This window comes from Mustela erminea, chromosome 4 (assembly GCF_009829155.1).
Source record: "Mustela erminea isolate mMusErm1 chromosome 4, mMusErm1.Pri, whole genome shotgun sequence".
NCBI lineage: Eukaryota > Metazoa > Chordata > Mammalia > Carnivora > Mustelidae > Mustela > Mustela erminea.
In genome coordinates, this window is record NC_045617.1 from 128,338,985 (window position 1) to 128,483,163 (window position 144,179).

At 39.2% G+C, this 144,179-nt stretch overlaps 4 protein-coding genes and 1 long non-coding RNA gene across 23 annotated transcripts; 2 read left to right on the forward strand and 3 right to left on the reverse strand.

Moving 5' to 3' along the window:
* Positions 1-14,333: 14,333 nt before the first annotated feature.
* LOC116589086 lies at positions 14,334-17,773 on the reverse strand. The gene is made up of 2 exons (XR_004285185.1): positions 17,659-17,773; positions 14,334-15,237 (listed from the first exon to the last, which is right to left on the reverse strand). It is a non-coding gene; the product is annotated as an uncharacterized LOC116589086 (long non-coding RNA).
* Positions 17,774-17,782: 9 nt separating this feature from the next.
* Positions 17,783-55,921, forward strand: PRPF4B (pre-mRNA processing factor 4B). Of its 14 annotated transcripts, none has more exons than XR_004285176.1 (17): positions 17,783-17,953; positions 25,986-27,185; positions 29,347-29,523; positions 33,235-33,390; positions 35,001-35,082; positions 36,460-36,670; positions 40,439-40,512; positions 42,038-42,128; positions 42,785-42,932; positions 43,873-44,010; positions 44,625-44,778; positions 47,672-47,786; positions 48,369-48,520; positions 49,879-49,965; positions 51,300-53,526; positions 53,977-54,022; positions 55,750-55,921. XR_004285176.1 is itself a non-coding variant. In XM_032340993.1 (16 exons), exons 1-15 carry the CDS (start codon positions 17,817-17,819, stop codon positions 49,914-49,916), a joined length of 2,955 nt encoding a protein of 984 aa, XP_032196884.1. In that variant the 5' UTR covers positions 17,783-17,816; the 3' UTR covers positions 49,917-49,965; positions 51,300-51,386. The 14 variants fall into 14 exon arrangements, 3 of the variants coding, with proteins under 3 accessions (XP_032196884.1, XP_032196883.1, XP_032196885.1); XR_004285179.1 differs by having other exon boundaries at positions 51,300-53,196; positions 53,454-53,526; positions 53,977-55,921; XR_004285178.1 differs by having other exon boundaries at positions 51,300-53,196.
* Positions 55,922-59,741: 3,820 nt separating this feature from the next.
* On the reverse strand, positions 59,742-75,163 carry FAM217A (family with sequence similarity 217 member A). 2 transcript variants are annotated; one of them, XM_032340995.1, is made up of 9 exons: positions 74,814-75,163; positions 72,915-73,147; positions 68,240-68,365; positions 66,980-67,067; positions 64,827-64,911; positions 64,655-64,668; positions 63,747-63,821; positions 63,598-63,665; positions 59,745-61,383 (listed from the first exon to the last, which is right to left on the reverse strand). In XM_032340995.1, exons 1-9 carry the CDS (start codon positions 74,829-74,831, stop codon positions 60,165-60,167), a joined length of 1,926 nt encoding a protein of 641 aa, XP_032196886.1. In that variant the 5' UTR covers positions 74,832-75,163; the 3' UTR covers positions 59,745-60,164. The 2 variants fall into 2 exon arrangements, with proteins under 2 accessions (XP_032196887.1, XP_032196886.1); XM_032340996.1 differs by lacking the exons at positions 64,655-64,668; positions 66,980-67,067; positions 68,240-68,365 and having other exon boundaries at positions 59,742-61,383.
* A 66-nt stretch (positions 75,164-75,229) lies between these two features.
* C4H6orf201 (chromosome 4 C6orf201 homolog) lies at positions 75,230-105,054 on the forward strand. 4 transcript variants are annotated; one of them, XR_004285189.1, is made up of 6 exons: positions 75,230-75,529; positions 83,533-83,731; positions 89,352-89,574; positions 94,588-94,673; positions 95,280-96,122; positions 104,868-105,054. XR_004285189.1 is itself a non-coding variant. In XM_032341000.1 (5 exons), the coding sequence occupies exons 1-4, from the start codon at positions 75,337-75,339 to the stop codon at positions 94,669-94,671; spliced, it is 699 nt and encodes a 232-aa protein (XP_032196891.1). In that variant the 5' UTR covers positions 75,230-75,336; the 3' UTR covers positions 94,672-94,673; positions 95,280-96,590. The 4 variants fall into 4 exon arrangements, 2 of the variants coding, with proteins under 2 accessions (XP_032196891.1, XP_032196890.1); XR_004285188.1 differs by having other exon boundaries at positions 95,280-95,470; XM_032341000.1 differs by lacking the exon at positions 104,868-105,054 and having other exon boundaries at positions 95,280-96,590.
* Positions 86,813-110,906, reverse strand: ECI2 (enoyl-CoA delta isomerase 2). Of its 2 annotated transcripts, none has more exons than XM_032340997.1 (10): positions 110,802-110,906; positions 107,709-107,862; positions 105,517-105,615; positions 105,101-105,289; positions 103,119-103,188; positions 97,802-97,904; positions 96,639-96,759; positions 92,797-92,886; positions 90,848-90,991; positions 86,813-89,937 (listed from the first exon to the last, which is right to left on the reverse strand). In XM_032340997.1, the coding sequence occupies exons 1-10, from the start codon at positions 110,855-110,857 to the stop codon at positions 89,782-89,784; spliced, it is 1,182 nt and encodes a 393-aa protein (XP_032196888.1). In that variant the 5' UTR covers positions 110,858-110,906; the 3' UTR covers positions 86,813-89,781. The 2 variants fall into 2 exon arrangements, with proteins under 2 accessions (XP_032196888.1, XP_032196889.1); XM_032340998.1 differs by having other exon boundaries at positions 107,709-107,953; positions 110,802-110,877.
* Between the last annotated feature and the right edge of the window lie 33,273 nt (positions 110,907-144,179).

A 144,179-nucleotide genomic window follows, 5' to 3' on the forward strand; every position in this document is an offset into this window, starting at 1 on the left:
CCAGAAATAGACCCTCAACTCTATGGTCAACTAATCTTCGACAAAGCAGGAAAGAATGTCCAATGGAAAAAAGACAGCCTCTTCAATAAATGGTGCTGGGAAAATTGGACAGCCACATGCAGAAAAATGAAATTGGACCATTTCCTTACACCACACACAAAAATAGACTCAAAATGGATGAAGGACCTCAATGTGCGAAAGGAATCCATCAAAATCCTTGAGGAGAACACAGGCAGCAACCTCTTCGACCTCAGCCGCAGCAACATCTTCCTAGGAACAACGCCAAAGGCAAGGGAAGCAAGGGCAAAAATGAACTATTGGGATTTCATCAAGATCAAAAGCTTTTGCACAGCAAAGGAAACAGTTAACAAAACCGAAAGAGAACTGACAGAATGGGAGAAGATATTTGCAAACGACATATCAGATAAAGGACTAGTGTCCAGAATCTATAAAGAACTTAGCAAACTCAACACCCAAAGAACAAATAATCCAATCAAGAAATGGGCAGAGGACATGAACAGACATTTCTGCAAAGAAGACATCCAGATGGCCAACAGACACATGAAAAAGTGCTCCATATCACTCGGCATCAGGGAAATACAAATCAAAACCACAATGAGATATCACTTCACACCAGTCAGAATGGCTAAAATCAACAAGTCAGGAAATGACAGATGCTGGCGAGGATGCGGAGAAAGGGGAACCCTTCTACACTGTTGGTGGGAATGCAAGCTGGTGCAGCCACTCTGGAAAACAGCATGGAGGTTCCTCAAAATGTTGAAAATAGAACTGCCCTATGACCCAGCAATTGCACTATTGGGTATTTACCCTAAAGATACAAACGTAGTGATCCAAAGGGGCACGTGCACCCGAATGTTTATAGCAGCAATGTCCACAATAGCCAAACTATGGAAAGAACCTAGATGTCCATCAACAGATGAATGGATCAAGAAGAGGTGGTATATATACACAATGGAATACTATGCAGCCATCAAAAGAAATGAAATCTTGCCATTTGCGACAACATGGATGGAGCTAGAGCGTATCATGCTTAGCGAAATAAGTCAAGCAGAGAAAGACAACTATCATATGATCTCCCTGATATGAGGAAGTGGTGATGCAACATGGGGGCTTAAGTGGGTAGGAGAAGAATCAATGAAACAAGATGGGATTGGGAGGGAGACAAACCATAAGTGACTCTTAATCTCACAAAACAAACTGAGGGTTGCTGGGGGGAGGGGGTTTGGGAGAAGGGGGTGGGATTATGGACACTGGGGAGGGTATGTGCTTTGGTGAGTGCTGTGAAGTGTGTAAACTGGGTGATTCACAGACCTGTACCCCTTGGGATAAAAACATATGTTTATAAAAAATTAAAAAATTAAAATAAATAAATAAATAAATAAATGAAGATTTATTTGTTTTAGGGAGAGAGTGTGTGTGGGTGTGCAAGTGGAGGAAGGGGCAGAGGGAGAAGGAAAGAAAATCTCAAGCAGATACCCTGCTGAGCCCAGAGCTGGACATGGGGTTTGATCTCATGACTCTGAGATCATGACCTGAGCCAAAATCAAGAGTCAGATGCTTAACTGACTGAGCCACCCAGGCACCAGGTTCTGCCGAAATTTTAAATGACTAAAAATAATCTATGAAAGCATCATTTTAGGTCTAAAAAAGGAAAAAAATAAGGAAAACCTCAAAAATTTGAAACTGGGAAGAAATGTACCAAATGTTAGTAGGATAATTTCTTGGTGGGAGAAATATAACCTATTTTTCACTTTATGGTGTTCCATATTTCCTAGCTTTTCTCCTAATAGCAAGCCACTTACAAACTGATGCAACTTTGTGGTGGTTGTTTTGTTTCCTTCACATTCAGTGTGCAAATATGAATAAGAATTGTAGGCATGAGCACTGAAATGCTTAGGAATCCCAGGAAAAATTTTATCTAAAAAAAGCGCAGCAATATGCAGATAATCTATAATCTTCAAAATGATTGTGAAGACCAATCTGAAATATTATTTTAATTCTATGAATTTTAGTTACTACAGGTATTATTTTAAACCTTCACCTAAATATTTACAGATCAATATACACTGATGATCATAAGATCAATATATCAAACTAAATCCTATAGATGAAAAAAGCACAAGAATGAAGTTACAATTTATAAAAGAGTACAACGCTAAAGGATGGAAATACTGTCTCAAATATAAAAATCATCCTTGCATATTCATACTGGCCTCATATTTGTTTAAGGTAGCCTTCTCTTCCTCCAAGTGTTTTACCCCTGCTCTCATCTCTTTGGTAACTTTCAGTAACTAGTATTTGTATATAACCTTATAGACTACAGTGTACTTTTCACATATATTGTGTAATTAAGGGGAACCACTCAGAATATTGAAACAAACCCGGTAATGTAGTAGAGTTGTCTAAAGTATTTCAAATAGTATGCCTATAATTTCTTGTAGCAGTAATATTATAACCTGGCATTTATAGATTTTTGTTCCTGGAAAAATGAATGAACTTATGTGTACCTAAAAATTAGAAGCCATCTCACTGGCACCTTCATTTTAGAGTTTACAAGCCATTCCTATATTCTGTATGCATTCTAAAAAGTTCTTAGTATTGAAGTATAGTTGACATACAATGTTAATTTCAGGTGCACATCATGGTGCTTCCACACTTCTATATATTACACGATGCTCACCAGAATAAATGTAGTCACCATCTGTCACCATACAATGTTATTACAATAACATTGACTGTATTTCCTATGCTGTACTTTTCATTTCTGTCATTTATAACTGGAAGTTTGTACCTCTTGATCCCCTTTACCTATATCGCCCTTTCTTCCAGCCCCCTCGCCTCTGGCAACTACCAGTTTGTTCTCTGAATTAATAAATCTATTTTTATGTGTTCGTTCATTTGTTTTTTAGATTCCACATATAAGGGAAATGATATGGTGTTTGTTTTTCTCTGACTTATTTCACTTGCATAATACTCTCTAGGTCTACCCACATTGTCACAATAGCAAGATCTCATTTTTCATGGTTGACTAATATTCCATTGAGTACATACCATACCACCTTTAGACATTCATCTACTAATGGACATTTGGGTTGCTTCCATACCTTGGCTATTGTAAATAAGGGTGCATACATCTTTTAGAATTAGTGGGGTTTGGGGGGAGTAAATATCCAGTGGTGGGGAATTATGAGATCATGTAATATTTCTATTTTTATTTTTTTAGGAAGCTTCATATTGTTTTCCACAGTGGTTGCATCAATTTATACTCCCACAGTGCACAAGTGTTCCTTTATTTCCACATCTTTGCCAACACTTTTTTTTTTATAATAACTATTTTGACTGATGCAAGGCGATATCTCATTGTGGTTTTGATTTGCAATTCCTTGATGATTATAGAGGTGTTGAGCATCTGTTCATGTATCTGTTAACCATCTGTATGTCTTCTTTGGAAAAATTTCTATCCACGTCCTCTGACTACTTTTAATGGGATTACTTGATGTTGAGTTGTAGGAATTATTTATATATTTTGAATATTAACCTCTTATTGAATATATCATTTGCAAGTATCTTCTCTTATTCAGTAGGATGCCTTTTCGTTTTGTTGATAATTTCCTTTACTATGCAAAAACTTTTTATTTTGGTGTAGTCCCAATAGTTAATTTTTGAACACATTAGGACATTTAATTCAAAGCAATTTCAATTTTCCCTAAAATACTACCTAGGACTTAAAACTTGGGGCAGTGCCAACTAACCAACCAAAGGAAACAGTGGACTTACTTCCATGGAGAAAACCAAAGTTGCTACCAAAAGAGGAAAGAGCTCTCAAATGAAAAGAGAGAGTCCGGTAGCCAGTATCTTCTTCAAGATATAAGGAAAGTAAAGAAATGGTTCTCTTATAGAAATAATCTAATTCTGTCAGCCGTTTGTATGTCTTCTTTGGAGAAGTGTCTGTTCAAGTCTTCTGCCCATTTTTTGACATGATTATTTGTTTTGTGTGTGTGTTGAGTTTGAGGAGTTCTTTATGGATCTTGGATATCAGCCATTTGTCTATAATGTCATTTGCGAATATCTTCTCCCATTCTGTGGGTTGCTTCTTTGTTTTGCTGTTTCCTTTGCTGTGCAGAAGCTTTTGATCTTGATGAAGTCCCAAAAGTTCATTTTCACTTTTGTTTCCTTTGCCTTTGGAGACTTGTCTTGAAAGAAGTTGCCATGGCCGATGTCAAAGAGGTTACTGCCTATGTTCTCCTCTAGGATTTTGATAGATTCCTGCCTCACATTGAGGTCTTTTATTCATTTCAAATGGATAAAGAAGATATGGTCCACATATATAACAGAGTATTATGCCTCCTTCAGAAAGGTTGAATACCCAACTTTTGTATCAACATGGACAGGACTGGAAGAGATTATGCTGAGTGAAATAAGTCAAGCAGAGAGAGTCAATTATCATATGGTTTCACTTACTTGTGGAGCACAAGGAATAACATGGAGGACAACTGGGAGATGGAGAGGAGAAAGGAGTTGAGGGAAATTGGAGGGGGAGACAAACCATGAGAGACTGTGAACTCTGAGAAACAAACCAAGGGTTTTGGAGGGGAGGAGAGTCGGGGCTGGGTGAGCCTGGTGGTGGGTATTATGGAGGGCACATATTGCATGGAGCACTGGGTGTGGTACATAAACAATAAATTGTGGAACACTGAAAAGAAATAAAATAAAATAAAATGAAAAAAATTGGTAACAAATGAAAACAACCCAAATGAGGGGAAAAAAAAAATTCTGTAGCAGATCTCCTCACGGATAATCTCTTGTCAGATTCTCTCCTCGTAAGAATCAGATTCTCTGCTAATAATCTACAACAGGAAGTCAGTCATCAGTTTAATAAACACCAAAAGGAAGCAGTATCTATTCCAAATAGTTTGTTGAAATGGCAGAAGGCTATAAATAGACAGAAAATAACTTGAGGAAGCAGTGACAGATACTGACAACATGTTTCCCCAGGGTATAAAAATGGCATATGCCCTGGAAGCTTTGATTTTATGTTTTCTTTGGTCTCAAGGACGTTCGTAGTACATAGCTATCTAGCATTTCTTCACTACTTTGGATTTGTGGCTATTAAGTTATACATTTTAAATTGTGCCTAGCTCCCTACTAATTTAAAAAGTTCAAAAGCAAACATCTATATAATTATATTTTATAACAATTTCAACAAGAAAACATTACAGAATACATTAAAACAAGATGATTTAACAGAAAAGAAAGTAAAACACACAGCATAGGCTAGCCCAAGAGAAGCAGCAGGGAAGACATAACCATTGGGAAAGCAGTCTCGTGCCCACAGTCCTTCCATCCCACTCAGCCATATAAGAACAGGCCTTGGGCAAGAACACTTCCTTACCGAGGCAAAGAGTCCACACAACCAGTGTTGATCTTATCACCTTGTGCAGGAAGATAAATCCCTGTTTCCGGCTTCTTTGTGTGTGCTCAGTATGTGCTCCTTTGTCCTGCTGAAATGAGTGCCTCAGAGGCCTGCCCCTAGCATTCAGTATTTCAGTCTCCACACTGGGGGTGTCAGGCCATTTGTCCTGCATTGGCTGTTAGGGGACCCACTGGCCATGGGGGACCAAAGCACACTATTCGAGCTGATCTTGTTCTGCCTCTTCCGTACATATGTAAAAGCATTGCTCCATTCAGTACTTGACTGTGCTGTATTTTCCTTGGCGACTCTGATACCAAGACCCAGCAGGCAGAAGTGTCTGGACTTCTATTCCTGGTGCTAGCATAATGAGAAGCTATTCTGTCCTCCATATAGTTGGAGTCTTCTCTGGACATGGGTAACCGGTACCCAGGGTTCGACTTAACAGGAATGGCAAAAGTAATCCCTCCCTATTTTGTCTATTTGATTAACTTTTCTAACTACCATTGTAGTTCTCTAAGTATGGTCCATGAATCATTAGGGGTCCCCAAAACTTTTCTGTGGGGTTGACAATGTCAAAACTACTTTCATAATACAGGTTTCCCTCATTATCTGAAAGCAGAGCATTCCTATGAAACCTTCCATTAGGCAAAATGGGGTAAAGCGAAGAAGTGATTACCATTAATTTATTTTTTTAAAAAATGTTTTAAGTGTTTCCAGACCCCATAAAACCCCCTTAGGCTATTCTTATACCCTGCAACTCATCTTGCTAATGGATGCATGAAGTAAGTTGAGCTAAAGCACAGATGCTCACAGACACAGTTCAAAGTTATAGTGACTCCGCACTGAGATGGTGAGTATAGTTCCTGGGGAAAGAGCTTGGCAGTGCTGTCCTCCCTATTTGGGGGGCATAGCCTCTGTAACTGCCCACTGCAAAACAGATGCTCACAACTATTTCCATCTTACAGAAAAGTGGAAAACCTCTAAGGCTTTCATTTAGTTAGTGAGGAAAGACTATGACATAGGTCTTTCATAAATCCAAGATGGCAAAATGCAAACTTCCAAAAAAACAAGGGACACCTGTAATACCAAGATGCTATTTGCTTTTGGCTGTGCTGATATTGTACTGATGGCACAAAATCAAAGGTGGTAAAATCACTGGCACCTTAGTACACCAAAGGCAGTGGCATCAAACTGTACAAGCAATTCTTGTATTCTTCATGGTTTTAATTCACAGTAAACAGACAGTAAGTCTATTGAGATGTATCTTTAACTTTACAAAATTAGGGACATATAGACAGACATAGATTAAAAGGAGACAATGTAATTCATACACTAGAAAATCATTTTCCACTTCCAAGTGCTTTGATTATACCAAATTGTATCAAACTGCCTGAAATTATGCAAATGACAAGAGGTTAATCATACAGTTGCACTAAGGTGCGCAGGTGCCATGACTGTTCACGTCTAAAATACAATTTCCAGAATATCACTGAAGATGAATGAGTAAAAACAGCAACAACAAAAAGAAATGTTCTAAACTTATGAGTGAAATTACTGAGCAGATTTAAATAAGTCATCATAATAATAAGTCTCCTGAGATTACTTCCACGTTCAGCTTCACAGAAAGCTAAACATTATGAACACTAAAAAATACACTAAAAATGACTGATTCCTTTTCTTGGTGACTGATTCTTATGCACTCCCACCAATCATTTAGTTTCAAGAAAACTTTTTCCATATCAAGCACTCTTACTAGCATTTGAAATTTTAAGTGTCCTCCCTTCGAGTTCTAATAAGTCATGTGTCAACTACAATAGAAACATATAAATCCAAAAAGTCTCTTTTGGCATTCACAGTGTAACAACTTTGGTCTAAGATACCACGCTACATAGAACGCTTCTCTCATCATAACATTTTAACAGGTGAACTCATGTCATTTCTTCCTTCTTTTCTGCCTTTTATCAATTCTCTGTTTTGAAACTACTTTGGACACTTTGATTATACCAAGGTTTTAAGATTGTATACTATAAACTCATTATAAACCAACAGTAGTAAAGCACTCTGACTAGGTCTTTTATTTTTCCAACCTGATTTTAGCTCAGAGGATATTAGCCACAAGAGAGAAAAGCCCCTCAGCAGGTTGTCCAGCTTCTTCAAACAATGTTTTTGCTTCATGTGTCTGGGGTACATGAGGACTGTTGTTTTGATCGCCTGGAGTTAGAATCTGCACATAGCATTTTTTGGGAGTACTCTACATTGATAACAGAAAAGTCATCTTTCTTAAGTTTTTTATATTTTTTTGTCTTGTTTTCTGAATAACCTTCATTCTAAAATTCTAAAATTGTTGATGTGTTGTCTGAGTCAAAATTTATTTCTAGTTCAAAACCGTAATGCCACCTATGTTTTAGAAGAAAATTAAAATGTAGTTCTTGAGGTTTTTCTTTGTGCTCTGGTAAACTGGCAAAGCTTGCACCTATATATTTAATGAAAGTATTTCAACCAGTTGCAACTTGAGCTTCAAGTCCTTCCCCAGGGAAGAAAAAGGATTGGGCATTATGATTTCCTCTGATAATTGTCAGGATCTCATGAAATTTACTAGAATTTAAATTTGAACTCATTAACAACACAGACCTACAAACAGAAGGAAAAAAAAACAACAGAGAAAAGAATGTATGATAAGGCATTTTAAGACTGGTATTAAATTCTCTTGTTCTCACAGTTTTATTGAGATACAATTAACATACAAAGGGGCTAATGTTAAATGTGGTAGAGACTACAAGGCATAAAATTTAAAAAATAATCTATTGTGTGAGGCGCCTGGGTGGCTCAGTCAGTTAAGCGTCCGACTCTTGATTTCAGCTCAGGTCATGATCTCAGAGTCATGAGACTGAGACCCCTGTTAGGCTTTGTGCTCCATGCAGTCTGCTTGAGATTCTCTCCTTCTCCCTCTGCCCTTCCCCTCCTTGCATGCCCTCTCTCACTCTCATAAATAAATAAATAAATAAATTCTTCTAAAAATTATCTATTATGAATGTGGAGGGAATAATGTTGCTAAAAAGACATCTAGTCATCTGTAATTCCACCCACTAACACAATGATACACTTATATACAGGTCTACCTCATAAATTTGCTAGCTGAGGGCTTTTTTAATAGATTCATTTTTTTAGAGCACTTTAGCATTACAGAAAAACTTAACAGAAAGTACAGTATCACCATATACAGTAGTCTCTCTTTACCTGCAAAGAATATGTTCCAAGACCAACAGGGAATGCCTGTAACCTGATAGTACTGAACCATGTATATACTGTTTTTTCCTATACAAACATACCTATGATAAAATTTAATTCATAAATTAACACAGTAAGAAATTAACAATAATAATACACTGTAATAAAAGCTATATGTATGTGGTCTCTCTCTCAAAATATTTTATTGCACTGGACTCCCTTCTTCTTGTGATGATATAAGATGATAAAACATCTATGTGATGAGAGGAAGTGAGATGAATGATGCAGGCACTGATGTAATGCTAGGCTACTATTGACCTTCTGAAGATACAGCTGAAGGAGATCATCTGTTTCTGAACCATGGTTGACCATAAATAAATGAAACTATAGAAAGTGAAACCATGAATCGGGGGCAGGGAGGACTACTGTACTCTCTCTCCCACCCCACCCTGTTTCCCCTATTATTAACATCTTGCATTGGTGTGGTACAGTCTTCACAATTAATGAACCAATATTGATTCAATTCAATAATGAATTATTATTAACTAAAGTCCCTGGTTTCCATTAGGCTTCACTTTCAGTGTTGTACATTCTTATAGGTATGGATGGACAAATGTATAATGACATGTATACATCATTATAGTATCATAGTATGCTATGACTTCTTTTACATACTAAGATTTCTTTCACTTAGCAATGTGCTTGTAATATTCCTCCATGTCTTTTCATAGCTTGATAGTTCATATCTTTCTATCACTGAATGGTATTCCATTGTATGGATGTACAGTTTGTTTATCCATTTAAAAACACAGCCAAAGAAGAACGTAGTCTACTGAAGACTACTGCATACAGTACATACAGATGTCTATTTAGGAAATTGCTGCAAATAAAAAAAAATTTTTAAATATAAAGTGCCTTAAATTCTAGGCAGATTTATAGAATTTTAAAAATTTTAGTGAAATGAAATTTAATGAATAAATTTAATGAAAAATTAAATCACAATATATTATTGAGCCTATAACACATGGAAATGTAACATATTTGCTAAGGAGGTGGGTAGGAGCAAAGCTGTATTGGGCTAAAGAAATTATTTCAAATGGTAACATGAACCCACAAGGACAAGAAATGAAGAGAACCAGAAATCGTAAATAAGAAGGTCAAGGTTAGGGGTGCCCGACTGGTTCAGTTGATAGAGCATGTGACTCTTGATCCTGGGGTTGTAAGCTGAGCCCCACATTGGTAGAGGTAACTTAAAAATAAAATCTTTTTTTTTTTTAAAGATTTTATTTATTTATTTGACAGACAGAAATCACAAGTAGGCAGAGAGGCAGGCAGAGAGAGGGGAAGGGAAACAGGCTCTCTGCTGAGCAGAGAGCCCGATGCGGGGCTCGATCCCAGGACCCTGGGATCATGACCTGAGCCGAAGGCAGAGGCTTAACCCACTGAGCCACCCAGGCGCCCCAAAATAAAATCTTTTTTAAAAAAAGTCAAGGTCAATATAATAAAAGCTATAAATATGTACTTGCTCTCTTACTGCTTCTTTAAAAGATATAAAGTAATCATTATAACAATGTATTGTTGGGTTTGTCACAACAATATATACAATATGTATAACAATTATGCCACAAAAAAGAGGGAGATACGGAATAAAATTAATTTAGAGCCAGGTTTTTAATCTCATAGGAATTAAGTTAGCACGAATCTAAAGCTGAGTCTAGTAAATTAAGATGTTTATGGTAAGCCGTAGAGCAACCACTAAAAAAATGCTTTTAAAAAGAGTAAAAAAAAACAAAAACAAAAACAAAAAAACCTATGAATAAACTTAACCAAGGAGGTGCAAGATTTGTACTCTGAAAACTAAAATACATTGATGAAAGAAATTAAAGATGACATAAATAAAAAGAAAGGTCTTCTGTCCTCATGGATTATAAGAACCAATATAGTTAAAATGTTCATATGATCCAAAGCAAACTCAATACAATTCCTATGAAAATACCAATAGCATTTTTCACAGAACTAGAACAAATAATACTAACACCTGTGTGGAAACACAAATGATCCCAAATAGCCAGAGCAACCTGAGAACGAACAAAGCTAAAGGTATCGTAATTCCAGAATCTCAAGTTATATTACAAAGCTATGTAATCAAAACAGTATGGTACTATCACAAAAACAGACACAGAGATCAATAAAACAAAATAGCCCAGAAATAAACACAGGCTTATATCATAAATTAAGCTATGGCAGAGGAGGTAAGAATATACAATGGAAAAAAGAAAGTCTCTTTAACAAATGGTGCTGGGGAAACTGGACATGAAAAAGAATGAGGCTGGATGACTATCTTACACCCTACACAAAAATAAACTCAAAATGGATTAAAGACCTAAATGTGAGACACGAAGCCATAAAACTCCTAGAAGAAAACATAGGGAGTATTTCTTTGACATCAGCCACCACAAAATTTGCTAAATATGTGTCTTTAAGCAACAAAAACAAAAGTAAAAATAAACTATTGAGACTACACACACACCCACACACACACACAAACAACTTTTGCACCTCAAAGGAAACCACCAACAAAATGACGAGGCAACCTAGTGAATGGAAGAAGATATTTGCAAATGATATGTCTGGTAAGGAGTTAATATCCATAATATATAGAGAACTCATATAGCTCAACACCAAAACAAAACAAGACAAATAATCTGATTAAAAATGCACAGAGTATCTGAATAGATATTTTTCCAAAAAAGAAACACAAATGGCCAGTAGACACATGAAAAGATACTCAACATTACTAATCACTAGGAAAATGCAAATCAAAACTGCAATGAGATATCCCCTTACACCTGTTAGAATGGCTAGAATCAAAAAGACAAGAAATAATAAGTGTTGGCAAGGATGTGGAGAAAATGAAACCTTTGTACACTGCTGGTGAGGATACATATTGTTGTGGCCACTGTAGAAAACATTACGGAGCTTCCTCAAAGATTAAAAATTACAAATAGAATGATCCAGCAATTCCACTACTGAGTAATTACCCAAAGAAAATTAAAACACTAATTTAAAAAGATATATGCAGGGGCACCTCGGTGGCTCAGTCAATTAAGCATCCAACTCTTGGTTTTGGCTCAGGTCATGATCTCTCTGGTGGTGAGATCAAGCCTAGCATCAGGCTGTACATTCAGCAGGGTACCCGAATGATACTTTCTCCCCCTCCCTCTCCCCCCACACGTATTTTTTTTTCTCTCTCTTTCTGAAATAAATACATCTTAAAAAAAAAAAGATACATGCATCCCTACACATTATTTACAATAGCCAAGATATGGAAGCAATACAAGTGTCCATCCATAGATGAATAGAGAAAGAGGTTGTGATATATATATATATATATATACACACACACACACACACATATATAAAATGGAATACCATTCAGCCACATAAAAGGATGAGATCTTGCCATTTGCAACAACATGAATGGACCTAAAGAGTAAAATGCTGAGTGAAATTAGACAAATACTGTATGATTTCATTCATATGCAAATTTAAGAAACAAAACAAATTAAAAAAGAGACAAAGAAAAAAATAGATCCTTAAATACAGAGAAAAACTGGTGGTTGCCAGTTTTGGTGGTTGCCAGTATGTTAATTATACTTCAATTTAAAAAAAAAAAAAAAAAAGGAGACAAGGTGAACAAATATCATTAGAGTAACTGCTCCATTAGGAAATATTCACCTGATGCAAAATAAAGCAGTAAAAGAGGGACAGAGGAACAAAAAAACACATTAGCTATAGAGGGAAGAAAGTAACATGGCAGACATAATCCAACTTTATCAATAACATTGAATGCAAATGAATTAATCATTCTAATCAAGAGGCAGAGGTTATTAGACGAGATATAAAAGTAAGATACAACTATGTGCTGTCAATAGGAGACACTACAACAGTGATCTATCATGCCAGCAGCAATCACAAAAGGGACATTTTGTAATGATAAAAGTGTCAATCTAAATGGAAAAGATTTGTAAACATGAATGCACCTAAAAAGAGAAGTGAAAGGAGAAACAACTCAACAATAATTGAATATTATTATTCAATATTATTGTCCAATAAGACACTAAGACTCCAAAGTGTGATCTGACTAAAACAGAACCCTTATTTCCCACTTAAAATCTGTTCCTCCTTCAGTCTCTCTCTCTGGAAGCAGTAACTGCATCCATCCAATTGCTCAAGCCACACACCTCTAAGTCCAGTGACTTAGACTCTCTTGAGCCCCACATCCAAAGAATCACTGAATTCTATAGCTTGTCCTTCCAAAATATACCCAGAATCCAGCCACTTTTTCCATTTCCACCCTACTTGAAACCACCACCATCACTCAGGAGGATTACTGAATTACACTCCTAATTGGATTCCATCTTTCCTTTTCTGGTGCCCTGCTGTCTGTCTCCACACAGCAGCCAAATGGACCCTCCAAAATAAATTAAATCAGGTCATTCCTCAGCCCTAAACTTATTCTATACATTTGAAATGAAATCTAAATTCTACTACTTCCCCTTCCGGCTTTTTTCCTATTCCTTAATGACTGCACTTTCTTCACACTGAACACTTTGTTTATAATGCAATTCTTACAATGTACGTATGTATGTATAAAAGGTGAGAAAGAATAGGCAGTACCATAAAATGTGAATATTTATAAATTATAGTCAAATATAACTTTTATTGCAAAAAAATTTCTTGAGTTTCCATGAATAATTCATGTAGTAAAGTATATAAAAAGTCTATGTAGAAAAACCCTTAGGCGCAACGTGGTGATAGTATTTAACTATATACCAAATGTGGGAATAAACCATGCATGTTACCAAAAAAATCGTAACAAAAGAAATTTAAAAATACAAAAATCGAAAAAACTTTACATGTAGAAATAATGTTTACTAATATATGATCCAGGCGTTCACATTCATTGTTTCAGTTAATTCTCATAAAAACCATTTGTGATGAGAACCATTATTCTCATGTTACTGATGTGTAAAATGAGGCTCAGAAAGGTTAAATAAAATGTTTGAAGTGGCAGAGTGGTGAAGCCCAGGTCAACTCCCCTTGAATGGTCATGTTCTACATACAATTCTAAATAGCGCTTCATCATGGTCATATACAATAGCGCAAAACTGAAATGACATACACATCCACCAACAAAGGAAAAGAGACGTCACCTAGTTATAAAAATGTTTACTGAAACTAGAATTATGTAAAAATAAATGGGTGTGTTACATGAAAAAGCGAACTATAGCATTCTACTCATGAGTACAATTAAACTTGGTATTTTCATACGGGAATTGGCCAAAATAAGCCAATATGTTAATGTTGGTTCAGTTTCGACAATAGAACTCTGGGTGGTTTTGTTTTGTTTTGCTTTTTGTATTTTCCAGATTTTTCGTGAATGCATCAGAACTGTTTTTAAAACAAAACAAAAAACTAAATTTCATGGAACAAGAGTAAAAGTTTTTGTTTAGTAATAAAAAAAAAAAAATTCAGCCTCCAGTGTCTTCCCAGTTACGGATTCCGAGTCTAGATCTAAACTAGATAAAATCTTAAGTATTATCTAAACGGGGATCTACATTCTTTTAACTGACATCTGAGAACTCTCCTCGGAGCAGGAGTTTTCTTCAAAGGATTTTATGATACACTTTTCATTTTGTTGGCAGCCTACGCTAAGAGGATCCAGTTAAGAGCTTATCAGGATTGATGACTGTGCAGCTAAGGCGGTCCAAGCGTAATAAGCTCTTGCCATGGGAGGAACATAATTCAAAAGCACTTTCAAACTACCCCTGGAGTGTGTATCTTGAACGAAAATAATAATACTTAAAAGGAACCAAAGATGGTAAGGAAAAAAAAGTCAAGAGTACATGCTTGTTCCCAAAACCTTGTCTCTGGGGCAGAACACTTTGTGGTACTGTTTGGTAGCGGGGATCCAAGCGTTGTGGGTTTTACGCTCCCCGTCTGCAAAACACAGTCAACGTCCGCTTTTTTGAGTTCGGCCTTCGCGGGGGTCAGCAAAGCGTGCTGGGTCCCCTGGGCCCTAAACCGCGGCTTTCGGACCTACTCACAACCAGTCGGATTGGCCCCGTAGCTCCGGAAAACCGCCCTGGCTGGAAAGGTACCAAGAGCGGCGAGGCCGACGAGGGCAAAAGAGCGCAGGCTCAGGGCCCGAGGAAGGAAACGCCGCAGAGGTTGGGCGGTTTCTCCAGGCGCGACGAAAACGTACCGATCCGAGAAAGTACAGCCCTGCACACGGGGCGGGGAGCACAAGGGACCGCGCGGGCCACTGCCGCCCTCAGGCACGCCCACCCCTTTCGCCAGACGCACGCACGCACGCACGTACACACGTACACACGCACGCGCGCTCTTCCCTGGGCGCGCGGACGGAGTGCCCACGGTCAGGAAGCGCGAGCTCGGCGAACCCGTGCCTCTTCAGGGACTTCCGGCCGGTGGGTTCGGCCGCTACGCAGTCCCTCCTGCGCGGGCTGGGTCTCGCTGTGTCTGCACGTGTCCGGTGTGGCGGTTCCCGAACTCTGGGAGGAAAAGCAGAAGAGTGAAAACTTGGACTTAACATTGTCTCTTAATAAACGTTTGCTGATTTACTAAAGTAGTAAGTGCTGTTTGCCTTAATTTTAACTCCGCCTTGCCTAAACCCCATTCTTCCAAAACCAACACAGTTTCTGGTGCACTCTTGACAAATCCCTCTTAGTGCGGTAGTAACCTACTAACTGGTAGTAACCGTGTAAGGGAAAGCGAATTGGCGAGAAAATTCTAAAGGAAATTTGCCAGCATCATTTTCTGAAGTGTTTTGTTTTTGCTTTTACTACGCTCTTTTTTAAAAATTTGAAGGGTTTGTCCAAATCTGAGTTTGAACCAGTCATAACGTGGCTTCAAACCTGAACAGCTTAGCGTCTATTCTCCCCACCTGTTCTCCCTTACCCACACTCGAACAGCATGGTGAGCATTGTCAGATCACTCTGTTACACATTTGAAACTAATAAAACATTGCATGTCAGTTACACCTACATTAAGAAATTTTTTAGATGGTGAGTGCAATGTGTAAACCTGACGATTCACAGACCTGTACCCCTGGGGCAAGTAATACATTATAATGTTAATAAAAATAATTAATAAAAAGTTTTTTTTTTTTTTAAGAATCATACAGCATAAGTGACAAGGCAGATAATACTGTGGTTGAGGAAATTGAGATTTGCCTATGAGCTCTCAGTAATAAGCTACTCAGCAATAAGAAAGACGCTACAGCCTTGGAACCCAGGGACAACAAAATATCCGGATGCCCATCCAGTGCTCTTTCCGTTACTTTTAACTCAAAAAATAAATAAATAAATAAATTTTTTTTTTTGAGTATTAAAGAGCTGTGTGTGTTGGGGGTGGTGGTGCTCAACAAGTAGATGCTAAACAAATGACATTTCTGTGGGAAGCAGCAGGGTAAGAGATGGGAACGACTGGAATTAGATTTCACTTCATATCCTAGTTTCACACTTGGGAACTAAGTCACCATAAGTTACCTTACCTCTTGGTACCAGTGCGCTAGGCTTCTTTTGCCTTAAGGTATATTCTACTTTATATCCAAGATGAGATCTCTTACAGATTTGCACTTACTTCCAAGAATAAATCTGAAATAGGTTTGCACATACATACACTATGTTCATCTATTTTAATTTTAAAATTTATTTTTAAATAATTTTTTTGTTATTTTAATAAAATCTGAGCCAATCTGGATACAATGTCACATGGCCTTGCCTTCATGGGGGCTGGGGCAGAGAATATAATAAACCATAAATATAAGACTGAATTCAAGCTACTTTTGAAAAGAAATATAGGGATAAGAATTTAGAGGCAGAAAACAACCAGAACTCTGAAATCCCAACCCACACACTATTAGTACATAAATAGATATATGGTTGAATATATAAACCATCTTCCACCTATTTCTGAAAACTTTTTCCTATGAAGAATGTCTTCCAAGTTATACCTGAGTCTCATCGTTAAGGAGAAAGAAAAATCCTTCCCAAAGAAAGCAATATAATTAAGGACCATATAAAGAAATGCTACAGTGGAGTCAGGCAGGAGAAAGAATCCACAAAAATCAGTACTTATCCAAGGATTAATGTCCCATATTTAGAGAGTCCACGAAGGTAAAAGGTCTAACATTTTGAACACGTTTAGGTGTAAGCCAATGAGGGACTGATTTTGTACAAACATTTGTAAATCTTTCCTTCTGAAAACCAAGATATATAACAAGCCCAGATATTCTGAGGTCAAATTTCTATGGTGAAACCAAACTCAGTTTGGTTTCAAAAGCGATCGTCACCCTGATTTGGGGTTCCAGAGTATAAAGAAAGATATTTTTGAAAGAGAACGAATATAGTAATCAACGTGGTGTTAAAAGCTCTCCAAGAGCTAGTAAATATTTTCTCATAAAATGTTTCATTTAATCGATTACTGTAGAACTCATTATAGGAAAAAAATGACATTGATTTGGATCAAAAATACTACTGAACCAGCAAACCTAACGACTCTCGAATTGCTACCCCCAAATTAAGCAAAAGCTGAAAGGAAATGCAAAAGATTCAAGTAAATGTATTAACAATAATTCCATATTAAAAAGACATTTACGTTCTAGATACAGTCCTAACCTCCCAGAATTCTCAAAATGTATTTCTACAAACTTTCCCTTAATGCCATTTCAGATTGGATTATCTAGCCAGTAAGACATTTACTATGTCCCCATGCAACCCAGCAGCAAAATCACTTTGTTTGCCCTCGCTCGTTTGAGAATTAACTCAACTCGTAGGCCCCTCAATGAAACTTGCTCTCGAAACCGCACACAAAATACCGATATCCGACTCCCTCTCTCCCTTATATAGCAAGTTATCAGAACCAAATGTCCGGTGCCAAGACTCACAAGCGGGTAAGCCTAAAGCACTCACCCCTAAACCCTTAGCAGGTGCCGCCTATACCTCCTCACGCCCAACCCCCGTCCCGGAAGTTGCGTCATGGCGCTCGTGCGCCATGTCCCCGGATGCACTTCTATATCCGGATTCTTAGAGCGGAATCAGAGCTCCGAGGTTCCCTACGCGGTTAGCACATGCGCGAGGGCTGTGCTCCCTCTTCCTCCACTTCCACTAGCTTCTACCGTCCGGGAAGCCGCCGCCACCGCCGCCGAGGAGTCAGGAAGTTCAAGATGGCCGCCGCGGAGACTCTGTCGCTGCGGGAACAGCCAGAGTAAGTAGTCTCCGCGAGCGGTGCGGAAGGCCGGCGCCGGGAGACTGCCGAGTGGGAAACCGCGGAGACCTGCACGGGCGGGCGGGAAAGTTAAGGCCTAACGGCGAGAGCCAAACTTTGCCTTTCCCCGCGCGATACGTTGTTGGGCGGGCGGGCGGGAGGACGGCCTTCCAGCTTCGCTCTCCCGGAGGCCGCGGCTGTTGGGTCGAAGGCGGCCGCGGCCTGCCGCGCGTCGTTGCCCTGGGAGGCGTACGCGCGAGCGGCCTCTACAGGTCCCGTGCGCGAGGCGGCTGCCGCGACTGTGCGGTCGCGCCTTAGTATTCCTTCCTCTGGGACCGAGCGGAGCTCCCTGGCTGCAGACTCAGTGGCATCGGAATTGGGCACCCGAGGAGCAGTGGAGGGAGAGGGGCAATCCACAAGACTTTGCAAGTCTTAAGACGTCCTGCCGTCGTCCCGCTGCTGGTGTCCTAAAGGACTTGAAAACAGGAAAAAGGGATGCTAGGGCCACCCTCTTTGACCCTCCTAGAGCTATGTAATAGTTTGTCGCTAGCGGGATACTTCCCCAGTGCTTTTACTCCAGCATCATTCGTTAATTTTTTTTTTTCTCCTTTGCCTATTGGCAGCTTATTTGCCAACTTCCAAACTTGAGGCAAAGTAAGATCAAGTTCTTGGTTTTGAGGCCTGACATTTTTGGCCTGAGTTTGTAGGGCTTTGGGAGTACAAGAGGAAGAAGGAGTAGCTGCTTCCAAACCCAGTTTATGTCTGTAATTAAGCTAACGTAAGAATCGACGTGGCCAAGTGAAAACATAACTTGTATATGCTACAAAGTCTAATCGTTGCTTAAAAGTAGTATTTTGTTCTGCTCATGTTGGGAAAACTCAAACAAGAACCGAAAACAGAGTGGATTTTAAAACCGTTCATAGAGTGGTCGTTTTATGCATTAGCATTATCTGATTTTTTTTTTTTAATCCATTTTAGGAAAGAGGTAGATATAGACTCCCGGCAGTTAGGGACTGGGAAGAGAAATTTTTACTACCGGGCGCCCCAGCATTTCATTGCTATACATTCTGTTCTAGACTCCTCAATCATTTGCTTTACTCAGAGAATTATACTGTTTTTCATTAAGGGCTTTTGAAGATTGCTCTATTATCTTCACAAATTGACTTAGAAGAGAGCAGATGGATTTTAAAGTTTTAATGAAACTTCACCTTTTTGTTTCTCATTGAGTCCACAGTGTGGCACGTTCCAGTATTTATGCCAATACAGTACAGATGTTATGCAGCTGTTTCTTTCTAGTAACCTCTTCAAAGTTCTATAGTATTATGTCCATTTATTTGATTTCAGGGACTGTTCAGATTAATTTTGAGGAGTGCTTGAGTCATATTTTATATGCATATTCAAACTCTAGACTTAATAATTAGCATTTATTTATGCCTCTGCAGTATGAGTGCCCCTGAAATAAATGGTCCTTAATTCCACCTCACCTCCCCCACAGAACTCTTGTTATAACGGGAGTATTTGGTCTGTAAGTGTCCAACTTAGTTGGAAATGTTTAACAAATAAAATAAATTTTGTATGAAAGCAAGTACTGTGTGTGCTCCTTATAGTGAATGCTGGAATATAGTGTCTAAACAGTTCTTTTAGAGGACACCAAGTAGTTTACAATTGCATGAACTCTGTTCGAAGTGGAACATTTGGGAAGAAATAAAAAATTTTAAGTAGTTCAAGGCCTTTTAGTGGCTTTTACGTTTGTCCATCTCTTTAGCTCAGCCTCTTTGATGGTTTTAAACATTTAAATTTTTATCTGCATTCACTTATTTGCACTTACTGAGTACCAAATACCGTTCAAAGCACTGAACAAAATATCCTTATAACAACCCTTTGGATGTAGTTGCTGTTTTACAAATGATTAAACTAAAGCACAGAGAAATTAAGTTAACTTGCCCAAGGTCACATTAAGTGACAGATCCAGGATTTAAATCCAGGTAGTCGAATTCTAGAGCCCTGCTCCTAACTATTCTGTTGTCTAGCCATCCACTATACATGGTCGCTCCTTTTAAAAACAGCCTTTAAGGTTTGAAATCCTTTTTATTGACTTCCAGTGTCCCAGAAAAGGTCCATTTTATTTTGATGTGACAGCTCTAATTCTTTGAAGCTTAATTTTCCACACCCGATTTGGAAAAGGACGGGTGGAGGAGTTCATTTTAAGACTAGTTGGTTTTTTTGAATCCATTCTTATTTTTACATCTACATTAGTTCCGTATTAAAGTAGTTGAAGTTGTCAGAGAAACAGGCTTAATTACTTTCTTTGTAAAGAAGTAATGGCATTCACTTTGCTCGCCATTCTCTGTTTCCAGAGCATAAATTGAATGCCTCCCAAATAAGATGTCATTAAGAGTATTCTCTTTTAAAAATTTGAAATAGGAAATTAAAATAACAGTAGTGGTTCCTAATCAGTCTTTATTTTAAAGTTGTTTCATTGTACCAGATGCTCAGAGACCTTGAATGAAGGATGAAACTTACACGTTGCATTTAACAATAAATGATAAAACCAGTCTTTTAATATTCGCATATAGTCTGCACTTCAAATCAGCTTCGTTTCCAAATAATGTGATTTGAAGGATATTACTCAATTCTCAGTAAGTACTGTTTTATGACAAACTTGTTATAGACCATATTGGTTTAAATATAGACCTTCTAAATGTGTAAATTGCAAAAGTGTTAGATTGCAGAACGTAAATGCTAAAATGTAAATCCGCATATATGGAACTTAAATACCTGTGTTTATTACAGATATGAACTATGCAAGAAGACCATTTTGTTATCAGGGTACCTTTCCGTAAAGTTTTAGAAGAAAGTTGTTGATGTTGAACCTAAATTAGCTGCTTTAGCACAAGCTTGTTAGGTGTAATATGCCATCAATTCACTGAGTTCACTATTTCCTGATTTATGTATCAGACTTCAGCTGGTATTTTCTATGGAATTTGCATTGAGAGAGCAACTTGAGGGTGAAGGTCTATGAACCCTAGCATAGGAGAACTCTAGAATTATTAAGGTTAAACTAATGGGCCCTAAGTGCTTTTCCACATCTTTGTCAGTAATACAATCATTTTTTTAGATGACATTCATTAAGTTACATTAGAAACTAGGGCCACTCAGATAAGTAACTCTGAAGTGACACTGGACATCACGATACAGCTTCTAAATTCTCAGAAGCTTTAGGAGCTAGATTTTCTTTTGAAGGAAATTACTTCCTCTTTGGGTAAACTCTTAAGAATTTTGATTTGCAATTCCTCGAACACTTGTAAATTGTAGAAAGCACTAGAAGAGGATTCAAAGAGTAGATTTTTCTTGGGGAGGGAGGTAATTAAATTTAAATCATTTTGAGGTACTGCATTCACCAGATAGGTGTATGCAGTGGACATATAATTGAGCAAAACCAAAATGTTTCCTGTCAAGAGATCAGTGTAGTATAGGCAGTGTAAGCCGAGCTGTAGTCTATCTAGTGAATACAATTTTTATGTGTTATCTATATAAATCATTTCATTGACCCAACAAATTACTTACTGAGTACCTAGTTACTATAGGTTCAGAAGTTTACTAGGCCTTAGGGATAGAACAGTGAACTAATAAGTAAATTACAATTCTGCTCTCACAGGGCATATGTTACAATACAGAGAGGCAAACAAGAATTAGGTGGTGGCAGTTACTTCAGAGAAAAAAAATAAGAGCAAGGGGATATGTCTGTGGTAGGGTGAGGGTAATGATTAAAATGAATTGGTGAGGAAAACTTGACTGAGAAAGTAATTTAAGCAAAGATCTGAGGCTGGGGAAAGGAACCAGTAATGTGTATGTCTGGGAAAAGCATTCTAGGTGGAGAAACCCTGCAAGGACCAGTACCAAGGCCCTGAGATAGGTTTTTGTTTGTTTGTTTTTTAAAGATTTTATTTATTTACTTGACAGAGATCACAAGTAGGCAGAGAGGCAGGCAGAGAGAGAGGAGGAAGCGGGCTCCCCAGCGAGCGGAGAGCCTGATGCGGGGCTGGATCCCAGGACCCTAGGATCATGACCTGAGCCGAAGGCAGAGGCTTTAACCCACTGAGCCACCCAGGCGCCCCCTGAGATAGGTTTTAACTGTTGTTTAAGGGGAGCGATGTGGCTAAAGCATAGTGAGTGTGGGAGGAAAGTAGTCAGATCAGTGTGTTGGGGAGGTTGGGCAGATAGTATGGGGCCTTGTAAACAGTTATGGTTTTTACTCTGTGATAGGAAGCAATAATCAACTGTCACACAGAGTAGTGATATGATCTGACATTTTAAAAGCATCCTCAATAAAATGGAAGAGCTCTTGACTGACTTGTAATACTAGCCTTCTCACTAGCTTGATGTGTGTTTGACCAAAGGCAGGACCCTTTAACTTCCTTGAAACTTAGTCTCCTCTGTCCTGGAGACATAGACAGTATTTCTTCTGTAATTTGTGTGGTGGCCTTTTATATATGAACTTATTGCTACAACAAACCTGTGATTTATCAATACTGTTATTTCCCCAGTGTACAATTAAGAAAACTGAGGCATGGAGGAACAACTTGCCTAAGGTTACACTAGGTGTGTCATGTTGGAAACACCATTGAACAAGGTAGTTTGACTCAGTCCATGCTTTTTGACCATTTCACTGAAAATAATATTCTTAGTGTCAGCCCTGACAGCTCTGCAATGTCGTAATGAGAAAATCTATTTATCCAGTAAGACTAATCTCTTTTGAGGCACTTGGTTTGTGCTAGGCACTATCATGAGCCTTAATAACATCTGTTAACGAAAATGCAATCCTGACAGCTTGCTTTGAGTAGGTACTGTTTTCTCCATTTTGTAGATGAGGTGCCTGCAGAGCAGAGATAACTGAAATTTGCCTGAGGCCACACAGCTAGTAAGTATTGCAATCAGGATTTGAACCCAGATAGTCTCACTCTGGAGACTGGTTCCTGAAGACACATTAGAGGGTCTTGAGATAGTTTGAGTTTTAGCTTATCGACTAGAATTTTGTACTTTGAGACTGAGATTTTATATACCTGAAAATTATTGTCAGCCTTTAAGCAGGTTCTCCATACTTGTCTCCATATCTTAAATTAGCCTAATTCAGTTTTTCTCACATGTTTCCCCCTACAAGTTGAGTTTTGGGGCGGGGGGGAACATACACCATCACTTTCTAGATTGATGGGAGATTTCAGGTGAAGGGATGTGGTTACTTATATGAGGATACAGCCTGTAAGGAACAAAGCTGAAATGACTTTGTATTGGGGCACCTGGGTGGCTTGGTTGGTTAAGCATCTGACTCTTGGTTTCAGCTCAGGTTTTGATCTCAGGGTCTTGGAACGAGCCCCATGGAGGTCCCCATACTCAGCAGGGAGTCTGCTTAAGGATTCTCTTGCTCCCTCCCCCTTTGCGCACTCTCTCTCTCAAATATAAACCTTAAAAAATAAATCTTTGTATCTTTACTTAAATCTGTGATCTCCCCTCTCTCCTCGCCATAATAGAACCATACTGGGTTTAAGTCTTAGAAAATTTGACGATCCCGGAGAACCTTACTGTATTTATTCTGTCATCTTCATTCCGCATTAGAGAGAAGTCAGTCCATACTAAAACCTGTCATCCAGAAGATCCAGCTTTCTCTGCAGCTCCCTTCAGTACTCACAGTTCACAGTACCAAAATGGAGATTGGCAGTCTGACAAAAATAAGGTTCTTGCTATGTGGTAGTTGTATGTTCTTCATGTTCTCCACACCACCTCACTATTACCAACTAAGAGCTTTTCAAGCATACCTCTAGTATGTCACCTCCCTCTCCAAGCCTTCCAAGTTTACTGAAGACTGAGACCTGGCTGGGGGACCGACCAGACTCCCCTCTGACTCCTGCTGTAATGGCAGTGTCCTTACAGACCACTGTCTAGCAGTCTAGCCCTGTAGATCTGGGCCTCTGACCCCAGTGAGCCTCTGACTCTGTGTCAGCCATTCTAGGAAGAATCTCCTGTAATATCTTTTTATCTCCTGGAATTGGTGCATTTGAGATCTTAGCATTTAGACCGGTTTCTTCACAAGTTTGATGCCTTGGCAACACTGGTCTGCTTATAGTTTGCTATTTATAACTATACCTTTTGTCACCTTCCCCCCGCCCCATCTAAAGTATTATTTTCCTTGTTAATTTCTTACTCATTCTTTAGGACATTATTACTCAGCCTTTATTTTCTGATCCATATTCCTTCTCAATAAATATTTCTTCTCACCTTTCAGAGTCTCTGCTTAACAAATAACTTGGGTTTTTCTGTGATCTCCTTGATCTTTTTCAGAGTGATGTTAGGGTGATCAGTGTTCCATCATGCCCTTATTTGTGTCTTTTATCACTGCATTCTTCCCATGTTTCATGTGACTTTCTTTTCCACTGGACTGTAATTTCCTTGAGGATGGCTGGTACTAGCACACATCTTTGTTTTCCTGCTACCTCCCTAAATGCCTGTATTAAGTGTACTAATTTAAAAAAATATTAAAAGAAATTGAATTCCGGGGTGCCTTGGTGGCTCAATCAGTTAAGGGTCTGATTCTTGATTTCGGCTCAGATCATGATCAAAGGGTCATGAAATTGGGGTGCCTGGGTAGCTCAGTGGGTTAAGCCTCTGCCTTTGGCTCAGGTCATGATCTCAGGGTCCTGGGATTGAGCCCTGCATCAGGCTCTCTGCTCGGCAGGGAACCTGTTCCCCCTCTTTCTGCCTGCCTCTATGCTACTTGTGATATCTCTCTCTCTTTCTCTCTCTCTGTCAAATAAATTAATAAAATCTTTTAAAAAGGGGGTGGGGGTCATGAAATTGAGCCCGGGATCTGACTTTGTTCTGGGTGTGGAACCTGCTTAAGATTATCTCTCTCTTCCTCCTCCCTCCCCTTTCCCCTTCCTTCTCTTAAATGAAAAAAAAAAAAAATTGAATACCTTAGTTTTTAACCTTGGCACAAATCACAAATTTACTAGAAGTACAGGAGTACATAACTTGAAGGACTTAGACAAAATAATCCATATCTTCCTCCAAAAATAGTGTGATTATCAGAATCCAGATGATTTAATGTCTGGGATGTGATGTTTTAGTAGGAAAGGATTTTAAAGGAGAAGGTTAAATACTATTGTATTCTGTGTTTAGCCTGGGGTTAATGAACTGCAAGGATTTAGCAAAATAATTTGGAATCAAACTCAGCATAGTCTAAACATTTAAGCACAAAAGTTACCCCTTTGGTGTAATTAATTTTATTAACATTATCTTTGCATGGCACCAATCAGTATGAGCATACTTTGGGAAACCAATCTTTCATTTGAAATTTAAAGAGATTAAATAGCCCATTGAATAACTACTGGTTGAACTGTAAGCTTTGGCTGATACTGAACTATTGTTGACCTACAGGAGATCCTTTGATGTGATTCAGTCTCATACCACATGGCTGCTCAGTGACCACTTCAGGCTGAGCTTTATAACTCCTGGTCAGATCACTCTGAAATTTTAACCCTTGGAAGGTGTGTTATATTCAACATCAGCCACCACTGCACATTGATAGAATGCCTGTTTTGGATATAGCTGAATACTGGTTGTAAAGATTTTAAAAAGAAAAGTATACTTCTCAATTTAAAGTGGGAAAGATATGGGGGGTGGCATGTAGATTTGATTTTAAGTCTGTGTGGGAAATTATGGTTTGAAAACAAGTTACTGAGTGACTGTAAATCAATATTAACATTTTATTATACTGGTTTTGGACTTTCTTTTTATTAAGTGTGATTATTTTAACCTCCCTCATGTATGTAGTCTATGTATTTGAGTTCAATCATTAAGTTAAATCACTAAGTCAGTTTTTGCCATATATCTTTGCAGTAAAATGTCTGAAGCTGTTCCAAAAATATTTCAGTGACTAATTTCATGTATTACATTGGGATGTATTTTATTATTATTTTGTTGTGACTAAATGCTTGATAAATGATAGAATTTTGAAATGTGTTTGATACATTTATAGGATAGAAGATGCTGATAATTCCGAAAAGAGTGTAAATGAAGAAAATGGAGAAGTATCAGAAGACCAATCTCAAAATAAGCACAGTCGTCACAAAAAAAAGAAGCATAAACACAGAAGTAAACATAAGAAACATAAACATTCCTCAGAAGAAGACAAGGATAAAAAACATAAACATAAGCATAAACATAAGAAACACAAAAGAAAAGAAGCTGTTGATGCTTCTGACAAAGAAGGTCTGTCTCCAGCAAAAAGAACTAAACTGGATGATTTAGCATTGCTGGAAGACTTGGAAAAACAGAGAGCCTTGATTAAAGCTGAACTTGATAATGAGTTAATGGAAGGAAAGGTCCAATCTGGGATGGGGCTCATATTACAAGGTTATGAGTCTGGCTCTGAAGAAGAGGGGGAGATACATGAAAAAGCAAGAAATGGAAATAGGTCTAGTACCAGATCTTCAAGTACAAAGGGGAAACTTGAGCTAATGGACAATAAAAATAGTACAAAAAAGCGAAGTAAAAGCAGATCCAAAGAACGGACTAGACATAGGAGTGATAAAAAGAAAAGTAAGGGAGGTGTTGAAATAGTTAAAGAGAAGACAACTAGGAGCAAGTCAAAGGAGAGGAAAAAGTCCAAAAGTCCATCCAAGAGAAGTAAGTCTCAAGATCAAGCAAGGAAATCAAAATCTCCTACGCTTAGAAGGCGATCTCAAGAGAAAATTGGGAAGGCCAGATCTCCTGCTGATGACAAAGTTAAAATTGAAGATAAAAGTCGGTCAAAAGACAGGAAAAAATCCCCAATTATAAATGAAAGTAGAAGTCGTGATCGAGGCAAAAAATCCAGATCCCCAGTTGACTTAAGAGGTAAATCCAAAGACAGAAGATCACGGTCCAAAGAGAGAAAATCAAAACGGTCTGACACGGATAAAGAAAAGAAGCCAATTAAATCTCCCTCTAAAGATGCTTCTTCTGGGAAAGAAAATCGGTCACCCAGTAGAAGACCTGGTCGAAGTCCTAAAAGAAGAAGTTTGTCTCCAAAACAACGGGATAAGTCAAGGAGAAGTAGATCTCCACTTGTAAATGATAGAAGGTCTAAACAAAGCAAATCACCTTCCCGAACTCTGTCTCCTGGTAGAAGAGCCAAGAGCCGATCCTTGGAAAGAAAACGAAGAGAACCAGAAAGGAGACGACTTTCTTCTCCAAGGTAACTTGTTTTCAAAATGTTAATACTTTTTACCAATGCACCAGATTTTAAAAAGGAGAAACTAGAACTTGTTTCTTACGGTAGTCTTATGGTAGTTTTATGGTTTCAAGAAGATCTTGTCCAATAACCATATTAATATTTGTACTTTTTTAATGAGTAGCTTGACTAAAAGATTTAAAGATTTATAAATACAATCAGGTTTTTTTCCCCCAAGTTCTTAATTTAGTATCAGATTTGTGGTCGCTCCTTTAAATCCAAGTAATTTGGCCGATAAATCACATATACCCATTTATGTAGTCCCATTTATAGGAAGTGAGGGGAATTTATATAATACTTTTAGCCCATCAGTTTTTTTCCCTCAAATTCTTGTGATTATCCCTCCTCACAAAGTGGAATGACTCTCATATTCCATTTATAAGTGAGAAAATTTATAGATTGAGAGATTATTCCTTTTACCTCGCATCATAGAACTAACAGGTATTTAAGGCAAAAGAAGGATTTTAGCAGAGTGGGTGGGGATTATTTAGACTAGTCTAAACTACTTTAGAAACTGATGTTTTTAGTATCTTTATATTGAATAATTGGTATGTGAAATTATCAGCCAGGTTTAGCTTAAAAGAAGATTTGCTTATACTACGTAAAGATAAAAATTCCTGGCCACATATCATGTGTGAATATAAATACAAGCTGACCTTGAAGTTTAAATCGTTTTCTGAAAAATTTCAAGAACACTGTTTGCACAAAGTGCTGTATCTTAGATACTCTTAATTCTTCTAAGTGGCATTGTAATTAAATGGCCCCCTTCTTCCTTTAGCTTTCTAAATTGAGAAAGTGAGTATTGCTGATTATGTCCTCTAAAGTGTTTCTAAATCTTTGTTTCTTTCAATTTGTCTTCAATTTGAAAAGGAAATTCTGAGCAATTTGTTAAGGACTATAGTTGAATATTTGAAACAGTTTTTTTTTTTAATTATAGAAAGTTACTAATTAAAGAGAAATTCAGATAAGGCAGAAGCCTGTAAAGTCTTTCCCTTTTCATCTCTCCACTACAAGTGATAAGAATATGTCCTTCTAGTTCTTTTTTATGCACATACAATTATATGAATGTTCTTTCTTACAGAAATGGAGTCCTGCATGTTAAAGTGTGATCTGCTTTTTTTCCTGAAATTTTTCTGTGGCAGTAAAGATCTCTTTCAGCTCTTTATATAGCAACACCGTATTTCATAGTATATATATACAAAGTTGAACTTTGAAACAACATGTTGTGGGCACCAGTTCTTTACAGTCAAAAATGGGCAGATAACTTTTGACTCTCTGGAAACTTAGTTACTAATAGCTTACTGCTCACTGGAATCTTTACCAATAACTGAACACATATTTTGTATGCTCTAGTATTATGTATACTGTATTGTTATAATTAAGTTAGAGTTAAGAAAATCCTAAGGAAGCTTAAATACATTTGTAGTACTGTACTGTAAAAGCAGTCTGCATGTGAGTGGACCTACTCCATTCAAACCCATATTCAGGGGTCACTTCTGATCATTTCCTTGTTGAAACACGAAAATTATGGTTGATTCCAGTTTTTCAGGATTATTTGCAAAGATGTCCATTGTTTATGTGTGAAGTTTTTAATAGAATAGATTCATAGAAGTGAAATCCCAAAGTCTAAGGTAATGTACATTTACATTTTATAAAGTATTGTCACATGTCTTTCCAGGAAAGTTATATAATATGTATTTCCTTGAGTAGATGACTGTCCCTTTCTCTAAACCCTCAGTTACATTTTCTTTGTTCTAAGGTTAAGAGTGAGTGTAAGATGCTGTTACATGGAATATATTAAAAATAAGGCTCTATATTACAAAGATGTCAAAATTTAGACAAGTTTTTATTTGAGTTGTTTTTCTGGAATTAGAATCAGTGGCTTAACAAGGTGAATAACCTTTATAATTTTTCAAATTGTGAGACTAGAGGAAGTAGACCTTTTACTGTAGTGCGTACCATAACACCAAAATGTCATTGTGATTTTCTGAATTCAAGTTTTGTTGCAAAACATGTTAATCTCTGCACTGTCTTCAGGTTAGTGTGCCTTTCTTAAGATATCTTTTATGTGAAAAACCAATTCATTAATATATTTTTCTATTAACCTGTATTTGGTCCCTTTAAGAACACGACCTCGAGATGATATCCTCAGTAGACGTGAAAGATCAAAAGATGCCAGCCCGATCAATAGGTGGTCTCCAACCCGAAGAAGAGCAAGTAGATCTCCCATTAGAAGACGGTCTCGTTCACCACTCAGACGTAGTAGGTCACCCAGGAGAAGAAGCAGGTCCCCTCGGAGGAGGTAGAGATATGTTACGTATATTGACCTTTTTAATTCTTTAAACTCTGTATGCTTCTCATATTAGCTCATTTGGTGGGTTCATATTAGCTCATGTGGTAGGTTTTCTTAAAGACCATTTTTCTCTGAAAAATTGTAGCTGCAGTACCAGATGGTTTCCTTTTTTCCACCTTGTGATATTTCACACACACTGATTTTCCTTTATCTTTTTTTCAAATTTAAATCAGTGGTAGACACTTTTTTCTTACTTCTTGAGAAAGATAAATCCCACATGAACTATGCTTACAGGTTTTGTTTTGTTTTGTTTTGTTTTGTTTTAAGCAGGATGGATCATAAGGTAATAAATAAGTAGCCCAGTTTCCAGTCTTTATGTAATTGCGGCTCTCCATTTTTCTATTAACTTGTATTTGGTCCTCTTAGAACATGATCTCAAGATGCTATCCTCAGTAGTTGTGAAAGACTCTTGGGCAGACACTTGTTTAACTCAACAGTAGTAGAAACCATTTTTTGTGAAGCACACGTAGTGAGTTGGTTAATCAAAATGTTGGTTTGTAAAGCAGGAATCATTTTAAAATATATGCATTAAATTTATTTTAAAGGTGTATCTATTTTAGGGAAAGCATGCAGGTTGGGGGTGGCAGAGGGAAAGAATCTCCCGCAGACTCCCCACTGAGCGCAGAGCCAGCCTCAGGCTCCATCTCACAACCCTGAGATCAGGACCTGAGCCAAAACAAAAGTCCACCACTTAAAACCTTAACCAGCTGAGCCACTTAGGCAGTCTTGTGTTTAAACATTTTAACTCAGATATAAGTGGACTTTAATTTGCCAATTTTTTGAATGTTTTTAATTGAACTAATACATTAATATAGTTTAAAAAGACAGCACACCAAGGCTTATATTCCATTTGGTGGATACATCATTGCATTATCTCCGAGTATTTTTGTATACTAGATTTCTTGAAGCAGAAGTGCTTTGTCGCAGGTTGTGTGTATTTAAATTTTTGAAGTTACTGCCATATTATCTGTTGATTTCTTACTTTGGGCAGTTATGTATGTTTGTTTTTTCTTTTTAAGTGGACTCCATGGTCATCGTGGAGCCCAGTGTGGGGTTTTAAACTCAAAACCTCATCTGAGATTAACACCTGAGCTGATACCGAGTTGGGCACTTAACAGACTGAGCCACCCAGGCACCCCAGCATCTCCTTTTTTTTTATTCCACGCATCACACTTTCTCTTCTACCTAATTGTATAACATTTTTCTATGTTGCTGTTACAGTTATTATGGTCTTGTGCATATTGCTCTTTGTTGAGCCAAGTAGTCAGGGGAAGGAGACAAGGAAAGACCTTACTCCTAATGCTTCTGACCTTCTGGCTCCAAGCTGACTAATGGGCTTGTTTATATAATTACTGTAGAATTTGTTTTCCATTTTCTGTCCTCCGGATATTCCCTTGTTTCTGTCTTATTTTGTGATTCCCTTTCCTGTGTCCAGCATCATCAGGTTTTACTTCCTTGCTTTGTTAATGCATCTCCAGTAGCTTTCTATGAAAAGGATATTTTGGGAGACTTTTGTTTTTCAGAAGCCCCCCTTTTTTAAAATCCCCATTGCTGATTTGATTTGTCAAGGAGTAGAATTGTAAATTGAAATAATTTTTTCTTAAGAATTTTGAAATTGTTACTCCACTGATTTCTAGTTTCCAATACTGCTAGTGAGAAGTCCTGTTCTGATGCCTGGGCATTTCTTAAAGGACTTGCTTTTTCTCTCGCCCTCTCTTTTTAATAAATGTCCTGTGTTCCTGAATTCCACTGTAATGTGCCTTGGTGCATGGCTCTTTTCTTTCCATTAATTTTGTTGGGCACTACATAGGCCCTTTAAAACCAGAATATTATGGCTGCCTATTCTGGGAAATTTTATTTCTTTGGTTTTGGTTTTGGTTTGCTTTCTTGCCCATTTACACCCCCCTTCACTGGACCTTCTTTATTGTTCCATTGATATCCCCCCACACAGTCCTCTTTCCTGTTTGTCCTTTGGTTCAATCTAGGAGATTTTCCCATTCACCCTTCTTACCTTTCTATTGATTTTTTTTTCCCCCTGTGCTCATGTATATTTATTTTTTATTTCTAAGACTTGTTGGCTGTTTAATTTTTTTTTATGCCCTTTTACTCATGTGTTATAGAAGTAACATCTCTTGGGTCAAAGGTGATAATGAGTCTATTTTATGGAATTTCTGTTCTTAATAGTTTTCTTACCTATGCTTTGTTTCTTCCCATATTTCTTTTGTTCCTTTACCTTTTTCATTTGAGCACTTTACGCATAAACAGCTGGATCCTTCTTGTTGCCTATTTTCATTTAAAACTTAGCCACTGTGAAAGCTGAATGGAAGCTTTCTTCCATTCTGAGAATGTAGAATTTGTGTATTCGTGGGTATCACTTCAGTGTAATTAAATCTCTTTAGCATATCAGTGACTGTAGCCCTATTCTTTTGGGCTATCAGTTTTCCAGAATTCTCTCATCTTCTGGAGAATATTGACATGGCTGCTGGGAGAGTTGTGGTTCTTCATAATGTAGACTTTCCCTTAATCCTTTAATGTTCAGTACTGTGCCTCCCTGCTACCTTGGGTCAGTTTTTATAACAACCTACACCTCTCTATAAAATAAATGTTAAGTATTATGCAAGAACGTGTAGGGGAATGTTTGGCATTTTCTGCTGAGTAAGGAATGGGACTGTACAGAGACATGCTGTTCCTAAGGCTTTCAACCAGTTCTTTTAGCTTTTACCTCACACTGCATCCAACAGAATATGTTGTCTCCAATTCCTGAAGCTTTTTTGGGTTTTGTGGCATGCATTTACTAGTTTCTTACTTACTTGTCTGTTCCTATTGGACTAATATTTAAATTTGATTTGTTACTATTTTATCCAGTTCATACATCAAGATTTTGTTGACATTTCTGTTGTCATAGATCTTTGCATTCTCTTTGCCTGAGGATTTTCTTTTCAGTTGTTCTTTTCATGTTATTTTAGTAAGGTTTCTTGAGAAATGTGACATAGCTTGGTAGTCAGATGTGACATTAACTGGGAGTTTGCCAATTCTTTGTAGACTTAGCAACCTTTTCTCTTTGGAGTTCCATAGCATCTTTCCAACATAAGCTTCACCTTTAATGCTTGAGCCATGATACAAGTTTTTGTTAGACATGAGGCAAGACCTTTATGGGCTTACAAAACCATCTGAAAGCCATATTAATTAGACTTGGAATTTTTGTCACATTTATCTTTTCTATACCTTATTACCAGTGATCTCTTTTTAAATTCAGTTTTATTTAAGCATTCACATAATACACCCTTTTTGGTGTAAAGTTGTATGAGTTTTGACAAACACATAATCACCATAATCAAGAACATTTCCATTGCCCCCAAAGTTCTTTTGTGCCCCTTTGCAGTCCAGTAAGACAATAGCTGTGTTTTAGTTATCTTCAGGTAAGCTGATTACCCCAATCTTTCTGATAATGTCACTTAACTTTAAATTTTTAATTAATCTCTTTTTAAAAGATTGCATTTTTAGAGCAGTTTTAGGTTCACAGCAAACTTGAGCTTTTGAAAAGTACAAGTTCCTATATACTACTGCCCCCAACACACCCACAGATTCTCTACCTTTAATTGATCTTTAAAATGTGTGTATATATAATTCCCTCCCTCCCCCCCCCCGCCCCCAAAATAGGGACAGAGGTCGGAGGAGCCGGTCACGCTTGAGAAGGCGGTCTCGATCACGGGGTGGTCGTAGACGTAGGAGCAGAAGCAAAGTAAAGGAAGATAAATTTAAAGGAAGTCTTTCTGAAGGAATGAAAGTTGAACAAGAATCTTCATCGGATGATAAGTAAGAATGGAATTTCCCATAATTTACCTTTTTCCAATTTAGACAAGTACTATTGGACTTGGAAATCTTTTAATTTCCACCTGGATATTATAAGTGACTCTGTTAATTAGGTCCTGAATTTAAAAGTTTCTGGGTTTTTTTTTTTCTTTTTTTTTTTTTTAATTTATTTGACAGAGAGAGAGATCACAAGTTAGGCAGGCAGGCAGGTAGAGCGGGTGGCAGGGAGGAGCAGACTTCCCACTGAGCAGAGAGCCTGATGCAGGCCTCAGTCCCAGGACCCTGAGATCATGACCTGAGACGAAGGCAGAGGCTTAACCCACTGAGCTGTCCAAGTGCCCTAAAAGTTTATTTTTTTGTGCATATTCTATAGGTAACGTGGCAGAGATCACGGTTTTCTGAATTTAGAGGTTTCAATTTTGGCTGGAGTAAATATGAGCCTTCCCTTTTTCATTTTTACTAGAGACAACAGATCTGTTAGGTAGCCCTACCAATCTTGATTACAAGTTTTGCAGTAGTTGAGGTTGGAGGGATAAAGTAATTTTTAAACTTTTCAGTTTGTGAAAATGGTAACCTGCTTTGCAGTTGAGGCTGTCTGTTGTTAGGAAAGCCTATCACAGTGTGGAAAATACAGAAACATTTCAGTGTGTCTAGTGAGAAAATTTTTTAATGTGAATTTAGTTGTCTGGTTGGAACATCTCAAAAAATAAGATAATTTAGAGCATTGATCCTCAGCTGGGAGTAATCTGCCTTTCTGAGGACATTTTGGCAATATCTAAAGGTATTTCTGGTTGCCATCTTGTAGCTAGAGACCAGAGATACTGTTCAACATCTGCCAGTGCACAGGGTAGCACCTTCTCCCATAACGTATTGTCAAAATATCAATAGTGCTAAGGTCATGAAAGCCCAGTCAGAGCTATGTGATATGCAAGTTAAGTTAAGGACCTATTGAACATAGGTTCTGATACCTTTAGAGTAGAGTACAGTTTGCTTACTAGTCTCTAGTGAACATTCAGCAAATCATAAAAGAGTCTGTGTGGGGAGGGATTGTAAAGATTTGGAGGTCTTCAGGAGGAAATTGGGACCAGTCAGGGCCAGTGTCTGGAGGTAGAGCCACATTCTCTGTCAGATGGTATGCAGATATTTACATCTGCATTTTTTATAGGAAAAGGATCCATAGCTTTCCAAGGATCTGTAGCTTTCTATGACCCAGAGAAGGTACTAGTTTTATGTGTCTCATTCTTGTTCCGTTAGGGGTTAAAACTGAGCCTGGCTAGGTGAAATGACTTTAGTAATACCAAAGTCATGGTAGAGCCAGGGGTCACTTTTTTGAACTTACGGGTCTTTCTTTTGTTCCCTAGTTTGGTGCCATGAAAAAAGTGAGGAGAAAAACGAGATATAGAGGGTTAAATTACTTGGCAGGATTCTAAACCAGGCAACTGAGAGAGTTTATAAAGAGTATAGAGTAAGATGGCTTAAAACTTTCGCTGGAACTTGTGGATGACCTATGTTTTCTAGTTTTTATTTTAATACTGTGTAACAGTTATGACTTTCTAATTAGGGATGTTTGGAATTAATTATGTGTATATATGTGTATTTTTTTTTTTTTAAAGCCTTGAAGACTTTGATGTAGAAGAAGAAGATGAAGAAGCCCTAATAGAACAGAGAAGAATACAGAGGCAGGCAATTGTTCAGGTATGTGATATTAGTAAAGTGTTGAGTAATCCTTTTTAAATAATTACTCTCCAAGTAAAAGGGTTTTTACTTTAATAAAGAATCAATGGTAGTAGCAATTGAGGAAGTCTTAAAAAAGTGTATTATGTGAAATTATCTTTATGAGATTTGAAAAGATAGTTTCTTAAGTTTAAATGGTTGTCCTTTTTTATTATATAGGATTAAGATATAAACGTTTTATTAAAACAAAATTTGAAGTTTTTTTTTTTTTTTAAAGAAAACCCTCATAAATGAGTATAGAATAAATTGGAGGAATTTCATGTACCAAAAAATTATGTACTTGTTTCTTTGTGGGGGGGGAGAAGAACCATTTTAATGTCTAAAAAAAACAAATATTGTATACAGATTCTTAAGTAAATGTGATTGCTTAAATGGAACATCTCAAAAATAATTTTAAATGTAGTTTAGAAGTAAGTGATTTAGAAAATGGGGTGGGAAGAGGGTGTTGTACATAGGTCTTTGTGTGGTCATTTAATAATATTACCTGCCTTGGAAGATTGTCCATTATGTCTCAGGCACCCTGAGATAGAGGCATGGCCACTAGATCCTTTGTGGATGGCAATCCCTGTGAAGTGTAACACCTTCTCCTGATAATGGGAAGGTGAGTGATAAAGTTGAGAACACATTCTGGAAAAAGTGAAAAATGTTTAGATGCTATCAGGAAGACAACAGGCAAAAGGAGAGAATAGTTTGTGCCAGCTTACCTACACATACATAGCAAATCATAAATCAGGCACTGGTAGGTCAGAGCAAAGGAAAACTTGAATCACTAGAGGATGTAGGGCAAAACTGGAATTCCAGGAGAAACTTTTCTGGGGCAGTGATGAAATTGTTGTTACTAAACTGATATCCCTAGAGACTTGGTTGAATCTTTTTTTGTTCTTGCCCAGGTCCACAATCCCTTATCTCCAGCCCTTGGGGCCAGATGTGCTTCAGAACTCAGAACTATTTGAATTTTAGAAAGGTAATACGGTGCATCTCTGTATATTACTTAGCCCCATCAATGGGGTCTAGAACAGCACCCCACTATCAAACACATTAGTATTTCTACAGTGAGACATACTGTGTTCACACTGGGGGAGATAAAAATAGTAACTCAAATAGTATCACATCTGTTCAGGTGAGGTTTTGTCACCTAATGAATGTGCACCAAACATAGAAGAACTTTTTCAGAATTTTGTGGATTTTGGAAATAAATGTAAGGGATTGTGGATCTGATTCAGTCAAGACATCAATACCTTTTAAAAATTTTTAACATTGACAGTGTTTTGAGTGCAATACTTCTTGGCAGATACACGTCAGATTTTATGAAAATAATACGTTGTATTGTTGTTACAGAAATATAAATATCTTGCTGAAGATAGCAATATGTCTGTGCCATCTGAACCAAGCAGCCCCCAGAGCAGTACCTGTACACGGTCACCTTCTCCAGATGACATTCTGGAAAGGGTAGCTGCTGATGTGAAAGAGTATGAACGGGAAAATGTTGATACATTTGAGGCCTCAGTAAAAGCCAAGCATAACCTAATGACTGTTGAACAGAATAATGGTAAGTTAGATTTTTGTTTGGTATGTTTTTCACTGAATTTTTAGTTCTGTAAATAATGAGAGATTGGGGATGGGTAAAAGTGAAAGGGATTAGAAATTTTGCCCCTGCTAACTCTTAGAGTAATACAGTATTAAATGTGTCCCAGCAAATGTCCTTTATAAATGTTTTCAATTGGTTTGCGTAATGTAAACAGTATTATACTGAATCTCATGTATTACCTTCTGTTTGAGCCACCTGGCTGGTTCAGTCAAAAGAGTATGTAACTCTTGATCTCAGGTTTATGAGTTCAAGCCCAGTGTTGGGCATAGAGCTCACTTTAAATACTTTTTTTTTTTTTTTTAAGATTTTTTTATTCATTTATTTGACAGAGATTACCAGTAGGCAGAGAGGAGAGAGAGGAGGAATCAGGCTCCCTGCTGAGCAGAGAGTCCAATGTGGGGCTCGATCCCAGACCCCCGGGATCATGACCTGAGCCGAAGGCAGGGGCTTGAACCCACTGAGCCACCCACGTGCCCCCATAGAGCACACTTTAAAGAAAAAAAAAAGAAAAGAAAATGTCATTTCCTTCTGTTTTGCTTGCTAGAGTAATTTAAAGCAAATCCCAGCCATGATTTGATTGATTTCATCTGTAAATACTTCATTGTGTATCTGTCTCTTCTAGATAAGGACTTTAAAAAAAAAAAAGCATTACTTGGGCACCTGGGTGGCTCAGTCTGTTACCTGTCCAGCTCATGATTTTGGCTCAAGTCATCTCAGGGTCCTGGGACTGAGCCCCATTTCAGGCTCCATGGTCTGCATGGAGTCTGTTTGAAGCTTCTCTTTCTTCCTCTCAGGGGAGCAGCCTCCCCCTGCTCGTGCTTTCTAAGTAAACAAAATCTTTAAAAAATAAAAATAAAAAACATATCTAAAGAATTGGTCATTTTTAAGTCTTTCTAATTGCAATTGGTTGGTTTGAATCAAAATCCAAGTAAGATGCACATATCTCTTTTAAGATTTTATTTATTTATTGACAGAGATCACAAGTAGGCAGAGGGTGGGGGCGGGAAAGCAGGCTCCCTGCTTACCAGAGCGCCCAATAGGGGGCTCGATCGCAGGACCCTGGGATCATGACCTGAGCCAAATGCAGAGGCTTTAACCCACTGAGCCACCCAGGCACCCCATATGCACATATCTCTTAATCTCTCAGTCTTTAATAGTTATTCTCATCCTTCCCTTCCCTGCTTTCCATTTTCTTGTGATGATACTGAGGCCATGTGTCCTTTAAACTTTTTTTTTCCAATCTGATTTTACCACGTTCTTGTTTCATTTATCTTGTTTCCTCTATCCTCTGTGTTTCTTGAAAACTAATAGAAGTGTTAGAGACCTGAGTAGATTTAAGTTAATTTTGGGGGGCAAGAATACTGCCTAAGTAATGGTGTGTACTTGCGTTGCATCAGGTGGCATATGTGGTGTGTGCTTGTCCTGTTTTGATTGAGATTGAGATTGTGTGTTTAGGTAAAATAATCACATCTCTCCAACATGAAGTTGCCCTTCAGCTGTTCACCTGGCAGTTTCAGCAGCCATTGGTGATCATTCCTTAGATCCACTGTTTTTCATGAAGGTTGAGGGCATGTGGACACACTCCAAAGTGGTGATTCTTTAATTTCCATATTTCTTTTTGAGTTATTAGCTGTAATTCCGTAAAGAAAAAGAGAGATTTCCATCCTTTGGTTACCCAGGAAATACAGTTTGTACAGGAAAGTCGGGATAAATGCTTGGTTGTTTTCTTTATTGACTAATACTTACCATAGAATAGATTTGGTACATTAACAACCTCTGGAGATGACTGGTGAGATTGGGGTTGTTTTTGTCAGGTTTTCATTATTTGGTATCATGTACTTAAATTCTCTCTCCAACTGAGATGGGGACGGAGGAAGCCTTTTTAAGTTGGTTTCCAGTGTCTTTTTGATCCAAACCCTACAGGATATATTGGTATTAATATATTTATTAATGTGTTTCTTTCTAGGACTGGTTAGCAACTAAGGTCAGATAGTATTTAGGCTTTTGTAATTTATGTGTTTTTTTGTGTGTTCCAACTACTGAACCCTGCTCTTGTAATGCAGAAGCGGCTGTGTTCCCAAGAAAACTGTGAACACCAAAATTTTAAATTTGATATAATTTTCACATGTCACAAAGTATTCTCTTGTTTTCCCCAAAAACCTTTAAAAATGTAAAAATGGGCCCTATAAAAACAAGCAGGGGACCAGATTTGCCCCACTCTGTAGTTTGCAAACTCCCGTTCTGCTACGTTGGAAGGTATCACAGGATCACCTTGCACATTATCATGTTCCAGAACAGAAACCGCTATTGCTCCAAGGAACCGTGGTTCCATTTAATAGCAAATGCCATTTAGACTTCACAAAGCACTTAGGAGTGCTCATTATTCATGGCATTTTTCAGTGGGCAAAGCTAGGACATACATACATTTTTGAAAAGGGGAGATTCATACTGAAAAATTGCCCTTTCAAACTTGAAATTATAGGAGTTTTAACATTGATTTTTTATTTTCTTATAGTGAAAAATGTGATCCTTAATAACATGATTATTTAGTTATTTTGAAGCTTTTTTTTACATAGTTATCAGTATAATCACCAATATTGAATGTAGTGAATGCAAATTGAAAATTTAATGATTCTTTTTATCCTTGGGGTACATTCTAAGGTTAAAGTCATTTGAAATACTTCAGTATGCTTATACCACACATTTGATAGATGTAGGTTAATTTAATTTGCTTTTGATTTTTAGTATCTTCTGTTTGATTATTAAAATGTTTTTCACACGTGTGTATATTTTGCCCACACAAGCACACACTGAATTTAATATGCCACTTACTGGTATGAAAAGATCTTCATTCCTTTTTACAGTTACGTGCTATTCCAGTGTGATGAATGTGCCAAGGTTTATTCGAACTGTGTCTTCTAATGGTGGACGTTTGGGTTGTATCCAATTGTTGATTATTCATTGGAACATTAATTATAGTGGCATTGCACTCACTTTTTTAATGCTTACCACTGTGTCTTTGAAGTGATTTCCTAGAAGTGAGGTTGCTGGGTCAAAAGAGTGTAATTGTGATCTGTTTCCTTACTCTGTAAGGCTTATACAGTTTTTGCCCCCTGCAAGTAATGTCTGAGTACTTGCTTATCAGGGCCTTGTTACCAGGATATTATCCTACTTTTCGGGGTTTTTAGCCCATCTCAAAAGAGAAAGGGTATTTTGTTGTAATTTTACTTTGCATTTCCCTTACTATAAGTGAGATTGGATGTATGTTCTTATACTTAAAGCCATTACATTCCTTTTTTTAAGGAGTTCCTTTTATTTTGCCCAGTTTTTCTCAGGGTTATTGGACTGTTTAGGGGATACATAGAGATCTAGATCTGTAGTGGGGTTGTTAACCTTTTGAGATTTAAGTTGCAATTTGGAAATAGAATTTTTTGAAGAGGAACTTTGATTTTAATACATAATCATCATTTAGCTATTAGCATATTAATTTAAATATTGGAGAAAACAGTGGAGAAAGTACTATCATTAAGCCTTTCAACTTTCTGAAATGCATCCTTTTAGTAAATGCATAACTTCATACATCTTAAGTGTTACAAAGTGACTTTAAGTTGTGTATTAATGAAAAACATGTACAAGTTTGAATTGCTAGTGATATTACATTGATGACTTATTTGTGTTTTAATTTGTATCTCTTTGTTTTTCAAATTATTACTATCAATTTCCATTAAGGTTCATCTCAGAAAAAGCTCTTGGCACCTGATATGTTTACAGAATCTGATGATATGTTTGCCGCCTATTTTGATGTAAGTAATTTTAAATCCTAAAAACATAACTCTTAAACAAAATATATATAGGGGCACCTGGGTGGCTTAGTTGATTAAGCGGCTGCCTTTGGCTCAGGTCAGTGATCCCTGGGTCCTGGAATCAAGCCCCACAGCAGGCTCCTTGCTCAGTGGGGAGCCTGCTTCTCCCCTGCCTGCTGTGTCCCCTGCTTGTGCTTGCTTTCTCCGTCTCTCTCTGTGTCAAATAAATCTTTATTTTAAGAAAAACATATATATATGTATGTATGTATAATAAGTATGTGTTTGTGTTGTACAAAAAGAGAAAAAAAGGATAAAGCGAATTAATAAATGTTAACATTTGGACAGTCTGAGTGAAGGGTATCTGGAAACTCTTTGTACTAGTGTTGCAACATTTCTCTTAAGTCTAAAATTAGGTCAAGATTTTAAAAACAAGTATGGTAGAGCAATTCAAGAGCTTCAGGAAAGTTAAACACCAGATGACTTAAACGTGTATTTTTTTGAAACAACTATTTTTTCATTTTACAAACTGGGGTTGGGGGGAGGGTTGTGGTGCATAGTTAGCTGAAACAAGGTGATGTCAGTAATTTCCAGGCCTGTATTAGAACAGAGTCTCCTTTGGACTTCGATACTGTGGGTGATTGAGAACTTAGGATTTGGATCCTAGTACATTCACTGAAGAGTTGGGAATGTTATTACAAATGGGTTTTTTAGCTATTAGTGACTTTTTTGAAAAAATCTTAAAAACATATTTTTAAAGTATGAGACCATTTTCGTTATAAATTCAAGAGAACATGGGAAATAGGGAAGCTTTAGCAAGGGGAAGTGGACGTAAAATAGAGAAATTAAGAATAGAGTAAGATTAAGCAGTCTGTGTCCATCACCCTGAAGACACTGGTCATCGGCTTAAGTAATGTATCTCTACTTTGCAGCAGGAATGTCAAAATGAAGCTTAGGTTAAGAGAGAATGAAATGATTAAGCCAGTGAAAGTATCCGTGCACCTCATTTGCTTGGACCTGGAAGGGTCTTCCGGGTATCATGGAAGATGGTACATCATACTCTTCAGAAGTGCAGATACTCTTAATTTCCCACACGAACTGTTAGTGCAGCATATATGTGAAGAGAAATCAGCAGTAAAAGAAATGTGAAAATTGGTAGGAGAGTTGAATACTGTTAACTGAATGCCCATCTGTAATTTTTGTCCTCCTTTGTCTGTTAATAGCTGTAGAAAACAGTATCTGGTTTTTGAGTTTTTATTTTCATTTATAATCCCCTAGTCATATTCCTAAGAGTTTTTGAAGATAACTTTGTTCATTTTTTTCCTGAGCATCATTGTGATGTGAGACTTTGCTAATTGTGTTTCCAGGTATATTGCATTTACATAGTTGATGGTAAGAGTTGACTTAATTTGGCTAAAATGTTTTTCTTAAATTACAGCCGGTTTTCCCCATTTTGGTTTTAAAGGAAGTGCTTTAAGTGTCTGCCTGATTAGTAGGTAAATAGCTTTTGTTGCCTCCTTCATTTCAGAGTGCTCGTCTTCGGGCTGCTGGCATTGGAAAGGATTTCAAAGAGAATCCCAACCTCAGGGATAACTGGACAGATGCAGAAGGCTATTACCGTAAGTTCACAGTTCTGATTAATTTTAGGTTTGTTAACAACATTTTTTAGAAGTATGTTGCTTGATGCAGTCACACATTGAAGAACTCTGAAAGTCACATCCCAGTGCCATCACTTAAAATGGATGGCACATCTAATAGCTGCGTGAAGCCATGTTATATTCCAGTAAGCAGCTCAGGAGCTTCATGCATAGAAGTGAGGTAAAGACTTGATGTGCAACCTAAATCTATTCAAAGTTGTTTTCAGCCATGAGATAATCCTCCAGGAGGAAGGGGGAACGTCACTTCCTCGTCTTGATCTGAAACCAAGAAAAACGACACACAAGGAACTTGGGATGCCAGTCATGCAGTATTTGTCATTCAGGACTACAGTTGGAAACACTTCAGTGAGCACATTTCTTCCCTACTCAATGTTAAAATCCTCAGCAGTTAATAGGAAGTGGGCATGCAGCTTGAACCACATTATGAAAGAGTGACTGATGGCGGCTCATCTTTGATTCTCTGTGTTGTCTAGGAAACCAGGCACACAGTAGAGATTTGACACTTTTTTTTTATAAGTGACTGCACTGTGTTTCTTTGTACTTTATTATGTATATCTCGTAGTTTTGTTAAGTATTTATTATGGTCAAAATTCCCATTTTTTAATTTACTTTTTTAGGTGTGAACATAGGTGAAGTCCTAGATAAGCGTTACAATGTGTATGGCTACACTGGCCAGGGTGTCTTCAGTAATGTTGTACGAGCCAGAGATAATGCAAGAGCCAACCAAGAAGTGGCTGTAAAAATCATCAGAAACAATGAGCTCATGTAAGTTCAGAAGACCTATGTAATGAAACTTAAAAACTCAGGTATTCACAAGTGAACATTTTTAAAAAGTAACACAATCTATAAAAGTATTGCAGTTTTAAAATGACAGAAGGCTGGTAGTGAATCTGTTGCCTTTTTTTCTTTTGTATAATAGAGGTAATTGTCAAACCCATAGGTTTTAATAAGCACAGTCTCTACCACACAGTGAGCTGATGTTAAAGTCAACTTGCCATCAGCTTTAAAACACTGAAAAGAACTGTTATATTATAGATATACATAAACATCTTCAGCTACCATAGGCTTAGAAAACATTTTTAAAGCCATTTTAAAAATATGACCTATTTGACAAATGATAACCAAAATTCTAGAGGAAAACCAAATCCTAGTATTTGGTAAGACATCTGTTCTTAGACTCTTATATAGTATGGTTCCATTTTTGTTAAAATAGCATTTACATCAAGATGTCTTTGAAATAAAAATAGGTAAGATTTGGGGCGCCTGCGTGGTTTAGTCATTTAAGTATCAGACTCTTGATTTCAGCTCAGGTCATGACCTCAGTGTTGTGAGATCAAGCCCCATATGTGGCTCCGAGCTGGGTGTGGAACCTGCTTAGGATTCTCCCTCTGCCCCTCCCCTCTCCCTGGAAAGAAAAAAAAAAAAAAATGTACAAGATTGAATATCCTTCAGGCAAGGTGGGTTTATTCCTGCAGTACTTCTTTCTATTAATTATTGTGGAAATAAGCTCCAGGGGAACCGTATTTGACTAAGTATAAAATATTGTTTGAGTGACATACAAAGTTGTCATTCCTTAACAGAATTACTATTAGTACTTAAAAAATCCGAGCTACTTACCATCTATGATACATCAAACTGGAACTAGTAAATATTATTTAATTTTCTTCTGTATTCAGTTTTGAATTAATTCTCTTTTTCTTTTCAGGCAAAAAACTGGCTTAAAAGAACTAGAATTCCTGAAAAAACTTAACGATGCTGATCCTGATGATAAATTTCATTGTTTGCGACTCTTCAGACACTTTTACCACAAACAGCATCTCTGTCTCGTATTTGAGCCTCTAAGGTACACTGTCAACCCTGTACATTACTTAAAATTTAGATAAACAACATGAGAAATTTCTGTGTGTTTATTTTTACTAGTTAGCTGGTTTTGTTGTTTACTTTTGGTTAAGAACTAGCTTTGTGACAATCATTAATGTAGAAAGTAATTGACCTGTGTGCCAGACACTAACCTAATGTAGCCTTCAGCTCAACAAGAGATTCTCTGAAAGTTAAATACTTTAAGAAAGGATCACAATGTAATAAAAAGAAATGGGAGTAGTGAAGTAGAAATACAGTTTTGATCTTCAAAAGTATGGCTTCAGTTTTGGACTTTGAAATGTAAACCCATTCTAAAATCAATCAGAACTTTACCACTGTATGTCTTCCCTTCCATTTATTTTGAAAATTGAGTTTTATTGGAGAATTGTCTTACATACACACAGGTTCATGTGCTTTCATTTCAGTGTAGAATAATTTATTAAACATCTGAGAGGGCTCATGAACAGATACTTTCATTTTAATTAATATTTTGGATTTGATTTTACTTTATGCTTGAACATGTGTTTGCCTTTTTTATTTCCATTTTGCATTTTAACCCCTAATTTTGTGGGTTGTTGTTTTTTTCTCTCCTAAAAGTATGAATTTACGAGAGGTGTTAAAAAAATATGGTAAGGATGTTGGTCTTCATATTAAAGCTGTAAGATCCTACAGTCAACAGTTGTTCTTGGCATTAAAACTCCTTAAAAGATGCAATATTCTACATGCAGATATCAAGCCAGACAATATCCTGGTAAGTTAAACAATCATGCTGCCTTGTACATCCATATAGGTTATGAGGAATGTGATAACCACTGTATTATTCTAGAAATGATGTCTTAAAAGAATAACTCAGCATACTACCCGTTACAAAGGACTTAGCCAGTGTTTACTTTTTTAGAAATGAGTCCGTGAAATTTTATAGTAAAGTACAAAGAAAGAGGAAATAGGCTGTTGTCTCAGTTTTATCCTTTAAGATTGATGGATTTAGAGTACACACAAATCCCAAGAGGGCCTTAATATAGTAATGATGGGCTTCCTCTGGTACCTAAACACAAAAAATGCACATCTTGCTGATTTGAAATAGTGTTCACAGCTCTTGGTTCTCTGATTTGTGGTCTCACAGGTTTAGAGACATTTAAAGGAATTATCTCTTAACTAGTTGTATAGAGTAGTGTTTTTATAGGTGCCCAGGAAGGGCCCAAAGACAGAAGAGCTCAGTTGTGATTAGGTAGGTGTTAAGTTGAAAGGTGTTCTTTCACATTCTTCACCTCTTAACTAAAGACTTCTGGAGTGGTAATACGCAACTTTCACGGGGTTTGTGTTTCTTAAATTTAGAAATAATACATTTTCATAGGGGAATGATGAATGCACACAATGCATACATACCACTTCCTTCCCTGGCCCCATTTCTTTAACCCTGTTCTGAGGTATTCAGAGTTGGGGTTATGTTCACAACTTGGGGAATTCCTAGCTTGTCTGTTGATAACATTCCACACTTTTTTTTTTTTTTAAGATTTTTTAAATTTATTTCACAGAGAGATCACAAGTAGGCAGAGAGGCAGGCAGAGAGAGGGGCAGCAGGCTCCCCGCCAAGCAGAGAGCCCAATGCGGGGCTCAGTCCCAGGACCCTGAGATCATGAGCTGAGCCAAAGGCAGATGCTTAACTGCCTTGAGCCACCCAGGTACCCCATATTCTACCCTTTTAAAAGATTATGACCCATTAAAGTTCATTAAGAATACCTCATCAATAGCTTAGCTCTTACTCAGATTTTTCTTCTCTTTTAATACCTTAAAATATTTCCTTCCAGATGACCACATTAGTTATGAAACATGCTGTTGTAATAGATTTTATTTGACTTCACAGTCTGTTACACATCTAATATAACTTGGGTGTAGAGGAGCTAAATAATTACAGTGAAATAAACGAATTGTAGACTTCATGTTACGAATGAATTGTAGATTTGTCTAGTCAGCTTCATAGTTAATTTTTAACCTCAATTTTATTTCTCTTGTAAATTGTGAAATATATCATCTGTATCAAAGCATGTTTACAATATGTAAAATTTAAAGGTAGCTAACTACAGTGAACATCTGTGTAACCACCATAGAAGTTAAGGAATAAGACATTTGCCAGAATCTTAGGAGCTCTTGTTTTTAAAACTTTGTTTTCCTTAAGTTAATGCTACGCTAGTATAGCTTTACAGCTGGACTTCAGACCCTGGATGTTGTCTCCTTCCTGAGAAAGGGGGAAAGTAGACATCAGAAACTAGAGGGAGCTGTTTGTGAATGAAAATTCAAAGCTTTTAGCCCAGAATCAACCATCAGTGTGGTAAGGAGTACCATGTTCCTCAGGGAGGATAGATGTTGTCTAGCCAAACTGGTGGAGTGTGTATAAGTGTGGATACCCAGCAATTGTTAAAGGCATTTTAGCCAGCCCAAGAGCCCTACTGATAGGTTCTAATTTTAAAATTGTCCCAGGATTTCTCTGGGTTCTAAACTGCATCCTTAAGTAGCTGAATGCAGTTTATACCTCAAAAAGCTTCAAAATACTTTTGCATTTGAAGATACCGATTTTCCTGGTCCTCCAAGAGAAAAGAATGGTTATGGATATGGCAGTGAGAAATAATCATTTCCATTAATAGCTTAATTCCGTGGGTATCATCTGTAATGGGCCAATCTGTAACACTGACCAAACTTTATGGTATCCCAGTAGAAAGTGCGTAAGGCTATTTATTTAAAGTTCTATGTTTCTTTGGGGTGGGAACGATAGGCCAAGTTCAAGTCCCAACTCGGAATTTGTGTGTGTCTCTTTTGAAGGGGGGAAGGGACTCTGGAATATGAATTATCTTCACTTGTTAATCCTGAACATGCTTCTGACTCATGAGTGGCAGCAGCCATGGGAGCAACTCCAGCCTTTCTCAGCAGATGTCACTGTTACTGTGTATGTTGAAGTATTTACAAAGGAAAAAAGAAACAAATAACTAATATAGAGTTCATATTTATCAGTTGTGCCAAATGTATTTAACATTTTCTTGACTAATACCTTTTTTATATTTAAGGGATTTAATATTTTTTTAGACTTGAAGTGATTGCTAAATTTGGGATGGTCTAGCAGCTACGGATGAAGAATGTTTTTATTCTGTTTTTGTCCACATGTAATCTGAATCATCCTCTGCTTTCATTGCTATCATAATTTTCTGGCAACTGAAAGTTAACTTCAGTCAGTTGAAAGTTGATCTAAGTCTGATTGTTTATTAATGAATTATCTTCATGTTCCTTTAAATAGCAACTCAACTTTATTCAGGTATTCTGGGCATTTTTAGAAGATGCTATGCTCCAATGAGATTTTTCTCTTACTACTCCCCTTCTCAAAGTAACATTGGTTAAAATTGAATGTACTTGGTATTATCCCATACTTCGTTACTGAAAAAAGTTCTTTTACTAATTATATTCAAATATTTGATAGCTCTTAATTTTTTATAATTAGGAAATTGAATTATAAGATAATTAGAAAAGGAATTGTAAAATGGGTAACTTTGTTTTCAGTATTGGAAATAACTTCTCAGAGCCAATTATTTTTATCTGATTACTTGCCTTAATTATTTCTGGCATGAATTAAACTTCCATGATAAAATGTTTTGCAGGTTAATGAATCAAAAACTATTTTAAAGCTCTGCGATTTTGGGTCAGCTTCACATGTTGCGGATAATGACATAACACCTTATCTTGTCAGTAGATTTTATCGTGCTCCTGAAATCAGTAAGTTTCTTCAAATGTTTTTTGACCTGGGCCATCATACACAGTGGAAACAGCATATTTAATGTCTAAGTACTGTTTTCCATCGCACTTCAGCAGCTGCACGAGGTCATTGATGAGGAAGGGAACCGTAGCAAGTTCATCCTCCTCAGGTGGAATGGTGGTAGTTGTGACAGGAGTCTTGATCATGTCTGGCAAGAGTAGCAAAACAGTTGTGGAAAATCCTCGGCTTTAGAAGACTGCTCTTGATTACTCAAGGTCTGATTATCAAATTTATGGATTGTATGGGACCTTTGTTTTTTGCTCTTCCTGTTGCCTTGGTTGAGGCTGGTTAGCACCTCCACCAAAGGTGAAATGGGAAAAGAAATATTCATTTCCTTCTGCCCCCCCCCACCCTTTCAATTCCTTTCTCATTCCCTCATTTTTTAAGAGTCTGTTAAGAATTAGTGGGGAAAAAACATGAAGCTAATGCCAAAGAGAGGTATTAAGATTGCAGTTATGTAGGCCAAGCTAAAGTAACCCCCTATTAACGAAAATAGTTGATTGTTTCTGTCATCGTGTATTAAACTTCAGTTTTGTTTTCAGTTATAGGTAAAAGCTATGATTATGGTATAGATATGTGGTCTGTAGGTTGTACCTTATATGAACTCTACACTGGAAAAATTTTATTTCCTGGCAAAACCAATAACCATATGTTGAAGCTCGCCATGGATCTCAAAGGAAAGATGCCAAATAAGGTAGGACATTAACATGAGCTGTTTCTGGTTGTTTTTCAAGGTCTTAGCAATAGTTTACTGTAGACCAGTGGATTGCTGCCACTTTACTCATCACTAATGGCTATAAAACCATTTCAGAAAGGCAGGTGTATGGTTACTGTGATTGCTTAGCTCTTTTAAATTTCTGCTATTTAAAAATAATGGTTCTCATCATCCAAGAGCTATCAGAAGTGATTAAGAGAACTCCATTTTCCTCTTCACCTCTAATGTCTCTTTGCTTTTCTTTACTGTGTTAAGCAGGAGGGTAGGGTCCTACAGTTTAGAGTAGAAGTGGAGTTGAGGAAGAGAGATTGATGAGCATAAATTTGTTAAGCACCATACTTGTATATATATGACTGTTTCATATCTTTGTTCTTCCCTTGTTCCATTTATTATCCTTTAATGATGGGCAGAGAAGCAGCCTTGGGAGCACACCGTTATTGGTAACAGCACCAAACATGCTTGAGAGGTGGAATGAAAAAAGATGCAGGTCAGGTTAGTTCAGATGTGAAGAAGGGCTCAGTTGTCAGAGAATGACGGGGTGAATATTGGAAAAGGAACTTGATGGCAATCAGTTTATTAAAGATTGAAAGTTATTTGGGAAAGGTACCAAGAAAAACTCACTTAAAATTGACCTCTTTCTAACATAAAACTCACCCTTAATGCTTCAGGTACAATAATTAGTTTCAGAAATGAAGCAGAAATTTCAGGCATTTATAAACCTGTCCCAGGGCCATATCTTAAACTTTGGTAATTTTAGCTTATTTGCTGAATTTCTGAGCGAGTACAGATTTTGCCCCATATAAGTCAGAAGCCATTATGTTTTTTATTTTTTAGGTACTGTCCCAATTCTCTCATGTTGGACTCGTTTAGAATAAGTTACACAGGAATTAGTTATGTTGGTATTTGTTTTAACAAGGTCTGACCTGTATCATTTCAGGGCTCTTGGAACATAATTTGTGAAACGTCATCGGGTTTCTTAAACTGCCAAGAGAAAAGGCCCCAAATATGTAATATTTTTCCTAAGAACAAATGATTTCATATTTGAGTCTCCGTTTTGAGTAGTGAAAGCACAACGTGATATTACAATTGGTTTAAGTCATTGCCTGGGAAAATATAATTTCAGGTTATTAAGTAGTTTCAGGCACAGCATTTATATTAGCTTTTTCGAATATGTTAAACCCTCCAGAGCAAGGAATCTAAGAGATTCCTTAAATGAGAATAGAAATCCAGAGAGACTGAATAAGTCTTATTTGTGACTTGTTATGTATTAAATTGTTGGTAGGCCAGACTGTTTCGTAATAGTTCAAAACCCAAGTTTTATTTTGCTTTATTGCCAGATGATTCGGAAAGGCGTATTCAAAGACCAACATTTTGATCAAAACCTCAACTTCATGTATATAGAAGTTGATAAAGTAACAGAGAGGGTAAGTCCCTTTTAACTGCTACGTTAAATGATTGTCTTTTTGTAAACAAGCTGAATACTGGGTGGTACTAGGAGCTGTGAATATTTAAAACACTAAAAATAATTTCTTTTTGCTGGTGGCCAATTCCTGAATAAAACACAATGAGGTTATGAGAAAGAGGAAGGGAATTAAAAATGTTTGTCTAGTATAATGACTCTATTTTTATGATAGGTCATATTTAGGCCCTCTTCCTCTGTTCTTGGGAGCATTTTCTTTCTCTGCCCTCCTATCCAGCTTCTGGACTGCTTACCAGAGTGATCTTTTTGAAAAAACAAATCTTACCATGTTATTCTCAGTGCTTAAAATCCTTATCCTTTTGTTGGGTTCCTCTCTGATGAACTCTGTGGACTTGAGCAGTTTGCCCACCCCCTCGGGGTCTCTGTAACCTCCCCCATTCCACACTTGGCAGTCAGCTGAAGGGCGTGTCATGTCATGTCTCTCTCTGCCTTTGTTCACAGACCATCCTGACCTTACTTGCCTCCTCTCCCTCCTCATCCCCTAAAAATAACTTATCCAACTTGAAGCGTCAGGGGAAATACATGCTCTATATGAGCTTTTCCAAACCCTCTAGGTTGAAGTATAGGGACTTTTCCGCTTTTTTGCCCCATTATATTGTCTGTTCCTAACTTTGTCAGAGCACTTAACCATAAGCACACAGTTCCATGTCTGTCTGTCACCACTTCAGGGCAGGGAGAGGAGAGTTGAAACAGGAAGTGCTTACTGTTGTTATTACTAATTACTATTAATTGCTCTTAATCATATAATTATTATTAATTATGTAACAGTGTGGGGATTTTCATAGACTTCCTGTTAGCAGTTTGATCTTTTTACAAACTTACAGTATGTTTTTTAAAAATCTTCATAGCTAACTTGGGGTTGTTTTTTTCTTTTCTGGTGGGGGGTGTTGGGTTTGTTTTTCATTCAGTTTTTTCAGTTGGTTCTTACAAAGATAAAGAGAATAGGGGCATCTGGGTGGCTCAGTCGTTAAGCATCTGCCTTCAGCTTGGGTCATGACCCAGTGGTCCTTGGATAGAGCCCCACGTTGGGCACCCTGCTCAGCAGGAAGCCTGCTTCTCTCCCTTTCCCACTCCCCTACTTGTGTTCCCTTTCTCGCGGTCTGTCAAAATGAAGTTTTAAATGAATAGATGATATATATATCATCTCTATATCTGTATAGATGATATATATATGTACATATATTAAAATTTTCGATAGACCAATCAGTCTGATTTAAGATACATATGCTCAGTAACTCTATAAAAGTAGACATACACATCTTTAAAAATTATTTTTAGGAGAAAGTTACTGTCATGAGCACCATTAATCCAACCAAGGACCTGTTGGCTGACTTGATTGGGTGCCAGCGGCTTCCTGAAGACCAACGTAAAAAAGTACACCAGCTAAAGGACTTGTTGGACCAGATCCTAATGTTGGACCCCGCTAAACGAATAAGCATCAACCAGGCCCTACAGCATGCGTTCATCCAGGAAAAAATTTAAACGAGATGAAGAAGCTCCAAGGGTTTGAGTAATTAAATACAAAGACTGAAGAAATTTCACAGCAGTTTATTAATGTATATAAACTTATAAATATTTCTCCAGCAAATTTGAGGAAGCATGATATATTTGAATTAACACCAAGGGTGATATTTCTTTTAGAAATGTTAGTTAATCTGTTTTGTGTCTTATGTGAAATTTCACTGTAGAACTGTTTTAATTGCCAAGACTGCACAAAATTACAGTGCTAATGTACATGGTTGCAGTTCACATAAAAGACAAAAGCATCTGTTATAAAATGAGTAGTAATACTGGGTGGTTGATTTATTTTTAGCAAACTTGGCTTCATATTGGTCTTCAGATAAAATGGCCAGCATAAATGCTGTTTATATTCACGTTTTCCTAGGTGTGTGTGTGCAGGCCACAGCAGCATGCCCTTGGTGTAGTCAGTGCCGAAAGGGGTCTGTTCCTTCTTGAGCCTGCCTGCAGGGATGGTCTCCTCTTTTAAAGCAGGTTGTGTACAACATTCAGTACACTGAAGGTAAGCTAAACCATCAACATCACTGGTGTTTTAAGATGTTATTTTATTGGAACAGTTGACAATGAGGGATATTAGCTTTGTGGCGGAATTCCCTGCATGTGTGATAGCTGATGTTGTGTTATTTTTGGCATTGCAACTGTGGCGTAGTTACAGTTTCCTTTCTGTTCATCGCATTTAAAATCGGAAGAGTGTGCGCTTGATGGACACAGCGCCTTCAGTGTACTGTTTCTTACTGACTTTCAGTTTTTTAGACCAACTTGCTATAGACTTTATATACATTTTGTTAGATACAGTTCGTAGTGACGTAGAGACAAGGCATCGTTTTCCTTTACTAATGACACATGTTGAGGCCTAATTCTGAAAGTCCTCATATTTAAAAGTTAGACAACATAATGAAATTTTTAACTATTTGTATGTCATTTTGAAAGTGTACTGCTTTATGGTAAAAGTGTTTTTCATTTGTTCATTGTTTTCATTATTTGTGATCATGTTGTCTTTCAATACAGGCATAAACCTTCCACTCTTGAACAAAGCAGCTGCTTTTTAAAAGCGGTAATTGCTTCTTTACCTTTTATTTCTTTTGTAAATGAAGCTTTTCTTTAAGAATGTGACTTTAAAGTGTTGTCTATTGCATAAAACAGTTGACACTCACTTATTGTAAAGTGAAGATTGTTCTCCTGCATGTGAAGTGGACCATGCAGATTTCTGTATGTTCTCAGTATGCATCACTAGATAATAAAGTCTTTTGTGAACAAGGCATTTGTAGCCATTTTTAAAAGTTTTTGTCTTCAGTGCTGGTAAGTCAGGTAAACCATAAATAGTTAAAAAGCAACCTTTCATTTCTTCCTTTAAGTCTTTAAAAGATTTTTTTGTTAAAAATGTAAGCTTAGCCACAAGTTGATTGTTTTATTAATAATCAGGATCCTAACTATTTCATCAAAAAAAAAATCCTACAAATATTGTCAGCTTTCAGTGTAGTGAGATAATTCCTGTAGGTTATGGGGTGTAATTCAGGATTTAACTAATGTTTCTGCTATTTTCTCACTTTTCCTTTTGATGGTGCGGAAAGAGAAAAGGAAAACGGGGCACAGGCCACTCACCGCCTTCTCCAAGGGGTCTGATTTGCTGAGACACCAGCTTCACCTTCTTAACAAGGTTATTTCTGACAGCATGTGTAGATAAACATTTAGCAACAATTTAAAACCAAATCATGTAAATCAGCTTGGTTTTGCAACACAAAGGAATTTGTATTTTTAACATGGTAGGAGAGAATTTTCAGAAATGTGTGTACATCTTTTCTGTTTGGGTGGTAAAATTAATGCTTATCTTCCTGAGCATTGTGGAAAATAACCAGATTTTAGGGGTTTAAATAATATTTTTAAATTGTAAATGGGATTTTTTTATTCACCCAGGCACCTAATTACAACAAGCATGCACATTTTGGTGCATTCAAGAATGGAAAATCAGAATAGCAGCATTCTTCTGGTGGGTTTTGCTCCATTTAAAGACATGAACTACAGCCAGGAAGGTGATAGATGATATAATAAGCCAACTTTGAATCTACACCCCGTCTCTTCATGGTTTAGACTTACTAAAAATAAATAAAAGGTGGTTTCCATCTTCAGGTAGAGTGAAGCCTTTTAAATAAGGCCTCACGGGTGCAGCTTGTCTACCTTACCAAAATGGGTAGTGATTTTCCCACCATGACTTACTTTATTTTGGTGATAATATGCTGCATATTCAAGTCTTTTGTAGTTATTTTCATTCAAAAGTAGTAAACATTTTGATGCTTCTGGTGATTTTCATGGCTTCATTTTATATAAGTGTTTAATAAGTAAGTTAACTTCCACTAGAAACAGTTCATCTTATGCCTTCAAAACTATTACCTATTCCTTAAAAAACAAAGTTGCTTGTTACTTGTTCTTTGTGTTTTAGGTGCAGTTCAGTGGAAGATGATGACAGCCAGAAGACATGAGCTAAGGTTTCTGTCCTATAAAAGATTTAAAAAAAAAAAAAGAAAGAAAAAGAAAAAAAGGAATTCTCCATTTAATTTTTGTCTAATTTTTTAGTTTTCAGCATTATGATTTGGGTTTCATTAATGTTTGGCACTTAGAGTAGTAGTGCTATTGTGGTGTTCATCTGTAAAGTGCTTGTTTTATCATACTTCCCACTTCCCTCCCTCCCTCCCAATAAAAACAGTGGTTAAATGTAGTAATATTATGAAAGGCTCTTGAATGTGAGATTCCACATAATACATGGCCATCAAAATTGGTTACTAGGGGTTATTAGAAAGGTAGAAACCACCACAATCACATACATCAAAAAGTAGTTTTTAGCTTTAGGTATCTTATTTCCTTGGCAGATGCAAAAGAATAGAAAGTGGAACTTTAACTCCATTAATACTCTATTCCCTGACTTTCTCTTTTAGTAACTATTTTTGTAAGTGCTTCAGTCATGGTCTTAAGATAGATAAATATTTAGAACCAGTCAGTTTTTCTTAAGTGAGAGAAGTAGATCTTTGTTCCCAAATTTAGCATTCCTAGGTTTGTCTACTCTAAAGGAACTCTGCAAACATTCTTTATATACATACACATGATTTTCTTAGAATTAGAAATTTTGCTGAGGCAGAGATTTGGAACTTTGTTAAGACCTCTATTAGATGGTGGTCATAATTTAGTGAATTATCTTTAGCCTGCATTCATGTTTCAAAGTAGCTATATAGTTTTTAAATAAGTTAATCTCTGATAAAGCATTTGGGTTTTTTTAGACTTCACAGCAAAATATCACATGGTTGTCAGACGTCAGGGTTCCTTAGTCTTAGGACATAACCCTTGAAAAGGTCATAGTTCTTTCTGTAGTCAGGGGGTAAGTGAGATCCAGAAACCAGATATGCTGTAGTCCCCGTTCTCTATGTGGACCTTCTTAAAGGTATCAGACATCAGGTGGGAGCATCGAGGTTTTGAAGGAAGGGAGTGTCTTGTCATAAATTTTAAAGACCTTCCCAGTATTCCTGTTTTCCTCTTAGTCTTTATTAGTTGCATCCTTATTATTCCCCAATGTAGAACTCATTCCACTCTACTACTTTCAAAAGGAGTTTTTTAAGATACTCTAATTTTTTTTTCAGTATAGTAACCACCTTTTTTTCCTCCAAAACAAATACTCAGGACATTTCTACAATACAAAAAATGTATGTTTTAGGGTATGTGGTAGAGGCAGAGAAATGTAATATTCTCAGATCTATTTGATATTTGCATTCCTCCTACTATGCTCTACTTGTTCTTTATCATCGTTTTGTAATGCTAGCTGGTTACGTAGAAATAAGATCTCTGGAATGAAACAGAGGAATCAAATATCTTCAAATTTAAGCCAAATAGTTAAAGAATGCCCTTTTAAATGTTGGAGATAGGGAAAAAAAATGGATACTCAAATAAGTAATTTCCTTTCATTAATTATGATGACATCATTGGAAGTTGGGCTTCATAAAAAGTGTTTCTTTCCTTTTCATACCCTAGTTCAAGCATATTTTCAACATGAGTTCTATCATCCTTCTAGATGGGATGTCTTCCTTACGGAAATGTTCACTACAAATTCATTTGTATTTTTTTACATGTCAATAATGTACACTAAATTGACTTTAAAAGTGTTTTCCAGTTACTTGATAGATATCATCATGGCATCTTTAATTTTTTTTTCTCCTTCTATATGTAGGGTAAGGGACTGTTCTTCTGAAGAATCTTTCCGTTTAATGATCAAGATATGGAAGCTGGTCTCTGAAAATAACATGTATCCCAGTTACTGTGGTATCATGTGAATTGTAACTTGCATTTTAGCAGCAATGTTTCCAATTATTGGAAAACTTAATAAAATATGCCTCTTGTTATCATACTGTTTCCTGATTTCCTTTGCTGGGGTTTGCTATTTTACGTTTAGTTTTAAGTTAAAACAGCATTCTCTCTCAAGGTTTCTGATAGGCTATTTCACTGGTGTTCATAGATGTGCTTTGAAAGGTATTCTCTGCCCAAATATGATTGGCAACTGTCAGATTAAATTTAAATATTTATGTTAAAACTTCTCAGAAGATATCTGATATGCATTGTGAACCTCAGTGAAGGAGAACGGTGTAGAGAGAAGTTTACCAAACCACTTGGCAGAACCTGCTGCATGGCAACAGCCAATTTAGTATCTTCCTTACAAACATCAAAATACTTCTAGCAGCTAAGTGCAGAACACATGCCAAATAGAAACATCATAAGTAAGGAGGTAGCTCCCTTTTCTGTAATGATTTAAATCAGTTGGTTCATTGTACATGGGGAAGCCTGACAAATATGTACCATATCCTTAGAGTATCTACATCTCATTTTCTTCTAAAGAAATGTCCTCAGCTTAAAGCAAAAAAACTGTAAAATACCTAAAAGAGGGACAAGGAGATCGAATCTTTAATATAAAGCAGGATTGGAGGAGGCAGGGCCAGAGTGTCTGGCTGTGTCGGGTACACCCATCTAGCAGGTGCTATCTTCTCTACCTAATGGTCGAGTCCTAGTTGTGCTAAGAAATGGGCCAGAATGGCAGTGGCTCTGGACAGCCGCCTTGCAAAGGCCCCAGCTGTAGTTCCACTTGGGCTGGCAGAGGATGAAGAACTACATATTCTGTCTAAAGCAACTGACAAGGGTCATGAGATCCTGCTTTTTATTAGGGAAGGTAGTATGCAGGTTGCATTCGGTTTGGTGGGGGCTGGGGGTGGGGGGTTATGGCAAACTTGGAAGAGACTTTTCTCCCTGTGCTTTCATTGATGAGAAAAGAATCTGCCTCGGTTAAGATCCAAAAAGGAGGCAAGAAAAAGTGTCAGTACTGGACAGCCAAAGTATGGGGAATTTTTAAGCCAGCCAGAAAGCCAAATTCAACTGAAGTTTCCTGAATAAGAATCACTTCAATTTATAGGTGTCTGTTAGTAGCTTCCAAGTGTTTCTTCAAAAATAGTGGTGGAAGTTGGCTTCCAACAGGTTTGAAAAATTGCTAAGTCTTCCAAGTCTTTTGGTAACTACAGTACTCCCAACCCCCAATGATAAGTTTTTCTCTTAGCCAAATATTGCCTGTTTTACTCCCATCATTTGACAAGATGAATTTAGGATGGCTACATCTACTTTCCATGTATGTGCCTTTTCTGACCTCATTTTAGGGACTCTGCTTTAAAAATTCCACTATTCTTACTAATCATATTAAAATAAGTACCTGTGACTTATAATTGAAATCAGCATTGCTGCTAATGCATTTTTTATATAGTTAAATTTAAAACAATTTGGGACTAATAGGAAACTCTGATAAGTGTTTCAGTAACTAGCTCCTTTTTTAGGTCTAATGGCATCCTAAATAAAGTAGCTTGGTTATGTTTCCAGTAAGATTTGCCCTGCCTGTCTCTAAGACATCAAAGCCTCCCACCCCACCAAAGCAATACTTCGGTGCAGAAATCTATTTCTTGGAACTGCGGACACCGTGATCTTCCATTACCCCTACCTCTGAAATACTCCTCCCTACCTCCTGTTTCCTCTCTCCCATGTCCACTCCCACTCTTGGTCTTCCTGGAAACAAGGGCTTGTGTCTTCACTCCACAGCATGTTCCTGATGGTGGACACATGTCTTGTAAGAAGCAGGATGTGAATAATCCTGAGTTGTTACTCCAGTGACAGTTAATTTAGTCCCAAGACGGCCCATTTCATCCAGTCTGCCCTCTTGTGTCATTCATGTCTTTCCTCTGATCTGCTTTTTAATTTGCCAGGCACTTGATTCAATCCTCACATGATTATGTGCTCTGAAAGATCCACTACCTTCCTGACACATTAGGAAAGTGAAGAACTGAGGTTAAGGAACCTGCCTGAGGTGCAGTTCAGTCACATGGCAGAGCCTGGCTGTGGAGAAGGCCCTCGTGACTGCTCTCACATAACCAACCGTTCTCGAGGCTGGGCCGAGTCCTTTCCCTAACCCAGGGTATCTACATACCACGCAGTGACTGTTTGGGATAGAGTGATGAACAGAACAGGCATGTCCCTTTCCTGAAACTTTTATGGATAAAAATTACATTATTATGACCCTAAAAGTGAAGGGATAAGATCCAAGCAGGTAAAGAAGGTAAAAATGAGAATGGGTACAAAGGCTGCCAAATAAGGCTCGGGACTCAAGTGAGAATTGTAAGAATGAGAGGAAAGGTGGTTGAGAGGGGAAGCTGGGATGGTATGAAAGCACGAGTCCATTTTTTACATGCTGTTCTGGGAAAGGGATGTTCTACCACTTGGGATAATGACACAACTGTATGGGGTTTAGGTAAAATACTGTTCTATGGTAAGTTATCTTGAACAGTTTATTTTTCTGTTGTTGTATTGATAGTTCTAGAAAGTTCTTTGAAATTAATCTAAAAACTAAACCTACTCTCTCTGACCTCTGCTTCTAAGAAAATAATTTGAACCTTATTCTTTTACTAAAAATAGAATAGAGGAAAATGAAACCACAGTTGCTTTCTTCAACATGTGTTTGAAGTGTCTTTTAGTTCATCTCCCCTATCCCAATCTTGAATATTTCACCTTGCTTGTTTTGAGGGGGGCGAGGGGGTGCAGCAAAGATGATACACAATATTGACCATGCCTTGGCAGTGGGCTGGGAGTAGGGAGAGCTTTTTACTTCTCATTTTCCTTTGGGCAATGCTTGAAATTTTCATCGTGTTATTTTTAATGTTTACCAAAAACTCATTTGAGGGCAACCCTATTGGGACCCCTCTCACTCCTGAGAGCTTTCTCTGTCTCATTTAATAAAACTGTTTCTTTCCTCACAAAACAAAACAAAACAAACTCATTCGAATTCACCAAACATCCACTGAAACCAAAGCACACTACACCCTCCCCCGCCAAACATCCATTTTACATCAACTTTTTCCTTTAAGATGTTCTTCAAAGTGTGATCCAAGAACCACCTGCATGGGATGTTTGTTTATAGTGCAGGTCCCCCAGCCCCACTCCTGGATTCCACATCCTTGGGGCTGTGAGAGAACCCCAGACTCAATTTTTTTTTGTTTCCCTGATTAGGTGCAGTAAGGTGTGTCAGTCGCATGGTCTCCCTACACCCATACACTTTTCTTTTAAGATTTTTATTTATTTGACAGAGATCACAAGTAGGCAAAGAGGCAGGCAGAGAGAGAGGAGGAAGCAGGCTCCCCGCAGAGCAGAGAGCCCGATGTGGGGCTCGATCCCAGGACACTGGGATCATGACCTGAGCCGAAGGCAGAGGCTTTAACCCACTGAGCCACCCAGGCACCCTGATACATACACTTTTCTTTTGAACAAGTTAAGATGCTTTCCCTGCTTGCAGGGGGCGGGGCAGTTAAGACTTGCAAGAACAAAGAACTTTGGGAAAGTTCCATTAACATGACATTTCGGCTGCTCTGTGTACATCAACCTTTTCTCATTTTTCCTTTGACATTCCAAAACTGTTGTTAGGTCTGAGTGGAAGAGGGTTGTTTCATGCCTACAGCTAGCTTTTAACCCCAAGAGAACGGGTCTTGCTTTCATGTATGTGACCTGGGAAAGCAACAATTTTTAAAACACTGGAGGATCTAGAGGACCTTGCATATTAATTCAACAAAATCACAAGTAGTTTAGCTTTTAATGGCCAAGCAAATACCAAAAGATAGGTCAAGATGATAGACAAAGGAGATTTTTAGAGATAGTAAAGGAGAGGAAAAAAAAGGTATCAGAGTGGGAAAAACTAAAAAAATAAATTCACTAAGAGGTAATTTACTCTTAAAGCTGTAACGGAAAATGAAATACACCAGCCACCAGTCGATTACAGCATTTACTGATGATGGAATTCTACTGGAAAACACAACAAAAGAATAATCTTTTGAATAGTTTACTAAGGGAAACATTCCTTTGAAACACGATATGCAAAAGAATGTCAAATACGTCAGGATGGAAGCTCTTGGATTTATATATAGACACCTCACCAGTGCTTTTCACAAGTTCCACTCCACAGCACAGCAAGTTCTTCACGTGTGTAATACCTGTATCTCGGCATGATGAACCGTATTTTTTAGCCAAGCTTCTTGGCAATAGATTTGCTCACATTGAGATATAGAAAAGTTACTTTTGATCAATGGGTGAACACTTGTCCTTGCCTACAAAGGAAGGTGATAAACAGTTTAACTTCTGAATATAGAATGGTTTGTTCAATTCTATGTTTTTCTGATAAGGTTTCTTTTTGGTCCTTGGTGCCTTATTGTCTTCTCTCTGATTTTCGGGAAAAGACAGAGGTATAGGCGAAACTGGTATTGGAGACCTTGGTGGCAGACATCTTGTTGAGACCATTTTAACCAACGATTGAGTTGTTTGGGAACTAGTGGGCTTGGCTGAGAGTTCTTGGCATGGATTTATAATGGAGCTTTTGAGATTCCTAATGTCATCACAAGTTGGAATCAACTGTTTGGTGGTGGATGAACTTTTTAGAGGTGGTGGTCTAGAAGTCCATTTGCATGTGTTGCCAGCATTGCTCCAATTCCATTTTGAAGCATTTTGTTCAAGTTTGCAAGACCCAGAACTGCTTTTTCTTTTTTCGCGACTTTTATCTACACAAGTTGTCTGAAGACTCAGAGAGTCTGAAAGTTTTGGCTGTCTCATTTTGGGGACAGCTTTGGAGGAAAAGGGTCGTTCAGTAGCTGCTGGAGCACAGACGGTAGTTTGTAGTCTGGGCCTTTCTTTTTGTATAGTTGTGTGTTGTAATCTTTCCATTTCCAGTAAACGGGTTATCAAACGTTCAACAGAGCTTTCTGGAGGTTCCACTGATGCTTTCCAATTTTCAGATTTTGAGAGGGCTAATTTGTGCAAGTCCAGACTATTGAAAGGAGAAGGGAGAAAATCAGGATATGGAAATACTTCAGTTGGTTCCTCTGTGAAAGATTCCTCAACGTTTTCTATTGTTTCTGGCTTTAAGTTCAGATCCATCTTTTTAAAATAGCTGAGCAAACTATCATTTGCTTTTTCACTTTCTGATACATCACTTTCATCTGTTAAGTTTTCTTCCATACTGCTGTTTCCGTATTTCAAACTCCAATTTGGGGCAGATAAAGTTTCACCATTATTGTTTTCCACAGCTGAACATAAATTAATATAAGGCTCATTTCTGTCCTTAAAAAAGTCTCCATCAGCATAGGGCCAGCAGAGGCCCGATGGCACCTGTAGGCCAGGGTAAGAACCAACTTGCTTATCTACTGAAGCAGTAGTCAGTGAGTGGTTCAGTGTGAAGAGCCTCATGGGGTTATTGGTTACGTTAAAGCCAGTTTCCACTGCAGACTTCTTGAAATCCCTTTAAAAAATGATTTAAATAGTGAATGGTTTGTTGACTAGAATTAAAATGCTGTTAAAATGATAATCAATAAGCAAAATCATCAAAGACTGGGTAATGTTTGGTTTCTAATGGCCTATGCGTATCTATCTGTAAGAGAGATATATTCATTTCAAATATGCTCAATTATATAAAACTACATACATTTTTTAAAGTATACATTACAATATTAACTAGACAACCCCCTGAACATGTCCAGGTGACTAGATCATTCTACCCACAAATGGCTAGCTGTTTGTATGAATGCCCACTCAGGTAAAAAATGGTAATTATATCTATTTGCCCATGAATATATTGTACATGCAGTGATGAGGTCTGAGAAGGGGGCTCTCCAACTCAAACTGAAATTATAGTGAACCATTTAGGGACCTGGGATTAGATGAAAGGAAACTCAAAGAATGTAATTAGGTTACTCAATAAAGTCTACTTTAGCCACTGTGGTTTTAAAAAATTATGCTAACATAAAAGGAAGCAAAACAATGTTTACCAAAAATTATCCCTTAGTAGAAAAAGGAATGAAGGAAGAATGGAAGGGAAGGAGGGAGGAAGGAGGAAAAGAAGGAAGAGAGAGAGGAAGAGAGAGAGAAAAGAGACTAAGTACACAATTAAAAATGATCTCATAGTAATTTTCATTAGATGGTGCTCTTTTATGAGTAATGCTTCTAGGTAGTTTATTAGAATGAAACTGCGAAAGAGAGATGCCATAGAATATTGAGTTTCAAGTTCTTTCTTTTTTTTTTTTTAAAGAGCCTTCCTCTTTTTTTTTTTTTTAAGATTCTATTTATTTATCAGAGAGAGAGGGGGAGAGAGAGAGCACAGGCAGACAGAATGGCAGGCAGAGGCAGAGGGAGAAGCAGGCTCCCTGCTGAGCAAGGAGCCCGATGTGGGACTCGATCCCAGGACGCTGGGATCATGACCCGAGCCGAAGGCAGCTGCTTAACCAACTGAGCCACCCAGGCGTCCCTCAAGTTCTTTTTTTTAAAGCTTATTAGAAATACCGACATTGGAAGAGCTGAAGCATTAATTGACATATATAGTCTCACCCTCTTCTCGCTTCCTTTAATGCCAATTTACAATAAAGACAGCAAAGTATTCTTGAGGGATTTTGAAAAACACTTTTATTTCTATAGAAAATACTAAAAAAATTACTGATTCAGGTAAATATTAGTTCAACTCACTTGCCTTTGTAAAGCAATAGAAAAGTCACTTTAAATCTACAATTGAGAAGAGACACGATCCCTGTTGTTTAGTGAAAAGAGCATGGAATCTGGGGGTGAGGACGTAGGTGTGAAACCCTTTGCCGCCAGAGGTAATGATAGTACCAAACTCGGGGTGGTCTGAGAAGCAAAACAATTACATGAACATACTTTGCAAAAACGTTAAATGCTAAATGAAAGGTATTTTATTCTTCTTTTTTTTTGAAAGGTATTTTATTCTTGATGGCATACTGAGGAGAAACATTTCGGTAACGGAATATTTCACTGATACGGGACTTCCAACTCAACAACATACTCAGGCTTCCCCAGGATTAATAACAAATATCTAACAAACACCGGATTCTGTTTAGTCCTCACAACAACCCCACAAGATAAGCATTATTTTCTTTTATGGGAAAGGGAACTGAGGTACAGCGTGGCTAAGGTCACACATGCAGTAAAGGGGTGGAGGTGGGATTTAAACCCAAGTGGCGGCGCCCCCCGCTGGTAATCCTAGCCACTGCCCTCCACTGACTCAGTTTCCGTATGCTGTGAGTTAGTAGGGTAACATTCAATTCCTTTCATTTGACCTCTGACCTTGAAACCCTTGTTCCCAGCAGAGTTCGTTCTAGTCAAAGTAGCCTTTCCTATGCCCCTCACACTGACGTTCCCTTAGGACATGAGTCACTGCGGTCCCTTTAGCACTTCTTGGATTCACGCCTCGAATTTTGGCATGACGCTGAGTTTTGTCCTGAGCCTCCCGGAAGGAAAGTCCTCTGGGAGACTGCTCCTCAGAAGCAGGGACAAAACTGAGGAACTAATTCTAGTTCTGATCCAGAACTTGGGCTCTCCGTTAAACCACACCCTGTATGTTAAAGTGACCCGGTGTTCAATAAACGGAATTGCCACATGTTTTTTCTCCTTGTAATTAAATGTATCTCACTAATTTAGGGGCTTACGGAAATAAATATTCTCTCACCTGTTCTCCATGGTACTTCCTTCGTTAAAAGGATAACTCCACAACTGAAATATCCCTTGTTTACTATTCTGATAACAGAACAACATGGACATTTTAGTAACTGCACGTGTTGAAAGAAAAATACTTTGAGTATGATGAATAAATCTCACCTGTGTTCTTTTGTGAGCATGTTCTGACAAATTTAGGTCTAGCACCAGTTGCTCTATTGGTATTTCCAAATGGCTCTATAAAGCAGCAGAAGACTTTTAAACACAATACATCTCTATTCCCTGTTATTGTTCTAAGAATGTATAGTTCTTGTTCTAACCAAGAAATATATAGTAAGGTCATATAATACTCCCTTTTATACATGCAGATATCACTTGTTTTTACTGACTTCAGCAGGAATTAGCATAATCTGTTACAAATACCAACACTGTGAACTAATGAGCCTCGAATATCATTAAGATTATCTTTATTTTACTAACCGTTAAGTGTTTTATATTTTGCTCAAAAAAAGTAGATGAAAGATTAATTAACTCACCACTTCAAAACAAAACATTAATCATTTTAGCTGCCTCATCATATCTTAAGAGCTGAGACTACTTTTCTTTTGGCAATGACTACGAAACACTATGGTCACTACAATGTTAATTTCCATTTCTGACATTACTATATTGAAAAAATATATAATAAAATATTAACTTAATGACCAGTTTGCAGCCCTGGAGAACAGAAAAGGCTTTGACTTGTTTGAAGAACTCTACAGAAATGAAATTGAAATTTTTTTTTTTTTTTAAGATTTTTTATTTATTTATTTGACAGAGAGAAATCACAAGTAGATGGAGAGGCAGGCAGAGAGAGAGAGAGGGAAGCAGGCTCCCTGCCGAGCAGAGAGCCCGATGCGGGACCCGATCCCAGGACCCTGAGATCATGACCTGAGCTGAAGGCAGCGGCTTAAACCACTGAGCCACCCAGGCGCCCGAAATTGAAATTTTTAAAGAAAATTTTTTAATGAACATACATATAATTTCAAAAGTGTTTTGTGAATTATTTAAAGCCAAACATTTATCCTTACCTTGTTAATTTTGCCTGAAAGAATGTATATGGAAAAAATGACAATTAATAGTTACATAAAACTGGTTGTATGAAAAACAAACCCCCTTTAATATGAGTGGTTATTCATATTATAAATATGAATGAACATAAATTTGCAGTATGTATAAATACACACATCTAGGATTTCTTACCACCTGCTGCACTGTCCTTTCCAGGTGGGAGATTTTTATTTTCAGGAGCAGGTACTTCTGAATCCAAATTCCAATGAGACAAGTTCTAAAACAATATTTGTTTTAGAATAAACTTAATATTAAGAACACTTTAAAAGCTCAAGTACATAATTTTTCATGTCTGTGGCTAAAATATGAGAAAAGCATAAATTTTGTGACCCATTTCTCCTTTATATAAGGACACTACCAGTATTTTTGAGAAGCATGCAGTGTTCTCTTCTCAAATTATTATCAGCTTGATAACACCTATTAGGAGATAGGCTTTTACAATAATTTATGGTTTCATTCTTATTTTGTTAAAAATAATGACACAGGTTTTCAAAATTCGTTTAAAAATTTTATATTTTAAAAATATAATAAAATACCTAGTTCAGTGTGTCCCTGGTACACAATGGCACATTCACCTAATTTCCTGTATCTGAACACCAGATCTATAAAATCTTTCCGTCCACCAAAGAAAATTCTCTAATCTTCAAATTGTACTCAACACTGACCAGTCTTCTACTCATTCTAGACTCCAGACATTGAAACACACTCAGGAAATATTCAAAAGCAAGTGAAAAATTGAATAGGGAATGGTACTAATATGTACCAGTATTTATGTTCCAGACATTGTGCTGAATGCTGTGGGGGGGAAATGTAGGGTGTGTGCAGAAGAGGATTATAACAATTTATCCTAGAATAGGGAAAGTGAAGAGGTGAGGAATTGATTTTTTTAAAGTAATTTTTAAAGAGCAAACTCAGTTGTTTTCTATCTCAGTGGAGAAAATCCTTTGTAAATTAAACTCAGCAACACACAAATAAAATGTTAAGTATCACCCCCAAACTAAAGCAGGAACAGGGAGAATCAGCTTAAATATAGTACAAGAATTTAATTGGCCCACAAGAAAATTATGTCCTGCTGGGAAGGTAGCTGAACATTGGAAGGTAGGCTGCAGATTATCTTTGGAGATTAATTCCCTGTTCCCCAAGATGACACGTAAATAGGTCTAGCCTCTGTGAAAATCACCTGGGGAGCATTTTAAAAATGATACTTGAGGGGCACCTGGGTGGCTCAGTTGGTTAAGCATCTGACTCTTGATTTCATCTCAGGTCGTGATCTCAGGGTCATGGGCTCAAACCCCAGTTGGGCTCTGCACGCAGTGGGGAGTCTGCTTGAGATTCTCTCTCTCGCTCTAGGTCTCTCTGCCCTTTCTCCTGCTTGCACTCTCTAAATTCAATACACCATTAAAAAATGATACTACTTGATGTGGCGCCTGGGTGGCTCAGTGGGTTAAAGCTTCTGCCTTCTACCCGGGTCATGATCCCAGGGTCCTGGGATTGAGCCCAGCATCAGGCTCTCTGCTCAGTGGGGAGCCTGCTCGCCCCTCCACCCCCGCCTGCCTCTCTGCCCACTTCTGATCTCTATCTGTCAAATAAATAGATAAACTCTTTAAAAAAATAAAAAATAAAAAATGATACTACTTGAAAAAAAATTGCTGTAAGGTCTGACTCAGTAGAATGAAGGTAAGTCTCAATTATTTATATTTTTAAAACCATCCTGACAGATTATTAGACTTCTTTCAGCTCTCTGATCCTGGTTCACTAATGTACAAAATAACATGTGGCAGAAATACCCTTACAGTGACACGAAAAGGAAAGCTGATAAAAACTGCAAGGTGAGATCTTTTATAAGATTAATATAACCCAATCTGTCAACCGGTAAGGGAGGCTATCAACTACACACGAGGTCTGCTGGATTGCAAACTTCTTACAGGTTGGGAATTGATAACGCTTTCTGACATCCCCCCAGCCTTACCAACATTTCTTACAGAATACCTATGAAAGAATAAAAAAAGGTGAGCACAGCCTGAGAAAGCAAGGTAGCATCTTTCAGGAAATTCAGTGCAATAAGAACCGTTTCCAAATTCGGAGAGAAGCTGGTTAATTTTTCCTTTGTTAAAAGAAAGAAAAAAATTCCCATTTGATATTCCAAAAAATGCCAAGAGGACAACTCAGTGCAAAATGCTCACAGAGAGAGAAAGCTGCAGGGATGTAGGCAGTCAGATTCAGTGGGAGGGAGATCTTGACCAGGGGAGGGGCCCAGATGCTCAGGTTAACACCATTAGCCTTACCTCATGGGAGATGTTGGTTGCACGTGGGTTGGTACCACTGTTCTCACCATTTCTTCTCCCCATTTTGCTCCTCTGTTTCCTTAAAATCCTATACAGGTTATGGGACAAGCACATTTATGGGTAAGGTACACAATGCTTGTTTTAAAACCTCGAGCTTTGGTTCCAGTCTAAAGGAGGTCCAACAGTGCTTCAAGTGCAGAACGGGACAATGAGGGCACATGAGGGCTAACAGTACGAAATCAGCCAGAAACAAGGGGCAAGCCAGTCCAAAAAAAAAAAAAAGAAAAGAGAAGAAAGAAAGAAAAAGAAAGAAAAAAAAAAAAAAGAAGAAAGAAAGAAAGAAAGAAAAAGAAAAAAAAGGAAAGAAAGAAAGAAAGAAAGAAGAGAAAAGGCACTAGGAAAAGCAAATTGTGAGATCTAACTGATGGAAGATGAGGAAATTAAGGTCTTAGGTGAGAACAGAGACACTATCAGACAGAAAGATAAAATACAAATTAGAAAGAACATGGTGAATTATCTGGAATTTATATAGCAGGGCCATGAACTCTGCTTTTAATTATTCAAAACAGGTGCTATGTTTGAAAGCAGGATTAACCTTACAGGCAGGACAGGCACCCCGTGTGGGTTTCGGGGTCACTAAAAGGCCCACAGGGCCAAGCACCACTCTCCAGGCCCAACTACCGCGGTATGTGAGCCCACTGCTGTTTAAGGTAGAAGGATCCGAGAACTACCAGGTAACGGGTAGAAGAACCAACCACCGGGTTAAGGTAGGACTATCCGGAAAGAATCACAAATTAAAGCCACCGCAGTAATCAGTGTATTTGCGAATTGTTTACAATTTATTGTCTCCTAGAGGGAAAGGTGCATCCTGAAGAATCAGAGAATACAGTAAGTATTGCTCCCCCTGCTCCATGCTAGGCCTGGGATGCGACAATGAAGAGGAGGGAGTTTGATGAACAGGTGGCGCTACGTGGGGACACCCACGTGTGTGCCACGGAGGAGGGCGCCGGGCGCCTGGAGGCGGGGCCCGAGGACTCGGGGCCTTCGTGATCAGGGGTCAGGAAAGGAGCCTCGGGGCCGGAAGGCAGGGAGGTGCAGGTGGGCGGCCCCAAGCCCGCGGGCGAGCAACCCCTCCCTCTCGTACCAACACCCCCCCCCCCCACGCCTCCCTCGGGCCGGGGCCGCTCGGTCGCGAGCGCGGAGCAGGGGGCAGCAGGTGGGGCTCGCGGGCGCGCCCCGGCCCCGGCCCCGGCCTCTTACCCCACCGCGCCGCAGGCCCACGTGTCGTCCTCGGCGTCGTCTCCGAGGGCGCTGCCGGCCCGAGGCCCGGGCACCTCCGCGTGCGGGGCGAACGGCTTGACGGGCGCCCCCTCGGACTCGGCCTTCCTGCGGCGGGAGGACAGGGAGGGCAGCGGGCGGCGGCCGGCCGGGAGCACGGCCCCCTCGGCGCTGGACGGCCCGCGGGCCGCCGGGACCCGGGCCGGGCCCAGTGAGGCCAGCCTCGGCCGGGGCGGCGGCTCCGCGGGCCTCCCCCGCGGCCGGGTCGCCCGGCAACTACCATGGAGCGCGGGCGCCCCCGACGGCTGGGCGTTCCACCGGGGCCACCGGTATTCCGGGGTCACCAGGCCGCCAGGCCCGCGGCACGGGCGGCGCCACCGGGGGAGGGCGCCGAGCCGGAGCCCGGGCCGCTGCGCCCCTCCGCGCCTCCCCAGCGGCGGCCCGGCCCGCTCGGCCATCGCGCGTGGAGGGGCCGCCCTCGGGCTGCGCAGGGGCGGAGGTCACGGCCGCCGGGGCCTTCCCAGGCCTTCTCGGGGCCCTGACCTGACCCTGACCTGAGAGCGCTGCGTGGCGCCCCGTGGGGCCCTGGCGCCGGTTCGAATATAGCCAGCAGCTCGGGGGTGCAGTGCGTTAGACCAAGCTCGCTCTATGTATTTGCACCCACCATGTACGGTCCTGTCTGGGTTATAGTATATGGTTTTTAAATAATGCAGATGGAAGAAGGAAGGTATCCCAGCTGAGAGCAAGCCCACGGCTGGTCGTTCCCGATCAGTCCTTGGTCTTACAACAGAAAGAACAAAAGCTGATTTTTTTTTTTTTTTTTCTACCTGGGATACATGTAGACGATACGAGGCCGATTTTCTCCTCCAAGTGCCTATCTCTTACTTCAGACACTGAAATAAGTGTGTGGGGTGGCAGAGGGAGGAATACACACACACACACACACACACACAAATGGATATATTATAGATATATATGGATATATATGTGGATATCATATATATGGTTATATTACGTATATATATACACGAATATAATATGGATATATACACATTATTTTGTACATATGTATATAACAAGTATATATATATATGTGAATACTTACATATTTATGATTGATATGTGGGTGTAAGTAAACAAAATGTTTACTAAAACGTTTACTAAAAATGTTAGAGATATTTTTTGTAATGAGGCACTGACATTTGAGAAGACATTTTTGCAATCCTTTGCTGATGATACATTCTGTTGGGTTGAACATCCGACTGTGGATTCAAGCCCCAAAATACTTCATTAAGCATCTAAATGCACTGGTTCTTAACATTTGGGGGGAAGCGATGCCATGCTCTTCTGAGAGTCTTCCCAGAAAAATGCACATAGAAAACCAAATGTCCAACATAATTTCAAGGGTTTGTCAGCTCTTGGATCTCCCTCCCCCACCTCCTACCCAGAGGGGTCCGTTCCTTCTTCTGCACATCTGTTTTCCTTTAGTAAGGCCGGCTCTGACCCAACTTCAAAGACACCTTCCCATCCACATTACTCTATTTCATAACACCCTGTTTTAATTTTTTCTCTGTACTCTTCACAGTCTTATTAATCATGTGTGGTTTTCTATTGCCTGTCTCTTCCCAGTAGAATACAAAATTATGATGGCAGAGGCCTTGCCTGTCTGGTTCATTGATACACCCCGTCACTTAAAACTGTGCTAGGCATGGGATGCCTGGTGGCTCAGTCAGTTAAGTGTCTGCCTTCTGCTCAGGTCATGATCCCAGGGTCTTGGGATCGAGTCCTGCATTTCGCTCCCTGCTCAGTGGGGAGTCTGCTTCTCCCTCTGCCTGCAACTCTCCCTACTTGTTCTCTCTCTGAAAAATACATAAAGTCTTTTTTTAAACTGTGCTAGGCACATAGTAGGAGCTAAGTAAATATAGGAGAATGAATATAAGATTAGCATAGGCCTCCCTCCTAGGTGCTCTCTTCTCCTTCAGACTATTTTCCATTCTGCTGATAAAAAGCACTGATCTGCTCTAATGCCCTTCTAATCCCAAAGAATAAACCAGGCTTTAGTGTCTGCTTATCACTTCCAGTGCCTACATATATGCAAACACTCAGATATTTTTTACAATTCTTCTAAACACTCTGTCTCCTCCAAGGACATACATTCCCCCCCCCCAATAATAGCTCCTTCTTTTGTCCCTCCTCCCTCCTTTTACCCACCTAGTTAAGTCCTATCCATATAAATCTAGCTCACAAATCATCTTCCCCTGTTCCCTCAGGGAAGGATAAATTGCTACCTCTTCCAAGACCCTTCATTCCACATTATTATGATTTATTTGCCTTACAATTCCCTTCTCACAGTTACATTATAATTATTCATTTACAATATCTCACTCGCTATATTTTCCAATGCCCTAAAGGGCAAGGACCTGGCCTTATTCTATCTGGCCTGGTACCTGGCATATAGTAGGTACTCAATAATGTTGGAATTAATTTAATTAACTCCAAAAAATAACATTTGCAAGAAATAAAATTTGGTTATCATGGGGCAGGCCCAAATGCTGAACATTTTATGTAGATTAATCAATATTATACTTTTAACAACACAGTTGAATTTGGTCCCATTAGTATTCCTATTTTACAAATGAGCAACCTGAGCCTTCAAGATACTCTTTTTCCCAAATTACAGTTACTTGAATTGGGTAAATATTGGGGGTCCATGTGCTCCCAGCTAACACATTCTACAAATATATCAGCTGGGAAAAAGATTTTTTTTTTTCTGTTCTCCTGACAGGAGATGAAAGTGATGTGTGCATATCTGTATCGTGCACGCAGGTCATTTATTTACTTCCACACCTCCCACCGTCCTTGCTTTATGTGGTTTCTGCATTTTTCCTTGGCTTCAGAACATGGACTGATCCCCGATCCCTTAAAGTCCCTCTGAGATTCGTCATCCATAAAATACATCCCCTAAGATTCTCTCTCTCTTTTTTCTTGACAGAACATATTCCTATAAACCTTTATAAATTCGACTCTCCTTCCTTTCTCTGGAGACTTTTTGAATGCTTTGACATCAGCATAAAAATCATAAAGTTTTAAAACGATAGTGACAGCCTTGTCCCTGTAGAAAGTTCTACAGGAGAGCACGCAGCTCGGGACAGTGGAGGAGACCATGGCTGAGAGAGAGGGAAAGTAAGAGTGAGACACTGTTGTCGTGGGAAATATAAGGGCAACGATGAGAATCATACGCACACTTCCGAGGACTTTGAGTCTGGTTGGCTGTCATCCAGCCTTGAAGGAATGTCACTAGGACAGTGGAATGGTCCCAGATCGGGGCAGCTCTAACATCAGTCCTTAGCACAACAGAACACACCTTCCTTTGAGGCCTCCCTAAGGCCCCTCTGGGAATTCAGCTCTCAGAGGTAGCATCAGGCTTGCCTTACTTTAAACCTGTATCTCTTTAGCTAATCCAGTGAGGAAAGGTGAGGTGATGTTCTGTCTCGTGGCGTTGAACAAGCTCTTACATTGATGACCACAGAGGTGGTCTGAATTGGTGGAAAGAAGGGAAGCCGTGGGCCCATCTCTTGGTCGGTAAGCATGCTTTGCTGCTCACCTCAGTTTCCCCTACTCTGAGAGAGGTGACAGTTTGGGCCCCACAGAAGGACTCTTTCGGGAAAGCACTTTGATAAGACATTCCTTTTTGTAGCCCAGGGTGAGGCAAAGAAATGTCAGTGTCGACACTACTTAGCCTCTAATTATCCTGTGGGGAAATCCTTCCTCTTCAGTCCATCTCTTTCAAAACCTTTCATATTTTTAGGTAACCCGCGTGTTTGCCTCCACCTCCCTTTATTTGCCCCTGCTGCATGGTCAGCGTCCCGGCTGGCTATTTACTGCCATGGAATCTTGTTCAGTGTAATTATGTAAATATTGTTAGGAAAGTCAAGACCATATTTTCTAATTAATGACATGCATTTTTTGTTTCTCAGGTACATACAAGGCTATGCAGTGGGAAACACTGCAGTTCAATGCTGGGCAATTATATTTCGTGTTGTGGTTAGTGTAACCAGTCCCGTGCTTCCCCTGTTTCCAGTTCTGCTTTCTCTTTTACAGGTATAATGTTCACAGAAATGGAGTCCTCAGTCGAGGACAATCAGATTTATCCCCAACTGAGGGACTCCATTTCTGTTGAACATTTACCTGAAATGTCCTAACTTTCTGGGGTGTGTACAATTCCCTTTTTAGGAAATACGTATAAAAAATATTATTTTTAGTTAGAAGTTGTTTTTCTCTTTTAAAAATTCACCTTGAACACTTTGCTTCCTCGTCTAGGAGACCATGATTTTGTTGCAAAAGTGTCACAAATCTTTAAAATATATTCATTCTTAGAATGAATGTGATAGAGCTGCCAGGAATATCTTTCCAAAAGACAAACAGACCCATGGGCAAATTCTACCACCTGTAGAAGTTGCAGCCAGGACTTTAGAATAAATTCTCCACTGTATATGTCCAGTTCTATTTTAGATTTTTTTGCAGGACTTGATGCCTGCCGTTGGAATAACTTTATGGCTTCCTGTCCTTCAGACATGTCTATGCTCTTCAGTCGTGTTTTCTTGGCCTTACATCACCAATACACTTGGAAGCTTTAAGTTTCAGGGTCAGGACTTACTTTCTGGTGCCAGGAAAGGTGTAGCCTGGGTCCTCCTCCTGGCGGCTGGAACCCTCCCACCTCATCTGCTTTGATCGGAACACTCTCTTTAGAACGCTTTCTTTAAGAAACTTGGAGATGATCTTTTCCCTTTGGACGTTACTGAACACTTTGCCTTCTGGAAGCCAGCTGATCTTGTCACATCCGCCGTGGCAGAGAGGAAGGGGAAGGTGTTCCGGAGACACAACAGCCCTCTTTGGAACAAAAAAAGGAATTGCCGCTTACCTAAAAGTCATGAATAAGAGATCAGCCTAACTAGAAAAACACCCCGTGTCCTGCAGGTGATATGCTGTGGGAATCAATTTAGTTTAATAACACAAACTGTTGCTCTACCTGAGCGGCGCGGCTGGCCCTTCCTAGCAACTCACGGTCGCCATAGAAAGGGAGGGACTGGCTTAGGAGGATTCTCTCTCATCTTTTCTTTGAGAAAATAATTATATGGTACCACTGTGGTTGTGGAAATGGAAATGCTTCGATCATGGAAGAATGGTGTTGGAAATAAGCCAACATCCAAACAAAATACAAAATAGAAGGGTCTGTTTCATCAGAGCACATTCCTTCTGTAGGCTGAGACCTGGCTGGCTGAGGTTAAGATTACAGAACTAGTTAGCAGCAGGGGGGAACTGGGGTCCTGAACAGTGTTCTCTCCACTGCGGCACAATTAGAGAAAACCGAAGGAGATAGATTCCTTGGAGAAGTCTTATCCGTTGCAAAAGACATGTGTCCATCAGATAGTTTACTTAGAAATAAAATGTCATAATTATGGCCTACTTCTGATTTCAGTCATTAAACCAGATAACTAGAAACACTCCATCAGTTGCTATGTCAAACCATGATTAAGAACATATGGTGGGCATGAAGGGTACAGTATAGGGAATACAGTCAATGGTATTGACATTGCATTATATAAATACATCTTCATCGATTAATTTATATTGATATATAAATTTATATATAGCATTATATATAATAGCATTATATATGTGTATCAATTACTTTATATTGATATATCAGTTTATATATAAATACATATATAAAAATTTACACGCAGTATAAAGAATCAATTTTAATATATCACTTCCTTGGCCTGTTGAATGGCTTAAAACATGGTCTGTTCTTTTTGGTTTAAAATACTTAGAGTAATACACTCAAGTTTGCTTAGAAGAAAGAAGTCTCCGTCTATCAAAATATTCTACCCCTCCTCACTTCCACCCGTTCCCTTCTCTTCCCCAAAACACCTGTGACATTATGAGAATCACATTCCATTCAAGCGGTTCTGATTCTATATTTTAAGTATATTTAAAATACACCTCTTTGTGTATGTTTAAAAGTCTTAATTTTTAAGTTTGCAAATGGAAAATGAACCCGAAAGTTAAGAAGTGAAAGTTGGTATCTTCTGCTCTGGGCACTAACATATCCTACGATGTAATCCTGGAGTTTTTATAGTCTTGGCCAAGGGGTTTTACATTTGGTAAAAAGCTGGCCAACTCTCCCAGCGCTTGCCCTCTGCATGCCTGGCCCCCATGGCTTTCCCTGTTTCTGATCACTTTGTGATTTCCAGCCAGTTCCTAGGACAGAGCAATGACAGTGAACCCGGCCCCCTGGGTGCAGCATGCTGAGATCAAATAGTAGCTAGAACCACTCTTAGTATTTGCATGTTTGCCCCAAATCTGGGAGGAGCCCGTGGCACCTTCTGTCTTGCTCTGGGCTGTGCCATCGAGTATGGGAACTTAAGATGATTTAGTACTTCTGTCCGGGGTCCACAGTGAAGCATGGCTTCTGCCAGTCAAGCTAGAATTAAGCATTTGGTTTCCTCTGTTCAGTCTGGAGAAGAGAATAAGCAGCAGGTGGGCTCCTTACCTGTGTTAATCTGGACATTTCCTCAGTTTGGGATGATGGACCTCGTTCCTCAGTCCTGTCGGGAACTGTGTTGATGTCAGCGCTCTCCCTCAGGGCCCCGTCTGTCTGTGGAGTCGTAATTAGGCACACCCAGGTGGCATGGCCCAGGCGGAGCCCCAGCTGGAGAAATGGCACTGGAGGCGTGCACCCTGGCCTCCCCTCATCCCTTCGGGAAAGCTGTTTTCCTCAGGTATTGCTCATGGTCAGACAGGAAACCGGAGTTTCTGCCTGAAATCCCTGTAAGACTTGGCAAGGTGTTTTTGACTGGCCGATTTCCTCTGGTTTGAAGATAGGAGGAGCACTCAGTGTTCTAGACCAAGGTCCAGGCCATTGTGACTCTCAGAATGCTAAGCGATCAGAGACCAGAGAAGGGATTCCATAGCATCTCCTCAGAGATGGAGAAAAGTGTGGAGAAGGAACAACAACAAGGAGTCCCACCTTTTCAATTTTCTGTTTGTTCTTGTCTCGAACTCAGTGGGTCATTATGGGGACAGCCAAGAACAACCACTTCCCACTGAAACTTCCTCTCCTAGGCAAACCCAAGACCCTGAAAAACTATGCGCAGCCCGAGGTTCTGTGTCACACCTTCGAGACTCTGTCCAGCCTTCACAGACTGCTGCCTAACCATCTGATGGAGAAACTTTATTCCTACAAGAGTGAAGAGGACAAACAAAACTGTACGTGGGTAGAGAGTGCTGTGAGTTCTTTTAACAAACACACACCTTACACTGGCACAAACTCCTGCTTCCTTTAGCCACAAAGACTGTTTTTTGTTTGTTTGTTTGTTTTGTTTTGTTTTGAGAGACAGAGCAGGGGGTGGGGCAGAGGGAGAGAGAGAGAACCCCAAGAACACTCCCCACAGAGCGCCGAGCCCCACAGGGGACTTGATCTCACAACCTTGGGATCATGACCTGAGCTGAAATCAAAAGTTGGATGCTCAACCGACAGCCACCAAGGTGCCCCAAGAACTGACTCTTTACAAGGTGAGTGTGGTCCATCCTGGAGACCCTTGGTCCTATGCGTAGCCTGCCCAGCAATGGCCTCCAACATCACTCCTTCCCATTCCTTTTCTTTCACTGGTCTTTTATGATCTGGGATAAGTCTATAACTCTTCTCTCAGCAAAGCTTACCTATGGAATGATGGAAAGTGGACTAAGTGGGAAATAACCACAAAATTTAAGGTGTAGATGTGATTTTGAGATGAGTCAGAGAACTTCAAGTTGAAGGTCAGGCCTTTGCTCTCTTTCCTGCTGCTTCTTCCTCCATTTGTACCTCTCCAGAGAGAAGCCGGATATTCCCCCCCACCCCACGAGGCCTACAAATGACCTTCTCTTTCTGGAGTTTGGAGTGGCCCACCACTGCTGGAATCCCATCAGGACAGTTGATAACTGGACTGATTTGCAGAATTGAGTGGAGCTTGGCTCCTGAATTGTCATGTTTCAATGAAGCAAAGGTAGCTGGTAGCCACTTGTGCCCATGGACTTTAGAAAGCAAAGTAGCAGCTGCCACAGTGATTAAGACACAAGTCATGGGTAGGAAGGTTTGATGGCAAATTTGTCCATTTGTATTCTGGTTAGTCCTTGGTCCCTGAAAACACAGTTTTATGAATTGACCCCAACATCTAGATTACACTAACAATTACATAAAAATAATCAAGGAAAATATAACGAACCTACTAGAAGTGATACATGTCATAGATAGGCAATTCACAAGATGAAATGCAAATTATCAATAAGCACGAAAAATGTTCAAACACTCTGGTAATGGAGGAAGTAGAAAATAAATCAAGGTGCTATTTTTTAGGCCATCATACTGCTCAAATCTTGAAAGATCAATTGTGATGAACAAGTGGGGAAATTAATACCCTCACAATCAGTATTATCATGCTTATTGATTCAGACTTTTTTTGAAGATAATTTGAAAGTCTTTGTCAAAATTTAAAATGTATGTTACTGACTTATTAAATGGGTTGAACTTGGCAAAGAGTAAGTAGAAAATAATTTTCATTTTTCTCACAACGTTCCTCTTTGGCCCATTCTCTTGCTCTTTGCTCATCACCTTTGGGTGAAGTTACGAGCAGACCTTACAGCTTTCCTGGTCATGCTCATTCAGATAACAAAAAGTCCACTCTAGTGTCCAAATTCCAAACACCTCAACCAGAGTAAAAACCTCCCTGCTCCCTACTCCTGTGACATGGTGGGGCCTTTTATTTTATTTTTTTTCTTTTTCTCTATGGCTCCTTCCCTGCTCCCTGGCTGATACTGGGTCAACAAGGGTGAGGGTAGGAAGAACTGAAAAGACTTCCTTGACTGTGAAATATCAAATTGTCACCAGTCATTCGTACCTTCTAGGGATGGCAGCTTTCCAAAGCTGGCTTCTTTTTTCCTGGGCATTTGGTGGGTTCCCTTGCTGGAGATCTCTCATTCACTCAGCCCCCTGCTGACATTTCCCCTCTCCCATCCCCACCCCTGCCCCAGCTTCGGTAGGCTGTGCTCCCAACGTATTTCAGTGGAGATTGCCGCACTGGTTGGCCGAAGCCCTCTTGAGAGCCTATTCAAGATGACTCAAACTCACCCATTTTGAGGGGTTTGCATAAAGCATGTAGAAAACTTGACCCCTTGTCCTTCACACCTTCACCCAGCTGGTGGAAATGGAACTGGCTCCCAACACTGATCTCTGTCCCTGTGGCCACAGGCAGCTGTGCTCCTAGCCAATTATCTTATACTCTGAGGTGTTAGGGTTGAACTGCATCCCCCAAAATGATATGTTGAAGTCTTAACCCCCCAGTATCCCAGGGTGTGAATTCATTTGGAAATAGGGTCTTGAGAGAGGTGCAGATGTAATTAAGATGAGATCAGATGGGAGTGGGGTAGGTTCCTAGTCCAACACGACTCTCCTTGTAAGAGGACAGAGATACAGACGGAGGAGATGGCCCTATGGCAACAGAGGCAAAGACTGGACTGATGCTTCTGCAAGTCAGGATAACACCAGGAATTGCAGCAAATACTAAAACCTAGGAAGAGGCAAGGAAGAATTCTCCCCTAGAGGTTTCAGAGCGAACAGGGCTTGATTTCGGACTTCCAGGCTCCAGAACTGGGAGAGAATACATTGTTGGTTTTAAGCAACCCAGATTGTGACACTTCACTATGGCAGTCCTAGGAAATGAACACATCAGGCATTAGGGGACACAGCCCAGCTCCCCAACTGTTTTTTTTACTTATTTATTTACTTGTTTGCTTTTTTATTACTATTATTTTTTTAAATTTAAAGTTAGGCCACTAACTTTAAACCAAGATTGGTTTTGGGAGTAGAATTTAGTGAATCATCATTTACATGTAACACCCAGTGCTCAACACAAGTGTCTTCTTTAATGCCCACCCCCCATCTAGCCCACCCCTCCCCCACCTCCTCTTTAGCAATCCTCTTAACTATGGTCTCTTATGTTTTGCCTCCCTTTTTTTTTTTTTCAAAGATTTTATTTATTTATTTTATAGAGAGAGATTGGGAATAAGCAAGTGAGTGGAGGGGCAAAGAGGGAGGGACAGGGACAAGCAGACTCAGTGCTGAGTAGGGAGCTTGACGTGAGCCTTAATCTGGAGACCCTGAGATCCTGATCTGAGCTAAAATCAAGAGTCCAGTGGTCAACCAACTGAGCCACCCAGGCACCCCTTCCTCTCTGTTTTTATCTTATTCTATTTTTCCTTCCCTTCCCCTATGTTCATCTGTTTTGTTTCTGAAATTCCACATACGCGTGAAATCGTATGATTTTCGTCTTTCTCTGAAAGACTTATTTCGTTTAGCATAGTACCCTCTAGATCCATCCACATTGTTACAAATGAAATGGAAAAAGATTTCATTCTTTTTCCATTGTACATGTATGCCACACTTTCTTTATCCACTGTCGGTAGTGCTGCTGTAGACATTGGGGTGTAGGTGCCCCTTCAAATCAGCACTTTCGTATCCTTTGAGTAACTGTCTAGTAGTGCAATTGCTGACTTGTAGAGTAGCTCTACTTGTAACTTTTTGAGGAACTGCCATATTGTTCTTCAGAGTGGCTGCACCAGTTTGCATTCCCACCAACCTTTTCTCCACAGCCTCGCCAACATTTGTTGTTCCCTGTCTTGTTAATTTTAGCCATTCTAACTGGTATAAGGGGGTATCTCATGGTGCTTTTGATTTGTATTTCTCTCGACCAAGTGATGTGGAGCTTTTCTTCATGTATCTGTTGGCCATTTGTGTGTCTACTTTGGAGAAATGTCTATTCATGTCTTCTGCTCATTTCTTGACTGGATTTTTGTTTTTTGGGTGCTGATTTTGATGAATTCTTTGTAGATTATGGTTACTAGTCCTATATCCAATATACCATTTGCAAATATCTTCTCCCATTTCATAGGTTGCATTTTGGTTTATTGATTGTTTCCTTCACTGTGCAAAAGCCTTTTATCTTGATGAAGTCACAATAGTTCATTTTTGCTTTTATTTCCCTTGCTTCCAGTGATGTGTCTAGTAAAAAGTTGCTATGGCCAAGGTCAAAGAAGTTGCTGCTTCTTTTTCACCTGTAGGATTTTGAGGGGTTCCTGTCTCACAGTTAAGCTTTTCATCCATTTTGAATTTATTTTGCGTATGGTGTTAAGAAAGTCGTCCAATTTCACTCTTCTGCATGTGGCTGTCCAATTTTCCCAACACCACTTGTTGAAGGGACTGTCTTTTCCATTGGATATTCTTTCCTGCTTCGCCAAAGATTAGTTGACTGTAGAGTTGTGGGTCGCAGGTCATTCTCTTAAAGTACCTTCATCTGCCAAGGGGGAGGAGAGGTGCTACAGTGCACAGCATTACAACAACTCAGCCTAAAGAAATCCTCACATGCCTTAAAGAATGTTTAGCTTTTTCTTGTTTGTTTGTTTTTTTAAGATTATATTTATTTGTCAGAGAGACAGCACAAGCAGGGGGAGCAGCAGGCAGAGGGAGAAGCAGGCTCCTAGCTAAGCAAGGAGCCCAGTGTGGGACTCAATCCTAGGACCTTGGGATCATGATCTGAGCCAAAGGAGCTTAACTGACTGAGCCACGCAGGCATCCCATGTTTAGCAATTTTTTTTTTTTAAATAAATAGGTATGCTGTACATAGGTAAGAAATTCCCATCTACGAGATTTTCCTCAGACTGTGTGGCCTTAGGACAAAACTGAGACAACATAAAAACTCACATTTTAACCTCCCATTACATACTTATGCCCTTTGACTTAGAAGTTCCCCTTCCAGTTAGTGTCCTAGAGAAATTCTTGCACCTGTGCACACAGATGCAGGAAGGAGTGTGTGTGCTGAAGCATTGTTTATCATGGTGACAGATTATAAATAGCTTCATGTCATTCAATGGCAGAACAATTAAATAACGGATGCATCTGTATTGAGGAATACTATTAAAAAGGAAGCTGATGTTTAAATATTTACAAAACACACTGTAGAATATTAATAAATAAGCTGCAAAATAAGCAACACTGATTCCATTTATACCAAAAGAAGACTGTATACCTGTACATACAAACATGTGTGTACACGCAGAGGGAAGAGTTCTGGAAGGGGACATATTCCAGCCCTTGGCTACCTCTGGAGAAAGAGGAATGACATGTTTCCTTTAACTATGTATACTACTTCAAGTTGTCTGACTTTATTCTGATGGAAATTTATCCTGTACTTTTGCAATTAAATGCAGTTTTACCATTGAATATGCATTCAGTGTTTATGTTAGGTAGCAGAATCAGGTTTTGACTTTCTCGTGATATTTCAGTTATATGTTGATTTCAGTTTTGTTCCCTTAGCCTGCCAATGGAGACACTGATAGATATTGATACACCTTTAGCCCCTGGGAGTGTTCCTGCCAGGTAAAACTGCCGCTCCTGAGCACTGAGATGGCTTTGTTTCAGAGGGGTTGGGCCGCAGGACTCCTCACTGTGGTCGGAAGTCAGTTGAAAGTGAGTGACGTAGCTGAGGTGAACGGCATTCTCAGGCAAAAATGTCTCCTCAGAGTCCTGTGTCCTTGAAGGACCCGGGCCTGAGGCAGAATCCAGTCATTGAGGGGACATTAGCCTCTGAGACCTTGAATTCTTCACTCAAAGGCTGTTTCATTTCCAGAATGCCATTTCCAGTGATTGCCTTGATCTGCAAGAGATGACCCCATTTCTCACACTTTCATCCATCAGATCATGAATTCAATAATGGATACCAGTGGCTCCCTGCTACATGTCTAAAGCCTCTGTCTAGTCGAAATTTCACCTGGCCTTAAAATGGGTTTTATTTCTTCTCACGCCAGCCCCAGCTGCACCTGCCAGGGAGCTTTGCCTGCATTAGACTGTATTTATTACCCAGAGCCATCAGAAGAAAAAAAAAAAAAAAAGAGAGAGAGAACTAAAAATTTATAGTTAGAAACACAGGGTCTTTTTTTTTTCTGGATTTTAAATAATAGGAAGTTAAATCATACGAACAACATAAAATGAGGAATGAGGAGCCATTATACTATATGCGTTTAGATCTACCGTGCCCAGATAGCCGCCCGCCAAACATCACAAGCATCTGTGAGTGACCCTCTTCCTCCTCACCCCGCGTCCCAGCACGGCAGCGTAAGGAGCTATCCTGAGATCATGTTAGTATTGGTTCTATGATGTTTTTTAAAGACTGTCCAAACCAATGTTTCAATGACTGGCACCAAACCAAAAACTAGAAAGTGGGCAGAAGTTTAAAGATTTTGTATGTTGTTTTTAATGCTTAAGAAGATGACTCTCTTGGCTAATTCACTGCTCCCCACACCCCCGACCCCAGATGCTTCAGGAGGCTGCTTAACTGGATATAGGGAAGGACGAGGCAGGTGGGAAGAGTGGTTTCCAAAAGAGTGAGTGGGCTGGGGAAGGAGACCAGTGGGGCAGCTCTCGAAGCAGTGTGTGCATGTGTCTGTGTGTGTGTGCACGCGCACACATGCGTTGTTCACAGTCTGGCCGGCCACCGAGGGCCACCAAATCCACGACTTCCGTGTGTAGACTGGAGAAGACAATTATGATATCTGAAAGCAACAAATCATTTTAAAGCCTGAAGTTCTAAGTTACTTATTTTTACTGCCTCTGGTAAATACACACACACACACACACACACACACACACACACACACAGGCTTGTGTACTTGGCTCAGGTACTTGTGTACCTGATCTATGCTGATTTGTTTTGTGATTACTAATTCCTCCACCCATTCTTCTGTCCATCCATCTGCCCATCTCACATGTATTGCCCTCAGCACATTAAAATAAGAAATATAAAACCATCCAAGTAGCTCACAGTCCAATATACCTAAAATGTCACTATAAATTGATATTCAATATTATTATACTTCCAATAATTTCTATTTTAATTAAGTTTTATTTATTTAAGTGATCTCTACACCCAACACAGGGCTCAAACTTTCGACCCCAAGACCATGGTCTTCTGACTGAGCCACCTCCTCCAATAATTTCTTGAGGCATCAAAGACCTGAACTGGGTTAATTAGTTCAGTTTAATAGTAACTTCAGCTTTGAAATTCTGACAACCAAAGCAGAACATATGTTCTTCCTATGATTCCAATGCCTGGGAGAGCTTCTGGGTGCCCTGCTGAGGGATCCTGAGCTAATATACTACTTCTAAGAGTAGTAGGTAGAAGCTGTCTGGGCCAGGCTTGAGACCGCTGGGCAGGAGCCCCAGATTCCAGCCCTGTTTTTGACTCACTTGGAAGGATTTTCAGGCCTCTAAGGGTCAATCTATTAATCATGACATCATTTAGTCAGATTGCCCCGTGGTTCAATTCTTGGTTCGTTGGCGTCTGTGCCAATTACCCTGTCCAGTAGAGACCATCAGTGGTTCAGTATGAGAAACAAGGGAGGCTGGACGAGTTCTGATCTAATTTCTGATCTAATTTCTGTTGTAATTAAAATGCAATTTTATCATTGAAAATGCATTCAGTGTTTCCTGAATCCCTGGGGCTCAACTCCTCTTCCTGTGTTAGGTTGATGACAGTGTCTTAGTTTCTCATACACCCAGATGGATTGCAGAGCCATGCACAAAGCAGCCTGAACACTGACTGTTGATCCTCTGATCATTACCAGTTGGCAAAGAAAAAGCTTACACTACAGTGTAAGTCAGTTATGTCACTAAATCCATAGTGTAGTTCTACTGACTCCTTTCCCTTCCCTTCCTTTTGGTAACAGGGCTGTCTTGATGAAGGATTCAGGGTATTGAATCACATTCTGGCACAAGCTCTTGGTCCCATGAGAGGAGCATTTGGTTAGGGGCCAAATGAGGTCAACGTGAAGCCATGCATGGATGTAAATGCAGAGTGTGGTTAACATCTCCGAAGATAGAAATAATTGTGCAATCAATTGTAATTAATTTGAGAATCAGGCACAAATTGTTTAAATAGACTTCAGTATTCGTGCTGGTTTGTATGTTCATTCACTCATTCATTTACTCTGCAGTCTATTAGATGTCCAGGACCAGGCTCGGGTCTAAGTGGAGCTCAGTAATGCTTTTGCAGTGAAGGCATGGCAGTTCAATAGTAATTATGAAGTAGCATAAATACTCTTTCTCAAATGAGTGCCATGTTACTCTTGCTATGCAAACATGGAAAGGCACGCTGAATCACAGTAAATGTTTCTTCTATTACTAGGTCAGAATTCTGAATTCTCTGGCTTAGAAAGGATCTTAGCAAGACACCAGTTCCCAAAAGAGATTAATGTGACCCCGAAGCCAAGTAGCATGCCCCTGTGGAAAAGGAAATCCATCAACAACTCGAATCGAGGGTGGAAAAAATGCTACTTGTGGAATAAAAACTTGGAGGTACCTCCAATGTCGACCATAGCTGTCAGGTAGGTGTCTAATTTTTGTCTGCTGCCGACATATTTAGAGATATACAGGGTGACCACAGACTCTATTTATGCCTGAGCTAAATAAATGACTTAATGTGGTCTTTGAGATACATGATAGGCTTGAGAGCAAGTATGGCTGTTAAAGCACATAAGCCCCATTTTCACACAGCCAAGTGTCTGGAGGAGTCTTCAGTCAGAGAAAACTCAGGGACACAGGAGTGGGTGTGTGTCCCCCAAGAACCATTGCATTGCAGGTTGGTGAGCAGAGATCTAGCAGGGCTGGAATGGGATTCTTGGAGAGCGACCCAACACTGAGCTATGGCCCTTTTATGCTGCATGAGTCAGGAAGCAGGAGCTCATCCCCAGCATGCCCAAGGGCCCAGGATCCAGTAGCTTTAATAGCTTCACTTGGTCTGTCCTCTGCCAGATTTTACATGGACAGAAATGGGAGCCATTTCAGGGTCTTCAAAAGAGGGCTGACGAGATCTGATCCGAAACCTCCCTGGCCTGTTGGGGAGCGAGGGTGGTAGCAGTTGTGGGGTGGTGGGCATCAGACCAGGTGTTAACAGTGGGGATGTGGAATTGCCTGACACTTGAAGTTATAAGCTTTGGGGCACTTGGGTGACTGAACCAACGTTCAGCATCTGACTCTTGAGTCTGGCCGGGGTCATAGTCTCGGGGCCCTGGGATCGAGCCCCATGTCTGGCTCTGTGCTGGCTGTGGAGCCTGCTTGGGATTCTCGCTCTCCCTCTCCCTCTGCCTTCCCCCCGGTTCCTGCACACGCACTCTCTCTCTAGAAAGAAAGAAAAAAAAAAAAAAAAAAAAGAAAGGAAAAAAAAAGAAAAAAGCAAGTTATAAGCTTTGGTTCCTTGGCAAATTATCTTTGTTGGTCTGCTTCCTTCAGTAATTATGCCAGACAGATGATGTCTCCATATTTGTTTCTTTAGTATTGCTGTACGTGTTGCTGTACAATACCTAATAAAGGATTTCTAGTTAGTCCTTAGTGGGTATTCAAAACATGTTGCCAGGCTGACAGGAGAAATATGTAATTTGCTATAAAGACAGAGTTCTCTCTGCTTTGAGGGTGACAGACCCAGGCAGAGACATCCAGCTCATGAATTTGCCTGTAGTAGACACTCCTACTGTGGTTATTGTTCTATGGAAATAATTTCCTTGTCTATTTTTGTACCCTAGTATTCTCAGTGGCATAACTTGACAATTTGACTTAAAAATCCACCTTCAAAGAAGATACATTATAAAAAAAATTAGAACAGTAGTATTTTCTCCTTGGACAATACAAGGAACTAAATTTATATCTAGATTAAGGGTATAAGTTATTTTAAGTGATGATTCCTGATGACTTAAGATTATTTAACCATACTTTAGAGGCCTATAAAAGAGAAAAAAGCAATTTCACAATCGTGGGAAGTTTATACACCTCAATTTCAGGCCATAATGTCTTGACATGAACTAATATATTTTAATTTACATCCTAGTTTGTTTGGTTTCTGAAAAGATAGCTTGATTGTTAGAACATAAGAAATGATATATTTTTTCACTTTCTCTTCTATGAACATTCATTGGCTTTCCTTAAAAAAGTTAGGACTCATAAAAGCAGGCATCCTTTACTTGTTCTTCACATTAGGGGAAAATAATTATTTTGTTGGCTGTTGGTTTTTGCAGGTTACTTTTAATCAGTTTGAAGAAGTTCGTGATTATGGCTGGTTTGCTTAGTTTTTATCATAATGGATACAAAAGCTTTCTCTCTATCCATCAAGTTGATAGTATTTATCTTTACTATTAATATGGTGAATTGTATTGTTTTTAAAAATATTATCACGGAAGAATGTACACAACATAAAATTTCCTATTTTCCCCATTTTTAAAATGTGTACAGTTCAGTGGCATTAAGTACATGCACATTGTTGTGTAAACCATCATTGTCCATTTCCAGAAATTTTTCATCTTCCCAGAGTGAAGCTCTGTCCCCACTGAACACTCACTCCCTATTCTCTCATCCCTCCAGCATCTGGCAAACATTATTTTACTTTTTGTCTCTATGGATTTGCCTAATCTAGACCCCTCAATAAGTAAAACCATACAGCATTTGTCCTTTTGTGTCTGCCTTATTTCACTTGCATGTTTTCAACGTTCATCCATATTGAAGCCTATGTCAGAAGTTCCTTCCTTCTAAAGGCTGAATATTCCATTGTCTGTATATAACACAGTGTTTTATCCAAACAAAAACCCCCCACCATTTACTGAAAATGTCATCCTTTCCCTGTTGAATGGTCTTGGCACCCTTGTCAAATCATTTGATCATCAAAAACATTTGAAAAAAAATAAAAAATAAGGGCGCCTGGGTGGCTCAGTGGGTTAAGCCTCTGCCTTCAGCTCAGGTCATGATCTCAGGGTCCTGGGATCGAGTCCCGCATCGGGCTCTCTGCTCAGTGGGGAGCCTGCTTCCTCCTCTCTCTCTCTCTGCCTGTCTCTCTACCTACTTGTGATCTCTGTCAAATAAATAAATAAAATCTTAAAAAAAAAAACCAACATTTGACCACATATGCAAAGATTTGTTCTAGTCCATTGTTTATGGGTCTGTCCTTATGCCATGCCACACACTGTGTGTGTATGTGTGTGTGTGTATAATTATGTTATATATTATTCCATATTGGAGGTCCAATATTTGACATGTAAATGTTTATGATTGTTATATCTTCTTGCTGTATTAACCCCTTTACTATCATGTCTTTATCTCTTATAAGTTTTTTAGACTCCTTTGTCTGATATTAGTATAACCATCCCTATTATCCTTTGCTTACTATTTGTAAGGAATATTTTTTTCATCCTTTCATTTCTGAACCGTGCACATCCTTAAATCTAAAGTGAGACTTAGGGCACCTGGGTTACTCAATGGGTTAAACCTCTGCTTCAGCTCAGGTCATGGTCTCAGGGTTCTGGGATTGAGCCTGCTCACTTCCACCCCCGCTGCCTGCCGCTTTTCCTACTTGTGATCTGTCTGTCAAATAAAATCTTTAAAAAAAATTAAAAAAAAAAAGTGAGACTCTTATAGGCAGTATATTAACTGAATCCTGACTGGTTTTATTATCAATTCTATCAGTCTGTGGTTTTTGGAGAGTTCAATCCATTTACATTTGAAGTTAATTATTCATAGGGAAGCACTTACTTTTGCCATGTTGTTTTCTGTATGTTTTACATAGTTCCCTCATTCCCTGCATTACTGCTTCCCCTTGTGTTTAGTTAATTTATTATACTGACACATTTTAATTCTCTTTTCATTTCTGTGTACCTTCTATGGGTATTTGTGTGCGGGGGTGGGGGGTTACCATGGGCATTACATAATAACATCCTAAAGTTATAACAATCTGTATTACAGATTATTAACTGTATCTCATATGTAGTTGTAACAATCTATAACAATGTACCTTTAATTATTACCAACTGAACTCAATTGCTGCTCCACCCCTCCACTTAATGTTATTTGTTACATATTACTTTTATACGTTGCATATCCATTGATATAAATAAATTACATCTTATGCATTTGTCTTCTAAATCCTATAGAAAAAGTAGATTTGCAAACCAAAATTATAAAAATGCTATTTTTATATTTGTGCATGTATTTACCTTCACTGGAGAACTTTATATATTTATGTGGCTTTGAGTTACTATCCTTTCATTTCAACTTGGACGTCATTTAGTATTTCTGGTGGGGGCAGATGTAGTGGTAATGAACATCCCGTTTTCGTGCAGGAATGTCTTAAATTTCTTCCTTATCTTTGAAGATGTACAGTTTGCCAGATGTAGGTTATCTCACTATTTTAAATATGTCATCCTAACTGCCTTCTGAACCATGAGGTTTCTGGTGAGAAATCTAATGATCTTTTTTGAGATCACTTTATGTGATGAGTTGCTTTTCTCTTGCTGCTTTCAAGATCCCCTCTGTCTTGGACAGATCTGATTATAACATGTCTCACTGTAGGTCTCTTTGTGTGGATCCTACTTAAAGTTCATTGTACTTCTTGGATTAGTATATTCACATCTTTCCTCAAATTTAGCCATTCTTTTTTTTTTTTTAGCCATCTTTTTTTCAAATAACCACCCTGGCCCTTTCTCTCCTCCTTGTCCACCTCACTCCTTCTCTGCCTAAGACTCCCATTGTGTGTACATTGGTTGGCTTGGTGGAGTTGGTCCCATAAGCCTTTTAGACTCTATCCACTTTTCTTCATTCTTTCTTCTTTTAGCTCCTTGAACTTGATCATTTCAAACAACTTCTCTTTAAGTTTGCTGATTTTTCTTCTACTTTTTGAGTTTGATGTTGAACCCCCTCTCGTGAATTCTTCCATTCAGTAATTATAATTTCCAGCCCAGGATTTGTTTGGTTTAAAAAAATAATAATGTGCACCTCCTTTGTCAATACTTGTATTTTCTTCACGTGCTGCTTTCCCGATGTCCTTTAGTTCTTTGTCCATGGTTGCCTTTAGCTCTTTTGAGGTATTCGACATTTGTTTTGAAGTCCTTATCTAGTAAATCTGATCACTTTTTTTGGGGGGGGGGAATATTTCCAGAATTTTCCCTCCTTCTAGTGGATTGTTTTTGTTTCTTTGCACACCTTATAATCCTTTGTTGAAAATTGGGCATTTTTGCAAAAACAAGTTCCTCTTCCACTGATGGGTAGACCTTCTCTCATGAGTGGGCCTGTGAGTCTTCAGCTTAGCCCAGGTCTTCTCAGGTATTTTCTGGGCATGCTTCCTGTCTAGGCCTGTATGTTTGTTTGTTTTAGGTTTTTTTGTTTGTTTTTAATTTTTCCTCGGCTGCTTTCAATGTCTAGAGTCTCCAGCTTCTTGTCAGGGCCTTAAGAGCTCTATATGATTCCTTTGCTGTGATTTCCCTCCCCACATTGGAGGGTATGCAGTCAGCTGTACCTTTCATGTTTCATTGCATGCCACTGCTTCTTGGGGTTCTTGACTCCCATCCAGACTACGCCAACCTTTTCCTCCTGAACTGTGAGCCAGGCAAGACAGCAAACAGTCCCTCAGGCAGCCCCCACACAGCCCAGAAGGTTGCAAACAAAGTTCTATCTGTTCCTTCCATCCCAAGGCAGGGAGCTAGGAATTAGGTGCATTTCTTCCAACCACACCATGCAGGGTAGCGGGTGGGGCAAGGGCAAGACAGACCACCACACAGTGTCCTACAATTTTCAATGTATATTTTCTTTGTTGGACATTCACTGGTTTGCTGTAGATGTTTGGCTTCTGTAGAAATGAGGGTATTTAGGAGAGCAAAATATTTCATGCCAGTTTGGCAGTCACTGGAATTACGCCCTCGTCCTTCTCAATAGATCTGGCACTAATCAAAACAGGACGTTACAAGGATGGTTAAGGGAGTTTGTACGTATGCCTTTCATAATATACCACATTGGACAAGAACTATGTCATACATAATTACATAATAGCTGATCCAGATCACTGCTTTTATTTCCAGTGAAATAGCCCCATCTTCCCTTCTTGCCTTTTTATTAAGTTATGGGGAAAAACATGGAACTAAGATTGTAATTTCTTTTCTAATACTACTACTGCTCCATTTGTTCCCTTGCTAGGTGGTTGAAGAAGAACATGCAACCCACGGAAGACCTTCAGTCAGTGATCCAGAGGCTGTTGGTGTTTGGGCCAATTACGTCCGTCACCCTCTGTGGTCGGCAAAGCGCTATCGTGGTGTTCAAAGACATGACTTCAGCTTGCAATGCTGTGAATGCTTTTCAAAGCAGGACCCCAGGCACCATGTTTCAGTGCTCCTGGCAACACAGATTCATGTCAAAAGATGTAAGACTCCCTATGACCCAAATCTTACATAAATTCTTAAAGCTTCTGGTACATAACTCATTTGTCATCAGGGCTCTAGTGAACTATGATAATCATAAATGATATGTTAGCGCAGAGAAAAGGCACAGTTTATTAGTTCAAGTATTGAAAATCAGAAATGACAGCACATCCCTTCCTTTGAAACGCATAACACTGCTGTAACAGGCATCACAGCTTGGCTTTTTGGGAGAAGAAGTTCATGATGGCATTCATGCACTCGCTTGACAGCCATCTTTCCTGGAGGATGCTGCTTTCTTTGGCGTTAACAGCGTGCAGCTTTTCTTTCTCCTGACTTCTGATGATCTGCTTTGAAATACGCAAGGCCTGAAAACACAAAACCAACAGTAAGGCTAAGGGGCATTCTAGAGGGAGTGGAGTTTATTCTAGAATGCTGAATTGTGTTTCTCCATGGCTCACGGAATCCTGTCCTGCCTTCAGATGTATGTGTAACATAGGACAGTGCTTCTCGAACTGTAATGTGTGTGCGAACCGTCTTGGTAGATGTGGGAGAGGACTTGGGATCACACATTTCTAAAAAGCCTCAGAGAGACACTAAAGCTTCTGATTCCAGGACCACATTTTCAGCAGAATGAATATAAGAGCAGTCAGTCACGAGTCATCACATATAAAAACCAAAGTGCTACACAGGAAGAATCTCCTAAAAGTCAACCTGATAAGGCTTCGCTACTGGATTCAAGAAGAAAAGTGCTCGGCAAATACCGCCCATCCTCCTCCTCAAAGTTATCTCCAGAAAGAACTGTCCCTCTGCCTTCATACGTATCATCGCACTAAAATGCCTCCTTGAGAAGTTTTTTTTTTTTAAAAATCAGCATTTCTAACATCATTATGGTTATTTTTAATCTCAAATTTTGATGTGCTTAAAGCCAACCAAGGTATATCTTGTTTTTTAAAATGCTTATTCTCGGGGACGCCTGGGTGGCTCAGTTGGTTAAGCGGCTGCCTTCGGCTCAGGTCATGATCCCAGCGTCCTGGGATCGAGTCCCACATCGGGCTCCTTGCTCGGCAGGGAGCCTGCTTCTCCCTCTGCCTCTAGCCTGCCACTCTGTCTGCCTGTGCTTGCGCTCTGTATCTCTCTCTCTCTCTATAACAAATAAATAAAAATCTTTAAAAAAAAAAATAAAAAAAAATAAAATGCTTATTCTCTTAAGGCAAATAAACTATTTCCATGGTTTCTACTAGGATTAAAAACGAAAAACCGAAAGACAACACTAACATTCTGGGGGAGCTTTGAATATGCTTTCAGCCTGGTCCAAACTTCTTTCTGAAAGGTGCTATCAGGAAAAACTTCAGTAACAAGTCCTTGAGCACAGGCTTCTCCAGCAGTTAACTTTTTCCCAAAAATGAGCATCTCTGCTGCCTGAAACAAAAGCAAGATTAAGACATTAACTTAATGAAACACAGGTCAGTTAACCTCAGAACTAACCCCTGAACTAAACCACGTTGAGGAGATAGATGGCAGTTCCTTTATTGTCTTTTGAGGCTGCCAGTATTTCTTAAGGGGGAAACTGAAGACCTAGATAGGCAATGCTTAACAAACTGTGCTGAGAGCATCTCAGGCTCTCTGGAAGGTTTGCGAATATTTTTGCTTCTGTATGTCTGTGCTGAGAAGGCAAGATCAGGGAGCCCAGGGCAGAAAGGACCTGAAGTAGATGCTGATCCTTTAACCCACACAGCTAGAATTTTCCGTTTTATATACTACAAACAATTATAAAAGAAAAAAGAACTTTAAAAAGAAAAAAAAAAAAGAAAAGAAAATCCAGGTCACAGTGAATGCCAACCAAACTTGAGACACCCAAACTTTCAAACTTCCCTTCCTTGGAATCTCTACGCAGTGGTCCAACTCTGACATTTTTCTTTACCTGCACAGGTACTATGAATTAGTTCACCTGACCAAAGAAAAGGGAAGAAGGACTAATACTCGGTTTCTAACAAAACAGAGGTCACCAAGCGGATATCCTCTGTATTTCCAGTAGTGCTTTCGGAAAAATATTATTTCATAGTCAAATGCCCAAAGCCTTGGAGTTGGCTCTGCACAACTTTTCAAAGTTAAAATCTGTCATGAAGACTCAGGACATGTGATGGAATAATGAGCTTTAGAAAACTATATATTTGCAGCGAAAACCCGGCAGTTAATGAAAACAGGCTCCATTCCAACCCCACCCCATTCGGAGCTCCAAGAATTGGCTAAGCCTTCCCTATCCTTGGCTCTTTGCTGTTGGGTCTCATCATGCACAGAGCCTGGAACCTGGGCGTCCAGAGACACGGGGACAGACCTGCACAGCCACGGAACCCTTCTGGAAGCCTGAACACATAGCTAAACCTACTGATGTGGAGGCTGCTATGACTGGGAGCAGCTCTGGAAGGCGTAAACCCCCATGAGGACAGCTTCCAGGGGACGCTGCTCATCTACACAGATATCAAGTGTGACCCCAAGCTGGCACAGCCCTGGTCCTCTAATGACTTGATGCCACACAGCAGTGGAGGACGAGGCACTGGGCACCCAGGGGCAAAAGCAGATCCTAGTCCTGGGAGTTGGGGAGAGTTTCTAATTTTCCCTCATATCAGACATTTCCCATAGCTTATTTGCTCTTCTATATTTGAAACTTTTAGAGTTGAGGAGCAAATAACTCACTTTTCTTCTGTCTAGATTATCAAGAGAAAGAAAAGAGTATAGAATTACTTTTTGAACAGAGGTTACTTTTTTTTTTTTTTTTTAAGATTTTATTTATTTATTTGACAGAGAGAAATCACAAGTAGGCAGAGAGGCAGACAGAGAGAGAGAGAGGAAGGGAAGCAGGCTCCCCGCTGAGCAGAGAGCCCGATGTGGGACTCGATCCCAGGACCCTGAGATCATGACCTGAGCCGAAGGCAGCGGCTTAACCCACTGAGCCACCCAGGTGTCCCGAACAGAGGTTACTTTTTAAAAAAGATTTATTTATTTATTTGAGAGAGAGAGAGTGTAAGTGGGGGTAGGGCACAGGGAGAGAGAGAATCCTCAAGCAGATGCCTGCTGAGCACGGAACCTGACACGGTACCTGATCCCAGGACCCTGAGATCGTGACCCGAGCCGAAATCAAGAGTCAGATGCTTAACCAACTGAACCACCCAGGCGCCCTCAGAGGTTACTTATTACAACTTATTTTGAAGGTTTCCAAGAGTTACCTTGGCTGGGCCCATTATCTTCGGAAAAGTGTAAGAGGAACAACCTTCTGGAGTTTGGCCAAGGTGACTAAAAGGAGTGTGAAATGTTGCCTATTTGGAGAAAAAAGAAAAGAAAGACAATTATTTTTTCATGTGATTTTTAAAAATCACTATTTGTATATATCCTCACGATACTAAATTGAGGAAGTTCTGTTTAAAGTAGGGTTGCTGTGGTATTATCGAACACAAAGTTCACTCTTAGATACGCAGCTTGGTGAGTTTTAAGAAAGGTACATGGTGACGTAGCCACCACCATGTCAAGATGTAGAATTCTCTCCATCACTCCAAAGGGCATCTTGTGTCCTCTGGAGTCAATCCATTCCTGACACCCTCACACCACCACTGCATCTGTTTTCTGTCCCTTGTTTTGCCTTCTCTAGAATTTAATATAAATGGAATCATACATTCTGTAGCCATTGGTTCTTAGCATAAGACTTTTTGGGAGTCACCACGCTACTGTACGGGTGGCTCGTTCCTTGTCATTTCGGAGTAGAATTCCATTGTATGGACACCGCGGTTCCTGTATCCACTCACCAGCTGAAGCCACTGGTGTTACTTCCAGTATTTTGGCTATGATGAATAAGACTGTTAATGAAAACTTGTACACAGGTCTCTGCATGAACATGTTTTCAGTTCTCTTGGGTAAATACATAGGGGTGGAACTGCTGGGATGTGTGGTAAACTGTGGTCTAAGACCAACAAAAGAATTTCCAGCGTGGTGTACCATGTATCACTCCCCCAGCAGTGAATGATTCCAGTTGCTCCACATCCTTGCTAAACCTCTTTGCCCATTATTTTTAAGTTAATAAGTTATCTTTCTTAGTGACTTGTGGTTCTTTACATATTCTGATTGTAATAGGTTCTTCATAGCATCTTTTCATATGTTTTAAGGAGCCATTTATATTTTACTTTTTGTGAGCTATGTATCCCTGTCCATTGCCCATTTTCACATCAAGTTGTTGATCACTTTATAAAATGTATTTTTAAAAAATATATTACAGAGATTAGTTTGATAGTATCACCTGGAAAATAGTTTCCTCAGTCTGTCATTTGTCTTGATTTTACCTCAGAGAGGTTTTATTGAATTGCTTTAAACACAAGAATCTATTTAATTGCTTTAAATACGAGAATCTATTTCAATACTGGTTATTTAGACCATAGAGTCATCTTTAGTTTTTGTTTTAAAGTAGATTGCAAGCCCAGCATGGAGCCCAGTGAGGGGCCTGAACTCGTAACCCTGAGATTAAGACCAAAGCTGAGATCAAGAGTTGGATAATTAGCTGACTGAGCTACCCAGGCCCCCCTTGTTTTTCTTTTTTTAAAGATTTATTCACCTATTTTTTGGAGGGGAGGGGCAGAGGGAGAGAGACTCTCAAGCAGACTCCCTGTGAGCGCGGAGTCTGACACAGGGATGGATCTCATGACCCCAAGATCGTAACCTAAGTTGAAACCAAGAGTCAGAAACTCAACTGACTGCACCACCTAGATGCCCCCTGCCCCCTTTTTTTAATTTAAGAAATATTTTTGTGTATTTCTTGATGAATGAGAAGTCCTTATGAAAGGAAATCAATTTATAATTGGCAATATGTATGCAGAACATTTCGACTTCATATCCCATAATCAGATATGGCTCTCTTTCTTAATGAATATTGTTAGAAGACATAAATATATAATATATGCAGCATATAAGTAAAAATGAAAATATCAAATAAAAAGTTACTAACGTCACTTATCACTCCCTCCCCCCAAAAGCAAGCTTATTCAAGAAGATGTACTGAGAAGTCACAGCCTAAGGAGTATAAGAGGAAAGTGAAAGAAAACGTCAACCGCAGCTAAAGGGCTACAAACAGGTATGTGCAGAACTGACCGTAAGCAGCATTTAGCTTCTTTTCACAAATAGAGCAGTAAATGTAATTAAGGGTCAGGCTCTGGCATCTGACTGGTGACTCTAGAAGCTTCTTAGCCTCTTCGTGCCACAGTAGACGCCTTTGTAAAATGGAGACGAAGTACCTATCTCATAGGGTGCTGTGTGCATAAGTGAGTACGCATCATGTGCATCAACAGAGGGCCCAGGACGTCGTGGGCATTCAAATACTATTTTTATGATTTCTACCCTTTTATTACCTCATAGGGGAAATGTATGATTTGCCAACAAAGAAGCTAATGGGCATTGTTAACTCTTGCCTCTTGCTCATAATAAAGAATACTCTGGTTTTAAGAGTGTTAAACCCACATTTAATACGGTATTTGTTTAAGAAGCCAATAATGGTAAATCCTATAAAATGCATTCCTCTCCATAGGTTCTTTATTCTGTGTCTCTGATTTTAAATTGAACCTTCTTTTAATTCAGTTGGTCAGCAGTGATCACTATTTGTCAAATATTTTACTCTGGGCCAAATGTTTTAGCACTGAAAGTATCTACATATGTTTTCTTTCTATTTCAGTTCCATTTTGTATCATAGGACCACAGTCCTAGATAACTTGAAAAGATGATGGATGTGACAGTCATTTTAAATTCTGAGGAAGAATCTGGAGAATATTTAAACAGGATGATGTATCTACCTTCTAAGTACTGAAGAATGAGATCCTTAAGTTCAGGTCAGGACCTCCTGACCTCACCCCTGGACAAGACCAGGTGATCAATCAGTTCTCTAACATATATGCTGTGACCACAGCCTATTGATTTCTGCCTTTCAGCAAAATCTTCTACCTATGAAGGTTAGGCAGCCTGGCACCTAGATTCTCAGTTGTTATTTTCATGGGACAATTATTAAAAACAATTAGGTCTGACAAGATGCCCAATCCAATCAAACTGAAACCAGTGGGGTGGGGGGGGGGGAGATGAATTCAAGAGATAAAGATCTTAAAATATGGTCATGTCTATCAGAGAAAACACCTTCAGACAAAACTAGGCATCTCTTCAGTGGTAAAAACCAAATGTTTCCCATAAGGTTGTAGAGCAGGAAACTGTACCTCTGCATAAACAAAAAGTACTCTAAGAATCGATAACCCTAAAAGTGGTTATTAGTTCTACAGTAAAAGCTCTAAGATACATGGTCATCACATCTTTGTTTATAATGACAGAATGGGAGAGAGCCTAGGGTTCCGCAGTCAGGGACTGGTTATATCTAAGTGGTAAGCTAAGAAGTGATTTTTAACTTAGCCCTTCGTGCTTTTCCAGATTTTTCAAAATTTTATCTTCTACTATGATATACGTTAATACTATAGTTAGAACAGAAATTAAAATCAATGCAATTCAGTGGTGAACACAACACTAAACCGTTTAGGTAAGTAACTTGAGCTTTCATTTACTTATCTGCAAAGAAGGGAGTGAGGGTAGATAGTCCTTTAAAACCCCTTCTTATTCAAAAATTCTACTATTCTAAAATTCTAAACCCCAGAATTTGTTTACAAGGAAAAAGGTATCAAATTATCCACTTGCGAAACATGCAAAAATACTGTCTCCCCCTGATCCCACCAATAGCCAGCTTTCAAGATCTCCTATTTTAAATTAATTGGAAAATCAAAAGTTGAGGAACTGTTACATAATCTGATTAGAATATAGAACCAAAATAGTTGGAACAGTGTTCACAACAATACTGGTGTTTAGGAAAACCAAAGTTAGTAATGAAGGATATATAAAACAATTCAAATTAAACTAAGAGTAATTCTTTGGGAAAAAGCACAATTTAGTCCATTCTACTATATCATGTAATACATCTACTAATAGCCAACAATAAAAGAGAATTCAGAGGACCTCATTTTTACTCCATGACTTTCTATGTTGCTGGGAGCTCGCTCACCCTGTCGGTCGCGTACACAAGATCAAATAGCCCGAGAACGGTGACGGAGATTCCCACAGCTGGACCATTGACCACAGCAACCAGAGGCTTAGGAAAATCTATGAAAGAGCCTACAAAATTCCTACAGAAATGGAAACACAAATCATTGTTAAATGAGCTGGAGGGGATTATGCTAAGTGAAATAAGTCGAGCAACGAAAGACAATTATCCTATGGTTTCACTCATATGTGGAACATAAGGAATAGAACAGAGGACCATAGAGGAAGGGAGGGAAAACTGAATGGGAAGAAATCAGAGAGGGAGACAAACCACGAGGGACTCTGGACCCTGGGAACCAACTGAGAGTTACAGAAGGGAGGGGGTGGGAGGTTGAGGTAACCAGGTGATGGGTACTAAGGAGGGCACGTGTGGTGATGAGCACTGGGTGTTATACGCAACTAATGAATTGTTAAACACTACATCAAAAACTTAATGATGTACTATATGCTGGCTAACTGAACACAGTAATGATAATAAACAATGTCCCAACGCAGCAGGACTGAAGTACAGTAAGGAAGATAGCATGAGTCTGAAATGAACTCTGGCCAGCCTGGACACCCATCTAGATGGCATTTGATGGAAACTCATAGACTGAGTCCTCTATGCTTGACCTTGGTTCAGCCTCAGCCAGGTCAGGGCTATAGGTCAGCTGCAGACTTGGATATCGGGATGGCTGGCTGAGCGTATGTTGCAGTATTATACCTTATGGGAATCAGGAACCCGGTAGGGACACATGAGTTAAGAAGAGAGGCCTTCATGTCCTCTGTGCTGAGGACTTCACATGTCCCATTACCAGCAATCATGGCAATCATGCATTTTTCTAGCTGGATGAGAATTTGCTAAATCTCCCTGCTTCACTATGAGAGAACTTTTTTTTACAACTGTAGTTAACTTTTATGCTTTCTAATTGAACCTCACGTAGAGCAGCAGGATGAATGGGAAACAGCAGTTAAAGTGGTAAAATAAGTGCCCACTACTGATAGAGGCGGTCTGGAGAAATGCGCTTGTCCAAGTCGCATTAATGACACTGACACAAAGAAGCATTTATCTTACTTCTGCTGGCCTAAATGCCACTTTGATGAATATGAACAAGTCCGCTGGGATCAGACAAATATCACTCTTACCTCAGTAAAATGGCACTATTTTTAGCTTTCGCCTCTACTCCTTCAGGAGGAATATTAGTGAAATTACTCAGGTCATTTCCACTAGAGTAATAATCTCCATTTCCTGTAAATGAAATCAACAGATTCACCATTCATTCATTCTGTAATTACTGAGTATCTGCCATGTGCTGGGTTCTACAGCAAGCACTGCAAATACACTTGTGAACCAGCCATGGCTCTTGCCCTAATTTACAGACAGGTGAGTAAGCTGGACATTGATCTAGAAACATACAAACAAATGTAGATAATACAACTCTTGATACAATGGGAAAATACTCAATGATGATATGAGAGAGTCTAACAGAGGATCTGTTTTAACCTGAAGGTTTAAGGAGGGGTGTTTCTAAGGAAGGAAAAACTGAACTGAGATCTGAAGGACAGGCAAGGTTGGCTAGAAGGAGGAGGGTAGGAAGAATTCATGCAGAGGGAACAGCATGTGCAAAGGTCCTGTGAAAAGGGCTAATTCTGGCCACTGTACCAGAGTAGAAAAAGCCAGAGGGGAAGCTGGTGTAGGAGGAGGACGGGCAGCATGGACCATTCGGGGCTTTGCTGCTCCATTAAGACTTTTTGACACCACTGAAGGTGTTCTGTGATAAAGCATAATTTACAGACAAGAACACCAATTTTAAACATTCAGTTCAGTGATTTTTAATGATGGCAAATACCTGCACAATCACCATCTGAAACAAGAGTTAAGACCTTTCTACCTTCCCAGAAAGTTCCCTTAAGCTCCTTCCCAGCCATCCCACCCCACCCTGCCCTGACGCAACCACTTTCTGACTTCAATCACTGGAGAATACTTTTGCCTATTTTAGAAATTTTATAAGAGGAATTCTATATGGACTCTTGCGTCTGTGTTCTCTTTGCTGAACTGTGTCTTAAAGATTCACCTATGTTCTCGAATCAGTTCTCCATTCCTTTATATTGCTGAGTAGTAGTTCACCGTATGTCCAGTCAACACTTTGTTCATTCATCTGTTGGTGGACATGAGTTGTTTTTGGCTCCTGTGAACTAGATTACAAATCATTCAGTGGATGCCTGTTCAATTTAGCTGAACTAATTGCTTAGGAGTGGACTGATAGGTCACTGAGCTGGCAGAGGTTTTATTCCATAAAAAGCTGCCAGTTTCTGAAGCAATCTCATCTTAGAAATGTGGAGAGGTCCCAGTTGCTCGGAATAATCACCAACATTTCATGTCTGTCTATCTTTTAGATTTTAGTCATTCTACTGGGTGAAATATCTCACTGATTTTAATTTCCATTTCTCTGAAGGCTAATGATGTTGAGCACCTTTTCATGTATTTATTGGCAATCTGTGTTATCTTCTTTTATGAGGTGTCCAAGTCCTTTATCTCATTTTTAAATCTGGTTGTTAATTGTTTTTTTTTAAAGATTTTATTTATCTACTTGACAGAGAGAGATCACAAGTGAGCAGAGAGACAGGCAGAGAGAGAGAGAGGAGGAAGCAGGCTCCCCGCTGAGCAGAAAGCCCGAAGCAGGGCTCGATCCCAGGACCCTGAGATCATGACCTGAGCTGAAGGCAGAGGCTTAACCCACTGAGCCACCCAGGCGCCCCGGTCGTTAATTGTTAATTTTTAACGAGTTCTTTATATATTCTGGGTAATAATCCTTACTCCAATTTATGTAGAGCAAACAGTCCCCTACCCCAGCCTGTAGTACCTGTATTTTCATTTTCTTACTATTGTCTTTGATAAGCAGATATTTTAAATTCTGATGAAGACCAAGTTGTACATAGTTTCTTTTATGGCTAATGCTTTCTGCATCCTGTCCAAGAAATCTCTGCTGTAGTCAAGGTCACAAAGAGATTGCTTTCTTCTAGAAGCTTTATGTTTCTGGGTTTTATGCTTACATAACTTTTAAACTAGATTTTGTATAGGGTGTAAGATGGGGTTGAAGTTCATTTTTCCCCATATGGGTATTTAGTTGCTCTGGCATCATTTGTCAAAAGATTTTTCTCTTTCTACTGAATTGTCTTGGTACCACTGAAGTTTTAACTGGGGGAGGAATAAGATCTTTATGTGGAAGAAGATTCTATGGGATCTGTGAGACTGGACAAGGCACGGGAGAGAGGAGGACAAAAGAGAATCATAAGGATGAGATAGGGACTGTTTCAGTTCAGACAAGAGTCCCTGGTAGCTTGGACTAGTGCAGAGGACAGAGAGCGACGGGCTACTGATGAAAGGAAATGGGATTAGACTGGTCGGAGGAGGTGAGAGAGGGACAAGGTCAATCATGAATGTCTGTGCAATGAATGGTCTACATAACAGGGCCAATGTGGAGCCACCCACTGTGATCTGGAACACTGAGAAAGCTCCAGAGAGAAAGACGTGGGGGGCGACACCTATGAGGAAATGCCAGGTGGAAATACTGGACGGGAGCCCTGGTGAGTATCTTGACCCAAGAGATACCAAGGGGGGAAGCACCAGCATATGGACTTTTGTTGGAGAGAGGGACTCCCGCAGAGTCCGGGGAGAATAAGAGAAGAGAAGAGTGCCTAGAACTAAGCTTTCAGGAACCCTCCCTTCTGATGACCACACAGAGGATGAACCTGCAAAGGAGATGAGAGACAGCAGACTGGAGGGCAGACCTAGGGAAGCCTAGGGAAGACAGAGGTTTAAGAAGGGGGAGAAGACAGAGGAAGGCTGAAAAATGGCCCTGGATTTAATGATACAAAGGTCAGAGTGGGAATCTAAGCAAAAGGTAGCGACCACACTCGAATGCGCTCAAGGGCAAGTTTCAAAAGAAAAATTCAGAAGACGTATTTGTTTTGTAGTTGGGCTTCAGTTATACCTGGGGAACTGAGAAACAAAGAGCTAAATTATCGGCAGTATTTTTACATAATAAATTTGTTCTTTAGTCTTTTTCTTACATTACTATCAGGAGCAAATGGTGTCATAAATAATATTTTCAATAATTTTATGAGTAATAAAGCTTCTTTTCCAAACACATTGTTATGCTGGTCTCCAATGTATATATAAAAAATTAACAGCTGAATTTTTCTGTGGACACAAAACAGAAGTGACGGACGAGAGAAGGAAAAGAAAAATGCCTGGGAGAGTTCAGGAGGAAAGAAAGAAAATCACAACCACTAAAGAGTGATGGCATTAGAGGCCGTAAAAAGGACAGGCATCGCTCAAGATGCAATCAGAGTACAGGACTGAGAATAGTGAGCAAAGCAACAGAAGACAAGAGTTAAGAATTCAGAGACAACAAAAGATAAGAATCCCAGCAGATCAGACATTTCTTCTATAACTAGAATTTCTTTCAAAAAGAACAGATAACTGAAACAAAAACATTCAGAGATACTATCAAAGAAAACTTAAAAAAAGGCCTTACTAATGAGTTTTAACAGGATACATATGTTCTATGCAAAAGTGATAAAGAATGGGAAAGTACCCCCTGGTCTTCTAGGGGGAATAAAAAGATCTTATAAAAACAGAATTAATGGTAGCCTCAAACTTCTCCAGGGCAACATTCTATGCGAGAAGATAATGGAACACTACTTAACAGACCATATACTCAGAAGAGAGGTCTGAGGAGCACTGGAAAATGCGTGCTCCCTTCCTCGCCTCTCATAGGGGCTACCAAGAGACACTGTCCAAGGGGAGTCAGACGAGCTAGAGATATTGATGGGTACCACGCAACTGTAACAGCAATTACTAAAAGCCGGAAAAAAAACTTTCCAAACCATGAGAAGTAAAGCACACACCAAGTCCAATCCAGATCACGAAGTAAAAAATAACAGTCAAAGGAAACGTAAGTAATAAGTATATGTAAGATGCAGAACTAAAAACAGATTTGTCATATACATAAATCAAAACAGGTAAAGGGACCTTTACAAAAAAAAAATTAAATTCAGATTGGATCAAAGAGGGAAAAAAATTTAACAATGTGTTCTATGAGACGCAGACTGTAAAATGTAATTCAGAAAGACAGAAAGCTAAAAGGATGGGTAAAGGTTTGCCAGGCAAGTGCAAATAGTATCAAGGCAGGTGTTAAGGCATTAATATTTGACGAGGTTGATTTCAAGGCAGAAAGCCTTAAGTGAGGACAAAGACCATTTTATAATAAAGGATAACTATTCACAAGTCTTTTAGTGTCAATAAGATAAAAACTTGCTTTAAAGCAATTTTTCTGACATGAAGGAGAAAGTGAAAGAAACATAATAGCAATAAATGCCTTCGCTTTTTTCAGTCTGAGATTATTTAGAAGACAAAACCAGAAATGAGGGAATCTAACATAAATTAGAAAGGTCAGTCTAACTGGTATATTTTAAACTCTGTATCTTCAAAGAATGAACTTATTTTTGAATAGTTCCTGGATGATATAAAAAGTTAGCCATTTCCAGTTCTTTATTTTCAAGGTAGAGAGTTCAATATGGAGCTGTAGACACAAAGCTTAATAGATTTTTAAAAAGTAAATCTAGTGAGGCACCTGGGTGGCTCAGTCAGTTAAACGTCCAACTCTTTTTTTTTAAAAGATTTCATCCATTTATTTGACAGAGATCACAAGCAGTCAGAGAGGCAGGCAGAGAGAGATGAAGGGAAGCAGGCTCCCCGCCAAGCAGAGAGCCTGATGTGGGGCTCGATCCCAGGACCTGGGATCATGACCTGAGGCAGAGGCTTTAACCCACTGAGCCACCCTCGTGCCCCTAAGCGTCCCAACTCTTATTTCAGCTCAGGTCTCATGGTCATGAGATTAAGCCCTGTGTCAAGCTCTGTACTGGGTATGGAACCTGTTTAAGATTTGATGTTTCCCTCCTCCCCTGCCTATCCTTCCATTCCAAAATAAATAAATAGTAAATCTCATAAAACTGATCGTCTGATTATAATTAAGTGAAACCAGTTATCAGTTAACAGAAATGGAAAACCAAAAACCAACCAACAAAATAACAACAAAAAAGCCTTTCTGGAAATCTAAGAAATTAACATTATTATGTAATGCTTGGATCAAAGAGGAAATAGAAACCAAAAGCAGAGAGTATATGGAAAATAACTATAGTAAAAGCACTATTTATCAAAACTTAACTTTTCAGTGTTCTCACCTATAAAATAAGTAATCATAGGGCCTAACTTCACTGGGTTTGTTCCAAGAAAGCTTAGAAGAAATGAAAAACTTAAAAAAAATAATAATAACCTTTAAAAAATAGAATCTATCAGTACTGGAAAAGACCTCACAGCTATTTACTCAATTTCCTATCTGGTTGGAAATCCCCCAAAGTAAACTTAATTATTAAGAAATTCAAGAAAATGTCTTACCTGTTAAAACGGTTATGGTAGAGTCATCCTTGCTCGCGGCTTCAAGTGCAAGCATGATTTCTTGATACATCTATGTGAAAGGGGGAGACAAGAGAAAGAAAGGAACTCTGAAAATGACCACCGTTGTGTGGGATTCACTAAAAGTCCATCTGTAAGCCTGTCCTCTGCAAAGCGCCAACTGTGATGCACGTTGTATTTACATAACTAAAAAGGCGGCCCAATACGGCTGAAAGGATTTTCAATCCTTTTACAATTACTTGGTGTGTGTTACGTACCATGTGCTCTTGTGGACACTGGGGGATATATCCACCTTTCCCCGAAAGTGAATGAATAAGACCTAGTCTTTGAGCTTTTGCAATTAATAGAGAGGGGGAGCTCTAAACTGGGTGGGAAGTACATCATGGCAGACAGCCTGGAGGAAGCACTGATGTCTAGCATGGGTGGGATGGGAGGCAGCCAGGGGAAGATTTCCGAGAAGCAGTCTGTCAGCTGGGACCTCAAAACAGAGCGTGCATGTCCCAGGCAGTCTGTAAAGTGTTAAAGGCTGGGATTTCAAGAAATGTAATGGTAGCCAAAGACAACGGGTCCAATATTTTAAATTAGCAGCGTCTGTGAAAATCTTGGAGATGCTGTTGTTACAGTTTTTAATGCACTGGTGTCATTTCTACCTCAGATAAGACATCGGTGTGGGAGAGAATGATGAAGAGGGTTTGGTATTTTACGGATACACAGACACTGAAAAAAAATATGGACTTGACATAATAGACAAGTAAAGGTGAAGTTGTATTCCCTGAGGGAGGAAATGAGGAAATAACTCCATTATCATTATTATGGTTATGATGACACAGCATAACTGGGTAACTGGCCAGAGCTGGGATTATGACATGGATATATTAGGGTTTTAATTTAGGTTTTCCAGCTTATTAGTTATGGGAATTTGAGCACATTCCTACTTATCGTTAAATAGTAGTAGAAGTAGGACCCTTGTGGGAATTAAAGAAATCTCTGTGTGGAAAGTGCTGACACACACTAGGCACTCTGCAAAGAGCAGCCGCTATTATTATCACCACCATCATCACTATCATCACCACCATCACTACCATCTTCATCACCACCATCACCACCATCATCCCCATCATTCACCATCACCACCATCATCACCACCATCACCACCATCATCACCATCATCACCATCATCATCATGATCACACAGAAATGAGGCAATGGCAATGAAGTTTTGAGGATCAAATGTTTTACCAAGTCAATGGCACATATCCAACTTCATGAAATTCTTATTTAACACTATTTTAAGTGAGCAGACTCCTTCTGCTATAATATAGATGACAAACCCAATGAAAAGGATTATAGCCACGCAAATTTTACTTGCAGTTCAGCACCAAGCATCCAATTAATTACCTACATATTTTTCAAGGGGAAGGGGTAGAAGTGGTTATTTTTATTATCATTGTAGTTTGATAAAAGACTCAAAGATCAAAGGAGCTCTTGTGAGCCGCTCATCTGAAGCAGAGTTGGGTTATGCTATATTTAAAATGAAGGTCTTCTTTCCTTTCTCCCTCTGCTTGTATAAATAAAGGCCCATGCAACTTGAACAGTAGTCACAAGTCTAAATGAAAGGAGCAAAGTCTGGGGACAGTCTGTGTCAAACTTAGAGAACCTCTACACCTACTCTCTTATATCAATGTATGTTTCATTTCTATTAATTTAATTTATTTGTGCTTCTATCATTAGGAGAGTTGCAGTGCTTTTTTGGACACACAGAACCTACCCAAAGCCAACAAATTCTAAATAACAAATACCCAACTTGGTTGTATGAAGAAGTAGCCACCATTACTAATCTTCCTACACAAATCAAACAAGAGATCACAACAATAGCAATGATGCTGAAACATTCTAGTTGTTGAGTGAAACAGACAGAGGGAGGAAAGAAAAGTAGGACAAACTCCCAGGGCAAGTCACATTACCTGTTCGGTCAATGCATTCTTTTTGGCAGGCCGGTTCAACATGATCTTTGTGATGCCGTCTTCAGAGGTCATCACCACTGTTTCATATCCAGCTTGTTTCCTGTCAGCTTCAGGCTTCGCTTGGCTAGAGGAGTTAGACGAAGAACTCAAACCAGACACCAAATCCACATAGTTCTGCCTAGCAGTTTCCTGAGGAGAAGATGACAAATAACCTCAATCCTCAGTCAGTAAGTAAGCACTGTGAGAAACTTAACATGCTAAGAAACAGCACCTTGCAATGAAGAAGAGGGGTCTGATTCAACAGAATCCAACCAGATCTTGCAGGTTCTACCTACAATGGTTTAACAGTGAGAAGCACCCATCTTCCTCCGGGAATAGAGCAAGTAAAATAAAAGCAAAGTAGCAAGTAAATGTACCTTGGGCAGACTGCCAAGAGCATTCCATGCCTCCCATTTGGCCTTATTGATCAAGTCAAACACACCTGGTTTGGGTGTATTACAAGGTCCTTCAGTGGCCTGGGAAAAGGAGAGGGGCAATTATCAGTTACGTGTCCATGCAAATTAGAGTGTCAAATATTTAAGATTTAAAATGTACAACTAGCATGAATGCGCCTTCTCCTCCCAAACACTTTCAGAAGATACATAAATTCATCTTAACTTTCCCCTTGCACTGTCTTTGATGATGCTGCTAAAAAGATACAACAGAAAAAAGACCGGAGAGACAAAATGTGCCATCAGCTATCGGCCCCTAAAATAAGTAATAAATGCCTGAATATGAAAACAAAGTCAGACAAAAGGTTTGGCAAAGTACTTTTTAAAAACTCCTAATAGTTTTGTATCAATGATCCCATTTTTCACACACAGTCAAAATATTCAAGCAAACTATCTTCAAACATAACCAGCCAACAAACATTTGGAAACCATTCTGAAACCCACTCAAAGGCACAAAAATATTCCACAAATGCAGTGGTGGATTTCTGCGAACCGAACAGAGTTGAACCTGGGGTCGCAGAGATGGGAGAGTGCCAGAGCCACTGGTCCTATAGAAACTTAAATGAAGGCTACGCAAAGAGGAACCATAGAAAACAACTAAATTTTACTTGTTTGAGAGTAGGTGGACTGAATGTTTTGAGATGAATATCCCATGCCACTTACGTAGCCACCTGTAAAAACTTTAAATTCCACCATTAGCTGAAAGAGGAAAGAAGAAAGAGGCTTTGAGAAAACAAAGGCAGTGGAGGAGGCATAGATTTTCCAAAGACAAAGAGGCAAGGGTCACCTCCAAGAAGGAGGTATCTGGAGAGGGAGAGGCAACACGGTAGGCAAGCCCCACTCCCCGCACCCAGCCGGGAGTCAGGAAACAGTACTTCCCCCAGAACAGACGTGTGGTAACACACAGGGAGTACTGCCCACCAGGGAAGCTCACTTAAGCTCTGGCGGTCAGAGTTTTCATTTGGGGCTCCACGGCATAGGCATGGCTGATTACGTAGCCAGGAGCCCTCACTCTCAACTACTGTGAGACTCAGGCCGACAGAGACACTCCTTAGCAGGCCTGACCTTTCGAGGCTTAGGGATTACTTCCCAGAAGTTAAGCGCGAAGTCCTGGCCTCTTTCTGAGCAAAGTCAAATTCTAGGACACTAAGAGAGGCTCATACCGATCATGGGAAGAGGAACACAGATCACACACACGAGCCCCAAACCAGCTGACTTCCCGAGGTTGTCCTTAGATCACAACTTAAAAATTTTAGTTTGAAATTTTTGTTATACAAATTTTTTTTTTTAAGATTTTTTAATTTATTTGACAGATAGAAATCACAAGTAGATGGAGAGGCAGGCAGAGAGAGAGAAGGAAGCAGGCTCCCCGCTGAGCAGAGAGCCTGATGCGGGGCTCGATCCCAGGACCCTGAGATCATGACCTGAGCCGAAGGCAGCGGCTTAACCCACTGAGCCACCCAGGCGCCCCTGTTATACAAATTTTCAAACATATAGAAGAGTAGAGTATTATAACGAATTCCAAATACTCAACCTAACTCAATAACCATCAGTTTCTGGCCATAACTGTTTTGTCCATCCTTTTCTTTCTTTCCTTCCTCTTTCTTTCTTTCTCTGCTTCCTTCCTCCTTCCTTCTTTTTTCTTTTTCTTTCTTTCTTTCTTGCATTTTAGTGACTCTCAAAGTGCCATTCTATTTCAGCCCTACATAGTTAGTGTGCATTCCTCAAGAACATCAACATTTTCTTATATCACCATGGTGTCTTTAATAAGAACTCCTAGGTATCACCTAATACTCAGTCCCCAAATTTCCCCAGTGGTCTCAAAACAGTTTTTCAGTTGATTTTTTTGTAGTCAGAAGCCAAATTAGGTCTACACCTTCAGTGGCTATCTCTTTTAAGTCTCTCTGACTCCAGAGTGATCCTGGTGGGTTCCTTTTTGCTGTAACAGTACTGCAAAGACGAGTACACAAAAACTCCCATGTAGACACTCTTCAGAGGAAAGGAAGCAATACAAACCATAATACGAAAGCTGCGTTTCAGTAAAACACACGGCAGATCTATCTGAGTAGCCATCGGCTCAAAATGTCTCTAGGTTACGTCAGACATTAGGCATTTACCTGCTTATAGAGTGCATAGAGTTTGAGCTTCACTTCATTTCCTGGGTCCTCCTTCAACAGTTTCACCTGATTCATCGCATTCTCAAAATCCTTCTGACTGGCTCCCATTGCTGTTTTGCTCACGTGCAGCTGAAGTGCCGGGACCTTCAGGGAGCTGCAGACAGGCAGGCTGATTTCTAAGGGCTGCCAATCCGTATATACCAAAACGCTCTGTTTCTCCTGAAATATGTTCCCTGTACCTGACCCTGTACAACAAGATGGCTGCAAACGGTTAGTGGTGTAAGGATCATGGTTAGTGGCGTAAGGGCCCCGGGCAGGTCATCCCAAGATGGGCCCCTTGGGCATGAGCAGTATTTTGAGTTAAAAGCAAGCAGAGCCCAGCAGAAGCGGGAAAAGTTTTCTGACTCCCCACCTACTGCCCAAGTTTACCTTGGAAAGAAGAGCCTGTACCAGGAAGAGACCCATGAACAGAGATTCCTTTTTAGCTAAGACACTTATCTGTGTAATGGGACAATCTTTGTTTTCTCAAGGTCTCCTCTCACCTTCCTGCTAGCGGGCTTCCTCTGTATTGTATCCTCGGACTCCTAACCCTTCTCCTTAGCTCAGAATAGAAGCTTCAAAATATAAGTCATGTAAGCCTCATGCAGCCCGTCTTTGGAATTTCACGTTTATGTGGATTCCATGTGGGTATGAAACGAAATTTGATTTTCTCCCATTAATCTGTCTCTTGTCAACTGGATTCCTAATCCAGCTAGAAGGACCTTAAAGGGCAGAATAAATTTCTTCCTTCCCAATAGTGGTTTTCAAAATGATCCCTAAAAAAAGAAATAACAGAAGCTAACTGTAGCAATCTTAAAGGAAAAGGAAGCTACAATCCAGCACAGCAATTAGAGCAATTCTAATTAGATACTGATAAAAGCCAGAGGATTGTAAATGGCCATGTCAATTCTGCCACAGGCAAGAAAGTAAATGAAAGGCACTGTAAGATGGAAGTGAGCAGGAGACTGAGACTGAAGAGGTCAAGTGCACAGAATTTGGTCTTTTGTGTCCTAACAGCCAGAAATCCTGTCTGCCCTTGTTGCTCCTTTGATTACAGACCCATCACCCTCACTGATTAACAAAGTATAAATTATGAACAGGTCAATTCTTTCTGTTTAGCAAAATGTGTCCCAACCTATAGGTGGAAGTGATATTGGAAAGATGCTGGGGTTCAGAGCTGATGGCCAAGAAAGAATTCTTTAGACGTCTTTGGTGCAAAAAAAGGTGATTTTATTAAAGCCCAGGGACAGGACCGGGGGAGGGGGGGTGGGCAGAAAGAGCTGCACCAGGGTCATGAGGAGTGGCCCATCACACACTTCTTTTTTTTTCTTTTTTAGATTTTTTTTTTAAATAAACATATAATGTATTTCATCACACATTAAATAAACATATAATGTATTTCAGGTTGGAAAGGGGTTAGGGATAGCCTAAGTCTCTAGCAAATTTTGGAAGCAAGGTTTCAGGGACCTCCAAGGACCAACGTTAGGAAAAGGTCATTTATTACTGTCTAATGAAACCTTAGTCATGAGACCCTTCAGATGTGTATCTGTGGGTCATAAGCTTGGGGGATGATTGTCAAGACGTATCTTGGGGGGTAGAGATAAAGGACATTTCCAAAGGAATTCTTATATGTTAATGTGGACTTACAGGAGCCTGGGGGCTGGGTTTAGGATTGCTTTTTGCCCTTAGCAAAGTATTAACATTAAGGCAACTGAATTCCCAGAGGAATGTCACTTTGTCTATTTCAAGGACTCATCAATGGGCTGTTAAGTAGTAAGGAAATTTAATTTTTCTTTTGCTTTTGTTTCCCACATCATAAGGAGGAGAGACTGGGTTAAGATACAAAAAGTGTTCAGAAAGAGCTGTTGTGGGCATTCCAGACAAAGAGCCACTTCTTAGTAGGTGGGGGACTTATTTAGAGGAAATCTAACTGCTATGGAAGCTAGTCTATGAAGCTGTGCTGATAACGCTAATGACTCACCCTGAGAAGGTTAACCAGCGAGCTAGGATCAGAGCAGAAACAGCGCGCACAACCAGGCAGAGTGTTTAGTAGGCAGAGGAAGAGAAAATTTCGGTGCACAGTACTGAGGCCACAAGCAAAAAATTGATGTTCCCAATGAAGACCCTGGCATATAAAGTTAAAGTCAGTGGGATCCAGAAGGATTAAAATAATACAGTTTTAATAATGCCCACATCCAATGTATTACTTCCTCTGCAATAATACGACTTTCAGAGCATAAAGAACCCCTAGGTTCAAACTCTGAAATACTAGTAATTCAGTAAATTAGTAAATTTGCAATTCTAATTACTAACTGAAATTAGTAATTCAGTAAAGACTTCAATAATTTTTACATTAAATAACTGAATTAGTTTGTCTCCCAAAAGGGAAAAACTCTGCATCCTACGTCATGTATGTTAAGCTCCAAATAGAAAACGAAAGAACAAAATGTCTATCACAAAGCCTAAATGTGCAAGCTCTCACAAAATACGCACAAACTCACTTATTTGAAAGTAAAGTGAGCTTTAAAAAATTACGAAGCACTACCGTTTAATACATAAAATCGGGAAAATCATTTATAATCCCACCACACACATAGTTTGTGTCCCCCGCGGGTTAACGCCACAGAAGCGTTCCCCAGGAAGCAGTCTGACCCCACACGGAGGAGAACGGCCTGCGTTTCTACAGCATTCAGCAGAAAAGCCAAGCGTGCTGAGATGTTCTACGCCGTTTTAGCGAATTCGGTTGGCAACCTAGCAGCAGCCAGGGTGGAGGGCTGGGTGGCCCGCGGGGAGAGCTGAGCGCGAACGCCTGCGGAGAAGAGTGGCAGCTCAGGCCTCCCCGCGCGTGCACCGGGACCATCTCGCGCCCAGCCGAAGAGAGGGCGCGCGTTTAAGGACACCTGCCATCACTCCCTCCCTCCTTGGAAAAACCATAAAAGCACAGCCCTGCGGCTACCCGGACAAGATAAGAGACAGGGCAGCTCCCGCGCGCGGCGACCGCCTCGGCTCGCCGGGATCCCACGGGCGACCCTGGATCTCCGGCTCAGCACTTACCCCCCGACCGATGTCCGACACCAGCACCGAATCAGTCGACCGACTACCCAAGCCATGGCTACCCGGAAAGGTGGGGCGTGGGCGGAATTCTAGGGTGGCATCTAGAACCTGGATGGCCCGGAGGCAAAGGGGCGGGGAGTGGAGCGGGACCCGATAGGTCAGGATAGGGGGCGGGGTCGGACGGGGGCGGTTCCAGGGCCCGGGGTGAAGCCGCGACCCAGAGAGGGTGGGAAAGGGAGGGGGAGGCGAGGAGAAAGGGGAAGGAGGAGCAGGAGACGGAGCGGGTCGCGTCGCGGGGGATTAAGATGGGCTGTGTGGACGCGCGCCCCCTCTGGTGCGGGAACCGGAAAAACCGAGCTTGGAGGCGCGGGCTGTCCGAGCTCCTTGGGGTGCGTTCGGAAGAGCGAAGGTGTGTCATGGGGACACAGGAACTGCCAGCTCTGGGGCGATCGCTTCCCTGCGCACCTCGATGTCCCTTCAGCCCCAGGAAGGGGTTGTGCATTACGGGGGGAAAACAGTAAAGGTGTGTTTAAAACACACACACACGCGCGCGCGCACACACACACACACACACACCCCACCTAATTTACCGCTGCCGAAGATGAAAGGTTTACAGAGCCGGTGGAGCACCTGGGGATCAGAAATGGTCTGCCCAGTAGTTTAAAACCCGTCTATTCATGTCAATAACTGTGGATATTTTCGAGTTCGGACAAAGCATTCAAGAAAGTATTTTCTTTGGGAAAGAATCCTTAACAGTTGGGTCTTTGACTGTCACCTCCCCCAGTTCAAGAACAATAAAAATCACTGGTTTAAACTGGGCTGAAAAGAAAACCACAGGTGCAAAATAGAGTCACTTATGGTAAGGCTGCAGTGTTAGCAAACTAGTTTTAATACAAAAATAAATTTCAGTTTCATATCCATTCACCCCACCCATGTAAACCTTTAACCAGTCAACAGGAAATTTATGGATAAATGCCTTCAGTTCTCTTTGAAGGGTGACCTTGCCAAAAACCAATGCGTTCTTTGCTAATAATTTCCTCCCTCCTGCTTCTCCCTTTAAAAACATTTCCTTTTCTGCAACCCAACAGAGCTCTTTTCTATATGTTAGATGGCTTGCTACCTGATTCATGGGTCATTTAAAAACGTCAGTTAGCTCTTCAAATTTACTCAGTTTAAATTTTTGTGATTTACAGTGCTCAGGGTGCAATATCCAAGTAGGCCTGGGGCCAGTCAGATTTTGAAACTGACACTGGAATACTTATGGGCCAGGCTAACTGTAATTCTTTCCATAATCCTGTAGGAAAAATGGTGTTGTCCCATTTTGCTGTTGTGGAAACGGGGGTCAAGAAAGATTAATTAGGTGGCTTGCACAAAGACCAGAGACTGGAATTGGTCAGAACCCTGTTTCAACTCAGAGCTCAGAGTTGAAGTCCCTAGTAATTTTATTATTTCATGCTGATGGCCCGTTACTATTTGTGCCTCATCAGGCAGATCTGGGTAATAGTGCAGGTGAGGCAAGACGGAAGGCCAGGGTAGAACAATTTAGAATTATTCTAAAACTTAAGGTAGTACAACGTAGTGACTGGTAGGCTGAGCTGTCTCTCAAAGACCTCGGTCCTGTCCTGGGCTGAGTTAGGTGACCCTCAAAGGTGATGGAAATACACTAGTCAGAAATTGTAGAAATACTGGGCAATTCTCTGGACTCCAGAAGAGGAAACACCTCTCAAAGAAATATTAATATTTTTAAGAAGTCCCTTAATGCTGAGCATATTTGGGTTGGGAAACATTTCATAATACAGGTGAACTCTTCTCATGTTTATGTCTACTAGATTTCACACAGAAGAGTGGAGTTGGGAAATTAGCTATCTTTGCCAAAGTGTAACTTAAGCAAAGTAGAAGGAACATTTGTCCAAGATTCACTTAACTTGTTCATTAGGGAACCAACAGTTCAAAGTTCAAAAAACCAACAGTTCAAATTTCAAAAAAAAAAATTGAAAAGCAAGTTTATATAGTCTGTATGAGAAAAGAATGCTGGAATAGATTGCAAGGTTATATACAAAATTCGTTAATGTCTACAGAGCAATAAAACCATAAAATCTAGGGTGATTTTTTTTTTCCTATTAGACAAATTACTGGCATCTCTGCTGGTTGTATTTACTACACTACACTCGTAATTCTCCCCAACCTCCCCTCATGATTACATGTCTTGTGGTGGGTCACCTTGGTTTTCTGAAAAAATTCAAACTTCTTTGCCTGATCTAAAGGCCCTCAAGATTTGGACCTGGCCTCCCAGTCCAGTTTATTTCCCACCGACCCCACACTTGGAACTTCCATTGCAGATGAACTGGGAATGCCCTGTTTCTCTGAATCTTCATATCACCATCCTATCCAGGAAAGTTGCCTCTGACCCTCCACTGGGTATATTCTCTCCTTCTGAGGGCTTATAACGCCACTACTTCTCTTTCTCATAGCACCTGTGTGTCTGGTTAGTAATTTGTCTCGTTAGTCACCCAATGGCTCACACTAAGAAGAATTCCACATACATTAAACCCCAGATCCTGTTTTCTGACACGCTGCTTGCTACAACATAGTCTGTAAATTGTGTGTTGAATGATGGATGAGTTATTGAAAATGTCTCTCTAGGCCATGTTTTTCCACCTTTGATAATAAGTTGTGAGTAAATTTCAGTGTTTTTATTAAGTTGTCAGAAGGAATTAATATCAATGTTTTTGTGCTTTGAACTATTTCAGCAAGGAGAGGAAATTTGACTATTGCCAGGTTCCTGGAAATAGTCATGTTCCTAGAAAACATGGGATCAAGGAAACTATGGTATTATTTAAATCTCTAAATTTCTGTTAGGGGGGAGGCATAGAAATACATTTTCTTCAATTAGTCATTAAAGATCATTAGTCCACGTTCTGTGCTCCATATCATAACTATTTCTTGCTTGACTTCTGTGACATTGCTTGCGATCCGCTAAACCTCTATTAATGGTATTAATGGTAACTATTATGTTACCAAATTAATCCTCCTTTTTTCTGTGTAGGCTTTGTATCATCCTCTTATACAGTCTTCTATGTTATAAAAATATATGATAAAAATGGTGTTAAAAATGATATTCTGGGATCTATGCTTTTGTGCATTATTTGTCTTTTTCAATTATTACAATTTAGAGAAGAAAGACATTTCAGAAGTAAACATTTGACTTACTGTAACACCTCTGCCCAAGTTCCCTATGCCTGAATAATTTGTTCATTCACCCACATCTATTTTACCCACATCGTATGTGTGCATGTTGCACAAACATTAAACCAGTCTTGTGCTGATTACCTTTCAACCCCTTTTCTCACGCAAAGAAATCTCCCTCAGGAATTCTGCTCTGAGAATGATTGGGACTGATAGATATTAGCATGTAGGAAATAGCGTGTACTCCTGGGCCTTTCAAGTTATTCACAGATATGTACAGAGCCTCAAAATATTGAAGTTGCCCTACACACATGTTCCCAGCTGAGGGGGAATAAGGTGACGTTCTGTCGTCTTCTTCCAGCTCTCATACTATAAACAAGTGTCTGTAAACAAGTGTCCTTTTCGTGGTCTATTTAGTGTCATGTTTCCCACATTTGTGTGTGTGTGTGTGTGTATGTGTGTGTGTGTGTGAGAATTATTGGTGGTGGTGATGTTGATTTGCCGTTTAAAATGGCCTCCAGGGGCACCTGGGTGGCTCAGTGGGTTAAGCCTCTGCCTTCGGCTCAGGTCATGATCTCAGGGTCCTGGGATAGGCCCGCATCGGGCTCTCTGCTCAGCGGGGAGCCTGCTTCCCCCTCTCTCTGTGCCTGCCTCTCTGCCTACCTGGGATCTTCTCTCTCTCTGTCAAATAAATCTTAAAAAATAAAAAAAATAAAATGGCCTCCAAGCATAGTGTGTTGAAGTGCTGTCTAGCGTATCTAAGTGCAAGAAGGCTGTGATGTGTCTTTTGGGGAATTTGGTGCTTCACTGAAAGCTTCACTGAAACATGAGTAATAGTGCTGCTGACTTGAATTCCATCTTGAAGAAATTTTCAGTGTATATTAAATAAGTTGTCTTGAGGGCACTTGGGTGGCTCAGTGGATTAAAGCCTCTGTCTTTGGCTCAGGTCATAATCCCAGATTCCTGGGATTGAGCCCCACATCAGGCTCTCTGCTCCACAGGGAGGCTGCTTCCTCCTCTCTCTCTCTGCCTGCCTCTCTACCTACTTGGGATCTCTGCTCGTCAAATAAATAAACAAAATCTTTTTTTTAAAAAAAGTTCTTATCTTAAAAAAAAAAAAGTTGTCTTTAAACAGAAACATGTATAAAACAAGGTTCTATATTGATTAGTTGATGAAAATGTCATGACCAGAGGCTCACAGGAACCTAACTGTATTTTCCCTTGGAGCAATGTGGCTCAGTATTCACTAATTCATTGTTTGCAGTAAATTTAGAAATGCTCACTTTCACAAATAATGAGAGTTGACTGTATATGCAGCTGTGTTAGCTTGGGTTCCAGAAGCAGATCTCCAGAAAGAGTGAATTTGGAAATGATTCCAGGAAATGTTGGTATGGGGTTAGGGAAGTGAGACAGAAAAGCAAAAGCAACCAATAAAGGGTGAGTTAATAAAGCAAATGACTTCTGTGGGCAGCCGAAACTCAACCCAGGCACTCTGAGAGCCGATGAAGAACACATACCATGGAGTTTAATTCCAATATGGTCCACGTTCATGCTTTGTATGAATTCAATTCTTCTAAATTCATTTTAAATAAATTTGTCTTAAGGCCCAACATATGGTCTATCTTGGTGAAGGTTTCACGTGTCTTAGAAAAGAGTGCGTATTCTATTGTTTTCTGGTAGATATTCTTTAAAGGACACTGATTTTCTGTCTACTTGTTCTGTAGATTACTAAGAAAAGAATGTTGATATAACAAAGTATATTTGTGAACTTGTCTGTTTGTCCACTTAGGCTTATTAGTTTTTGCTTCATGTTTTGCTAGTTGGCATACAAATTGATGATTGTATGTCTCCTTGATTATTTGACCATCTTTATGTATTGTCCCTTTTTATCCCTGACAGGTAATTTGATATTAGTATAAACAATACAGCTTTCTTTTGATTGCGGTCTCTGTGGTTTATTTTCATCCTTTTAGTATATGTACATCATCATAGTTAAAGTAGGTTTCTTGTCAGTAGAACATAGTTGTTGTTGGTTTTTTTTTTTAAATATAGTTGTTTTTTATTTAAGACCAATCTGACAATCATTTTTTTAATGGTGTTTTTAAAATCATTTATAATTACTATGATAACTAGTACGGTTGACCCTACCATTTTGCTATTTTTCTATTTGTCCCCTGTGTTTATCATTCTTCTGTCACCTCTTCCTGTCTTCCTTTGAATATTTTTTGGTATTCCATTTTAATTTCTTTGCTAGATTTTTTGGCTATATCTGTTTGTTTTTTTTTTCCAGTGGTTTCTGTACAGATTAAAATATACATGACTATGTTTTCAGTCTACTTAGAGATCATATTTTATAGCTTCAGGTAAAATATAGGACTTATAACCATATAGGTCACTTTATCTGTCCCCTTTTATCTTATGGCTGTTAGATGCATCACATTTACACCTTCCCAGACAAGGCTAATTTTTTGCTTTCAAACTTTATACATACTTTAGGGAACTTAAAAAAGAAAAATATCACTTTTTAAAGACATTTATCACTTCTATTGTTTTTCTTTTATTCCTGAAGTTCCAAGATTCCCTCTGGGAACATTTTCCTTCAGCCTTAATTCCTTTAGCAATTTCTCTGATAGCAGATATATTGGCAATGAATTCTCTGTTTTTCTTCATCAAGAATAACCTTATGTTACTTTCGTTCTTGGAGGGCATTTTCACAGATTATAGAACTTTGAGTTGATATTTCTTTTGTCACTTTCAAGATATTGCTCCACTGCCTTTATAATTTCTGATGAGGAATCCTTAGTATTCTCTAGTGACTGAAGTGTTAGAGTTGTTGTTCCTCTTTATGTAATGCATCATTTTGTTATGGCTGCTTTCAAGACTTTTCTTTATCTTTGTTTTTCAGCATGGCTTTGATGTGTATAAGCATGTTGTTCTTTGAGTTTTTTGTTTGGGGCTAACTAAACTTCTTGAATTTATAAATTTATGTCTTTTACCAAAGTTGAGGAGTTTTTAGTCATTATTTCTTCAGATACTTTGTCACGATGTCTCTCTCTTCTTAACGACTCCAGTGATATTGATATTATCCCATAGGTCCCTGTGACTGCTTATTTTTTAATCTTTTTTTTGGTCTATTCTTCAGATTAGATCATCTCTATTTTTTTAAAAAGATTTATTTATTTATTTGAGAGAGAGAGAGAAAAAGAGAGAGAGAGAGAGAGAGAGATGGCACACACAAATGGGGGCAGGAGCAGAGAGAGAAAGTCTTCAGGCGGACTCATCACAGAACATGGAACCCAACTTGGGGGTTGATCCCACAACCCATGAGATCATGACTTTAGCCAAAACCAAGAGTCAGACATTGAACCAACTGAGCCACCCAGGTGTCCCTGGATCGTTTCTGTTGATCTATTTTCAAATTTTCTGATTCTTCTCTCTGTCATTTCCATTGTTATTGAGCCTACCTAGTAAGTTTTTTTACTTTCAGACATTCTATTTTTTTCCTTTTTTTCCTTTTATTTATTTGAGAGAGAGTGCATGAGCAGGGGATGGGGGAGAGGGAGAGGGAAGGTAGACTCCCTGATGAGTGCAGAACCCCATGCAGGGCTCTATCCCAGGACCCTGAGATCATGACCTGAGCCAAAACCAAGAGTTGGACTCTCAACGGACTGAGCCACCCAGGTGCACCAGACATTCTATTTTTTCATTCTTAAATTTCTTTTGGGCTCATTTGACTAGTTTCTCTTTCTCTACTGACAACACCTATCTTTATTTTCATTTTAGAAGTGTTCACATTTACCTCATGGAGGAATGTTATAGTGACTGCTTTAAATGATTGATTCCTGTTGGCTTTATTCCACACTGCCTTATGGGTTTGGTCTCTTGCATTTGACCTCTTGGATTTTCTCGGTCTCTGACACCTTACCACTCCTGCTTGTCTGATGGAAAACTCCACCCTCATGGCTCACTGCATTGGGCAGTCCAGCATTTGATGGTGCCACATCAAAAGTATGTTTTGGGCCCTCAGCTAGGCTATTAGAGCTTTGATGATTAGATTAGGACTGTTAGTTCTTCCCTTAAGAGTGTCTTCAATCATGCTGGACAATTTGACTTAAATTAAAGTGAGTGGATTCATTGATAGAAAATCCACAGGTCCAAGCCAGTCAGTGTAATACTTCATTACAATGTGATTATTATCTTGAATAACTCTCTTCATTCCAAATATCTGTGGAATTTCATGCACCAGAAATGTAGTGCACATTCCACACTTCTCAACATTTGTAGCCCAATTATAATTTCAGGCAACCCTCATAAATCTAATTCTGTATTTTACAGAGACTTTGTAGGTACCCAGGCCAGGTGGAATTCATGTCTTAGAGTGTCACTGTCAATCACAGCAAGTTCAAACCAAGCATCCGTTAACATAACCTGCCATTCTTCTGTCATGCTCACCTGCTTCATTAAGATATTGGCAGCATTTAGCAAGGCTGGAAAGTTGATTGATTCATTCATTCATTCACTCATTCTTCAAGCTTTCCTTTAGCAGACATTTATTATGCGTCTGGCAGTAGCAGAGGACGCCATTGGAGTGTGTTCCGAGGCTTTCATGTTGAGCCCTGGGTACCTGTGGGGTGACAGGTTTGTTGAGAAGAAGCTAGGTAATGATGGATCTCTACTGTCCCTGATGATACAGAGAAGGGAGAGTGAGTCTGCAGCAGAACAAATCCAGGAAGTCACACGCCAGGGAGGAAGAATGTCAGGGGCCCATCTACTATAACAACAATAACAACATGAAGAAGAGTTCAATAACTCTGAAGTTCAACAATGTTAACTTCAAGCCACAATGTACCACATGTATTATCTGAAATTACCTTAGGGATAGGCACAATTATTCTTGTTATTTTACAGATAAAGAGTTTGAAGCACAGAGAGTCTAACTAGCTTGCCGCAAATCTGAGTCAGTAAGCAGCTTTCTGATCCGGAAGCTCGAACTTTGATCCATGGTGCTCACTCCCACAGTGATCAGAGAACCAAGAAAATGATTATTGTGAAAACATACAGAGTTTCTGCTGAGCAATACTTTTCTAAAAAGCCAGAAAATACAAATATTATGTAAAAAGATCAAATACCTTATTATTTATTCCAATGATTTTAATCTATGCTAAATTGAATTTAAATAAATGAATTGATATGAATGGGAAGAGATTACAGATTAGAGGGGTATGAGGAAAACTCTTGGGAAAATACATTTAAGGGTCTAAACCATCTGAAAAAATATGTGCAGATTTTTATTTTCTTAAAGGAAACAGATGAAATTAATGGATTACAATTGTTATTGATTGTTTTTTAAGATTATGGTGAAACATATAGCATAAAATTTATCTTAACCATTTTGGGTGTACAGTTCAATATTGTTAAGTACATTTACATTATTGTATATCCAATCTCCAAAACCCTTTTCATCCAGCAAAACTGAAGCTCTATACCCATTAAGAATAACTTCCCATTTCTTCCCCCTGCCCTGGCAACCATTCTTCTACTTTTCGTCTCTAATTTTGACTACTCTAGGGACCTCATATAGTGGAATCATATAGTGCTTGTCTTTTTGCAAAGGGATTAATTCACTCAGCATAATGTCTTCAAAGCTTACCCATGTTGTAGCCTGTGTCAGAGCTTCCTTCCTTTTTAAGGCTGAGTAACAGTCCATTGTGTATGTACACCACATTTTGGTTATTCATTCCTCTGTTGGTGGACACCTGGGTTGCTTCCACCTTTTGGCTATTGTGAATAATGTTGTTATGAACAGGTGTACTCTTCATTAAATTCTTTTGGGTATATACCCAGTTGTTGATTATTTTTAACCAAGGATCTCTAAATATTTTGTGACTCTCTTTCCTATAAGTTCTATGTTTTAATAAGTGAGAAGAATAGGTAATTTCTGCGAATTTTCTGGGGGAAAAAAAGCTCTTGGTTTATAAATTATATGAGTCAGCTTTCCATTTTCTACAGAAAAATAAGACTAGAAAGCAACTATACTTTGTTGAACCAACTGAGTTAAGAGAGGTTTGGTCGAACAAACTGAGTTATGATAATTGTCACCACTAGCCCATAAGTTATGCCCCAGAGCAAGTCAAAAGACTATGAGTAACTCCCTGCTTTGGAGGATGTCCAAACAGAGTAAAGACATTCAGCTGGAAAACATGGGGCTCCCATGGTCACCAGCCTTCAGTTAAATGAGGAGCCCCATGCAAACAACTGAAGGAGCAGTTCAGGCGATATCTGAATTTTTCCCAGCATTGCATCTTTTTGGGAATGAAGGGACCATAAAAACCCTTTGGGCCAGTCCCTGACCACTGATATCCTGTGATTTCCCTATCTTTTTCAATGAAAAAAAATAAAAGTTTGGTCTGAGAGGAGAGAATACCTGCTTGTTTTACAGGTGTGAGGAGACTTGAAGAATATTGTTTTTCTTCTCTTAAGAAGAAGAGAAGATCAAGGTCAATATTAATCCACATGGCACACTTTTGTTTGAAATAGAAAGGATAAATCAGGTGGACCTAAGCAGCCCCATAAACACATGGTTTAGGCAGCCCCTGGCTTGCAGAATTGAAACCCGTATTTGTCTCTTTGCTCGGCACTAACCGTTCTTGCACAACCGTGCTTATTCCAATCTCATTCTGGTGGTCCCATTTCCAGTTATACCATGAAACTGAGTAAATATTTGTTGACCCAGTGTGTTTGTTGGCTCAGTAAGCGGTTAATATTTGAACAGGCAGACTCAGAAGAGTTGGAGGTGGGAGTAGCCCTTGTGGGCGTGGCCAGGGAAGGTCTTCAGAATGAGGAAAGAAAGTGGATACTTAGGACCTGGGGAAAAATGGTCTCTCTTCAGAAGACTTTTATCTACTTTCATGTTGGAGTCAAAGCCCACACTACATGGCAAATGCAGGCTTTTAGATCAGTAGTATGCACTGTTGTAGGATATACAACAATCTTCTTTAAAAACTCCATAGAAGGTAGAGACTTCTAAATTTAAGCATCTTTCAGGGAATTCTATTATGTGATATATTCAAAGGAATAAGGACTCACTCGGTAAAAGGATATATTTTTAAAGAAAAATAGTAACTAAGCTGTTTTCTATTGCTGATGCTGGGTATTTAACCGCAATAAGTTGCTTCTTAACTCAAAGTAACGACAAATAAACCAAAGGCCATAAATCTTTTTAATTGTAGCTTTTTTAAATTGTTTAATTGTGGATATCAAGGCAATGATTTCTCAGTTTGTACTCACCTTTATGAATTTTCAGGAGCCAGGATCAACTTGTCTCTGGCTACTATACTTTTTTGAATTCAAATTAAATACTTAAAAAAATTTTTATTTATTTATTTGACAGAGAGAGACAGAGCGAGAGAGGGAACACAAGAGGGGGAGTGAGAGAGGGAGAAGTAGGCTTCCCGCCAAGCAGGGAGCCTGATGCAGGTCAAGATCCCAGGGTCCTGGGATCTAAGAGGTCCAGGGACCTGAGCCTAAGGCAGACGCTTAATGACTGAACCACCCAGGTGCCCCGTATTAAATATTTTTTTGAAAAAGTTCTATTTATTCATTTGATTTAGAGAGAGAGAGGGCATGAGCAGGGGGAACAGCAGGCAGAGGGAGAGGGAGAAGCAGGCTCTCCACTGAACAGGGAACCCAATGTGGGCCTCAATTCCAGAACCTTGGGATCATGACCTGAGCAGATGTTTAACCAGCTGAGCCACCCAGGTGTCCCAAATTCATATTAATTTCTAATTGCTGATCTCAAGCATATTTAAAAACATATATTCTGGATATATTCCAGATATTCTGGATAATTTAATTCCTTTTTATTGAAGATTTCCACAGAAATAGGTTAACTTTTTTTTTTTTATAAATCATAGATATTGAAAATTGGAGTTTATTCCTTTATGCCTGCAAGAGATGCTTATTGAAGAATTATCATGTACCAGGCCTGTCCTAGGCACCATGGAGATGATGGTAAACCAGATAGAGTCTTGCTTTCATGGAATTCATATTCTATTGGAGGGAAGCAAATGATAACAGGCAGAAAAATAAAATAATTTCAGGTATTATATAGGAAATAAAACAGGGTGCTGATTTTTTTTTTTATAATAATCTCTATGCCCAACACGGGGCTCAAACTCACAACCCCGAGATCAAGAGTCATATGTTCCATTGACTGACCTAGCCAGGTGCCTCGAACAAGGTACTGATTTTTAAAGGTGCTAGGAAGGAGATTGCCAAAAAAGACTTCTCAGAGGAGGTTGGGTTTGAGTTTAAACCCCGGCAAGAAGCTACACATGTGAATATCTGAGGAAGAATGTTCCAAGCAGAGGAAACAAGTGACAAGGCCCTGAGGCAGGAAGAAACTTGGGAAATTCAAGGAACAGAGGAAAGACTCATGTGGTATGAATCTGGCAAGAGATGGAGAACAGATGAAGTTAAGAAGGAAGAGTAGGAAATGACCAGAGCATTTAGGACCTTGTGGGTTATGTTCAGAGTTTGGATTTTGCCCTAAAATTCAAGAGAAGTCATCAGAAAACTTTTTAAGTAGGAAGATGTTTTATAACGACCAATCCAGCTATAGTGTTGGAAAAGGGATCAAGGAGGGAAAGAGTAATTAGGGGTCATAAGAGAAAAACCTGAACCAAATGGAGCAAAAAGGTGAAGAGAAGTAGTTCCATCTGACATGTATTTTGGAAGGGGAGCCTAAAGGGCCTTAAGATGAATGGATGATAAGAATTATGGGTAAATTCTAGACATTTGGCTTGCTGTGGTGGTACATGTCAGGTAACACTAAAGCCTAGGACAGGAAGAGTTGAGTGCTGTGGGAATGAAGAGTGTTTTGTCTCATATAATGTGCCTTTTTTTTAAAAAAAATTTCATTTATTTATTTGACAGATAGTGAGAGAGGGAACACAAGCAGGGGGAGGGGCAGAAGGAGGGGGAGAAGCAGACTGCCCCCCCGCTGAACCAGGAGCTGACCCTGGGATCATGACCTGGGCCCAAGGCAGACACTTAGCGACTGAGCCACCCAGGTGTTTTAAGATACTGTAGTGATTATATAAAAATATAACGTGATGCAACTGTTATAAAAACACATATTAGACTTCCAAATGGAGGTGTTAGGTTGCAATTAAGGTAATTAGATTCAACCGCTATTCTTGAGCACCCGTTTGTGGGTGGGTCTAAGAGATACCAAAGAGAATAGCACAGTACATCTACCCTCAGGAGCTTCCCATCTACTGGGAGATTCAGACAACTAGGTAAGTCCACTTGGAGAGTTAACTTGGTAGTCATAGATTTAACTACTAGCAAGCGGCCCTGAAAGCCCCGTGTCTTGGAGGCATGGGCCAGAGAGATAACATCTCCTTTCCAGGGCTGCTGTGAAGACATAGAGCTGTGGCTGACTTTGGTCTCAGGGGCTGCAGGACTGGGCTGTGGCAGGGAGTTCCTCACACTGGCTTTGCTAGGGAACGAGCTGCTTCAGACCTCACCTTATCTCAGCAGTGTTTCTGGTTTTAAGGTTCCTTCTGAGTTCAGGTGGGTTTCTACCTAAGGTCCAGGCAGTTATTTGTGCTATCATTGTGATGCAGTCAAGGAGAAAGTGGGAAAGAGACAGAGAATCCCCTTGGAACAGAGGAGAGGTTCTGGTAAGTTGCAAGAGCAGATCAGAGTTAAGCAGACTTTCACAGGTGGAGATGGGTCAGGGGCAGGTGCGCTGGAGCTCAAGGGGTAACCAAACTTCCAGCTGAGGGAGGGTAGGGTGTAATCCAGGATGGTATGGTCTTGGTTGAATTAGAAGAAAACATTATTACTGCAAATATAATCTGAGGGCAAAACTGTTAGCCTCTGAATCAGCCCTTTGCAAAATATTAAAGTGACTTTTAAAATTATCATCGTATCAGAGAAGTTGTGTGGAGAGAATGGGTGAGATCGACCTAATCAAGATGGAAGTCTTCAGGAAGGACATGGGCAGTCTGTCATTTACCCTGCAGAGTGCAATGCCTATGGTTTTTGGAAAACCCAGAAACAACTAACATTTGTTTTCAAATCTCCTGGTCAACTTGCTTAAGGACAGATGACTTAAGCTGACTACTATTTTCTAACTATTGAAGCTGGAGAGCCTAAAGCATGAGTCACCTTGTCTACTGCAGTTGTCCTCTGTCTTGTCACCCCCTCTCCTGTAAATCTTGTCTTTAAAGACCTTTTTTGGCCAGACTACAGACTGTGTTTCCCTCTTATGAATAAATGGCATGCAGATAAACCACGTCTCTAAATTTTTCTTTGGCACCTGTCATGCCCCTTGGGTTGCAGCAGACTGGAATCCAGTGCATTTTGGTGTTGACATCCAGACATTCTGGTCTGGTGAGGGGTAGTGTGGTGGCAAAAATAGCCTGAATCCTTCCTTCAGATATTCTAGAAAGTACCCCAAACAAGAGTTTTAGATATTTTCTCTAGGAAAAAAGGTAGCATTTGATCAATTTTTAAAAATCATTAATCTTCCTGTTTCTTCATTTATTTAATGAATGAGAACACCCTGATTTACTTCTTGTTTTACAAGTATCACTCTGGTATGGAGGATGGGTTGGGAAGGTATTTCTATCCACAGAGGTGGAGAGCCGATGTGGCTATCATTTGGTGTTTATGGAGATGGTGGCACCTGGCTAGCAGAAGAGTGGAATGGAGCAAAGAGAGCAGATTTAGGGGTATATTTTGGGAGTAAAATGTTCCTGATGGACTACTGGGAGAAGTCAAGAAAGGGGAAGAGTTAGGGTTGGCTTCAAGTTCTTCTGGGCTGAGGAAAACAAAGGGCTGGGTCAGAGCATTCTGAGAGAATGGAAAACATGTTTGGTGGGTTATATATCAAAAGTCTAATTTTGAATGTCATAAGTGTAAAGGGATTATAGGAAATACAAATTAGTATAGTAAGTAGGGAGTTGGAAAAATAGGGTTGAAGTTCAAAATCAGATCTGTCTTAGAGCTATTTTTTGATTGTTTCTGGTATTTAGGAAAGGCATCAATATTTATGCATAATAACCCCTGTTTTAATATATATATATATATATATTTTTTTTAAGAGTTTATTTATTTATTTATTTATTTAGAGAGTGCTCAGATTGGGAGAGGGGAAAAGGTAGAGGGAGAGAGAGGATCTGAAGCAGACTCCACACTGAGACAGTGCCAGATGCAGGGCTTGATCTCAGAACCAGAGGTCATGACCTGAGCTGAAATCAAGAGTTAGACACTTAACCAGTTGAGCCACCTGGGTGGCTTGTTTTAATTTTTATGTCAATTTGAAGCATCAAAAATTATGTTATAAAACTATTTCAGTGAGAAAAACACCAGAGCAGAAAGTTTCTGACATGCAATATCATTTTTTTTCTGATAGCCATCTCTATGAAATTCATACTTGAAAATTGTATTCCCTAATGATAAATCACCCGTCCTTACCCATAAAAACTCAAATAGAAAGGTCCAGTTTGTCTTGTATCCAGATATCTTTCCAATATTTAACAGATATTTAATAGTTCTTACTCTTCCGTTGCTGAAAAATCCTAAAGCCATTAGGCTGGTAGAGCAAGGTCAATGTCTATGTAATGGGAGGGTAGGTTTTTGCTGTTATATTGTTTTTATGTTAGGGAATGTCCTTGTTTATAAGAAATATTTGCCAGCGTATTCAGAGGTGAGGATTGTAATAACTGCCACTATTCTCAAATGCCTTAGGGAAAAAGGTTTTTTGCATAGTGCTTGCTGTCTTTTCATAAGTTTGATATTATTTCAGAATTTAAAAAAGAAATGAATATTTTTCAAATGATTTTCAAATGATTCACTGAAACTTGCTAGTTTACAAATTAAAACATTTTCTGATGCAATAGGAAACAGTAATAGCATTTGAATTAGCGTAAACAAAAGGAAAATGTATTATAAGGATTATCTTGGAATCCAAGAACAGGAGAGAGTCTCAGGTATGCATGGGAATTGGGGATTGAAGGTGATCAGAATACTCTGTCTTCACTTCTGTCAGTGTGTCTTCTTGGTTCTTCTCTTTGCAGACCACTTTCCTGCTTCTCAGTCAAGGTTTCACATACCACAGTTTAGGTATTCAGAGAAAGACAAAGGCTTGTTCAGCTCAGGGAAAGGGTTTCCCTCCATCAGTCAGCTGTTGCCAGATGATGGAGTCCCATTGTACTAACCTGGGCATTCTTTAAATGACCACAGGGACAAGATGGTAGGGCACAGGGCCAGTTTCCAGAAAAGGGGAGAAGCTTCCAAAAATGAAGAGAACTTTACAGAGTTCTAAAATAAACCTTTAGTTTATTTTATATTGTATATTTATATACAATATTTATTTATATTCAATATAAATATAAAGATATTTATGTATCTTTTCATATATTTATATTTAATATATATTATTGTGTAGAAATACATTAATATATTAGATAAATATCATATAAGATATTTAATATATATTAAATATAAATATAAAATATAAAAATATAAATTTAAAATATAAATATAAATATATTATATAAAATATAAATACAAAGAGCTAACATGAACTTTTATTTTATTTTATATTGAATATTTATATATAATATATAAATTATTATATTTATAAAATAAAAACTATTTTATAATTATATTTTATATATAAATTATTTTATATATGACTGGACAATATAACTATTGTCCACAGATCATGACATGTTTTCTTTTCCGTCCTACAAATATAATTCTTATTTCTGTTTCATCTTCCTTTTTGTATTTGCTGCCATTTCCAGATATTATAAAATGGTAATGGTTGTAGAAGCCGTACTTGAGGGTTTTATGTATGAAGTTGACTTTTGGTTTAGTAGAGGGAATCTTTGTCACATTAATGAATTATCATTCCGGATCTAGTTTCTGAAGAGTTTTCAACAGAAATGGATGACGGATTTTATTGAAGATATTCTTGGTATTAATGAAAGAATTCTCTTTTTTCCTGAGGCCTTGTATAGAAGTAATATATTCTTAATATTCAACCGTTCCTGAATTTATAGTTCAAACCAGGGGTTGGCAAACTGCTGCTACTGGCCCACTCCAGCAGGCCTGTGTTTGTAGTGTCCTGGAGCTAAGCATAGTTTCTTACATTTTTAAAGGGTTTTTTAAGGAAGGAAGGAAGGAGAGGAAAGAAAAGGAAAAAATGAAAAGAAGGAAGGAAGGAAGGAAGGATGGAAGGAAAGGGAAAAGGAAAGGGAAGGGAAGGAAAAGTAAAGAAAAGAAAAGAGAAAAGAAAAGAGAAACAAAAATATGTGACAGAAAACTTACATTTTTATTCACATTTTCCCCCTCATTTTAGCTTTTTCTTTATTTCACTCCTACAACACAAATAACTAGGACATACTTAGATTTTTTTGGTCAGTTCTACAAACGTTCTGCTTTCTCATTCATTAACTGCAACTTTGGCCTTTTTGGTGTTTTTTTTCTTTTACTTTTCTCAAAGATCCTCTTGGTGCTTTCCTTTTGTTTCTCTTGCCTTTTCGAGTTATTTATTTTCTTCCTTTTAAACTAATTGAAAGTAATTAAGTGTAAAACTTCCCTTTTGAGTACAGTTTTGATCATATTCCCTATGTTTTGAATGTAGTTTGTAAATAGTAATTTTAAATTCCTTTTTGTCCCAAGAGGGGAGTTCTTTAAATTTCCATGTGGTTGTTTTCGTGTGTGCGTGCGTGCGTGCGTGTGTGTGTGTGTGTGTGTGTGTGTAAGCAGGGCCTGTCTCCTTTCCTTTGTTCTCTCTCCTCTCAGTCCCTCCCTGCCCTCCTCCTGTCCTTCTCTTTTATACGCACACTGTATTTTGTTTTTTGTCTTTTATCTTGCATGCTGGTTTCAACAAAAATGTTTATTTTTGTTTGTTAAATTTTTACTTAAACATGCATTTCTTGATTTATAAAAATCAATAACAAAACCACACTTTAAAGTCATCTCCATGCATAGAAACACATTTATCACGCTTTTATTTCTCTAAAACTTTCTTTTTTCAACTTCTAGTCTTTTAAAACATATTCAAACGCAGTTTCTCTTTCTGTCTGGATGTATAGTTTTTTTAAAAGGCATTTCTGGGGGGTTGAAATACACCATAATTACAGAAAAGTACATAAAATTTATGTACAGCCTATCCAATATTTATTACTGACTTTTCATTATTAAAATATTTTTTAAGAATGGTTTTGTGTTTTGTGGTCAATTTACTATCCTCTCTTTGATGACTATTTTAACTTACTGTTACATTTTAAATTAGTTTTAATGCTCAGTGCAATTATTTTTATATAATGCCAGTAATTCTCAATCTATGTAGAGTAATGGAATGAAGACCTAGTAAAATCATGAAGACTTTGATACATCTTCCAAAGATAATGTATGCATTCACATGTACAGTTGGCCTACCCTTTTCACGGGATTTAAGGGTACCATTCAGCACAGTGAGGAATAGGGACTTTGGTCTGTTGTTTATTGAGTTCCTATTTTTCATTTTTCTCATAGTCTGTTGGAGTATAACTAAAGCCATGTAAAAAAACTACACTTGTGGTGAAATTCAGGGTCTCGGATCCCCTTTGTGAAAAGTTAGCACAGAAAAAGAAGTTTGATGATTTAGTTGGAACTTTTATTCATCTTTTTTTTTTTTTTTTTTGCTTGAATTCGGGAGAAAATTTCGAATGCTTCATTCTTAATCGTGTTGTGTGTGTGTAAATACCTATATAACCTCCTTTATGAAATTGTTCTTATTAGATAAATTCTGGTTAACAGTGTACTTTCAGTAAATAACTTTGCAGCATAGGCTAGGACAGATCGCTGATACTCCTGCTGATTTTAACTGAGAAGAAAAAAAGCCTATACATTTAGAGAGAGAAGCTCAGTGAACCAGAAGAGTAGTGAAAAAGAAAGGTACACAATGCAAGCACCGGAAAGTGGCGATAATGGTTTTTCCCTCTTGAAGGGGTGTGTGTGCAAATTATAACAAGTAGGGAGATTAATTTAGGGAGAAAAAAATTTAATGTTCTGAAGAATGAGTGAGGCTGAATGAGGTAAATTTTTAACTGAAATATGACTGACTTTAATATTACAGTTGAGCAGACCATGGGGAAAATGCGAAGGCTGAATGGAAACAGGATTTATAAATGTAACAGCAAGAGTGGGGAAAAGCAGATGTAAATTATAAGGAGAACAAAGGCTAGTATTTCATGTGAAATTGATGATTCTCATGAACCAGCTGCACGGGCTGGCTTGTTGTTAAAGTTGTCCAGACTCGCACCTCTTTCTTCCTCTCCCCTCCACCTTCCCTTTCCTGTAGTGAATCCTTAAATTTGGCCACCAGAGTATTCCCCAATGGGTATTAATGGCTTATGTTTAGTAAGACTTTTATTTTATTTTTTTAAGGATTTTATTTGTTTGACAGGGAGAGAGAGAGCACAAGCAGGAGGAGCAGCAGAAGGAGAGGGAGAAGCAGGCTCCCCGCCGAGCAAGGAGGAGGAAACGGAACTCCGTCCCTGGACCCTGAGATCATGACCTGAACCAAAGGCAGACACTTAACTGACTAAACCACCCAGGTACCCCACTGAACAAGGTTTTTAAATAGAAAACATGGAATAGGACATATCTAATAAATCTAATAAAAGAACTGATAATGTTGTGAGATTAAGATATTTTATATTGCTGTAGTTCTATTATGTATGGCTTAATAACATAGGCTATTAGTCAATATATGGCAGTATAGAAAGTTAGCTAATCAGCACAGATCCTCAAATAATGGACTAGCTAAATTATTGAGGCTTCGTGCTGGAATTTTAATATATGTAAAAACTGTATTCAAGTTGAACCCTCGTAAAAGATATAAATGAGAGCAAACCATACGGGGTTGGCCTCTCATTGGAAGTTGCTAGCTTGCCGGCGTCAACCTCGCAGCAAGAATCCCACCACAGGAATCTATTCCACAAAATATTCATGAGAAATGTACATATACTGATGATATCTTTGGAGTGGTAGGTGAGGTTCACCTTAACATTATAAAGCGGGCAAATAATATAAATCCTCAGAACTTTTTAAATTCTAAGTTTTTACTCAAGTTTTACATTCATATGATTTATTTTTTTTAAAAGATTTTATTTATTTATTTATTTGACAGAGAAATCACAAGTAGGCAGAGAAGCAGGCAGAGAGAGAGAAGGGGAAGCAGGCTCCCTGCCGAGCAGAGAGCCCCATGCGGGGCTCAATCCCAGGACCTTGAGATCATGACCTGAGCTTAAGGCAATGGCTTATCCCTCTGAGCCACTCAGGCGCCCCACATTCATACGATTTAAAGAGCCCACTGAAATTATAAGATTTGTGAAGGCAAAGAGGAATCTTCAACATATCTCCACTGCCATGTCGGGTACTTTCAACTCTTTTAGCTGATTTTGGTATGCCTTCCATATTTCTAAATAGTAAACTTATTTTTGATTTTTAATTTTTGAGTTTTAGATGTTTGCCTATTGACTTCCCACTCTTGAAGATGAAGGTTTATCTTACTTCCTCCCTCCTGCCTTCCCCTCCCTCCAACTTATCCTGTCCCTTCATCCTAATATAGTCATATTTTAATTCTAATTAGATTAATATAATTATTCTGACTCTTTTTGCTATTATGAGCCAGACTATGTAGTAACTGTGGTTACTTTTCTGTCCTGGATACCTTTTTGTTTTTCCTAGAGATTATGAGGTTCTGGTTGTTTACTTGATAAGTTTTCCATTTATTTATTACTAACTCAACCCTAAATTCTTCATTTGTCTAAATCTCCATTTGTCTAAATCTCCTCTCGATACATTCATCTGCATGAAGTAGTTTATCATTTTTTTCTTCCAAAAGGAGTCTCTCAAACTTTTTACCTGTTTTAGACCCGACCTATTGCCTTCTGTTGATGCTAGATGTCATCCAAATTCTTCCTTTACCATTGTGGTAGATAGTCCCTTTGCCTCTGTCTAGTGTTGGAAATCTTGTTTCCTATGTTATGCATCATTATCTTTCTTGATTTATTTACTTGTTTTTGTAAAGCATATCATCCAGTGGCTTTCGGAACATTGTATATAGAAAGTAAATTTTGAGATGGTATACATCTCAATTATCTTCTGGCTATCAGTGTTACTATTAAGAAAGTAAGGATATTCTGATAACTGACCTTTTCATATGGTACTGTTTCTTTTGTCTTGATTACCTCTCTAAAGCTTGTTAAGTCTCCTCTCTATGACCAGTGTTCTGAAACTTCGCAATGAATCATCACTCTTATGCTGGGTAAATATTTATCATTATGTTGGGCCTCCATAAAGGTCTACCCTTTGTGGAATACATCAATTCCATGCATAATGTAACATGCATAATAGAACATGCGTGATGCAACCTATCCCAGAAGAAGTAGTGAATGTCTTCTACCAGCTGTATATAACATATAAAAGAAAGTTTCCTTAAACTCAAGCACTCAAAGGAAAATGAGAACAGCAGCTTGTGTGTATGTTGGCACCATTTAACATTTGCAAAATTGACTCCCAAGAAGTCATTCTGGTACTGCAATGGTTCTCAAATTTTGCTATGCATTGGAATCACCTTGGGATCTTTAAAATGTACTGATGCCTTGCCTTAATTGCTACGGTGTGAAATCTGGGCATTGGGATCATTTAAAACTCCCCAGGTGATTCTAATGTACAGCAAAGTTTGGAAGCCTATAAAGAGAACGGCTAATTGGGAATCCTGGATTGTGGTCTACATGGTTGTATGGGCAAACATCGCTAACTCAAGGTAGAGTTGAGGGAGGGTGATGAAATTTAAGTGCTTCAGAAGAATGTGGAAGATCAGACTTGAAACCCGACAAGTGATGCCATGAAAGTGAACCTCACTGCTAGGCCAAACAAATATTTTAATTCATCTTTTTTTTTTCTTTTTGACATGTAATTTTGTGTTACTATGAATATGTATTAGGTAATGATTCTGCAAATAATGGCCTCCTATGATATCTTGCTGAAATCTTGCAGAATACTTCTAAAACCTCAGAAACTATTGGTGACTTTAGTAGTTCTCAGGCATCGACCAGGTATAATATATGATGTGAACAAAATCGGTGTTCTCCATATCACTTTGCATAGTTTGCAGTGGAGACAAGGACCAGATGACTCTTGGGAGCAGAGCTATTGCCCATCCCTGTGGCACTGAGAAAGCTTTGCAGTCAGGAGAGCATTATTGAAGAAGACCATTTCCCAAGTTCCGGTCTACAAAATGCTGTGATCAGCCAAGACTGGGCAGTTTCCTTTTTCAAAATGTTTATTTCTTTTACTTAAAATATTTATATTTTTTATTAAGGTAATGCACAAAATTTAGAAAGTCAATAGTATGGCAAAGCCCAGACTAGCTGTCCCCTGATAATATCTCTCATCAGAACTGAAGGCTAGTTTTTAAAGGCACTGTTTTTAATTCCTTGAGCCATTAATTAATTTCTTTCTAGACAATACTCTTACTTTTAAATTTCTTGATATCTGCATTTAGTAATTAGGAATTGATTTTGTATTGCAGAAAATGAAGATTTTTACCCTTTTTTCTCCTCTCCCTTCATTTGCTTTTCTTGTTTCTCCATTCTCCCAGTGGAGTTTTACCACATTTTTGGTTAAATAGTCAGTCATTGTTGTAATTATATAAAAATTGTTCACAGCTGAACCACCCTATATACTCTGATGATATTTCTGCATCTTTTTGACATGGGAACAATTTGGTAGGGGAAGAAAGGCCCCCACTTTGCACCACTGCAAACAGGGATGCTTTTTGTGATTCGTCTAAATGCGGGTTTGAGTGAGAAAAGAATCTCTTGAGAGGAAAAAAAAAAACCACTTTCCATTCCACAGTGAGGAACCTCCTTTCAGACATTCTCTTCATGCATTTTTAACATTATTTTAGTTGCTCCTCAGTGATTAATAAAATATTGAATATTGATGATGGCTGCTTTCCCAGGTACTCTTGCGGGAATATACTGATTGAAAAAAAGGTACAAGTTATCCATTACGGCTACATTTTAAAAATGGGAATAAAAGTATATTATTTAGTTTCCAAATATTTGAGGATTTTTATTTTCAGAGATCTTTCTGCTGTTGATGTTTAACTGTGGTCAAAGAATGTATTATGTACTTTGTATGACCTAAATCCTTCAGAATGTGTCGAGACCTGTTTTATGGCCCAGAATGTGGACTGTCTGGGAAATGTTATATGTACACTTGAAAAAACAAATGTGTATTTTACAATTGTTGAATAAAGTGTTCTATAAATGAATTCAGTTATGTTGATTTGGCTGATAGTATTGTTTGGGTCTTCCCTGGTCTTCCTGATTTTCTGTTTATTTGTTCTAGCACTTACTGGGAGAAGAATATTGACATCTCTCGCCATTGCTGGGAATTTTTCTACTTACCTTTGTAGTTCTATCAGCTGCTGCTCACATGCATAAATTTCAGGATTCTTATATTCTCTTAATCATTACCTTGATCCCTTTATTATTACACAATGATCCTCTTGGTCTCTACAATATTCATTGCTCTGAAATCTACCTCACCTGTTGTTAATAGAGGCACTCCAGTTTTCTTTTGATTAGTGTTAGTACGATATATATTTTTTCTGTCCTTTTACTCCTTACTTATTTGTGTCTCTTAGTGAGTATCTTGAAAGCAGCATACAGGTGGACATTATTCATTTTTAATCCAATCTCTCCCATTTAAAGTGATTATTGATATGTGTGGGCATAAATATCTTACCTAGCTATTTTTTTCCATCTGTTATTATCTATTTACCTTCTTCTTCTTTTTCTTTTCTTCTTTTTGGAGTTATGGCTATATTTTATCTCACCTTTTATTACATTTTCCCTTTTATTGGCTTATTGGCTTTTATCAGCCATAACTTCTCTGTTGTGTTATTTTAGTGCCTGACTTAGAGGTGATAGTATACATCTTTAGCTTTTATCATTCTCTACATTCAATTGATATTGAACCACATCACATATAACATCAGAAACCCATAACTTTAGGGGTGCCTGGGTAGCTCAATTGGTTTTTTGGCTAGGATCACGATCTCAGGGTCCTGGGATGGAGCCCCATACTGGGCTCCCCACTCCGCAGGGAGTCTGCTTGTTTCCCTCTCTCTCTGCCCCTCCCCCACTCTCTCTTTTAAATCTATCTATCTATCTATCTATCTATATGTGTGTGTGTGTGTGTGTGTGTATATATATATATATATATTTTTAATTTAAAGGGAGACATCTGGGTGGCTCAGATGGGTAAGCATCTGCCTTCAACTGAAGTCATGATCCTAGGGTCCTGGGGTTGAGCCCCATATTGGGCTCCCTGCTGCAGGGAGCCTTCTTCTCCCTCTCCCTCTGCCTGCTGCTCCCCCTGCTTGTGCTCTCTCTCTCTCTCTCTGTTAAATAAATAAAATCTTAAAAAAAAAAAAAAAAGAACCTTGCAACTGTATTCTTCCATTTCTCTTCCCCCTTCTGACTTTTGTGCTATGGTTGTTCTCTCTTCTATTTCTACATGTACTACAAACTCAACAATACATTGTTATTTTTAATTACCTCTTAAAGAGATACAAATAGTAGGAAAAGAGTAATGATATTTACTTACATACTTACCATTTCTGGTACTTCAGTTCTTCTGTGTAGCCCCAGGTGTTCCCATGGTATCAAGCTGCTCCTTGCTGAAAGACCTCCTTTACCACTTCTCGTAGTGCCGATCTGCTGGCAATGTATTCTCAGCTTTTGTACACTTGAAAAGTCTTCATTTCACTTGAATTTTTAAGTTTTAGAGTAATTTTAGATTTACAGAGAAGTTATAAAAATAGCAGAGAGAGCTCCTTTATGCCCCTCACAGTGTCCCCTGATGTTCCTATCTTACATTGTCATGGTATACTTGGCAAACAAAGGAACTAATGTCCATGCATTACTAACAACTAAACTTGAGATTTTATCCAGATTTCACTCCCCCCCCCCATCTAACAGTTTTTTCCTATTCCAGGACCCCATCCTGGATACTATGTAGAACTTAGTCCTCATGTATCCTTAGTTTTTTTTATCCTTAATTTTGTTTGAAATTGCCTGATTTTCTTTTTTTTCCCTTCATGACAAGACCAAGAATACAACAGAGGAAGTTCCCTTCTTAACACCATATCAGGGTACATTCTACTGTCATGAATTCTCACTGGGAATGTTAATGCTGGTTGCTATTGAATTAGTCTTTGTTGCCAGGTTTCGGGACTGTAAAGTTACTATTTTTCATTTTTCATAATATATCCTTTGAAGCAAGTCTCTAAGTCCAGCCCACACTCAAGAAAGCAGAAGATTATCTTGGCACCTGGGTGGCTCAGTCATTTAAGCATGTCTGCTGTTGGCTCAGGTCATGATCTCAGGGTCATAGGATCAAGCCCTGTGTCAGATTTCTTGCTCAGTAGGGAGTCTGTTTCTCCCTCTCCCTCTGCACACACTCCGCCCCCCAGCTCGTGTGCTTGCTCACATGCTCTCTCTCTCTCAAATAAATAAATAAAATCTGAAAGGAAAGAAAGGGAAGGAAGGAAGGGAGGAAGGAAGGAAGAAAGAAAGAAAGAAAGAAAAAAATAGGAGGTTATGGTCCACATCCTGGAGAAGGAGTATCTGCTTAAAATTGTTTGGAATTCTTCAGTAAGGCATATTTGTCTATTCTCCCCAACTTAAAAATTTATACATTGTTTATTCCTATCAGTGTGTAGGCTGAAAGCAGCTTCCCAAAGATGTCCACATTCTAACCCCTAAATCCTGTAACTAGGTTACCTTTTATGGCAAAAGGGATTTTGCAAATGTGACTTGGAGACCTTGAAATGAAAGATTATCCTGGATTATTTGGGTCGGCCCAATGTCATAAGTGTCCCTTTAAGAAAGAGGCAGAAGGGTTAGAGTCAGAGGAAGAGATGATGGAAGCTATGACTGGAGTAGTACAGACATCTTCTAGAAGCTGACAAAGGCAAGGATTTTCCCCTATTCTCCAGAGGGAACACAGCACTACCAACATCTTGATTTAAGCCCAGTGAGATAGTTTTAAAGACTACCAACATGGGGTGCCTGGGTGGCTCAGTGGGTTAAAACCTCTGCCTTAGGTCATGATCCCAGGGTCCTGGGATTGAGCCCCACATGGGGCTCTCTGCACAGCAGGGAGCCTGCTTTCCTTCCTCTCTCTCTCTGCCTATTTGTAATCTCTTTCTGTCAAATAAATAAATAAAGTCTTAAAAAAAAAGACTACCAACATCCAGAACTTTAAGATAATGAATTTCTGTCATTTTAACTGCTAAATATATGTAATTGTTAAAACACCAATGGGAAACAGACACAGTTAGTATGGACTTGTGTCCATATACAAAGTATATTTGTGTATACTTTGGGGGGGTCACTATTTTTGAAAAATATTTTTGTTGGGTAAAGAATTAGAGAGGGGGTGGGGTGCGTGGGTGGCTCAGTGGGTTAACCCTCTGCCTTTGGCTCAGGTCATGATCTCAGGGTCCTGGAATCGAGTCCCACAACGGGCTCCCTACTGAGCGGGGAGCCTACTTTCCCCACTCCCTCTGCTGTCCCCTGCTTGTGCTCTCTCTCCTTCTCTCACTCTCTGTCAAATAAATTATTAAAAAAAAAAAGAATTATAGAGGGGCACCTGGGTGTCTCAATTGGTTGAGCCTCTGACTCTTGATTTCAGCTCAGGTCATGATCTTAGGGTCACAAGATTGAGTCCTGAGTTGGGTTCCATATTGGGCATGGAGGCTTCTTAGGATTCTCTCTCCCTCTGCCCCCCCCTTCCTTGTGTGCACTTTCTCTCTAAGAAAAAAGAGAGAAAAGAAAAAGTTATAGATTGATAGCAATTTTTTCTTTCAGCAGCTTAAAGGTATCATTTCACTGTCTTCTAGCTTACATAGTTTCTGGAGAGAAGTCTGCAAACATCCTCCTCTTTGTTCTTCTGTATACAAAGTGTCTTTCTTTCCAGCAATGTTTAACATATTGACCTTATCTCTGATATTAGGCAATCTGACTATGATGTACTGTGGTATAATTTTCTTCATGTTTCTTATGCTCAAGTTTATTGAGCTTCTTGGACATATGGATTTATAGTTTTCAACATATTTTTTTTAAGCCTTCAAGTATTTCTTTGAATTGTTTTTCCTGTCACCCTCTCTTTTCTCCTTTGGAGACCACAATTTCATATACATTAATCTCTTAAAGTTGTCCCATAACCTACTGGTACCCTATACAGTTTCTTCTGGCTCTTTCCCCTCTATGTGTTTTATTTTTGTTAGTTTATATTATTTTTTCCTTCAATTTCACTTATCTTTTCTTCTACAGTGTCTAAATTGCTGTTAGTTCCATCCAGTGAATCTTTCATCTCATACATGTATTTTTATTTGTAGAAGTTTGATTTGGGTCTTACCATGTTCAGTCTTTTCTCTAGTCCCATTAGGATATGGAATACAGTAATAATTACTGTTTTAGTATCTTTGCTACTAAGTTCATTATACGTGTCTTTTCTGGATCACTTTGGATGGGCTGCTTTTTTTCTTCATAATGAATTATGTTTTCTTGTTTCTTTGCATGCCTGGTAATTATTAATTGGTTGCTAGACCTCATGAATTTTATCTTGATGGGTGCTAGATATTTTTATATTCCATAAATATTCTTGAGCTTTGTTCTGGAATATGGTTAAATTATCAAATAAATAGTTTGCTTCTTTTGGGTGTTGTTTCTAGGCTTTGTTGGGGATGATCAGAAAAGGGTTTAGTCTAGCATTGATTTTCCCCACAATTAAGACAAAACCCTTCTGAGTATCATACTTATTATCTGTGAATTATAATGTTCTCCACTCTGACTAGTGGGAGCACACAGTGTTCCTGACCCCGTGTCACACACTGTTCCTGACCCAGTGTATCACTGGTGATTGTTCCTTCTCATACTTTTGGGTAGTTTACTCCTTGCTCTTGGGTAATTTTCTCATGATCATGTACCTGGGGAGGACGATCTGCATGTTTCTGGAATTGTCTCATTGTTCAGCAGTCTCCTTTGGTACTCAGTCCTGTGGACTTTAGCTGTCTTGACCTCCCTGGATTCATCTGTCTGTCTCCTTAACTCAGAGAGATCAGTGGGCTCTGACCAAGGTCCTACTTTCTGTGCCATAGTCTGGAATATTTCTCCAGGCAGTAAGTTGGAGATAACTGTAGACATCACTTTATTTGTTTCTCTTCTCTCTGGAATGACTAGCTTGTGCTATTGAAAACCGTTGTCTGAAAACCATTGTTGCATGAATTTTGTTCATTTTTTCTAGTCATTTCAGATGAAAGAGTAAATCTGGTCTCCTCTACTCCATCTTGCCTGAAAGTAGAAGACTTATAAATCTTCCCACAAATCATTTTTTAATTGGATGACTGAACTATAATTTATTTAAAAGACCTTTGTTGTTTATTTGTAATTACTAAATACTGTTTTATTGTATTGATGTGCTATCACCAGTCATTTAATAAGGAAACTATTATTTGACTTTTGGGCTGAGATTTGGTTTTCATTTTTATAAACAACCACATATTTGTGTCTTGCATAGTTTGTTTTCCTACAATATATTTCTAGGTATAGAAGACTGACTGTATGATAAGGGCCAGAAGGCTGATTTGTCCCAAATGCCCCTAATAATTATTATCTTGAGAGTGTATGGATCCTGTCCTCTACCTGTCATTTCCCACAAGCAAGATATGTAGAAATGTTCAGCTTTCCAGTTCAGAGGTTCCAGAGGTGGCCAACCTGGGCCATCTCCTTAGTAAAGCAGGATGTCAAGGCTTTGATCTCTTTAGAATGTTGGTCACTCAAGGAAGGGCAAAGCTACAAATAGATGCTGGGCTAGTTCCTATATATACAAACTTATTGCATGCAGATTCCAGCAATGGGTGCTTTGTCTAGTCTGCTGCTCCTGCACTCCCTGTATATAAGTTCCCCCCAACAAGCCCATGTCTTCATTGCTGGCTTTGGGTTGTTTCTTGGGTCTCGCTGGGTCATCACCCTCCCTTGGCTTAGAGTCAGCTAGGGTGTGGCTACACACTGGGTTACTGGTTCACATCTCGGTCAGTCATCATGTGCTGTCAGGTTGGGCTCCAGAGAGATGGAGCCGACTTACATGTTGCCCGCATGTAACTTTTGGATGTCAAATCTTCCTCAAAATCACCTATCCTCTTGATTCTTTTGTGTCATCTTTGGTACATATCTCCTCATTTTGATGGGACCCTCTGTCATTCCAAGTTTCAGAATCATCAGCACATCCGAAAAGACTAACATTTAGGCCATTCTGTGGGCCAGACTAGTCTTAATTAATATGATCTTAGCATTCCCCATACTATGTTGCTTAATAACATTCTTCTTCCTCAATTAATTTGGTTTATATGACTCATATTCTCACATGCACCAAATATTTATTTTTCTACTGTAAAACACAAAACTTTGCATTAGTCTTGTCTATAGTAATCATAGCACTCAGAAATCACCTTTAGCTCAGTTCTACCATGAGTAGATCTGGAGAAAGATGTAGCAACAGACAAAACATTATACGTGACTAATGAGGCATTGTTATTGGACTAAGATTTGCTTTAGGATGAATTCTTTCTCTCCAGCCTCCTTAGTCTGGATGGACCTGTTTCATTAGTACTTTTCAGTAGAATTAATCCAAGCTGAGACTCATGACAACATATACAGCATAATCTTTCATAAGAGAAAACTTGTACTCAGTGGCATTTACACATAAGTCTAGCATGATGGACCACAATGAATGAGGCAGAAGGAATTTTCTTCATTATGTTTTTAACTATGGAAACTCCAGATTTGAGATAAGATTTATCGTTAGAACAGTGGAAATTGTTTCAGGACATTTCATTTTTTATTTTTCACTCATAAGATTATTTCTAGAGACGGACACATGGTATAAAGAATCACACACGGTAGGAAAGTCCAGCAGCATCAGGGATCAGATGTGGTAGAGTCAGAGCCTTATCACAGGTCTTTCGACTCTTGATATTACATTTCCAGCATGAACTGGTTAGCCTGTTCAGAAGAATTAATGATAGCTCAAATGCCCAATTTTGTTCTAAGTCACTCTTTCTAAAATGCTTATTTACTTTACCTTGAATAAGTTCTTTGTTATTGTATGTACATGTACATATATATGTAAGAACATTAAATCATCACGGTGATAGAAGAAATCTAAGTGGGCACTTAGTCCTTTTTAGATGAGAAATTTGGAGCCAGAAGAGGAGGAGGGGCCTTGCCCAGAGACACACAGCCAGCCACGACTGAAGCAGGAACTCATTAGGTAGATTGAACACTCAGCCAATGACTTTATTTCCTTAATTAAATTCAAAAACAAAAACAAAACAGGAACAGCTGACCAAAGTGAGCATCTATGTGTGTATGTGACAAGCAGGATGGGGAGGCAGATAGAGAAGAGGAGAGAGGTAGACATTTGTAAAATAATCTTTAATATATGAACTAACAAATCAGAAATGACATGACCATAATAGGTTTGGGCCCATGTGCTAGACAACTTATTTTTGAAATAAAACACACACACGCAAAACTATGTACGTTTTTTTCAAGCCCCTTAACATTTGAGACCTAACCTTGTAATCATTGCACTTCATATTTGGATGAAAATATGTGATCTGGGTTCTGAAGAGAAAATAATGTGTCTCTCTCTTAACGTCTCAGTAGGTGCTATAGACTGATGGTGTCCTCTCCAAATTCATATTTCACATATTTTCACATAATAATTCACATAACCTCTAATGTGTTGGTATTTGAAGGTGGGGCCTATAGGAGGTGATAGTTCATGAGAGGATTAGTGTCCTTATGGAAGAGACTCCAGAGAGCTCCTTCAGTCTTTTCTCACTCCCATATGAGGACACAGGGAGAAGATGGCTACCTACAAATCAGCAAGAAGCTTCTCACTGGACACTGAATCTGCCAGCACCTTGATCTTAGATGTCCCAGCCTACAGGGCTGTGAGAAATAAATGTTGAAGTCTCCCACTCTAAGGTATTTTTGTTATAGCAGACTGTGTGGATTAAGGCAGTAGGCTTTCAGATTAGAAACATAGACAAAGATAGGCAAATTAAACAACAGAGAAAGGAAGCTTCACTTCATATCTCTGTGATCAATGCCAGTACATGAATACACCAGAGCATGAAGTTCCAGAAAGAACATCTGACCTCAGAGTGACTACAGGTAAATCAAGTTCTGCAACACAAAGAGGAACCCATCACCTCTTCCTCCTCCTGAGGCAGAGATCAAGGGCTGTGGGGCAAACAGAAGCTCTCGGCAGTCTTCCTACTAGAACAGTGATTCCTTAGAATGCCAAAAAATGCTCGGCTCTGGCTTGGAGCTACTATTTTTCTTTAAAAAATAATTCAACAACTTATTCCTGAGAGTTTACTCAGTGCGTGCGCTAGAGTAGACCTGTAAATTCCATGGTCAGTAAAGTAGACATATTGCCCACCCAGATGAGTTTATGATCTATAAGGGTGAGCCAGGTATTACTTTAATATAATAATGGAATGCTTACTACTCCTTGATTTTTTTTTCCTTCATCACCCCTTTGGTTATATGTATAGATATACGTATCTATAATATGTATTTCTATGCATGTGTATCAATGTGTGCATGTGTGTGTGTGTATTCCTGGAACTGAAAATTTATGATTATTGCTTTTTGCTCTTGGAAATATAGGAATAGTGTCTATTAGATACCAAATATCTTCCTTTCCCTTTTTCCTTCTGATCTTCCTCCTCTCCCTCTTTTTTCCTTTCTTGTGTTTCCTTTTTCTCTCTCCTCCTGCCCTGGGGAATTGGTGGATAAGAAGAGGACCAAGATGGCACCCACTGATGACTGGAACAGCATTCCCTTCCTCAGCATTGACATCAAGGGGATGGGGAGACAATTGTTAACAATTATTCCTTGTTAAGTGTTACCTCTTCTCTTCCTCATCCTGGCCCCCAAGGGCCATTATAGTAGGGTCCCACTCTGCTTCTGTAGGATTACTTCTTCCATGTCTGACCAGAACCAATATGAATGTTAGAAAGCTCCTTTAGCCTTTTTTTTTTTTAAGCAACCATTTTTTAGGACCAGTACAAGAATATGAAAAGAGAAAAAAGAGGAGGATGAAAGTGGGGAGAGAGTGAGGCCTGAATTAGATGTTCACTGTGGAAACACATCAATGCCTACATTGAAAACATACATTTAAAGGGTAAACACACACACACAAACGATTTATCCTTTAAAAAAACAGACATGTTTGGCAGAAATAAAACTAAGAAACACAACCAAATCTCCCCCACAAACCAAAAATCTCCTTTTTCAAAACCTGTAGACACCTGAGGCTCTGGTATTGGCTTTGGGAGAATGGAAAAAGGGTGTTACTGACCTCGTTTTGGGGTTTAGGTGGCAGTATTATGCCCTGTAACAGAGATACCATGTGTAAACTTTATAGCACTCAACACTGAACTGGTGACAAAAACAGCAGATAGCCTTTTAGGTGGTCCCAAGTGCTACTGCTCATCACGAGCCCTGGGACTCTCATCTAGTGAAGAGAGTAGAGAATTCAATTTTCCAGAGTCAAAATCTGCCTCCTTATCAATTTCAGTCATTGGTTCAATTTTGACCCATATGGCAAGTGGTCCTCCCAGTATTTGATGATGGCTTCTTTTGTCTAAAACTTTCTTTTCCAGTCATTTCCTCAACTGGGAGTTTCTGAGTATCATCAGATTTTGGCTGCTCTCAAGTTTTGCTTCTGCAATCAGACAGAAGGCTTAAGCCCTTAGCTCTGTCGCTTACCATGTTGATTAAATGGGTCTCTAAATTTGTAAGATGGCAGTAAGGATAATGTAATGTCAAGTAAGGCAGTGGAAGGTAATGGCATAAGTGCTTAACAAGGTGCCTAGTGCATGGCAAAGAATAATCATTACAAGGGCTATTTTTAGCTATCTTTGTCAGTGTTCCTACCCATGACACTCCAGATGTGGTCCTACAGCTCAAAATAAAGATGAACCATTAGCTCCACTACCTTGTTCCCTGTAGGTGCTTCTATTAATGCAGTCTACATGGGTGTGCTCTAAGAAGAGTCAGGTTTCTTAATCTTTAAATATCAACTTAAATTCAACCTAAATTCCATTCAAAGCTCCCATCCTGTCTAATGCAAAAATTTCAACACTAGTTCCATCTCCAGGGTCACAAGCTTATGTGATAGTGAGAAGATGGGGGTGGATCCTTGGACCCGCAGGGTAACATTGTTTCTGATGGAAGCTGTATTGATGAAGCTTACATGATGTTCAGGATCCTTGGTAGTTATTGCAGAGGTAGGACTACCTTTCAGTGCCTTGGAGCTCTGCCATCTTCCCACAGAGGCTGCCAGGGAATGTATTCTGGCTGTCCTCTTGGATGCAAGGTACCTTGCTTCCACTTAGCCTGGGAGAAAATATCTATTGCCTGCTTCCAGCCACCCTCAAACTTTCTCTTCAATACTTTCTGTCTTCATCAACCCATTAAATGACTATTGCAAAGTCCTTGAACTTTTACAGAGAACTTTGACTTTAAGCCACAAACTTGAATCTGATGTAAGAGAGGCAAAGCCAGTCTCTCTGCTTGACATGGGGGAGTGGGAACAGGTTCATGTGGAGAAAACCAACAGCCCAGGACTGCAGTGCAATGTTGGCAGTAAAATCATACAATAAAATCATGTAAGCTCATTCTCACTCTTATTTAGGACTTTTTTTTTAAATTTAGGACTTTTATATATTTTTTAATTCCCATTTTTTATGAAGGTGAAATTTGCAAAATATATTAAGCATTTCATTTTTAAAAAAGAATTTAGGAACACCTGGGTTGTTCAGTCTGTTAAGCATCTGCCTTCAGCTCAGGTCATGATCCCAGAGGACTCTGGGATCATGACCTGAGCTGGGCTCCTTGCTCAGCAGGGAGCCTTTGTCTCCCTCTCCCTTTGCTGCTCCACTGCTTGTGCTCTCCTCTCTGTCTCTCTGTGTCTCTGACAAACAAATAAATAAAATCTTTAAAATTGTTTTTAAATTAA

Coding starts and splice junctions, on each gene's coding strand:
- PRPF4B (XM_032340992.1), top strand. CDS start 17,817: ATGCGCGAGGGCTGTGCTCCCTCTTCCTCCACTTCCACTAGCTTCTAC. Junction 44,011..44,624: donor CTCGTATTTGAGCCTCTAAG/GTACACTGTCAA, acceptor CTCTCCTAAAAG/TATGAATTTACGAGAGGTGT. Junction 48,521..49,878: donor AAGGAAAGATGCCAAATAAG/GTAGGACATTAA, acceptor CTTTATTGCCAG/ATGATTCGGAAAGGCGTATT.
- FAM217A (XM_032340995.1), bottom strand. Junction 68,366..72,914: donor ACCTTTCCTGGCACCAGAAA/GTAAGTCCTGAC, acceptor CTCCCGCCGCAG/GAAGGCCGAGTCCGAGGGGG. Junction 64,912..66,979: donor CAACCAACATCTCCCATGAG/GTAAGGCTAATG, acceptor ATATTGTTTTAG/AACTTGTCTCATTGGAATTT.
- C4H6orf201 (XM_032340999.1), top strand. CDS start 75,337: ATGGGGACAGCCAAGAACAACCACTTCCCACTGAAACTTCCTCTCCTA. Junction 75,530..83,532: donor TGAAGAGGACAAACAAAACT/GTACGTGGGTAG, acceptor TTCTATTACTAG/GTCAGAATTCTGAATTCTCT. Junction 83,732..89,351: donor ATGTCGACCATAGCTGTCAG/GTAGGTGTCTAA, acceptor TTCCCTTGCTAG/GTGGTTGAAGAAGAACATGC.
- ECI2 (XM_032340997.1), bottom strand. CDS start 110,857: ATGGCTTGGGTAGTCGGTCGACTGATTCGGTGCTGGTGTCGGACATCG. Junction 96,760..97,801: donor AATAGTGCCATTTTACTGAG/GTAAGAGTGATA, acceptor CCATTTCTGTAG/GAATTTTGTAGGCTCTTTCA. Junction 90,992..92,796: donor AGATAATGGGCCCAGCCAAG/GTAACTCTTGGA, acceptor CTTTTGTTTCAG/GCAGCAGAGATGCTCATTTT.